This window comes from Hyperoodon ampullatus (assembly GCF_949752795.1).
Source record: "Hyperoodon ampullatus genome assembly, chromosome: 4".
Lineage (NCBI taxonomy): Eukaryota > Metazoa > Chordata > Mammalia > Artiodactyla > Ziphiidae > Hyperoodon > Hyperoodon ampullatus.
In genome coordinates, this window is record NC_136917.1 from 48,860,952 (window position 1) to 49,005,130 (window position 144,179).

Genomic DNA, 144,179 nt, shown 5'->3' on the forward strand with positions numbered 1-144,179 from the left:
CACAAGTAACGATTTCATCATCACACACTACAGACAAGAAATGGTATGGTGAACACAGCTGCACGTCTACGAGGGGACGTCGGTCGGGGAGGAGGGGGAGGCGGGTGACGGACTCAGCGTCTGGAGCGCACCCAGGACAACCCGTCAGAAGCGAGGACACTAATGTGGCAGTGGAACGTCAACACCATGGAAACTCACAGACAGAAGCAGCTTTGTTCAATGTAAACATTGATTTGTTTGTTTGTTTTAAAAGGACAGCAGTTCCAAGTCTCTCTCTCTCTCTCTCTCTCTCTCTCTCTCTCTCTCTCTCTCACGCACTCCCTCTCTCTCCTTCTCATATACTTAATTTCTTTGAAAACGTAAACATATTGGAAGGGCCTTGTCTGAGGTATTGAGGTATTCCTCGAAGGTTAAGGCTGTTATCAGTGCAGGCTCTGCTGGGCCTCCTTCAGTAAGCTGTCAAAATCCATGGCTTCGTACTTGGTTTTCACTGACGCAGGCAGGGCCTCTTCTGAATTAGAATCTGGGTGGGGGTGGAGGAGGCAGTGAGAGGGGAAGGCAGCGAGCAGCTCAGAAAGGCCCGCGGACCAGGAACTCTGCCGCCGGGGTCAGCACCACAGAGCGGATGCGGCCCGAGGCCTCAGAGAGCTCCGGGCTCTGCCCTCCTGCTGGGACACCTCTGTCGTGTGAGCAGTGTCTCAGGGCCTCGGCCGCCCTGGTTGTAGGATGAGGAGGTCTGAAGCAGAGTCCCCCAGAGCTCCTTTCCAGCTCCTTTAAAAGCCTCTAATTCTACTTCCCTTAACAGTTTCTTGCCCATTAGGAAACCAGTGCGGAGGTCACGTAAGGCAGCCAATGAAACTATGAACCCCTCAGCGCATGGCCAGGGAACTGGGTCCCCGCGGGGGACATGCAGTCAGGAGTGCAGCCTGGCCGGGCGCCTCCAGGGTCTCCTGACACTCAGCCCTGCGCTCTGGAGGCTGCACCGGACTCTCCCCTACAAAGAACTCTCTCCTAAATGGTACTTTGTCCTTCTTCATTGACTTGTCCCCAGACAGCTAGGCATGGTGACAATAGTTTCACTGCGGCCCATTAATGGACAAGGCTGCTGCCTGTCGGGGCCGCCATGGATGCCCCTCAAGGGGGCAGGTCAGCTACTGGCCCTGTGAGGTCAAAGAGACGGTAGCCATGGTTCTGCCAGGTGGCTGTGAACACGAGATTGGACCTTCCAAGAGGCCACGAGAGGCTTCATCTCTTTGGTAGCAGTCCTGGCACAGGACAAGATGCACCAGAGGCCAGCCTCTGGGCCAAATGGCTGCCAAGTTATACTCACCAGCACAGGGGAGTCCGGGTGTGGGAGCCGTGTCCAGAGGGGGCTTTAGGTTTCAATAAAGGAGGTCACTGCCCCTGACGTTTTGGGTCTGACTGGGATGTGCGGGGCCTACGTACTCACCGTAGTCAGTGTAGCGGGGCCAGCAGAAGTGCCGGAGCCCCCCGTAGCTCAGCTGGAAGGAGGGCTCGCTGCGTTTCCGCAGGGCAGCGCCGTTCCTCAGAGAGAGGGCGGCGTGCTCAGAACACCGGTAGGTGATGAAGCCGTACTTCTCGCCTCTGGTGGGGAGAGGACAAGGGGAGCGTGTCACTGGGCCAGCTCGGTTGACATCGTCAGACCACCCGCCACTAGGTGAGGAGTGGAAAGCCACGATGACTCCATAACTGTCTCGCATGGCCCCTTGATAGACACAATGACAGTCACGGGGCTGACCTGCACAACGGAGTAATAGTAAGAGCAGGCAATTTACTGCATGTTTGCCCGGGGCTGGCCACCACCCATCGCCCCACACGCTCTTCAGACCCCCCTGTGATGGGGGGCTGTTGTCATCTCCCCCCTCTGGGGTGAGGAAACAGGCTCTGAGTTCAGAATCTGCCCAAAGACAGGTGGCAGATCAGGGAAGTAAACTCAGGCCTCCCGCCACAAAAGCTGATCCTCTTCACACTCTCCTCTATTTCCCTCAGGATTCCCATTTTCTAGGATTTGCCACACCTATGCCCCCATCCTACCAGTCCCGCACCCTTCAAAGCCAGCCTCAGCTAGCCCTTCCTTGGCTGCTAACTTGGCCTTCACCTTCCCCGAGATCGATGGTACTCCGTACACATCTCATCCTTCATGGGAGACGTGTCGTGCCTGCTTGCTCAGCCTCCACTCCCCCTCCTCTGACAACAGCGCCCTGTGCTCAGCTGGGCTCAGGGCGCCAGGGTAAGTCACACAACGGTGGCCCTCCTTGGCCACAGTGATTTGTTCAAGGATGAACCTGTCAGCCAAAGCAGAACCCCAAAGACTCCATCCCACGTCTTTGCTGGAACCGTGAGGGAGACTCCTGCTTCCCCGAGGAGGAGACAAACTTAGAGCTGGAGGCAGCCACTTTGCTACCAGGAGGGAAGCCTGCCTGAGAAGGATGCCGAGGTGAGGGGGACCTAAAGTCAGCTCTACCCCTGACTCATCAGTTCCACAAACAACAAGAGAACGAACCCCGACCTACCCATCTACCAGACAGACTCCTCAGGGACAGCGACCATGTGGACCCTCCTACTACTTAGCACAGGCCTAGTGACAGCAGATGCCTTGTAAACACTCAGCTGTATCACATTTCCTGACACCTCTCTGAACCAGGCCGAAGTTGGGACCCTTCTGATTCTTTAAATGTCTGAGACTCATGCATGCTTTTTAAATCTTAACAAATTGACCCTTCTCCTTAGAGATTAATTTGATTGCTTTGTTTTTACAGGTTATCTTCATTTGACATCCTGAAGACTGCACAGAACTTAAAACAGGTCTATTTGTGTAATGACTTTTTTAAAAAATTATGATAAAAACACGTAACATAAAATTTACCATCTTGAAGTGTACGGTTCCGTTGTGTTAAGTTTGTGTGATGGGTCTCCAGAACTTTTTCATCTTGCAAAACAAACCCTGTACCCATTAAACAACAACTCCCTATACTCCCTCTTCCTAGCCCCTGGCCACCACCATTCTACTTTATGTTTCTATGAATTTGACTACTTTAGATCCCTCATGTAAGGGGAATCACACAATATGTGTCTTTTTGTGACTGGTTTATTTCACTTAGCATAATGTCTTCAAGGTTCATCTATGCTGTAGCATGTGACAGGACTGATGCCCATCCTTTTTTAAGACTGACTAATATTCCATTGCATGCATATACATTTTGTTTATCCATTCATCTGTCAACGGACACTTGGGTTGTTTTCACCTCTTGGCTATTGTGAATAATGGTGCTATGAACATGGATGTGCAAATATCTCTTCAAGATCTTCCTTTCAATTCTTTTGATTATATACCCAGAAGAGGAATTGCTGGATAAAATGGTAATTCTATGTTTAATTTTTTAAGGAATCTCCATACCGTTTTCCACAGTGTCTGCACCTTTTATATTCCCACCCATAGTGAGCAAGGTTCTAATTTCTCCACATCCTCACCAACACTTGTTATTTTCTGTAGCCACCCTAAGGGATGTGAGATGTGTAATGATTCTTATGCAGAAACTGTTTTCTCGCTGAAGTTTTTGAAAATTATTATTAAATTAGAATTTTAAAAACTTAATAACTTAGTTTGCAAGTATAATGGGAGATACTTTAGAATTATTTCAAAACCGACAAAGCTTTGACATCTAAGTTGTGCATTTATATGCAACCTACTCTTGCAGATCCCCTGACAGATGAAACACTGCTTCCCCAGGTGAGTGAGATACCTGGGCCGTAGCTGCAGAGGAACAGAGGGATGGAGCAGCGTGGGGCTTGCAGCGAAGTAAGACTGCAATGCAAGCGTGCCTTCAGCCACCAGGAGCTTTTTGCAGCCCTGTACCAGGGTCTAGGATGGAAAACCAGAAGCTGACACATGGGCTGCAGATCTGGCTCTGCCACTAGGTAGCTATTCAGTTAACTTGTCTGAGCCCCCCAGAAAGGAGAGCAATAGAAAGAGTAAGAGTGCATACATCACAGGCAAGTTGGAAAGTTAAGTAAAAGAATGCATGGAAATTGGCTCGCACTTTAGCAAAATATCAGTACATGTTCCCTGCTATTACTGGGTTGCATGATGGTTACCGGTCCTTCCTTCCCCTGAGCTGGCAGTAGATTTGTTCTGCAAATCTTCTCAGGCATCTTTTATGCTTCCAGACCTGAATTGGAACCTCTGTGCCCTCCACTCCCCTCCTCTGCGAGAGCCTGACTCACCTCTTGCTTCTCGTGAGCACCTGGCACTCCACAATCTCGCCAAACACCTCGAAGCGCCTCTTCAGTTCACGGGAGCTCATGTCACTGGAGAGATTTCGAACGTACACCACGCGGCCTTCACCCTGCCCGAGGGGGACACAGAGGGACCCGTCATCATTGCCTGGCTTCCTGGAGCCCCCTTGGTGGCGGGCTCCCATGGAGTCCTCGTCCCCAATCCACATCACCTGGCTAAGCAAGCAACACCAGCTGGGGCTGGAGTCAGAGAGAGGACAATGACAGTCACTATCCCAGAGGACCTGCCTTGTGAGAGGAGGGGGCTGTTTAGCATCGGATGGGGAAGTGGCCCCAAAGGAAGCAGCTGTTTACTTGAAGGGAATGAGCAGAGACTGGGCGCAGACGGGAGAGGGAGCCGTCACTATTGATGTAACTGCACACTGAGTGGCTTCTGTATTTGTTCTGAGTCTGACTTTTTCTGGTAGTGGGGGAGGTCCGAGGATGGTAATGGACGAGCACTGGGGGCCGGGTCGCTACGGGTTAGAGTGGGCTGGGAAAAAAGCAATGGGACAGGGGCATAGGGCTTGGAGCCACCATCATCTTTGGTTCTGCCAGGGTACTGTGTAGACACTGTGACCAAGAGGTGACCTTCAGGTGAGCTTGGTGCCAGGCCCCTAGAACTGCCCAGCAGGGGGAGGGGAGAGGGGAAGCCCAGCTGGAACCTCCCCTCCTCCTCTACCGTCTGTGATTGGAAGTTAAAGCCACAGCTATGGGAAGAGTGGCTTTGATTTGTTGGAGAAACTCCAGCTGTGCTCCTGTGGGCACAATCACCAGGTTCTGGTTTAGATGGGCTTTCTCCGGAACAGGTTAAGGCCTGTGATTCTCCAGCCATCCCCTTCTGTGCCACTGAGGGCAGGGAGGAAAGCAAGGGCCCGCAGCAGGGCGCTGCTGTACGGTCACAGGAACTGTGCACGCTCCCTAGGATGGCCTAGGTTCAGCTGCGTGTAGCAATGTCCTCTCCCAGCCTCCTCCGGCACCTTGAATTCCCAAGGCTCTTTCCTGCCTCTGCCCCACTGTCCTCTAGAATTTTTGCTTCATTGGCTCCTTTCATCCCTTGGGGCCCAGCTCCTTGAAGATGCCCCTCCTAGACGACCATATAAATACATCAGCCCCACCAGTCAAAACACGACTGTTTCAGACATTTTAGTCATGACATGATTAACTTCATCACCTCCCAATCTGTAGTTAGTGTTTATTGATTTGTTTATGAGTCTGTTGTCTCTCTCTCCCTTCTGGCCCAACCATGGGAAGTGGGGACCTTGTTTGTCTCGTTCACTCGTGTCATCCAGCACCTAGAACAGGGTATGTCACAACTGCTGAATGGTCACACATGGATTCCAAGAAGACGCTCCACATGGTTTTAAGTACCTGCTTCGAGACAGCTGCATGCGTACCTCTGGGGTAGGCATACCTCATGTGTTCCCTTCCCTGAAGCACCATGCTGGGGGGGAGGTGGACAATCCAGTGAGAGTCTGTCTGTCTGTTCGTGCTTCTGTCTTACTTTCCCTTCCCTCCTTTCTAAGTGATATGGAGGAGATGAGTCCAGCTCCTCACCGCAGCTTCCTGATGAATTTTCCCTACAGGGTGCTTTGCAGTGGGTCCACCAGGCACAGCCTGGCCTCTGGACTAACTCTGGGAGAAGATTAGGGAGACGGATCAGGAGGAAGGGACAGTCTCTCTTGGTCCCTTAGCCCCGATCGCACCGGGGGACCCTGTGTACAGATGAGTAAACTGAGGCTCAGGGAAGCTGGGGAGCAACTGACGGTCACACCGAAGTGGAAGCAGGGCCGGCTCTGCTCCCCCATCACCGCCTGTCCCCCGGGCCCTGTCAAGCCTCTGATGCTGAGCCCTACGTGCTCACCAACTGCACACCTCCCAGCCAGTCCCTTGGCTGCATTTTGCACGGTGCCACCTTTGATGCCCTTTGGTGACCCCTGTGCTTTTTTAAATGAGAGAAATACAACTACCTCCTGCAGGCCACAGGTGACCTCAAAGGGCTTCAGGTCTACGAAGCCCTAGCACTTCCTGACGCCCCTGCTCATCCCCATTCACTCTGGCCTCTGGGGCCCCATTTCACTTACAATGGCCTTTTCCCGCCGCTTCCTGGTGTGCCGGGCACTTGGCGTTCTGTCTGAACACGACCCTCTGCTCTCACATCTGTCAGTGAACAAGCAAAGCAGAGGCACTCACTCTCGGCAGGAACCACAGGGGGACGGGGGAAGGACTTGCTCAGGAGGCAAGGGATGCTTCCTCCGCTTCTTTCGGACTCGTTCGTGAGGGCAGAACTATGAGAAGGTCCTCCTGAGGGAGCCCGGCTTTCCCCCTTAGCGGTGACCGCCCGGGGTCGCCTGTGGGTCTGAACACGTGACCGACACATACCTTCTGCCAGCTTCTGGGACGAGATCACTGAGAACCACCACTTTGCTAATCATAACCCTTGTGAACCTTTCTATGCCAATGGGGGTGGAAAGGCCCTCTCGCTTCCTTATGGTATTTGACCTGATGAAAAAAAAACCATCCTCTGAGGTATCATGTTTCCCCACTTTCCAGATGAAAATCCTGAGGCTCAGGTTCCGTATGAAATTCGCGCAAAGCTAAAAAAGTAAGGAAGCCAGAGCTAGCAGGAGGTCTGCTGATTCCAGACCCACTGCTCTCCCTCCAGTGCTTGGAGCCTGGCCAGGCAGCAGCCCCAGCAGCCATCACAGCCCCCCAGGTCCTGGGGGCCAGCAGGCCAGTCAGCCCAGATGCACAGCCTGAGAGGCTCCTGGGTGCCGCGCGCCTGCGCCCTCCTGACTGTCTGCACACTGCCCTCTCCTCCTGAGGGCCAGGCTGCTGGAGTGGAAGCAGCAAGGCGTGTGGGGCGTGGGTGAGTCCCAACTCGGCCACACGCTGTCTGCGTCCTTGGGAATAAAGCAGAGGATGAGAGCAGGGGCTCCGGAGTCAGAGAGCGTTCCAATGCTGACTCTACCACCTCCCTGCTGGTGACCTTGGGCTGGCTACTTAAGCCACCTCAGCTCCAGTTCTTCACCTGTAAACTAGGGAGAATCAATTGTATTTGCCTCCTAGGCCATTTGGAAGGATCAAATCAGAACATGCCCATAAATGCTTAGCCCAGGAACAGCTCAGTACTTGCTGGCTATATTTTTCTATTGAACGTCTTTGAGCCTCAGCTTCCTCATCTATAAAATGGGGATAAGAGGCAGACACACCCTTCCAAGTACATCTGTGAAGCTCACATAGGGTAAAAGAAAGGGATGTGACTTGCAAACTTTAAAGTACTATACAATAATAGTATCGCCATCCATTTGCAATGGAATTGGCAGCCTCCCCCCATGAAGAGCTGAGAGTGACCGGAAGGTGCTGTGGGGCTTGTTAAACCAGCTCAAAGTGCTTCCTGTTGACTGCTGTTTGGTAGCAGAAGCACAGGTAAAGAAATGCTGGTCTGGAGAAGACTGATGACTAGTTTTTCAGGTTTACCAGCCACCCAGCTCTGCCAGGCAGCTGAACAGGAACCAAGTTAACCAATTAACTTTCTCCAGTGGCCGAGAAAGCCAGCCCTGAACTTGGCCCAAAAGGGAGAAGAGGAAGAGGAGAATCCATGGGGGTTTCTCTTTGCAGACAAGCCCATGGGTACAGGCCCTGAACAGCTCAGGAGGGGAAGGAGGCTGAGAAACTCCAGCTCCTGCCTTGGGGGATGCGCTTCAACAGGACAAGAACCGTAGCAGCTTCTGAGCAGATGCTGCAGAGGAAACTGCCTAATGAGAACACAGGTGGGCTAGCTCACAGCGACCCCTGGAGAAAGGAGAACGGAGCTGGAAGGAGGGCTCAGAGAGGTCTGACGGAAGATGGCTCTGACTGATCGTCCTGGCTTATTACGTAGAAGGGCTTTTAGAGAAATTGCTCAAAATAAATTCATTTCGAGTGACAGATAGTTCAGGGCTTCAGCACGTTAGAGTCTGGGGAGTCCACAAATCCCCTAAAATTGAATGCTCAGTTAGACGTCTATGCTCATTTTAATGGGGAAAGGAGGCTTTGCTTTTAATCAGATTTTCAGTTAAGTGCTACTGGTATAGATAAGGAAATATAAAGCGGAATTTTCCTAAGAAAAGCTATCTTTCTATTACCTGAATTCTGCTTCTCAGAGCATGGCACTCTGGCAACGTCATCATTCCCTGGGAACTTGTTAGAAATGCAAATTCTCCACCTCCACCCCCAGACCTACAAAACCAGACATTCAGGAGGTGGGGCCCTGCCATCTGCGTGGTAACAAGGCCTCCTGGTGACTCTGCACTGCTCCGGATCCAAGAGCACCATCTGGTGGTCACTCAGGTGCATCTCGGGCAGAGGGTTTGGGACCTGCACCCACCCTCCTCAGGCCTCCCCCAGGAAGAGCCAGGTCCTGCTGTGAGCAGGGAGAGAAGCAATCTATCTCCACCAAAATATGCCAAACTTCCATTCTTTCTGCCCAGCCCCCCACGGAATTCTGGACCAGCTCCTTCTACAGTCCGGTTCAGTGAGCAAAGATGGTAAGAGCAAACAGGCTCATGACACATCATCCCTGTGCGAAGGTAAAAGAGCTCCCACGGGGGCAGCTGACTGCCGGAAGACACTGTGCAACTCAGCAGCACTGAGAAATGGGAATAAAACTTATCACTGCTTTAAATCCCGGTACTTTTTTTTTTTTTTGAACATAGATTAGAATTATGCTAATCTTTCTTTCACATGTAAACATCACATAGGTATTACACTGTGTGGGTATTTTGACCCTTGAACAACATGGATGTGAACTCTGTGGATCCCCTTACATTGGGATTTTTTTTTCAACAGTAAATACTACAGTACTACACTGTCAGCAGTTGTTGAATCTGCGGATACGAAGGAACCTCGGACAAGGAGGGCCGACTATAAATTACACGGGATTTTTGACTGTAGGGAGGATTGGTGCCCCTAACTCTCCCCTTGTTCAAGGGTTAACTGTATATGTTTACACAAAAACCTATCCGTTTTACAAATATAAAAACAGAAACAGATGAATAAGGGGCATGTTCATTTAGATATCAGGCCACAATAGGCCAGAAAGTGGGTTTTCTTCCTCCCCCGAGGCCAGGAGATTTGGGCCGCTCCTGACTGCCACACAGCAGGCTTTGCCTGGATACAGGACTTGCCCACAACTCCCCAAGGAGTCCACCTCCAGGGCTCCGACCAGGACACTGACCACACAGGGAGACGCAGCCCCAGTTTCAGGGCTCCTCTCTCCCCTGACATCCTGAAACTGGGGGGTCCTCAGGGGTCCACCATCCATCCTGAGGCCACCCGTCTATCCATACCTGAAGGTCCTTCGCGTGGCTGGTGACCGGGAGCGGCAGGACGAGGAGCCAGAGCTGGAGCGGCTGCGAGAACAGAGCTGCCGACTGGCCTTGCTTGGTGGGCTCTGGTAGGGGCAGTGGTCAGAGCGAGGGGGACTGACCCCTGAGTCCTCTTCATCATCCTCCTCCTCGTCATCCTCCTCTAGGAGGAAGTTGCTCTCGCCACTGCTGCTGCTGCTGTCCTCAAAGACGGTGTCGTATTCGGGGCTCTTGCAGGAGGCCAGGTCTTCATCCTCCAAGGCTGTCTCCAGGAGGCCAAAGTGCTTAGTGAGGCTGGCGCGGATCTCGTGGTCTCTCAGCAGCGTACTGTCCTTGGTGGGGGCACCGACATCACAGCTCCCATCTTCCTCCCTGCCAGAGGCCTGTGCCTCAGCCCGCGGGGCCCCTTGCTGGGGCCAGTGCTCAAGGTGGACCCCAGATGGCTCCCAGGACCTCAGCACCTTCCTCTGCAGGGCGCCGTCTGGCTTGAGCACCTGGCAGTAGTCGTGGTCTCCAAAGGAACAGGAGAAAGGGCGCTTCTGACCAGCCTGGGAGGCTGGCTGGGCTGTGGCATGCCGCAGGTGGGACAGGAGCTCGCTCCGCTCTGGGTGCTTCTTTGGCAGCTTGTGGGCAGCCTCTGTGGCGGCCCTGAGCTGGGGAACCTCCGGGGTGGGAGCTATGTCTTTGCCTGAGCTGTGCTTGATGTCTGGCTTGAAGGGGTCTTCCTCTGTGGGCTTGTACGGAGGCGTAGTGGGCGGAGTGAGTCCTACCCAAGCAAGAGGAAACACATGTGAGGCAGAGACAGATCACTTCTCCAAGGAACACTGAAACCCTAGTTTGGGATGGCAGAGAAGTAGCATATGTGTCACCACTCCCCAGAGCCAATGGATGGCAGGCATCACTAATCGATCACTGCACTGCTGACTTGAGCCTGGACGTAGCCTGGGACTCCTTCTCACACAGTCCATCAGTAATTTTTCAGAGCTGGCATGTGATGAAAGCCCTTTGCCATCCCTTCTGTAGTCTGGCAACGGCAGCCAAAGCCTCCAGATCATCCAAGATCTCTCTTCCTGCTCCACATCCAACCATTCCACGAGCCCTCCCACTGGTCATTCCAAATGCCTCTGAAGTCTCCCAGGGTGCAGAGGGGGCAGGTACCATAGGTAAAATCTCCCACCTGGATTTGACCACCACAGTGACCTTAGTGGTCCTGCAACTGACCTTGGACTCCATCATCCCCTGGGCATCAGCCAGAGAGCTCTTCCTTTCTGGTGCTCCTGAAGCCCACAGGATCTAGACGAACCCCTTCGGCCTGGCATTCCTCTCAGCCTTTGGTGGTTGTGTTTGCCTGACCCCCCAGTTCTGCCACAGAGCAACACCGGGTGGCCAGTCTCCTCTGATGCACCTATACTGCCGCTCCTCGGTGCCTCTGATCATGCCAATTCTGCGGCCGGGGATACCCTTCCCTTTTTTTTTTTTTTTTGTCTCTCCAACTTCTACACATCCTGCAAGCCCAGCTCAAATGTCTGCTGCTCTGGGTACATTGTGAATCTTCTCAAGCCACATCCTGCCCCTCCCCACTCTTCCCCTTCCTCTGTGCTCCCAGAGCTCTTGCACGGTCTCTGGAACAAGCACATATCAAACAGTACTTGTCATGGTGTGAGTCTGTCGCCCACATAAGACTGTGGGCTCCTTCAGGGGAAGACACGTGTCTCTTTTTATGTCAGGTCATGTGCCAACTGTTGGCAGCTAAACAGCTGAGCCTGGGCCCTGACTCTCCTTATAACGCCCTCAATGTATAGCTCAAGACCCGGCGTAGCCTGTGCAGCGGTGGCAAGGAAGGCTTGATGGGGTACTCCCTAACTGCCCGAGGGGCTGCATCCCCAAGGGCACCCCACCAGCTGAGCCCCCGGCTCACCTGCCGTGCCACAGAGCTCCACCGTCAAGGTCTGCTCGAAGCTCTTCTTGCCAAAAGGAGGGTCGCCAGTGGGGCTGGGGAGCACAGGAAGGAGAGAAGTCAGTCAGCAGCAGGCTCCACCTCCCCGAGCATGGCAGGAAGGCAAGGGGACATTGTGCCAGACCCTGGTTCTGCTGCCCACGAAAGCGATGCCTGGGGAGAATTTTCAGGGGAACTCTCTCCTGGTTGTTGGAGGAAATCAAAGCTGTACAGCTCTTTTAGGAGACACGGGAGAGACTTGAGGGAGGTAGAGACAGGACAAGCATTGTCAGCCTCCTTATTTTATGATGGAACACCTGAGGCCCAGAGAGGAGAAGACACTTGCCCAAAGCCACACAGCATTATCAATTTTTCCCCATGAAATTCTCCATCTTTCCCCTGGGCCTACTTCTAAAAACAAACTCCCTTTCAAGGGAGCCCAGATCCTAAGAGTCCCATATGGCAATGAGGGCAGGGGTGTGGGGACAGGACCAGGCTCAGGGGCCGATGAACCACCCTACACCCAACAAGATAAGGTGTCCTGGAGTCATAAATCAACAATTTCTAAAAATCTACCTTTGCGACAAGGCCAGCATGAGGCACCTGGGAGAGTCTGAAAAGAAGACAAAAAAGAAAAAAATAAGATTTTCCCCAACATGGCATGGCTAGCAGATGTTTCCCTCTGAACTTCATCGGTACCAAGCACAGCTTCTTTCAGGCGTGTGACCCAAAAGCCTCTGCCACTTTTACAGACTGGCAGGAACAACTCAAATCCACCTTCATTCCCCCAGACTCGGCAACATTAACAGCTGGCAGATCTACTGATTCTGCAGAGTTGATGGGCACCAGGGCGACCCCTTCTGGCCAATCAGTGTAGCACAATGGTGAAGCATTCCAGCTTCCAAGGCCAGTGGCTACCGACCATTAGCTATCTCTGTGCCTTTGCTTCTGTGTCTTAAAACGGGAATTAAAACAGCACCCACCACACGGGCTTCCTGTGAGGATCAATGGGGATAATCCGTGTTAAGTCTTAGACCAAGCCTGGCATAGCGAGTGCATAACAGATAACTGCTGTATTATTATCCCCACTATTGTTACCATTTAAAATGTCACTTCATTGTGGAGCTGAATTTATAGACTCACACCCTCCATCACATTGCTACCCAAGAAGTCTTCTTTAGAGCACTTATCACAATTTATAATCACTTTTCCTTTCTTGCTCTTTTTTTTTTTTTTTTTTGGCGGTACGTGGGCCTCTCACTGTTGTGGCCTCTCCCATTGCCGAGCACAGGCTCCGGACGCGCAGGCTCAGCGGCCATGGCTCACGGGCCCAGCCGCTCCGTGGCACGTGGGATCTTCCCGGACCGGGGCGCGAACCCGTGTCCCCTGCATCGGCAGGCGGACTCTCAACCACTGCGCCACCAGGGAAGCCCCCCTTGCTCACTTTTTGATTGCCTGTCTCTCCCACTGAAACACAAGCCCCAAGAAGGCAGGCATCTTGCTCCTCGTTCATTAAGGACACCTGGCCCATGCATGATGAGAAACTCAGAGATGTGTAGGAGGTTCCTGAAGATCTGCCCAACTAGCCTACTGTATAGGAAGGGAAGCTGAGAGCCAGAGAGGGAGAGGAATTTGCCCAACCCAGGGCTCCTGGCTCCCGGGCAGTAGGGTCTGCCACACCCTGGCCCTGCCCCCTCTCTCGGACCACCGACTCCGACTACCTCCAGAAGAGAGCTGTGGACAGCTGGGGTCCTCATCGGTGTCCCCACACCCGCTCTCACAGGGGCTCTCCAGAGCTGAGATCTGGGGTCCCCGTCGGAGCTGCTGGTCTTGGCAACTGTCCTCGTCCGCGGGGCTGCCCAGCTCCCCCTCCACGTGGTAGGCCTCAGGGGCCAGGCGCAGTGAGGGCAGAGCCCCTTGGGGCTCCACAGGGACCATCGGCTCATCGGTGAACGTCAGCCAGGGGCCCAGCTCCGGGTTCAGCCTCCTGGAACGCCGCACGGGGCACACGGAGCTCTCCTGCTTCCTCCCCAGCTTGGTCCCCGGCAGGCCCCGGCCTGGCCTTTTCCGGCCCCACTCCTCCTCCTCCTCTTCCTCTTTTTCTTCTTCTTCCTCCTCCTCTTCCTCATCTTCCTCCTCAGTCTGCAGCCTGCCCAACCGGCTGATGTGCCCTTTCACCTCCAGCCGCAGCGGGCGCAGGCTGGGTCTGGGCCCCGAGCTCTGGGGTGAAGCCGCGACCCGTACCTCCTCCACGGGGGAGGGGTGGCCCACAGAGGCCTGGCTGTCTTTGGGCCTGGGCCGGGCCCGGGGTGTGAGGGAGGCGTAGACAGGCGTGGCCAGGCGGTAGGGTTTGCTGACATCACAGAGGATATCTTGAGCCAGAAGTTCCCTCAGGATGGAGAACTCAGCCCAGGTGGCTTTGGAAGGGTGCTGGCACCGAGGCCGGGGTCTGACCTGCTTGGCGGGGCTGCTGCAGGGCTGGGGGTCTGGCTCTGGGGCCTGTGCGGGCAGCTTCCTCTGGGGAAGGCAGTAGGTGTGCATGTAGCGAATGAGCTGCACCATGGCCTGCATGTCCTCCTGGGAAACCTGGGCACCAGGGTCTGCCCTGCCCGGTGCTGGGGAGTCCCAGGGAGAGGCTGGAGCCGGGTGGGGACTCGGGCAGTCCTCACCCGCCTCCTCATCCTCTTTGGCAGAGACCCAGGGACTCAGGGGTGGTGGTGGCTGGAGGACCCTATCAGGGGAGCGGGCTTTAGCCTGGGGGCAGGACGGCACCGAAGTGAGGTGCTTATGCAGCTCTGTGCAACTCCGGGTCTGAGACTGCATCATGGGGGCCTTCCTGTCTTGGGCGCTGTCCATCTGGAGAGGAAAAGAGGCCAGAGTGAGGAAGGAGACCCACACTGCTTCTCCCCGCTGCCCACCCCTGCAGCCACTGGCCAGGCCCAGCGTGTCTCACCTGGATCGTCAGAATTGCCAGGTTTCACCACTTCATCCCCAGCTTCCAGCACAGAGCCTGGCACTTAGCAGTGCTCAGGGGATGAGGAATGAAGGAATGGCCAGCCTCCTAACAGGTCTCCTAGCTATGGATATCGCCTTTTCTAGATTTACTGCCAAAGCCTTGCTCTGACTACCCCACTCCCCTGCGCGGAGCCTTCAGAGAGCGCCAGGAAGTACATTAGTGGTTGCCTGGGGCTGGGCGTGGGAACAGGGATTAACTGTAAACAGGGACACTGGGGATCTTCCTGGGATGATGGAAATGTTCTAAAACTGGATTGTGGTCGTGGCTGCACGACTCTGTAAATTTACTAAAAAATCACTGAATCATACTTTTAAAACAGGTGCCTTTTATGGTATATAAGTGGCACCTCCATAAAGCTGTTAAAAAAAGAAAAAGAAAAAGAACAATTCAGTATCTTCCCAGTACCCGTGGGGTAAAGGGGAGGCCCCCTGGCCAGGGGCGCTCTGCAATGTAGCCCCACCCGACTGCTGTCTCCAGCCTTATCTGCCCCCACTGGTCCACACAGGGGCTTTGCTCCCAGTGCAAATGTTTCTTTGCTGGGGCCAGACTGGCTGTCAAGGGTGTCTCACGCCCCTGGTGTGCCCCCTAGCACTCCAGAGGGCAGGCTGGCTCAGGAAGGAGCTTAGCTGCTGCCCTGTTGACAAAATGGAACATGAGGGATGGACCTCTGTTTTGGGAGGTCAGCCAGGACAAGTAGGGAGAGGGGGCACAGGGACAGGGTCCACCCCTCCAGGGGAGCCCAGGCAGGGGACAGACTCCTACACAGAGCCACTGTCTGAGAAAGATGCCATCCTGATTCTGCCCCAAGGGGTGGGACTCTCCGCAGCAGTCCCCTGCAGCAGTGTCTGGGGACAAGAGGGGAGGGCTGGGGGCAGGCTTTGAGTAACAGGAACGCTGGGAAATTACCTCTCAAACCTCTCCTTGGAAGTCTCAGAAGATGGAGCCCAAGGAGGAAAAGGGACTTGCTTCCCTCCTGGGTGTTCAAGATAAGCTTTCAGCTCTCCGATGGCTCCCCACAAAGAGAAATCCAAGCTCCTTATGGCCTCCATGGTACCAGTGAGGACCTTATGTTTCCTTCTGTCACCTAATTAGCATAAGCTTCCTGAGGGCAGGCCACATCCTCCTTGTCCCTGCTCTAACCCAACATCTAACACAGTGCCTGGAACACTGAGGTACAGTTGACTCTTGAACAATGTGGGGGTTGCAGGGGGTAGAACAGCCGCGCAGTGGGAAATTCACATATGACTTCTAGTCAGCCCTCAGCAGCCACGGTTCCTCTGCATCTGTGGATTCAACCAACTGCGGATCCTGCAGTACTGTAATATTTACTACTGAAAAAAAACCATGTGTAAGTGGTCCCATACAGTTCAAACCCACGTTGTTCAAGGGTCAACTGCACATGAACAAGCCCAAGGCTCTTTCTAGAACCCCAGACTGGCCTGGGTCTCAAGCAGTGCCCAGCATATCAGCGACAAGGGTTGTGTGATGAGCAAAGAGGGAAGCTGGAAGTGGATTGAACTTGAGGGCCTCTAACAAGAGCGGAAAGGTGCACACCGCCCTCCCCAGAGACCCCCCAGAGGCCTGGGTGGGTCTGGGGGCCTATGCAGAAATACCTTGACCCAAGGCCGCTGACTTCTGGACCTGAGGCCTGCCTGGCGCCAGGCGGTCCCTTCCTTCTGGCTGTCAGAGGTCGAGGCTGGGTAGGACGTGGTGAGAAGGAGTTTCTGCAGCTGTGGGAGGAACAGAGAGGAGAGGAGCCGGGGCTGAGCTGCAGCCAGAGACAGGGGAAGTACAGCTCAGGGAGAAGCCTGGCCCAGAGCCAGCCCCTTAGGACCAACCACACCCTGACCCCAACATCACAGGGCCATGGCGGAACACAGGGAGGGCACTTGATGACCTAGAATATGTTCCCCGTATATTAAGTACAGAAAGCAGGTTGTCTAACAATCCCAAACCCCCACAGGCATCCCAATAAAATATAAGTCCTTTTGAGAGTTAATAACCTAAGGGGAATATCTGTGATCTTGAGAAACCCAGACAGATGTTGGGTGATGTCTACCCATCCTACTGTTGAAATATGATGCACACACTTGATTGGGACATTCTGCATATACTCGTAGTACACGTACACCACTTTCTGTGACCTTTCATGAGCTGGGATTCAATCATACAAGAATATATATATACACATCACTTCCAACCCAGCCAGCTGTTTTCACACAGGTGGAAGCTGCTTAAGCTTGTCTGGCTTTTCTAAATTTTCTATAAAAGTTGCTGAGCTTCTGTACCCAGAGGAAAAGTGCTCAGTGTATCCCAGCCAAGAAAGCAGGGAGCTGAGTACGCCTGGGGGTTTCGCCAGGGATCCTACCACAGCCAAGGTTGAGAACAAGTCAAGAAGCATGATGGGCTTTTGCTACAGCATCAAGTGTTTCCTCAAGGGACATGACCCACAGGAGGATTGCCAAAGGCCTGGGAACCAAAGTAAAGGCCACTCCCCTAGGAGCTGGATGAGCCACACCACCCTACCTCAACCCCAGACCAACACACACATCTGTGATTCTCTGGCGTGGACAGGAAAAGATTCTTAGACTAGAGGCAAGGGACCTGGTTCTGATTCAGTTCAATCCCAGCTCACTGTGAGACCTTGGGTGAGTCCTTTCCCTCTCCCAGCCTTGAGGAAGAGGGAAAGGACTGGGAGAAACCAGCCTTGGTTTCTCCAAGGTAGTGTGTGTGTGTGTGTGTGTGTGTGTGTGTGTGTGTGTGTGTGTCTCTCTCTCTCTCTCTCTCTCTCTCTCTCTCTCTAAATGATTGGGTCTCTTTTGACTCAGGGGTCCCTCTAAGAATATGAGAGAAGCTACTGACCTCAGAAAAACACACATATATGTAGAGGTCCACGGGTCCCCATTAGTCCAGAGGTAGACTCTCTGGGACCCATGTCTCCAGGTTAAAAACCAGGTGTCTGTATAAATTCTCAGGGCCTTTCTAGAACTCTGTTGGTATGCGGGGAGTCTCGATGGTGAATCTGTTGCCTGTGTGCCTAGCCCAGTGCCTGAAACAAAAGTGCCGTCTAAGGCATGAGAGGGAACAACCGGTGACCAGCAAGGGTCACTCTCTACCTCTTCCAGGGTGGTCCCTCTCCAGAGTCCCATACAGAATTCCTCTTGTTCCATGACCACCACCACCAGTTGTGCTGGGACTATCACTCAGATAGCACTTTTTGAGCCACTTCTTTGTACCAGGCACTGTTCTAAGTTCTTTTTTTCTTTCTTTCTTTCTTTCTTTTTTTTTTGCGGTACGTGGGTCTCTCACTGTTGTGGCCTCTCCCGTTGCGGAGCACAGGCTCCGGACGTGCAGGCTCAGCGGCTGTGGCTCACGGGCCCAGCCACTCCGCGGCATGTGGGATCCTCCCGGACCGGGCCACGAACCCATGTCCCCTGCATCGGCAGGCGGACTCCCAACCACTGCACCACCAGGGAAGCCTGTGTTCTAAGTTCTTTATATGTATTAATCTGCTGTACTCCTCCCAACCGCCTTTGAGATAAGCACTATTATTAACCCCACCTTACAGACCAGGAAGCTGGGTCAGAGAGAGGCTAGGTGCCTAAGGGACACATAAGCATTCATTGGTGGGGCTGGGAATCAAACCCAGGAGGTCTGATTCTAGTCTGAAAGGAAGCACAACACTTATCAACAGGAGCCACAATGTGGGACTGAACATATGCTTGTATCCGGCACACATAGGTGCTTACTAAATATTTCACACTGCTTTGGGGAACTTGCAGGCAGTGGGAAAGAGGGAAAGGAGTCCTGGACCAGGAGTCAGAGTACCTGAGTTCTAGTCCTTGCTGGCACACCAACTTGCTGTGTGACCCTGGGAGAGGCCCTCCCCTCGCTGGGCCTCAATTTCCCCAGAGTCGCACTTTATGGTCACCAAGGGCCTGTCTGGCTCTAACTCTTCACGACCAAAGACCCCTTCCACCTCCAACAGGCTCTGATTTTCCAGCTAAGTCTTGCCAGCCCCTAGGAGCTACAGTGTCAAGGTGAGGAACCCAAGACAGATGAGCTATTCTTCACAAGACAGCACATCTGGCTTTCTGGCACCCTAAGCCCGAGTCAAGGGCAACTGCTTTCAGCAACTTCTGAGGTCCGGAACCCTTTGGAATCTGAAAAAGCTGAGACCTTCTCCCTAGAAACCTGCAATGCCATGTGTACGTTTCTACATTCCACGGACACTCAGGTAGCATTTAACTTTTGCTGGTGGAAGTACGAACCGGTCCAACCTCTTTGGAGGGCAGACTGGAAGTATTTGTCTAAACTGAAAACCCACATATCCTATGACCAAGGAATTCCTTTTCTAGGACTGTATCCACTTACATGTGGCAAAGGCCAGTAACAGGACACAGACTGAAGCAATGGAACAATAAAGGAGTTGCAACAATGTACATATCTGCCAACCAGGGAATTGGTTAAAGAAGTATGGTACATCCTTATGAAGGAACACTATGTAGCCAACAAAAAGGATAAAACAAAGATACCTCTGCTCATTTGAAAGAGTTCCCAAGACACAATTCACTTGAGAAAAGCAAGGTGCAGGGCAGTATATAATGGAGGCTTCCTTTTGTAGTTAAAAAGAAAAGTGGAAGAGGAAAGTCACACAACAGATCAGTAGCCATGGTTACTTCTAAGGAAGGAAAAAAACAATTATAAGATGGGTAAGGAGGTTTTGCTTTTAACTATCCATACTTCCTGCTTGAATTTTTACTGTGTGTGTAAGCATAATCTTTAGGAAAATATTTGCATTTAATTTCAAGGGTTTAACACACACTTAGGGTCAATCCATGAAATCCCAAAGGGCCTACAGCATTGCAGGCGAAGCCCAGGGAGGCCTCCCATGGCCAGTCCAGGCTGCTGCCCTGAACTCTTGCCAGTGATGCACAGAGATCCCTGCAGGGGCTGGAGCTGGTTTCCCAGCACCCACCACCTCTACCACCAGACACCACATCTCAAGCCACCACCATCACTTCAGTTGGAAACAGATTCTCACCAGCGAGAGCTCATCCACTTCAGGGGCCGAGGCTGGGGCCCTCTCCAGGGAGGGGCTGGGGGGCGCAGATGAGGGGACAGGCGAAGCAGAAGCGCAGGAGGGTGCGTCTCCATCATCCAGGGCTGGGAAGGCGGCCAGATGCACAACATCTTCAGGGATGTCATCCAGGGTTTTGGTGAGTGCTGCCAGGAGGGCCTCATTCTCACTGTCGATTATCTGCAGTGAGCAGAGAGGCAGAGAGGGGACATGGTTAGTCAATGCCTTGGGCTCGGCGACTTTGTGTAGAAATCTGCTCTGTACACACAGCTGCACTGCCATCATGCTCCCGCCAAATCCACTCAGATCCTCTCAGTTTGCTGGGACGGCAGATGCCCAAGAAATGTGCTATGGACTCCAAGAATCAAAGAAGTTTACGAGAAGGCAGCAGGTGGAAATGGAAAGGGGCTTGGCCTAGGAGCCCCAGTCTGGACTCTGCTGCTCATCAGCATGTGACCCCAGGCCCAGGGCTGTCCACGTGAGGGACGCCCGTCCCCTCCTCTAAGAACAGCCGCTTCACACCACGGCCTCCTGCGTCCAAACCCCTGGACAGAGCCCTGAGGCTGGTCTATGCCAATGGTAGCCCCAGGTCAGTCTCTCTGACCCTGGGGCCCAGGCAGGTGGTAGAAAGGCTGGAAGCTTCAAGGTTCAACCGTGACAGTGAAAGCAGAGCAAGAGGAAAACAGCTACCATTCCCTTGTGGGTTCCTGGGGCTTGCTGCCTCATTCACTCATGGAGGGGCAGTTAGTGCAGTGGCTAGGAGCCTGGGCTCTGGAACTGGGGCTGAATCCCAGATCTCTCATTTATCAACTGTTAACAATAGTACCTACTTCATAAGGTTATTGTCAAGGACTGAGTTAACATATGTAAGATGCTTAGAAAACAGTGCCTGGCACCTAACAAGCACTCATTACTACTACGACTACTACGACTACTACTACTACTACTACTACTACTACTACTACTACTACTACCATTACTACTACTACTATGATTCCTGCTATGATGATGATGATGAAGAAGATGGGGATGATGATGTTGGTGGTGGTGATGATGGTGGTGGTGGTGATGATGGTGATGTTGATGGTGGTGTTGGTGATGATGGTGGTGGTGGTGATGATGGTGGTGATGGTGGTGATGTTGGTGGTGGTGATGATGATGGTGGTGGTGATGGTGATGATGGTGGTGGTGGTGGTGATGGTGGTGGTGATGATGGTGATGGTGGTGGTGGTGGTGGTGGTGGTGGTGGGGATGATGGGGGGGTATGATGGTGATGGTGGTGGTGGTGGTGGTGGTGGTGGTGGGGATGATGGGGGGGTATGATGGTGATGTTGGTGGTGGTGGTGGTGGTGGTGGTGGTGGTGGTGGTGGTGGTGATGATGGTGATGGTGGTGGTGGTGGTGATGATGATGGGGATGGTGGTGATGATGGTGATGATGATGGGGATGGTGGTGGTGGGGATGATGGTGATGATGGTGGTGGTGGTGGTGATGATGGTGGTGGTGGTGATGATGGTGATGTTGGTGGTGGTGGTGATGATGGTGATGTTGGTGGTGGTGGTGATGATGGTGATGTTGATGGTGGTGGTGGTGGTGATGATGATGGTGATGGTGATGATGATGGTGGGGGGGGGATGATGGTGATGATGATAATGATGGCGGCAGTGGGCAATTCCTCCCCTCCTCTTCCCCTTCCCTCCCTTCTCCTAGCACATATGTACTGAATGGCTACTCTGTGCCTGGTGTTGTCTGGGCACTGGTGACACAGCATCCCAAGACTGATACAGCCCCTGTCCTCATGGAGTTTACCCTCCAGTGGAGAAAAGAATTAAACAAGGAAACAAAATCAGATCATTTCAGAGAGTGAGAAAGCCTGGGAAAAAAATAAAAGGAAGCTGTGATGGAGAATAAGAAGGTGATGAAGATTCATAGGCTATTTACAGTGGTCAAAGAAGGCTGTTCTGAGCAGCTAATACTGAAACTTAGGCTTGAAAGATGAGAAGGAACCAGCCAGGCAAAGAGCTAAGGAAAGAAGATTCCAGGCAGAGAGAAAACCTAGTGCCAAGGCCAGGGACAAAGAATTTGGCTGACGAGAGGAATAGAGAGGCTTTGTAAATACTGCCTCAGGTAAACCCCACAATAACCTCTGCGGGGAAGGATACTACTCCCATCACCATTTTGCATTTGAGGAAACTGAGGCTCATAGAGGTTGACCAATGTGTCCTGGGTACGTTGCATTCATCCACACAGCAAATCCAGGGCAGAGGCAGGGCTTACACGGAGCACAGCACACACACATGAACCAAGAAGCTTCCTTCCCTGATGTCTCAGACATAACACAAGGGTCAGCGTGCACACTCCCAGCCCACCGACAGATACCAGCCCACCGGCCCTGGGGCACAGAGATCACACTGCTATTAGGTGAGGCACCAAGCGCCTCATTCAGTAAACCCTGGCTCCTGGGCCTGTTCTGGCAGGAGGCAATTCTGTCACATGATGCCTTCCCCAGCACTCTTTCCCATCCCAGGTCAGGATGTTTATCCTTTCTTCAGGAAGTTCATTCGAAATACGCATGTCGTGACGGCCTTTTGGCTACACGAAATCTGTTCCAGGCCTTGCAGCCGGATCAGCAGCTGAGTAATTCGAAGGGGGGACATGGGGAGAAGAGAAAAAATGTGTTTGTAATTTTGGAACAGAGCTAAGAATAAAAGAAAAGGTCAAAAAGTTTTGGTTGAGCCTGACCTGGGCCCTGGGGATGGGAGTCCAAGGGCAGATCCAGGCCCAAGAACTCTGGCTCGGGAACGCAATCGGGCTCAAGTGGCAGCCTCTCATCCCCATCCTCAGGCCAGAATCCCAGCCCTGTGTTCCCAGAGCAATCTGCCCAGCCTGATGGGGAGTTAAGATCTTGGGAGCTGGGGCTCAGGGACGACTCTTGGGGCTGACCGTGGCAGCAGCTCTGCCAATGACAGGGTGATCCTGGGCAAGTCATTTCCCTCTTCTAAGCCTTGCTGATATCTGGTCAACGGGAAGACAGGATCCCTGGTTGGCTTCCCTCCAAAGGCTACTAGGAAGGCCAGTTTGGAGGCAGTGACACAAGGGCTCTGTGCAATGTTCCTGGGTCTAGCTCAGTGCCTGGGGCATGGGAGGCTCCAGGCAGATCTGCTGAATGGAAGAATGAGTGAACCAAACAATGAACTCTGACCACTGGGGAGAGACTGAGATTAGTGTCTCAAAAAACAGATTCTAGAGGGAAGTTATTCAGAAATGATGTCATCAGCACTGGATGGAATGAGGGTTCCCTCTTTCACAGGAAGAGAAGCATGGCCCAGAGATATTCTGAATTATCACAACTATCAGAGCTGGAAGGGCCTTCAGGGATCACGTAGTGACCAGGGATGTCAAACATGCAGCCTGAGTGCTACTGTCTCCATCCCTCCCCCCCACTCTGCCGTGTCGCTAACCAACGCGGCTCTTGTTCCTTCCACCTTTCTGACCACAACCCTCCAGGCAACACTGCCGATAGATACGTCTCAGTGGGAACTCATGAGGAAGCCTGTTTGCCATTCTTTTGGGGGTGGGGGGAATGAAGGTCCAGGAAAGAGACTTGCGAAGGTCACACAGCAAGTCAGGAGGGGCTGGGGAGGATGGTCAAGGACTTACTAGGTGCCAGGCATGGTGCTGAAAGGAATGCCAGACGGCAGAGGCCCCAAGGAGCCCCAATAGGTTGAGTAAAAACAAAATGACTGACAGAAGGTCTCCCCGCTCTCTCCTCAGCCCTCCCTGGGCTGCTCCAGCCCTGGAACAGCCAGGCAGGGTTGGGGGTCCTGACCCTGTCTGGGAAGAAAGTCCATTTGTGCCCTTGGCATCGTGCCATCAGCACCCTAGGACAATACATCACAGGGAGCCACCCCTCTCCTCTTCCCGGCCCGTTAGCTCAGCTCTCCCGGCTCCGCTTAGAAACAAAGTGCAAATTAATGGAGAGTTAATCAGCTGAGGAAGGGATATTAATAGACTTGGCTCCACCCCCAACCTTCCTGAGCTCTCTTAGGCTGAAGGAAAAGGAACCTGCAAGAAACCTGAGGGAGAACGCTTCATTCTGGGTGCCTAGAGGAGCTTGAAGGAATGACACAGGGCAGAATTTAGGCTATCAGGGCCAGAAGAACACTCAGAAATCGTCTGCCGTTCCAGGGCTTAACTGGGGTGCAGGAAACCCAGGAAATCAGTTTCCCTTCCTTTTTTCTCGGGGTGGGTCCACCGATGTCATCAGGGTCTAAAAGGACCCAGTGACTCTCTCGCTACAACAAATTTAAGAATCACTGATCTGATCCATGCTCGTTCCTCATTTCTCACCTGGGGAAACTGAGGCCCAACAGTGAGGAGCTACTAGCCCAAGGCCACGTGGCTCACGGTGATAGAACCAAACACCTGCTTCCTCCAAAAATACTTACTAAGTTTAGCCTATTGTGACCCTGGCCCTAGGACTCTGGGCACACAGAAACGGAAGGCACTGTCCCTGCCCCCAAGCAGTTGTCAACTCTTGTAAGGGTAGCTGTTCTCCACTCTGTCTGTTTCCATAGTGATGGTACCACCTGACTTGTGAGAACACAGCTCTGACACAAGGCAGCATGGCTCTATGATTGCCACTGGTCAGATAAGGACTCTGTCCCAGTTACTGGCAGAGGGGGTATTAGAACCTCTGGCCCCTGTATCCCGGCTCAAGGACTCTGGAATGGGTCGTGTCGGGTCCTTGGCAGGAAGGAAACTATTACAATCAGTTTCTTCATTCAACACATATGATTGAGTCTTTTCGATGAGCAAGGGCCCCACAGAAGAACAAAACTCTGTTTGTGCTCAAGGAGCTCGAAGTCTGAAGGTCACAGGCATGCACATACACAGGATGGGAGCCCAGAGAGGAAGTGACTGACCACCTGCCTTAGGAGGGGCTAACATGACAGCTGCGTGTGGAAGGATTTCTTCATATGACAAATATTTTTTAAGCCCCAAGACAGTGCCGGGCTCCATGCAGAGCCCTGGGGATATAACAACGCACAACGCTGTATCAGCCCCCAAGCTCAGGGGGTTTATGATGGGGGAGGGGGGCAGGGAGGAATCAGGCACTAAAACCACATAATCACCGCACAGAGGCGCACCAGTGTGTAATGGGTGGAGCAGAGGTGGAGTGCGGGCCATGGGGGGGAGAGGGGCTGGGTGGGCAGAGCTCCACCTCAGTCCTAACCATCTGTGAAGATTCTCCTACCTTCCTTGCTGTGCTAAGAGCCCAAGGGCCATACCAAGGCTGACTTGTGTCTGAGACCACTTCATGCACATAGTAGGACCTTGGCAGGAGCTTACTAGTGGGTCTGGCCAGTCTCTGAGTAGGTGAGGCCTGTACAGTTTAGGTGGGGATGGTCTCCCCACAGCATCTAAACCCCTCTCACTCATCAGCTCTCCATAACCTGAAAGCATTTCCTGGAAGTTGGCCCCCTCTGAGGGAGGGGTAGCATAGCGTAGCTAACCCCATTGTTGTGAGAAAGAATGAAGGTCCTGGAAAAGAGCCAGAATCAGAGCCCAGCCCTGCTGATCCTCATAGGGTTGGCAAAGAGGTTATACAACAGCGAGGGGTTTGGGGTCCTGTGTTAGAGTCTACACTCTGACCCTTCCTAACTGTATGGCCTTGGGCAAGTTACCTAACCTCTCTGAGCGTCACTTTCCTCACCTGTAAAATGGGTTACTAATAGTTTTTCTACTGACAGGTTAGAATAATCTTGGGAAAAATCCAACTCCTTAATATGGCCCGGAAGAGCCTGCATGATCTGGCCCCTCCTAGCCCAACTCCACCCCCCAACTATTTCCTGGCACTTTCCCCTTAGCTACTGCTCCAGCCCTTCGGGTCCCGACACAGCAAGCTTTCCTGCTTCCTGGCTCTGTGATCCTCACTCATCACGTGGCTCCTCCTCCTTCAGCTGAAGCATCTGCTCCTCGGAAAGGCCTTTCCTGACCACCCAGCCTTTAGATGCTCTTCTCATCCCAGGTTTATTCTTACTGTGCCCATGTCACAAGTGACCACTGTTTGTTTATGTATTACCTGATCTAGGGTCAGTCTTCCCTCTAGACCATAGAGTCCACTGTTGAACACAGTGTCTGACACATACAGGGAGTTCCATAAACATTTCTAGAAGGAATGATACAATCTGTCAGGAGTACTATTTGAGATGGTGCTCATGGCACACTGACTTAGCACATGGTATGTTATTATTATTGTTTTTGCTATTGTTATTATTATATTGCCAGGCATCATCATCATCATCATCATCATCATCATCATCATCATCAACATCATCATCATCTTGCCAGACAGACACAGGGAACTATGGCTTCTTCCTCCAATCTTTACAGGGGAGCATATTTCAAGGAAAGAATAATGAGTCCAAATGTACCCATCACCCAGCTTCAACGTAGCCAATCATATTTCACTTATTACCCTCCATGCCATGCACCCACACCCACAAACGCAAATGCATGTAGGGATTACTTTATTCTGATGCAAATCCCAGACATCACATTACCCCATGTTCGAGGCCTTCTTAAAGGAAATGTGCCTCCAAAGCTGAGAACAGAGGCGGATGCATAGATACGCACTGCAGTTCTTGGCACTGCCTCTTTTTAAAGAATCGCTAGGCTCCAATTGAAAAATGGAGATAACTATACTCCTGTGTGTGAGTTGTTAAGAAAATTAAGCGAGTTAATATACACAAACAGGGACAGTCCTGCCACAGAGAATGTGAGTCATTCCCATTATGGCTTCAGCATGGTTATAAAGCTCTGGCTCAGGAGGCACGCAAACTGGGTTTAAATCTAGTTCAGCTACCGACGAGGTAAATCACCCTAGGCCCATGACTAAACTTCTTCAAGCCTCAGTTTCCTCATCTGTAAAATGGGGGAATAATCTCACCTGCTTCACAGGGTGGGAATGAGAGTTCACTGTGACCATACAGGGAAGGGAGGCCTTGGAACCCGCTCTGGCTCACAGAGGGACTCGGTTCTGACTGGGGGCATAGAGAGAGCAGCTCTTCCGAGCCCTCACTTCCCAGGGGCGATAACACAGTCTGGCAAGGGGGCAAGAGCTGCCCAAGATCAAGTGCAGACCCGGGACAAGAGACAGGGTCCCAAGAGCTTTGGTGGATGAGGAGACTTCTTTGCATGAGCAAGTGTAGAAGAAGATGGCTCAGGGCAGAGCCGGGCTTTTAGGGGGAGAGAGAGGCAGCGAGGTTCCAGAGGGCATACCTGGAAGAGCTCCGGATCGTCGGGGCTGTACTGGCTGGATTCGGTCTCGGAGTTCTCCGGGCGCCACTGCAGCTCCTCAAAGCAGGTGGCCGAGTCGAAGTCGCTGGCGTCCAGCTGGGAGAGGTCTAGCTCTGGAAAGTCAGCGCAGAGTTGCTCCTCCCCAGATCCCCCGCCCTGAGGAGACAGGAAGGAAGGAGGCGCGTCAGAGCTGAGCTTGGTTAGACCCCAGCAGGGACCCTCTTACTCAGGATGCTGCCAGTCTGAACCTGTGGCTGCCTTTGTCCAAGGCCCGATTTTGCCAAGCGACCAAGAAATGTAAAGCCGCATCCTCTTGCAACTGTTGAATCTACCATGAGTTAAGTCAGGCCCTGGCAGTACAAATCCCCCTTCCTGCTGCTCCGTCCCCGCCTCCTCTGCACTCCTATACACCCCTCAAAGCCCTGCCCGCATAGCACCTCTATTCTCTTACCAGAAATATTTTGTTGAAAACTTTATTACAACCTATAAATAGAGATCTATTCCTTTATACAACTGCTTCCACCTGAAAGGGGATTTCCGGAAGGCAACAACCCCTCTATAGGAATAATGAAACAACAAAAAGCAATAACAACAAGAGATGACATCATTGAATGATTGCTGTGTTTTGGAAGAATGCTCACCCATGTTCCCAGGAATATTTGTAATGTCTAAAGTGTGGAAGACCACCCATCAGTAGACAATAGGTAAGTAAAGCTATAATCACCTATATCATAGAACAGTGCTGTTGAAAAGAATGAGGCCGTTATGTATGTCCTCCATGGCATGTTAAATAAAATACTAAACTGCAGAATATCAGCAAGTAAAATATTACCCCACATGTGTAAAAAGAATGGGACAGACTCAAGCTACACATTTCTCACGATAATACGTATGAGAATACTGCGCCAGTACACAGGAAAAGGTCTAGAAGGCCGTAAACCCACCTGCCAGTGGTGGGTGGGGTAGAATGGAGGACCTGGTAACAGTACCGACCGAAACTGGTGCTTCTCAGAGGGTGGTCCCAGGACCGGCAGGGGCAGAACCACCTGGGAACCTATAAGAAATAATGCAGATTCTCAGGCCTAACCCCAGACCTGTGGACTCAGAAGGTAGTCACCTTCGCACCCCGGTCTCCCAAGTTTAACAGTTACCAACAGAAGGGCTGCCTTGCAGATTCAGAAACAGCCTGAGTAGGGAGGCTAACACAGAAACAGGACACTACAGGCGCTGGGGTCTGGCAGACCTGAATCATAATCCCCATTCACCAGCTGTGATGCCTTAGGCAAGTCCCTTCACCTCTCTGAAGCTCAACTGACTCATCCGTAAAATGGAACAACAACTGTCTCCTACAGTTAATATTAAAGGAGGCAATGCCGTAGCCTGGCTTGGTAAGTTGCTCAATAAATGGTAGCAAGCAGTAATGACAACAAATTTTTAAAAATAATAACAACAGAGTTTCATGGCAGGCAGAGGAGGGTGGAACCTCTTTAGAGAACAGAGACAGGCTTGTGTGACACTTAAGAGAAATAGGTTTTATCCAGACCTTTTCCTTAATTGTTCCCACTTACTAGGCCTCATAAATTATGAATAAATGTATATTATTAGCTCAACTTGACACAGGAAAAAGGCTTTTATCCGAATTTGGGTCAAATGTCTTAATTGGCATTTTGCAAGAATCCTGCACACACGGGCAGCACCGGGGCTGGGTTCTCCCAAGCGGTCAGTCCCTGCTCTCAGGCCAGGCAGCACGGTGCCCAGAGAGTATGTCTCCAGGGACATCCCTGACCACGCCTGCCCTCCATCTGCCCGGTCTTTCTCCAATCCACTTGTGTTCAACATCCATGAATATTAAGTCCTGCGTCGCTCCTGTGAGGATTCGCAGCTCCCTCCGGGGGCTGCGGATCTTCCCCTGCCCAGTTGGACTATGGCGGTACAGTGGTCTTGCCTGTTCTAGACGGATGATTGGTTTATTTCTAGTTTTTGCCTGTGATGAACAAGCCTACAATACGTGTGTACAAGTCTTTGTGTGGACCTATGTTTTTATTTCTCTTGGGTGAATCTCTAGGATTGGAATTGCTGGGTCCTATGGTAAGCGTATGTGTGACTTGATTAAAAACTACAAAATTGGGGCTTCCCTGGTGGCGCAATGGTTGAGAGTCCGCCTGCTAATGCAGGGGACACGGGTTCGTGCCCCAGTCCGGGAAGATCCCACATACCACGGAGCGGCTGGGCCCGTGAGCCATGGCTGCTGAGCCTGCGCGTCCAGAGCCTGTGCTCCGCAACGGGAGAGGCCACAACAGTGAGAGGCCCGCGTACTGCAAAAAAAAAAAAAAAAAAAAAAAACTACAAAATTGCTCTCCAAAGTGGTGGTGCCATTGCACACTCCCACCAGCCGTATGAGTTTCTATTGTTCCACGCCCTCAACAGTACTTGGTGTTGTTAGTATTTAAATTTGAGGCGTGCATGATAGCGGGGGCCTACAAGCATTTATTAAATGCTACTGTGAGCCAGGCACTGTGATGTATAAGACTCAGGTCTTTCCTTCATTTGTTGACATCTCAGTGGGGGAAGAAAACACATAAATATTTCATTACAGATTGTGCTACTGCCACAAAAGAAACAAACCAGGTGCACTGATGGAGGACAAGAGGAGGGGAATCTACTTAGATGGGGTGACAGAAGGCTTCCTGGAGGAGCTGACGTCTGGTTTGAGACCTGAAGGAGGAGCCAGGCAGTGGAAAATGTGGAGAAGAAGCTTCCAGGCAGAGAGCTTCCAGCAAAGTCAAAGATCCAGGTGGGGACCAAGCCTAGAGAATGGGGTACTAACCAAAGGCCAGTGAGGCTGCAGCTCAGCCCTAGAGTAGGGGGAGGGAGAGGATGCCTTCAGAGAGGCAGGTGGAGGCCGGATCAGGTAGGGATTGAAGGGATTTGGGTTTTGCGCCAAGTGTGATGGGGGTGGGAAGCAGGCAGATGGGTTAGGCCGGTGTAGCATCCAGGAGAGGAGCAGGTGGTGGGGCTGGGAGGACAGCACCGAGGGCCTGTGGAGCAGGAGGGAAGGCCAAAAGTAGACAGACAAGGATGCTAGGCAGCCAGAGCCTCCCTGGCCAGCAAAGCCCCAGCTATAAGCTCTCTGGGGAGCTCTTTCTATATGTTCTAGAACCAGCCCGTGCTAGAAACTCAGAGCAGCCACCTCTACAGGACTTGCTTTTTGAGTCTTAGAAACAGCTTTTAAATCAGAGTTCCAGAATCCCAGACCAGCCAGGAACCAGCAGCCCTGAGAGGTTGTCCATGCAAGTCTTTGTGGGCAATTCGGGAGACCGATGCGCCTTCAAGAACTAGTTATGGATACGTGTGCACAGTGCATGTGCGTGCAAGGAATTTAGACTTAACTTCTAGCCCTTCACAGACACAGCTAAGAACTCCTGACCTGGTTGGTCTACCTCCTTCACTTTGCACCTATGGAAACTGAGGCCCAAGGAGGATAACGGATTTGCTCAGGGTTATCCAATGAGTGTCCTTCCCATGAAAGCCATGCCACCTCCTTTACAAAATGCCCATCAAGTGGCCATGACTACTGCACTTAATGATTACCCAGAGCAGCTTGACATACCCAAAGTGTACCCAGGGCATAAAAATAAAGAAACCTCGGGCTTCCCTGGTGGCGCAGTGGTTGAGAGTCCACCTGCCGATGCAGGGGACATGGGTTCGTGCCCAGGTCCGGGAAGATCCCACATGCCGCGGAGCGGCTAGACCGGTGAGCCATGGTCATTGAGCCTGCGCGTCTGGAGCCTGTGCTCCGCAACGGGAGAGGCCACAACAGTGAGAGGCCCGCGTACCGCAAAAAAAAAAAAAAAAAAAAAGAAACCTCAGCTTCAAGGCCTTGTCGATTAGGGCTGAGGCCACTCTCCAGCTAAAAACCATTAAGGATTGCATTAATAGTGATCTCTCTGGCCCTCTCCATATTTAGAGAGGCTTTTGAAGGGGTGCCTCGGGTGACCCAGCTCCCCTTGAAAGGTCCGACTTGAGGCCTTCCTGTTCTGTACCGGGCAGCCCCAGCAGGACCCACCCATGGAACGGGAGGTGGGGGGTCACAGCACAGGCTAAGCCACTGCTAGTACTGAGCACTTTCTATATGCCAAGGGCCACACTAAGTGTCTTATATACATCCTCTCAGCAGATTCTTATAACGACGCTACAGGGCAGGGGTCACTGTCCCCATGTTACTAATCAGGAAACTCAGACATCCAGTCACTTGTATTAGTTTGCCAGGGCTGTCGTAAAAAAGCACCACAGACTGTGTGGCTTAAACAACAGAAATATTTTACTTCCCAGTTCTGGAGGCTAGAAGTCTGAGATCAAGATGCTGGCAGCGTTGGCTCCTTCTGAGGCCTGTCTGGTTGGCTAGTGGATGGCATCTTGTCCCTGTGTCTCTTCCCATTGCCTTCCCTCTACGTGCGCTTGTCTGTCCAAATTTCCCCTTAGATTAGGCCCACCCTAATGACCTCATTTTAACTTGATTGCCTCTGTAAAGACCCTATCTCCAAATAAGGTCGCATTCTGAGGTACTGGGGCTTAGGACACCAAGACACCTTTGTATGGAGGACACAATTCAACCCATAGCACCCAGGGTCCCAGAAAGGTAAAGCTGAGATTCAAACCCCAGGTCCCCTGGCTCCCTAACAAAGCCTGTGCCATTGCCCGACATCCTGCTTCTGAACGTGAGAAGGAACGTTTAAGACCATTTATTCCCATTTATGGATGGGGAGATGGAGCTTTGGGAAAAGTCTGAGAAAGACCCAAGTCACAGGGCTAGTTTGTAGCTGAGCAGGGACAGGTCTGGGGCCACATGTGCTGCATTGTGCACCAGCCCCGCATGCACAGCCCCCTGTGGTCCCCACCACCAGTCTGCTCACACCCCTGACACACTCGGGACACCCCCCTCTGGTTGCAGAACCTTCTGTATCCATTCCTCCAGGGACACCACACTGCTGATCTGAACGGGCTGTAGCTGCTCCAAGCCAGGGAGATAAAGGCCCCGGCAGTGGATTAATGGTGCTTCATCCAGATTCTAAGTTGCTTCACTGGAAGCCTGGGTATCTAGTCGCAAATCGATTCCCTGTTTAAGAAAGAATGCATCTTCAGGAAAAATTGGTGGCTCCGCTTTACTTACAATCAGCAAATCACCTAGCTTAGCGCCTGGCCCAGAGCACATTCTCAGAGTTGTGAGTGGAAGGAAGCAGGAGAGGGGGAGGGGTGGCTGCACTAACAGAACTTGGGTTCTGGGCCTGTCCGCACTCACTAGGCATCCTTCAGTGGGTCACCTCCTCTCTCGGGTTCTCACTGCCCCCTCTGGAAAACAGACCATCAAACACAAAGACCCTATGGACCCCCTCTTGCACAAGCATTTGCAAGTACAATTCCGTACTGCACTTATCCAGTTTCTGTGACCCACATAGGCTTGGGGTAAGTATTTAGGTAGAATAAATAAATGAATTTACAGAGGGAGAGACAAAGACGCAGAGAGAAGGTCTGTATCGAAATGGAAGGAGGCCTAGAGAAGAAGGATAAAGGGCTAGGCCTGGCTTGGCTACTAACACTCATCATTTGTGGTCAGGAACCTAACTTTTGCTGGCTTAGTTTCTACTGACAAAATGGGGATAATAAAAAAGCATCCTATCTCACAGTGTTCTTAGAAAGATAAAACATCACAGGTCAGGAGCCTGGCACGTGTCAGACACCCCGTGAATGGTGGTCACAGATACAGCATTTATAGTTGACATTCAAGTGATGTTCACAGCTATGGTCTCATTGGTACCTTCCCAAGATGCAGGAAGTAGGCAGTGGTCAACGTCCCCACTTGACTGATGGGAAAGCAGGACATCTCAGAGGGTCAGTGCTTCACGACCCATATGCTCAGTCCTAAACCCGCTGATGCCCTCAATCCTACGTTCCTTCAACCTCCACCAGCCCCCATTCCAGCGTTACCATCGCTCATGGTTTCTCTTGGCGGATGATCTTGCCCTAACGGCCAGACCACGCTGGCTCTCTCTGGGCCTGCCCTGGAGGGTGGGAGCCCTGCTCCCACCCAGGCCTCACACACTTCTTTTTTTTTTTTTTTTTTCCTGCGGTACACAGGCCTCTCACTGTTGTGGCCTCTCCCGTTGCGGAGCACAGGCTCCGGACGCGCAGGCTCAGCGGCCGTGGCTCACGGGCCGAGCCGCTCCGCGGCATGTGGGATCCTCCCGGACCGGGGCACGAACCCGTGTCCCCTGCATTGGCAGGTGGACTCTCAACCACTGCGCCACCAGGGAAGCCCCTCACACACTTCTTTACTGCCATCTTGGATGCCCTAAATACTGCCCTACAAAGCGTCCTTCACTGACAAGAAGTTGTATTTGATGGTCTGGGGCAAGTTTTCCCTTTAAATTACTGTTAGGAATGCCCAGACTGGCCTGGGCATGAGATCTGATAGGGTGGTAGGTACCTGGCACTCGGCTCACCTTTCCCGCCTCCCTAACTTGGCGGATACCAGTAACCAAACAGGGCTCTACCTCCCACTGAGCCCCGAGCCTTCGCAACCCGGAGCCTTACCTGCCACTGCTGATTCATTAGACCCAGCCTGCTCTAGACCTATGACCCTGTACCTCTCCTTGCCTTCTAGGAAGGAAGTGAAGTAAGTATTCATGATGTCCCCACAAAGCCATTTCATTACACAGATGTTTTCCTTTTTCTCCTCCTATGTCTATTATTTGGCTGGCCTCCCACCCATTCCCCTTCCTGATGGTGGCAGCCCACTGATCTCCTTGGGGAAGTCATCCCTCCCCCGAATCCAGGTGGTCCAGGTAAGCACGGCCTGGCCAATTAAAGGGTCTCATCCAGTTACCACAGCAACTGGTTCACAGGGGTGGGTCAGAGTGAACACCAGGAATGTGCTGGAGCATGTGGACAAGGGTGCTCAGCTGGTTGGATTTAATTCTGGAGACGCTGCGAGCCATCTTTGCTTCCACCTGGGAAGAGCCTGCCCAAGAATGAAGCCAGCACAGGGAGTGCAGAGTCAAGAAGCAAAGAGAGATGTGTTCCCGATAAAAATAATTTAAACACTTGGATACAGCTGTGCCTGAAGCCAGTCTATTCCCTGTACTCCACAATTATGTGAGTGAATAAGGTCCCTTTCCAGATTATGTGCCAGCTGGAGTTTGTCACCTATCAATGAAAAAGTTATGACTGATTCATCTCTTTTACATCCAAAAAAAACAAAAAAAAACAAAACAAAAAAACAAAACCTAAGCTTCCCACTGTCTTCCAAATTAGTACAAAACTCCTGAAGATGCTTCCAGGAGAACAGTAGGAAGAGTAATTGATTTTTAGACCTCAGAGAAATACTACAGCACCCTCATAAGCCTCAGGAGTCACAGACACAAAATTAAGCTCCAGGAAGAATAAGTAGAAAACACAGGGGCTCTGAGCTCAGCCTAAAAGAACAAAACACCCTGAGCTTAAAGATAAATCAGACCATTGAAAGGATCTCCCGCCAAAACACTCAAGGCTAAGTGTCTCAAAACATCATGGAGGCCCTTTCCACGCAGGAGCATCTGGCCCCAGGCCTGCCGAGCACAAACTCAGTGATGCTCAGCGCTTTTCAGCGGGGCCCCAAGCCCCAGCTACGCAGCTACCCGCTCAGGGCTTAGCGTAAGGTGATCTGACAGAAGGTCACCAGGCCTGGCAAGAGTGTGTCCTCCAGCCCAGAGAGCAAAATGGGTCCAGTGCTCAGAACTGGACTACAAGGCCAGGCCGAGAGGACGACCAGTTACCAGTGACCTTGGGAAGGCAGCTCTGCTTGGCAGGCGAGGCAATAGGATGGAGGAAGTGGGGTCCCTGATATTTCTAAGTGCCAATCGGCCCTGGGATATCCACCTCAGGACATGAGGGAGGACTCAACGTGGAGCCTGTCAAAGTCTTCATCATTTGGGGCAGTTTTCTGTTACTTGCCACCAAACCTAATCCTAACCAGGCCCTCTCAGGCCTTTGGTACAATAGACACTCCCCTAAGCAACCGCCCGGGTTAACCAACACTCTTCATCCCCTCCTGTAACAACACACATTACTAAGGCCCAAGGCGCCCCAGAGTCTCAGAGACAACCCTCCAGATCATGCACACATCTGTCTCCAGCAGCTGGGTTGTTTGTTCAATGTCATTTGTGTTTCTTCCCAAACCCATTTGTTACTATAATTACAAAGTCTTGTTTCTTGTTTTTTTTTTTGGGGGGGGGGGCGCTCATGCCACCTGAAGCATCCTAGTTCCCCAACCAGAGATCGAACCTGTGCCCCCTGCAGTGGAAGCGCGGAGTCCTAACCACTGGACCACCAGGGAATTCCAATAATTACAAACTTTAATGAAATGGTTCATCAACAGAAAATATGAGTATAAAAGAAGAGAATGTGATGGAAACTAAGTTGAAGGCTGTGGAAGGACTCAATAAAGTTGAGCTGTTTTAAAAAAAAAAAAAACATACAAAAACCCTGCTGTCAAATTATGTGTGGGTGAGCTAACAGTGAAAGATTAGGGAGGCCCTGGCAAGAATCTGAAGGATTCTGCACTTAGATTGCTTGAGTCTAAATTTTAATCCAATTGAGTGAACCCCCAATCTGGAAATAGGAGCCCTGGCAGCGTGGGTGTGGACCAGGCAGGAGAGAGAGCTTGGGATTTCAGTGTCGGCAGCACAAGCAGTCCTAGAGCAAAAGACTGGCAATAATGAATGTGCATGCCATATGGCTTCATTAAACAACAACGTTAGGTATTATGTTTTATGATTTCGTACTCTCACTGACTTTTTCCGAGGAATTCCCCTCTCCAGCCCTCCACCCACCCCACCAACCCCTAGCTGTAGTTCCTGCTCTTCATCGGATAAGGTGGCTATTGGACATGGATTGCAGCTTGCATTGTATAGGAAATAAATCCTTACAATGGACTCCCAGAGCACAGAACTGGGGCTTTTGGCACTGGAAGAGCCTGTGGAAATACTTCTAGAGTGACTCTCTTATTTTGCAGATAAGGACACTGAGGCAGACAGTCTCCTGGGACAGGTGTTATCTTGGGCATCTCCTTTTCTCCTCCCTGTTGTCTGCAAGCAGCCCCTTATCCAACAGAGATCCCTAAGGTCTCTCAGAGCTGTGCCTGGGCCAGGTTACCTGGGGTGGAGCAGCTCCTGGCTGTCTTGGCAGGTGGTGGGCACTGAGGTCTCAGAGGGCGCCACTGGCGCCCCACACCCCTGCACCCCACTGTGGCTGCACAGATCCTGGCACCTGTCAGCCAACACAGGCTGCCCCTGGCCCAGGAAGGCAGTGCTTTCATTTATTTTAAAACAGTAAAAGGGTGAAGTATATTCTGTGACACGAATGAGCGAGAGTGAGTGAAGGTGTTTCAGGGGCAGTGTCGTCCGCATACTGTGTTCGCCTACAATTGCCATCAATTTTAAGCACTTGAATTCAAGGGCCTCTTCAATTCACAGGGGAGCGGCAGGAAAAGCGCTTTGTGAACTGCGAAGCGTGTGCAGGTATCCACCTGCTGTTAAGACTGGTTAACAGTCCCTTTCCAACTCCAGGGACCAGCCTCCCTCATGGAACTGCTGTGTGGCTTGAGTTTCCACCCTGGGGCCTCTGTGCTGGCAGCTCCCTCGGCCTGGGATGCCTCCTCTATCTTTCTTCTGTGCATGGCTGGTCCTTTCTTATCAGCCCCATCCCAGATTAAATGTCCCTCTGAGATGAGCCTTGCTGACCACTGTATCCTAAAGTGGCTGCCCATCTCGCTCCCATCACCTGCTCTAAGTCCCTCAATTAGCACGTTTCACTCTCTGATATCCCCTCCCCCCTTTGCCGGTATTTTTTTTAATTGTGGTGAAATACACATAATATAAAATTTTCCATTTTAACCATTTTTAACTAGGCAATTCAGTGGCAGTAAGTATATTCACATTGTTGTGCAACCATCACCGGCATCCCTCCCTCTTCAGAACTCTTCCCCCTTTTTCATTTATCTACTTGTGTATTGTCACCTCCCCCCGGCTATGAGTTCCATGCAGGCAGAGGCAGTGACTGTCTTGTTCCCCAGAGGCTCGGTGTCTGTCTTGTTCCCCCCTGCTGTTTCCCAGCGCCTAGCACAATGCCCAGCATATAGTAGCTGCTCAATAAACAAAATGAGATCCATGTGGAAGTGCCCTGTAAACTGGAAAGGGTGGTACACAAGAGCAAGAGACTGCAACATGGACATTTTTTCTGTACAGTCCCAAGACAAGGCCAAATTGCCTGGCAGCCTCAGTTATTCGACAACGATTTTGAGTTTTGTCCAACTCTGTGGGGGCAAAGGCATCGAGAGCTCCTTTTCTTTCCTGGTTCCAGGCCCCTCTGAGAGGTCAAGAATGAAGATATACGATCACACAAACCACCTGACATTGACACTCACCATTTCAACACATCAGCTCTACCCAGAGCAACATTTTATTAGTCGCTGAAGGGCAGGCACAAAAATAGACTGCAGGGATCAAATGCCACCCTCTACAGTGGTTGAAAGGCCCTGGCATATGATGACTTGAGGCCTGGAGACCTGGGGAGGGGGTCCTCTGTCACAGGAGTGCACAGACATTGGAAGCTAGAATCAGGGCTAGGATTAGGCTGAGGTGAGGGTACCAGCCTTGGGCACCAAAACATTCAGCAATCAAGACAGATCATATTTAATGCAATATTGTGAAAACAATCAAAATTAATGCCCCCTAAAAATCCATGATGAGCAACATATCAAAATTCTAAATAAAGACAAGGTCAGTGGTGCTGATTTTTCCTTTTGCTTCAGGTGACTATTTGGCTCTGCATGGCATTCTTCCCTCCTTTATTTAAAGATGTGGTGTGTTCAAAATGGATATTTTGGCACTGACTATTAACATATTAACTATTGCAACATATATAAATGTTGCATTAAAATATGATTTATCTTGATGACTGAGCTTTTTGGCATCTCCTTAAATTTTGTGTCTGAACCAAATGTCTCCTTTGCCTCACCCTAATCCCCACCTGGGTGGAATGAGGGTGAGTTACTGTATGCTCAGGTGACTGAAATGAGATCAGATCCTGTCCTACACCCCTTCTCCCTGGGGCCTCAGTTTCCACATCTCTACAATGGGGCACATGACCCTAGGGTAGCTGTGGAACTGTCCCAGTCTTGTCCAATGAGGCATTTGGGATGGGAAGTAGGAAAACTCTAAAGTGTTGGCTGTATGTGAGGAACTGTTATTACATTTTTATCAAAGGTAGTAAACGATCCATCACAATGGTGAGCAGCATTCAGCTTTGAGATGAGTTGCAACACACTTGCCTGATTTATAATGAAAGGAGTGAAGTTTGCTAAATAAATAGGTTTTACTTAAGAAAAGAGATTAGAGCTGATTCACGGTTCTCTCAGCAAGTAGGAGCTCCCCTCCCATTCCAATGCCTTTACTGAACAGGAAGGAAGGCAGAGGGCTACAAGCCCTGGGAAAGCACCCATTTCACGCAGCTGAATGGGGGGACCCCAACTCCCTAATCATGCTGCGGGATCATAACCTAACAGGCGCTTTCCTTTCCCCGTCACATTTTGCAGAGTTCCCTCAAAATCAGAATGTGCCCAAGGGCAGGGCAAGAGGGACTGGCATGTGTCAGCCATCCTCAGGTGTGAGATGCATGAAGAAATGCCTGGGAATGGATAGTGGTGACGTTTGTACAAAATCATGAATGCACTTAATGCCACTAAATTGTACACTTTAAAATGGCCAATTTTATGTTATGTATATTTTACCACAAAAAAATAAAAATACATTTTAAAAGTCCCGGAGTCCTAAAATAAAGTGCCTAGCACACTCCTTCTGGAGGTGTTCTCCGGGGTCCTACAGTCTCCATGTTCTTTGGTTCTATTTATGTGTCTCTTGCCGTGGCTGGCAGGGGACACGGGGGGAAGCTGGGCCAGGGCTCAGCTGAGAAGCCCTTTTGCCTGTTAACACTGTTATAAATAACGCAGAAAGAGGCAGAAAGAGGGTCCTGGCATGAGAGTGAAGGTCAGGCAGCCCCTTCATGGCATTTGAGGAAATGTCATGCCCATCGGGCCAGCAAGGTGCTGGCTCACATCTCCAGCCCCACGCTGCCCAGGGCTGACGGCAGCCGTGCTGGGGAGCCCATGGAGCATCACTCCCACTCAGGAAGCGCAGCCCCAAGGTGGCCGGCTCCCGGGGATTTGAGCAGAGAGGGGACCACGGGGTGGATGGAGGAGCAGAGGGTAGCTGAGAATCCCCCAGCCCAGTGGGCAGGGGCTAAAGTCAGCTTCCCAAGAACCCAGGCCAGGGCTCAGCCACCAGCACACCAGCCTCAGCTTGTCAGCCAGTACACACAACCCGCCGAGGGAGAGATGACTCAGCAACGCTCAACCCACAACTGCCCCCGCTGGGGCCGCTGCACAGCGTGGGAGCCAGGAGGGGCCTCACGGCCCATCTGGTCCTGTGGTTCCCATGCTGGGCTCCCTGGGGAACCCCCTGCATGCTCTCCACCCCCGCGGCCCACCAGCACCCTGGGCTTTGAAGTGGGAGGGGTTATGAGGGAGTTCATTAATTAGGTTTTCCATTTTTATTAACTAAAAACCATACAGTGGCAACCCATCCTACTCCTATTTAACCAGGGTGAATTCAACATTATGAGCCTGGCAAAAACCAAATTTCTGTTTCTTTCTTACATGTTAGAAATACGATGACATTCTATTTTGCACAGAATTTTATATTTTCCCATACCCACACACTCTTACCTATTGTTCATACACGCTATTTCATCAGCAATTTAAGGGCTTTACGGAGTTCATTTGAATCCTCAGAGGAAGAAGCCACTTCCCAAGTAAGTGGGATCCACCACTCAGAAACCAGCAACGTTGGTATTTCCCCATTTTACAGATGAAGAAGCTGAGACTCAGTGAGGTAACGTGACTTGCTAAGCAGAATATGAATGTTTGAGAGTCTTTATGGGCTCAGGAAGCCCAGGTAACAAGTTGCTGTGTAGACCACAGAAGAGAGAGTCGAAGCTGGGTCTCGCCCACCATCCCCAGGATGCCGGAGGCGTAGCTAAGACTAGGGGCCGTCGCTCACTCGCCTGCTTACAAGCCTTGACTTGTCACTGCCCTTGACAAAACCCCAAAGTCCTCACTGGGCCTGTGAGGCCTGGCGCGGCCTGGCGCGGCCTGGGCCTGCCGCCTCTCCCACCATTTCCTGGGCCCTCCCGTCCTCCCGACGCTGCAGACACAGCAGCCTTCTTCTTCTCCTGGAACAAAACTCTCTCGGCTTGGGGTCTCCAGCTGGGACACTTCCTGCCTGGTTCTAGGCCACTTATCCAGCACTGGATCTCAGTGAGAGAGGCCTTCCCCAACATTCAACCCCCTGAACACTATGGGTTATGTCCCCATGTGCTATCCACAGCATGAACCCAGGGACTGTCTATCTCCCCTCCAGAATACCAGCTGCACGATGGCAGTGGTCCAGACTTGTCCTCTGTTGAATCCCAGTGCCCGGAACAGTGTCTGGCACAGAGTAGGTGCTCACTAAATCTTTGTGGGATGAGTGGAGGTGGGCCGGGAGAGTAGAGCTCCGGTTTCCCAGGTCAGTTTAGGCATCGCTGCCTCACACTGCCGTGAGGCTTGCAAGGTCTCCCTCTCATGCACCCGCCTTTCCTGGGGAGGGGGGAGGAGGCAGGGGTGTGTCCTTCTGCATCCATTTATTCCCTTAAGGAAATACATTTCACAGTGGTCAGATGATGAGAAACCCAGACCCATGGGCTCCCAGATGAAGCTGGTGGGAAACAGATTCTCTCTGGCCCCAGCAGGCCCTCCCTAGTCATGTGGTCAGTGAGGGCCCACTCACTCACGCCCCCCATGCCTGAGGCACTGGCTGCCTCCAGCCACAGTAAACCTGCCTCACGTAGAAGTATGTTCACCGGGCATGTAAAGTGAATTTGTGTCAAACAAATCATACCTTTCCATTGCCTTCTTCTTAAGTAACAGGGAGGTGGCCCACAGGGTGATATTGCCACTGGCTCCCCAACCAAAGCCAGGGCCCTAACGGTGGAATAACAGGCACCTGAGCTAGGAAATGGACGCCATCTGACAATGCTTGGTTATCACCGCAGCTTGTAGAGAAACAGGCAGGAAGTGGGGAGCTCTCCAAGAGAGAACAGTGAGATCTTTCAGGGAGTGAAGTTCCCATCACCCCTGCATGTAAGTGCCACCTGAACCCACATCTCTGACCTACTAGGTTCCTTCCACCCTGCCAGGATTAGGAATCCTGGGGCTCATAAAAATCTTTTATGCCTGTAAACTAGACGTTCTCCCATTTGATCCTCACAACAGGGCAGAGGTTAAGCCATTTTTCTGATGGGGGAGCTGAGGTTCATAGAGGGGAAGTAACTTGCCTAAAGTCACTAAGCAAGTTAAAGAGAGGAACAGGACTAAAACTCCCAGACCTCTGACTTAGTTGAAGCAAAAATATCACTGATTAGGAGGCACAACCTTGAACTCTCTGCACTACTGGCAGTGGGGAACTTGGACGAGTCCCTCTACTTCTCTGAGCCTCAGTTTCCCTATATTCCCAAACTGGGCAGGCTTGGAGACCGTGATCAGTCAGCTGGGGCTTCAGGACATGCAGGGTCAGCCTGTGACATCCTGGGCATAGTAGCAAACCTTCAGGTGCCCCATCAGCAATCCCTAACAAGGGGGAAAGATGGTGGAGATGGAGGTGATGATCACTGAGGGACACGTCACATGGTGTGTGTCTGCCATGGTGTCACGGGAGGACATGTGGGAGATCTGCTAGCCCCTCACTCTGCCGCTCAAAGAGCGGTCCACAGACCAGCAGCATCAGCAGGGCCTGGAGCTTGTTCAATTCTGCAGAATCTCAGGCTGAATCCTCCTGAATCAGAATCTGCACTTTAATAAGATCCCTAGGTGATTCGTAGGCACATTAAAGTTTGGGGAACAAAAGATTTTAAATCAGAAGACCAATTGTAACATGTGACCTTTGGTTCAGCACCTAAATCCTTCAAGCCCCAGCGTCTGCATCTGTAGAGTCAAGATAATAATGTGTACACTTCACGGGACTGCTGTGAGCGTTAAGTAAGATCACACATGCCAACAGTCTAGCCCAGTGCCCCGCAGGTAACAGCTGCCCAGATTGCTAGTTTCTTTCCTTCCTGAAAGGCCAGAAGGAAGAAGGCCTCTGTTTCCATTCCAAGTCCTGCCTGTACATCTGGGAGGCAAGGAAAAGACCCCCATGGGGCAGCAACAGATGGGGACAGGGTGGGAGCAAAGGGAAAGGAGGAGAGCAGAGGAAATAAAGAAGCAAAATAAAGACAAGCAGCAGAGACCATCTGAATCCCCAAGAGGCAGATGAACATGTGAAACCCAGAGACACAGCCGTTTCAGCTCATGTCAGAAGCCAAAGGGCTGAGGATGGAGGAGCAAGGGCCACTGGGTTGTGTCCCCTCAGGTCACATACTGCCTTTCTAGCCCAGCTCTGAATCAGTTCTTGTGGCCAGGGTGGACACAGCACCAAGGGTCACTGGAGCAACCAGACAGAAGCTGGGGGCTCAGGCTGAGCCCTGAGAAGGGTCAAATTTGGCTGGAGGACACCAATCCAAGGGACTGTCAACCCAGAGGAGCTGGACAATGGGGGGCTGAGCTGTGTGATTTAACCTCTCTGGGCCTCAGTAAAATGGGAGATAGTAATAATAGCCTTAGGGTTCTTACGAGGATTTAATGAGAAGAGCTTGCATTGTGTCTGGTGCAAAGTAAGTGCTCAAAAGATAACGGCCATTCCTGAGATTATTACACAGGCGACCTGAAGCAACTGCTGGAATAGAAGCAGCCCTCTGGGCTTCTCGAACTTCCTCTACAGCCAATCACTGCGTTAACCCCTTCAAGCTCAGACTGACCCAGTCCACACCACCATCAACTCACAACTTATCGGCAGCCACGGCTTCCTGCTTTCACCCCAGCCCTCTCCAGGCTGCTGGACACAGCACAGCCATAGCAAAGTTCTCAAGATGCAGATCTGACACTACTGGACCCTGTTTAAAATCCTGCTTGCCCCCAATTCCTCCCAGGTAAAGAGCAAAACCCTTCATGAGGCCTGTAATGTTCTGCGTGATCTGGCTTCCGTCTACCTATCCGGAATCATTTCTTAGCATTTACCCACCATCTCCCCACCTTTAAGCCCCACTGGCCTTCTCTCTACCCCTGGCACTTGCCAGGATCTCTTCCCCCATAGGACCTTTGCATTCGCCGTTCCCTCTGCCTGGAACACCATCCCACACATAGATGCTTTGTCCAGTTATCTCGTACCGTACCCTTCACTCTTTACCTCCTCGAGCTTTCCTTGAGCCATGCAGACCACACAAGGAGCCCTGTCGTACCCTCTCCCAGCCTTCTGGAGGTCCTGAGCCTTCCTTCAGAGCTTATCACAGTTGGTAATTTATTTGCATGGACATTTATTAGTGCTCACCAATGTATCCCTGGCACCTGGCACATAGTAAGTGCTTAATAAACAAGGAGAGTAAGTGAATAACCTCATTCTCTGGCAACCATCTCACCCCCCTATCCAAGTCCCACCTTCCCTCTCACCTCATCCTCTAGGCCTTAACTCTCCATATACACACAGGACAAACCCCAGTGCTCCCTGATCCTCAACCTCCATCCCTGACTTGCAGGACTGGTGCCAGAGACCCAAACGTTTCTAGATCTGATTTTCTTGAAAGCAGCTTTGGGCTATGGCCAGGGGAGGCGTGCGCTGCTGGCCTCGGCAGTAAACACTGATGAAGCTGTCTGGACCAGCTGAGCTGAGATCAGGAAATGTCAAGATTTAAAAGCATCCGGAACCCATTTATTTATTGTTGTTCTTGCACTTCCAGGCTATTTTAAGCTTCAGATCAATCAGATCCTCTCTCCAAATATCGCTCCAGAATCAGCCAACATGCACCTGGCCCTACCTGTCAGGGCCCCATCTGACACACGACCTCAACGACAGCAAAAACAGGCAGCTGTTCTTGTTTATTGGGTACCTCTGTGAGTGGTAAGTGAAAGTCGCAAACAGTCTCAAAGGGAGGTAGTATTAGCTCCATTGGGAAGATGGGGAAATTGAAACTCAGAGAGGTGAAGAAAGTGGCCCAGGGTCACACAGCTAGTAAATGCCGGAACTGGGATTCGACCCCGGATCTTCCAAATCCAAACGTCAGCTGGGCTTCTAACTGCTCAGCAATACTGCTTCCCTCATTCCCCTGCCAAAGCTCTTCATACATACTGTGGGGTTTCTCATCTTGCCCCTGCCCTTTCAGCCACCTGCAAGGACCATCAGTGTTCTTATGCTATAAGTCAGAGCCACCCGCCCCCACGTGCATTGCTATGGGAAGGTCGCCAAGCTGGGCTGTTAAAGGGGGAAGGTAACATTACATCATCACGTTTGTATTTTTTTGAAATGATGGATGGATGGAAAGATGGACAGATGGTTCATATATTCATAGATTATTGCTAGAAGGACATAAATGAAAGTATCAAGAGTTTGCGGGAGTAAAGAATAAGGAGTTGATTGGGGATAAGGGATGTCAGAGACTATTTACTTTCTATTTTATGTCCTTCTTAAGGTTTTTATTTTTCTTTAGTCATGCTTCAACCCATCCTTCAAAGGCCAATTCACAGGCCGCCTCCCCCATGAAGCCTACCCTGATTGCCTCCACCTGTCCCTCCCCTGCATCCCTACCACATTCTGCCTGCATCTCTCAGGGCACTTAGGCCACTGAGCCTGCGTCCTCAGTGTGCACATACCCACAGGAGTCCCCAGCCAGGCAGGAGCTACAGGGCCTGGATCAGTGTCATGAGCTTCTGGGGCCTCCCCCAACACTGAGCCTCTGCTGAGGCGGGGGAGTGGGGAGGCCTGGTGAATGAATAACTATTTTGCTTTCTATCTTGGTCCACGGCCTCCTGAAGCCAAGGAAGTTGGAAACTCTAAAATGGAGCTTGGGGGTGGGGAAGAGAAGAGGAAAGCAGAGAATCAGAGGGTAAATTCAGCTCCCGGAAACCTGCCCAGTGCGCATCCCTGGGAAATGACTCAAGCACAGCTTATGCCAGCAGACAGTCCATCTGGGCCCTGAGGTCACCAAACCTCATCAAGGTCCTGCTTATTAAATATAGAGGCACATGAAATAAAGCCACCAATCTGGAGCTGGGGCTCTGAGAAAGGGACAGTGATGAGAGGAAGGGAATCTGTCCCCCATTCCCCACCCCTGACTGATCACCCAGGAAGCTCTGGGCTGTGGCTGAGGCTGGACCCCTAGGTCAGACTTGGCTCTTCACCTTGACAGGAACTTTGGTGATGGTCCCACCTCACCTCCCATGCAGCAAGGGGGTTCCCTGCCCTCCTCAGCACCCACCCCTGCCTGAGGACCAAGGAGAACTTGGTAACCTTTGGCCCATGATAATCACAAGCTTTGTTGAGCCTCTATTTTGTGCTGTACACTTTACAACCATCTCATTGATCCTGTCCAACCAAATAGGCGGATACTGTCCAGTCCATTTTACAGATGAGCAAACTGAGTCCCAGAGATGTAAGTAATGTGCTTGAGATCACACTGCCAAGTTAAGTGATACTGGAACTAGACCAAGGCTGCAGCAGGGGAAGAGCCAGAACCAGAACTCCATTGGCTGGAGAGATGGGACCAAAGCCACCCAGTGACGAGAGGCCTCAGTTTTCGCATTTTCTCAGGGGCTGTCAGGCTACATGGCAGCATAAGAGTCACTGAGCTAAGGCCATGCTTCCCTGTCTCTGATCACATACCCACTGGGGGCGCAGCGGTGGGCTGAGAAACACTCAAAGGCACAGGCCAGGCATGGTGCCTCTTCTCAGAACTCTATTTCCCTCTTAAGATCTGGCATAATAGAAAGTTAAATCATTTCACTGTTAAGGGAAACTTTCTTCCAGTATAAAAAACAAGGGTATGCTAGGGACTAGAATGTAAAAGTTGCATTAATTTTTTCATATAAAATAACGATTTTTGTGTCACGGATTCTGTTTAAATTGGTTGTAGGTTTAGCTGACAGGGCTACTTTGGAGGCAACGACAGGACTGTTAAGAACTGACTGTGGGGAATAAAGATGCAGACTTAGAGAATGGACTTGAGGACACGAGGAGGGGGAAGGGTAAGCTGGGACGAAGTGAGAGAGTGGCATGGACATATATCCACTACCAAATGTAAAATAGATAGCTAGTGGGAAGCAGCTGCATAGCACAGGGAGATCAGCTCAGTGCTTTGTGACCACCTAGATGGGTGGGATAGGGAGGGTGGGAGGGAGACACAAGAGGGAGAGGATATGGGGATATATGTATATGTATAGCTGATTCACTTTGTTATAAAGCAGAAACTAACACACCATTGTAAAGCAATTATACTCCAATAAAGATGTTAAAAAAAAAAAAAAAAAGAACTGACTGTGGGATCAAAAACATCTGCATTAATTTGGGCTCAGCCACTCAAACAGCTGTGTGACCCTGGCCAAGATACTCGACCTCTCTGAGCCTTAGCTTGTAAAATGGGAATGATAAGATCATGCTTGTAAAGCAGGAGTCCTTAACCTTTTTTGAGTCATGGGTCCCACTGGCAATCTAGTAAAGCCAATAAACTTCTTCTCAGAATGTTTATGAATGCATAAAATAAAACAGGATTATTAAGGAAACCAACAATATCAAAATACATTTATACAATATTAAAAAGAGTAAATTTGTTACAGTAATATAACATGCTTCCTTATTACTATACTAAATAATAAGATCTAGTAGCAAGGGTAACAATTATCAGTAATTTCAGAGTAGTGATGAGTATAAATATTTTTAGATATCTGAAACGACTGTAATGTGATATGAAAATATCTGTGACTTCCATTGGTGACAAAGTCACAGGTACCACTAATACTTTTACAGTTTGTCACCTACACTCACAACGGGAGGAAATGCTAAATTTCACTTGGAGATTAGCAAAAATAAAGATGTAATTTTTTTTTCCGTCCAAGTTCACAGACCTCTGAATTCTATCCCCTGGGGTTTAAGCAGCTCAGTTGTAAGGCAATCTACACAGTGTCTGGCATGCTCTGTAAATGTTCTTTAGGGTAGCTGGTTTGAGCTATGCCAGACTCTGGCCCCCAGACACAACAGGGCCCAAGGTTTCGCCTGCGTGCTATTAGGAGTCCTCTAGGGGAGGGGTTTGAGCAGCCCTGTGCCCATCAGGAGCTCAGGGAGGGATGTGGGTTATGCAAAGCTGTTAGGTGAGTGAGGGAAGCTCTTAAATTTAATCCAGAAGCTTAGGGCTGGAAGAGGGTTAAGCCCCAGCTAGATGTGCACTCAGGCTGTCTCAGCTCAAAACAAGCTGTGTCCTTCCGCGCATTAGCTTCGTCCTCGAGACCACTCTGCAAAGGAGCCCTTTCAAATCCTGCCTCCTTGACATCTCCACTGTGTGATTTATTGGCATCTCAACCTTATGTCCAAATGGAATTCTATTTGCACTCAAGCCAGTTTCTCTTCAGTTTTCCCAATGTCAATAAATGGCAAACCCTTCACCGAGCTGCTCAGAAGAAAACTTGGGTTTCCTCTTGCCCTCACCCCCACATTCAATCCATCAGCCAGTCCTGTCCACTCCCTCTCCAAAATACAGTACTCTTCTCTCCATCTCTGCTGTCACCAAACTAGCCCATACCATCACCACCTCCTACCTAGACTTTTACAGTGCTGCCTAACAGGACTCCACTTCCATACTTCTCCAGCCCACCCCAAGTTCATCCTCCACATAGTAGCCCAAATAATCTTCAAAAACTGTAAATCAGATCATGTCACTCACTCCCTACTCAAAACACTCGAAAGATTCTCCTACTGCACTTAGAATGAAATCCAAACATCCATGGCTTAGAAGGCCCTTACCTATGTTGCCAGCATCCTCTCTGGCTACTTCCTGCCTTGCTCACCATGCCCCTGGCATCCTGACATTCTTTACATCAGAGCTCAAACTAGTCGCTGCACCAGGGCCTTTGCACAAGCCATTTTTTGCATGGCTGGCTCCTTCCTGACACTCAAACCAAATGTCACCTCTTCAGAGAGGCCTTCCCTGACCACTCACTATAAAGTGGACACCCTTCACCACTCTGGCACACTCTCCATCACATGGCTGCATCTAACTTCTTCATGACCCACATCGCTGTCTGAAATAAACATGACCATTCTGTTGATGTGTTTGTTATCTGTCCACCCCCACTTGAATGGAAGCTCCGGATTGCTGGGGACTAGTCTGTGTTGCTTCCTACTCTATGTTGGCACATAGTAGGCACTCTTCAGATTTTACTGAGCGAGCTTATTTTGTATGCAAAAATGGGCTGGGCTCTGGACAGGCACTTGACATGCAATCCTTACAGCTGCTATTCTTTCCCTTTTACAGAAGAGGCAACTGAGGAGGCCCAATGAGGTTCCCCAGCTGGTTGAGTACTGTCTAACCCCCAAGCCAGATTCTTTATCACTGCAACATACTCTTTAAAAAAAATTATCCCTTCACCCACCCCCATCCTCTCCAAAAGTCTTCCCCAAAGAGAAGACAAGGAAAGATGCAGAGGTATAGGGCTGAAGTGATGGTATCCCACGCCTCATGACGCTGTGACCTCATCCTGCTCAGAGGCTGTTCCCCTGCTGGACTGCTCTGCCCACGGAAGCTAGCTGGCAGGGATGCAGCATCCACACCTGGACTCATATTTGCCTGCAGCACCCTGGAAACTCCCCATGGCTCCTTTCTCCTCAACTGCCTTTTCTGGGCCTCTAATCTCCAGATCAGGTTTCCAGAGCTGGGGAGTGTCCTCCTGCTTAGGAAATTCTCCAGTCAACACTGGGGGGAAGGGGGAGACCTACCTGAGAGGCTGGAGATCTGGAAGCCAGAACCACAGAACCCCAGATAGGAAAAGACCTTGACAGCCATTCAGTCCAACCCTCCTCCTTATGCTTTAACCAAACAATAGCTGCAAGTACCTCGTGGGATAGGTTCCCTTTTAGCTCCATTTCACAGATGAGGAAACTTGAGGCCCAGAGAGGTTTGCTAACTTCCCTTGGAGACACCCAGCTAAATAAGTCATTGAGCTGGGATGGGAACCCAGAAAATCTGACTCCCTAAGCTGGGACATTTAACCTCCGTGCTAGAATAAGAACAAAACCCTTTTTGTTTCAGAGCCCCGCCAAGGGAGGCACAGGTGCCAGAATTACAAAACAACAGAGTGAAAGGGGCCCTTAGATAGACCTGGCTCTAACTCTCCTATTTTCCAGGGGAGGAAACTGAGGTTCACAGTGGGAAAGTCTCTGACTGCCCCTCTGACTACATCAAGCTGCCCCTGGTGAACTACGCGTGGCCCTGACACCAGGCAGGGTGCACAGGCGGCACGCATGGGGTGGGGGTGGGGGGCAGTGACCCCTACGAAGGACCCACTCCAGGAGCGCGCTCCCCTGGAGCCCGCATTCCAATCTGGTTACAGCAGGAAGGGCAGGTGCTCGGCAGACAATGCGCCATCCTCCACCCGTGGCGGGCAGGAGGCAGCTGCTGTGCGGGAGCTTGCCTTAAACAGAACTCCCTGTTTCCATTTTAGCCCTGTTGCCATGGGATGGGTCTGGCTGGGACAACAGCCTTCTTATATAGGGCAAAGCAGAAATCCTTGCCCGCCGTCTCCTAACACAAAGGCAATGGACACAAAAAAAGACAAAATAAGCAACTGCTCTTTAGAGGCAAACACATCTCTTTGCCATTTTACTGCTTACAGAAGTTTGCTTGTGTGTGTGTGTGTGTGTGTGCACGCGCACGCATGCACGCATGAGCACGCATGCAAGCCACAAAACAGCAAATCAGAACAAAGTGCTCTGGCCCAGGTTTGACACTGAGAGCTGCCACCATATGCTTCCAAGGAAGTCCCCTTGCCTCCCCGGGCCTCAGTTTCCCCATATGGATACGCAAGAGTCAGACTAGACAGTGTCTAACATCCTTCTTGCCCTTAACATTTTATAATTCTATGAAATCCAGACAATCTGAAAACTTTTCCATTCATTAAAGAACCAACATGTGAGGGACAACACCATCAGCCAGTCTGTCTGGAAATCCTTCCCCAAGAGATTCCACTCCTCCTGGTGTTGCTCTAACACGGGCTGATTTTTCTTTTCTGCTTCTTTTGGGGGGTGGGGGGCTGCGCTGTGCGGCATGCGGGATCCTAGTTCCCTGGCCAGGGATCAAACCCGTGCCCCCTGCAGTGGAAGCGAGGAGTCTTAACCACTGGACCACCAGGGAAGTGCCCAGGCTGAATCTTAACCCTTCCTTGATAGCTCAAATCATCAGGGGTTGGCCACCTTTTTCTGTAAAGGGCCAGATAGTAAATATTTTAGATTTTTGATCTATACAGTGAACTACTCAGCCCTGGAGTTGTAGTATAAAGCCACAGACGTGTGAACAAGTAGGCATGGCTGGCTTCCAATAAAACTTTATTTTCAAAAACAGGCAGTGATTGGATGTGGTGCTCAGGGCCTTAGTGTGCTGACCCCTGGGACCATCATCTTAACCATCACCCCCTCCACGTGGTCCTTTGCTCTGACACAGTGCTGCCCCTCCCCTCATGGCTCTAGTGTCTTCAGAGCTGCTGGTCTCTGCCCTTTGCAGTCATTGCCTCTTGGCAGTTGGGTGCTTGGCTGACACATCTTCCTGCTGTGAGTCTGCTGTCTTCAAGAAGTTCCACCCCTCTCTGCTTAGGTACTACTTATAATCTGCAGTGGACTGGTCAACCAGATCTCAAAGCTGAAGGCTGTAACTGAGACAAGAATCAGTGGGCTCTGAAGGAGACTTGTTTGGGGAACAGCAGTGCCTGGTCCCTGAGATAATGATTTTGGCTACCAAAGGCTCTGCAATAGACTCCAGACTGAGTAGCCTGCTAGACGATGTGTCTGAAGCTATGAGGAAACTGGGGTGTGATGTGTCCTCCCCACAAATATCTGTTGCATGGGTGCCAAGTGAGGCAGTTCAAGGGCATTCTTTTAAACAATGGGCTACTTACACTATTATTAACAGCGCAGTGGGATTTTTGGAAAACAGAGGATGCTCGAATGAACCAACTTCCTTCTGTCTTTCCCCTGGACTTGTTGATAGAACCACTTGTCCCTTCTGACAGGAAAGCATCTCCTATGAGTCAGGGGCTCCTCCTGGCAGGCAGAAACCACTCCCCTGCCCAAGAAGAGCTTCCCCACCTTCTCCACCCAGTTCTTAGGGAGGCAAAGAGGAAAGAGGAGACAACAGCAGCTGCCCCCACAGGCTTTTTGCAGGGGTGGGGGAGTCACCCAACCAGCAACCCCAGCTGCAAGGGCAGGGAGGCCCAGAGGGATGGAGGACACACCCACCACCAAACCCAGTGACCTGGGCTCTGACTAGAAGTCTGCGGTCACTGCTGGTTTATCTGCATGTCTCTGAAGGTCAAGGAGAAGACACATGAGCATCTTTATTGGGGTCCCAAGGGCAGATCCAAGATACCAATGGGTGAAAGTCACAGCTTTTCCCATACAAGTAAGAATGAAGGCAGTGATTTCCTCTTTGCTGGGATTTACACAGAGGCCAGCAGTGCAAACTGCAGAGGGGACTCAAGCACCCAAGAATGCAGATGCTTTAATTAATCAATATGACTAGGTACCAAGTCTGTGTTCCATTCTGGTTCTTATCCTTCATCAGCAGATTCTTTAAGCCTCACATCAATCCTTGAGGTAGAAATGAATGGTCCATTTTGCAGATGGAAAAACTCAGTCACAAAGGCTGTTACAGAGAGGCAAAAGTAGTGCAGCCAGCCAGGATTCGACCCCAGCTCTCTAGTGGCAGTGTCTCCATAAAATCACATTCCTTAAATGACACTCAGACTCCGAGTCCCATCCCTACTCCATCCCCAAAGTGGGATGAATTCATTCTGGGAGGTGGTCTTGGCCTTTCTTTGACCCTTCCCTCTGGGGAGCTGCTGTGAAGAGTGAAGGGGTGGGGACCCCACATTTTAGAGGTCCCAAGAAGGTAGAATTCTGCCTCCCCCTGTACCCTTCCCATCCCTGAAGGATCAGAAATCTCCCTCAGGAGAACTGGAAGGACTCTCCATGCCAGACCTATTTGCTAATTCCCATTTTACAGCCTCCTGCCCTGACCCTCCCCACCCTTTACTCCAAACACCCTGAATGGTCCTACCTCAGCACCTTTGTACACGGTGCTCTATCTTCCACCACTCCACCCGCACCCCCTTCCCTAGTACGGTCACTCTGTTCTCTTCAAAACCCTGCCCTCCCAAGTCTTGCTGGAGGACACCATCTGCCCAGCTCATGTCCCTCTGTGGCTTCAGCATCACTTCCCCGTGGGGAGGCTTTGAATACAAGGTCAGGGGATTATGATGTGTGTCCTGGGGTCCCCTGGGGCCAGCAGGCGCTCATTCATCCCATGTTTGTTGAATGAGTGAAACTTTTATAGATGTATCCTTTTATATTTGAACAGAAAAACCACAAGGCACTGGGATAAGGTCCCTCATTATCTTAATCTGTAAAAGGCTGTAAAACGGGGGAACGGGGCTGCCAGACACCAGGCCAATGAGAGTAGCTCTCCTAGTCTCCTGTACTCATCGGGCCTTCGGTTAAGAGCATCTGCAGAGGGGAAGAAAGTCCTACAGTGGAAAACTGAAACTCCCTTCTAGCTCTAATATTCGCTAATTACCATTCATTCTGCAGAAATTGACTTTTGCTATAAAAGACTAGCCTCTCCAGGCAATGAAATCACAGAATCTCAGTACCAGGAGATCTGCACTGGGTCAGCTCACTGGCGCCAATCCAAGCAGGCAGTCCCTGGAGCCCCTTGCACACCAACAGGGATGGGGAGCTCACGAAGAAGCAGAGGGTCATCTCTAGAAACTTTTAAGCGAGAGTTCTGCGGGGGGGGTCTTGCAGGGTCTTTCACCTCCCCCAAGAGTTGAAGGTGGGGTGGCTGAGAAAGGGGAGTTAAGGAGAAACCTAATAGCATCAAAGGATATTCTAAAGAAGGGCTCAGTATTTCTCAAGGTGGTTCTCTGACCACCTGCTGCAGAATCTCCTGGGGAAGCTTGTAAAAATGCAAGTTTCCTGGGCCTTACCCCAGAGGCCCTGATTCCATCTCTGGGGGAGACCCAGGAATCTACATTTTAAACAAGCTTCCAAGTGATGAAGCAATCATTACTGTCTACTGTCCAGATTCCTGCCCCAGCCTAGGACTCTGTATATGTCACACATTGCCCATGGATTGCCAGGTCCCACTGCACAGGTGGAGTCACTGAGACCAACTCCCAACAGAAGGGAACACACCCAGAGTGACTGACAGGAAAGAAAATCCTCTATAAGCTTTGTCACTCATTTCTTTATTTCATCAGGTCCAAAAACAAGGGCACTTGTATACTTCCAGATGCTTCATCCTAGAATCAGAATCTCTTCCGGTTGTGCTCTTTTTATTATAACTTCTAAGCCTCAAAGGCCCTCAGGAAATGCAGGCTGCAGATCAGCTCACCCTGGATTTGGCTGGATGGGGGCTGCGGCAGGATGGACGGGGAGTACAGCTGCCGGCTGAGCGAATGTATCGGGAAGAGCTGGCGGAGACATGCAGGGGTGAGGAAAGAGGCACCCCCAGAGGGGTTATTGAGTCCAAAGTCTGGGGGCTGAGGATGTGGGTGGTAGCTTTTACCTGAGAGGGGAGAATTGCTCAGAGCTGACCAGGGCATCACAATAAATGATGCTGCAGAAAAAAAGTCCTGGTGTTCTGCCCCGTCCTGAGAGGGGCAACCCAGGCCCACCATTTCAGGTCCCTTTAACCTCTGCACCGCTCCCTCCACCGTCACCCATACTGAATATTTAATATGTTACCAAGCACAGCCCTTACATTATCTCATTTACTCCCTACACTAATCCTACACAGTAGGTATGACTACCACCCCTATTTACAGGTGAGGCAACTGAAGCTCAGAGAGGTTAGGTAACTTGCTCAAGGTCACCCAGCTAGGAAGTGGTGGAGCCAGGAGATGAACCCAGGCAGTATGACTGGAGATCGGGGGCGGACTCTTAGATTTACACTGCTTCCCCTTCTTAACCCCCAAAAGGTCTTAGAAAGGTGTCATTGAGCCGTGAAGGTTCACACATAGACCATAGCAACCTCCATGGGTCTTAATGAGAGAGTAGACATGTGAGGCATTTCCTAGCAAGAAAAGAATGAGAGGTACTGCTTTAGGTAATCCCTTTCAGGTGCACTGCGCTTTACAGTTTACAGTGAGAAGCGTCATAATGCATAATAAAGGGATTCAAAGCAGTGACATCGTAACCAGGCTGCCTGGGTCTGAACCCTACTCCCAGAGTTATGTGATCTTGAGCATGTGACTATGTCTGCACCTAAATATCATTTCATATAAAATGAGGATAACAATAGTAGCTCCTTCACCGAGTTATTTTGAGGATTTAATGAGGATATAAGCAAAGCACTTAGAACAGTACCTGGCCATTAAAAGTGTCATTTAACTGCTTGCTGTTATAATAAGTATGATAAAATGATCTCACATTTATTACTTCACTTGATCCTCATAACAGCCCTGCTTGGTCCACAGGACTGGATCATTTGTCCCAATCTGCAGATGAGAAAAGCAAGTTTCAACAGGGAAAATGAATTCCACAAGGACACACAGCCAGCATCATGAGTCTCAATGTACCTCCTAGGCAAGTCCCCATTTTGCCTTTGCTTCTCTTTTGAGACCTGAAGTTGCCTCCATTTGTTCTGTTGACTCATATCTAAAGTGAGAAAGCTAAAAAAAAAAAAAAAAGGATAGGAATGTCTACCACACAACAAACATGCCACCTCTTTCAGTGCCTTTGCCCATGGCAGACACTGCTAGTCAATCATAGGCCTCTTTCCTACTGAGCCTGAGCATAGATTTGGACTCTCCAACACAGTACTCTTGACAGTCATTACCAACTGATCACACATGGTAGCTGATCAAACTTTTCATTGTGTAGACAGAACCTTCTATTCAAACTCGGATTATTTCCAAATTTAGTTATGATTGGGAGACAGGGGTACCCATAGCCTAGCCACATTACTACATATGTCAACCTCCCTGCAGTTCCTTCTCATAGATTATAGTGTCCCTGTGAGTAGAATGTGGTCACAACAGCATCCATCTTTCCATACATCCAAGAAACTGCTCAACAAGGATGCCTTGCTTACAGCTGACCCTACAGCCTCACCATCATGACTGGCAATCATGTCAGCTATTGGGGGAGGCATTCGACATCAGCAGGTCTCCTCTGTGTGGTTATGGACACTGGCGAAAGGTACGGTAAGTAATTACTTACTAATCCTATTTTAAAATCCCAACCTGGAGGATGATTTGGTTTTTAATGTAAAGTGGAGCAATTCAATGGGCACAAGGGTTTTTATCCCTCCACCATCTCTCCGGAGAACAATACATTCCAATGTTGGATCTCACGGGTCAGTGACGCTGAACCTACATACACACTCTTGCTCCAGAGGTGGGCCCATGACCCAGTCCTGGGCAGTCAGAGAGCCACACTCCCAGACATCATTACTGGCTCAGGGTTGAAAATATACCCCCCAATCTAAACAATGAGAGTCAGTCCCAGGATGTTAGCTGGTGCTATTGGAAAAGAAATGCTCTCCTCCGATTGCAGGTGCTAAGCTGATCCATGAGAGGCCTTGTGGCCATTTTTTCAATTGACTGGGAAGAACCTGTATGAGAATGGAGCCCCAATAGAGGAAAGCTGAGTTGAGAGATGGTGCTTCTGGATCAAACTGAACCTGAACCCCACATTTCCAGTTATGGGACCCAATAAATTCCTTTTTGGGGGGTGACTTTGAGTCAGCTCTCTTTCATTTATAACCACAACAATCCTAACAGTTGAATACTCACATTCTGATGTGGGTAGAAAAGATCTCCAGTGGGCACATGGCCCCTGCAGCTTCTCTCACCCATGCCACAGCTGATAAACTGGGCAGGCATAGAGGAGTGAGCCTGTGTTCTCTAACATGCATGTTGGGGTAAAATTTTAAAACGTTGAGAATCACTGAGCTTAACTCTGTGGTTTTCTACTGATATCTCTTTTCTACTCTAGGAACCTAATAACATTGATAAGGCTTGAGCCAAGGGAGTTAATGGTCTGCTTCTGAGGCCTGGAAGGCAATTTTGCTTTTATTGGCAGAGGACCTTTCTTTATTCGTTTGTTCATTCATTCCTTTATTTATTTCACTGACATTTACTACTGTTTGATGGTCTCCACTCCAACCCTCTGAATTCTCCTCCAACCCTCCTGCTACCTAAGACATTCCTCCCCTGACCGTCTCAAATTCCAGCTTCTGCAGTCTGCAGCATGCATGCCGCTGGGGTTAGACATAAGGCCACCCTGTGACAGGGTGTCCAGGAAGATTTGGCTGCCGCCCCTGGGGCATCTTCCCATCAACAGTGGTTGTCAGGGGACTTCCCCGGTGGTCCAGTGGCTAAGACTCCGCGCTCCCAATGCAGGAGGCCCAGGTTCAATTCCTGGTCGGGGATGCCGCAACTAAAAGTCTGCATGCCGCAACTAAAGATCCCGCACATGGCAACGAAGATCCTGCATGCAGCAACTAAGACCCGGCACAACCAAATAAATAAATAAATTTTTTTTTTAAAAAAAAGAATGGGTGTCAGGCTTGGTTCTTGGCTTGCCTTTGCTCTAAGCCCAGCCCAGCCCAGCCCAGCCCCTTGGGCAGCTAACCTCGTAGATGTGAGGGGAGGGTCAGCAAATGATTCTATATTCTGGCCTCATTTAATGCCAACCTGAGTTGGGGCACCACAAGCCCCCGACAGTCACAACGCTAACCACAGCAGGCTCCACAGACACATCTGAACCACTTGTGTGACACCACCAGGAGACCAGAAGGTCTTTACACTGTGTGTGAAGAGGGAGACTGGGATCTCAGGAGAGGCAGAGTAGAGGGCAAGACCAAATGCACAGCGGTCCTTCTATAAATACTTGGCACTAAAAGTTAAGGGGAGAAGAAAAGAACTTTTCTTTTTTTTTTTTTTTTTTTTTTTTTGCGGTACGCGGGCCTCTCACTGTTGTGGCCTCTCCCATTGCGGAGCACAGGCTCCGGACGCGCAGGCTCAGCAGCCATGGCTCGCGGGCCTAGCCGCTCCGCGCCATGTGGGATCCTCCCGGACCGGGGCACGAACCTGTGTCCCCTGAATTGGCAGGCGGACTCTCAACCACTGCGCCACCAGGGAAGCCCAGAACTTTTCTTGATGATCAAGATTTGTGAGTCATTTGAACTGCCACGTTCCATCAGCAGGTTGTAAACTAAAAAGGAGGGGCCTCTGTTTATTGTGTGCTTACTAAGTGTCAGGCAGTGCACTGTCTCATTTGATACGGCAGAAAGGAGTATCTCCACCTCCTTCACGACGAAGAAACCGAGGTTCAGAAAGATCACCTGCCCAGCAAGTGATGAAAGCCAAGATTCAAATCTGGGTCAGTATGGCTGCAAAGTCCATGCTATTAGCCTCTTTGTCTTTTTTCTGTCCTACCTTTAGAACTGGAATAGCCCTCAGATGAGGGAGTCTGGTCCAATCCCTGTTGTACCGATGGGAGACTGAGGCCCCAAAGGAAGAGGCCTGCCTGGGACCTAGGGTTCTTGCTACCCTGGGTGGGGCTTCTCTCTAGGCTCCTGAACCCTGAACACCAGTATGGAGAAAACCTGTCGTCCTGAGAGTACATACACTTTCTTCTTTCCCGAACTGTCATTTCAATGCTAACCTGATCCATGCTTCTAGGGATATAGCAGTGATAGAAAGATGGGGTCCCCACCATCCAGTCAGAGGGTGCTCCAGACCAGTGCCCAGGCAATTAGAACACAAAGAGAAGGAACTGAGAAAAGTTCAGTTGGCTGGAGTGAGGGTCAGGGGCCCCAGGAGGGATGATGGGAAGCATCCTGAAGGACTTCTAGGCCATGATGGGGAGGCTGGCCTTTGCCCCAAGATCATGGGGCTCCATTGAGAGGATTTCTGCAGGAGAGTGACAAGATAGCTCTGCGTTCTGGCTGCCACGTGGAGATGGGGACAAAAATGGCAGCAGGAGGCCCAACTGGGTGGCTGTCCCATAGGCCAGCGTGACAAAGTGGCTGCTAAGTGAAAGGAAGTAAAATGAAGAGAAGCGAATGGATTGGACTGATTGTTTGCCAGCAGGGCAAAATGGGGTAGATGGGCTGATTGGTCATGACAAATTCCCATTATAATTCTGCTGGTGGCTGTGCATCTCAGTGGAAATTAACTAATGGACTTCTGGGGTGTTGAGTGTGGCAGGAGGGAAAGAGATGTGTCCCAAGGTTGAGGAAGGCCTGAGTGGGCCATCAGTGTCTCTCTCTCTCTCTCTCTCTAATTCCCATGTGACACTGATACTGTGACCCAGGAATTGCGATGCCCATCCCAGAATCTCTGCCCTAAGCACCTTGACCTTCTGTCCACCCTGCGAGCTTAGAACCACTGGCCAGGACAGCCCCACCAGCTGCCTCCACACTAGGCCTTTCTTCCCTTTCTCTTTTCTGCCTCCCCCTCCCCACCTCTGTCCCAGCCAGCACTTGGCAGCCCCCCAGAGGCCTGCTGGGAATCAGGAGGGAATGTTGAGCATCTGGCCAGAGCCCAGGCCAGCTCTGTGGGTTCACATTAGGGCACCTGCTAATGTGCAGGACTCTAGGGCACGCCGTCCCGTGATTGGTTGGTGAGGCCAGGCATCAGGGCCATCCCAGCACTCAGGGCCGCATGACCCCAAATCCCAGCTATAAATAGATGAGAACCTGTCAGCCCTCCTGCCCATACCCAGCCTCCCCTCCCTCTTGGCGAAGAATGAAAGGGCGCCTTGAAAAGGTGCAGAGGCCCAAATACCCAGCTCAGCTGCTCTGGACCCAGACCTTCTGCTGATCTCAGGGAAAATACTCCATCCTCTAGAAATCCAGGGATCTGTCAAGCTCAGTCCCCACTCAGCCCACATCTTGCTTCCATCCTCAATAACAATCCTGGTGTAGTTACTGCTTCCAGCCCCCAGATTTCTGAGTCATTTGGGTCACACTTTAATATGCTGCTACCAACAAGGCATTCATTAGGAAGTCACTGCCTGGGGAGAAGGGTGCAAGCGTGCACCGGTCTTTGCAGCCATGTTTATTTTTTAAAGCTTCTTTACAGCTTTGAGGATATGAGACCAACACTCGCCCCTTCCTTACACAAAAGGAACACAAAAGGAATGGGCTTTACCCAAGGTCACATAGTAAATGGACAGCAGAGCAGGGACCAGACTCCCAGGCCAGGGCTCACCACAGCCCCGAGGTGATCATGAGCCTCACTCACAGCCCAACACCACTCGGGTTTTTGCTTATGCCGTGCCAATGGCCTGGAGTGCCCTTCTTGCTTCTCTCTTCTCTCCCCTCTGTCTTGGACTCGGCCCACTACCACCTCCACCAAGAGGCTTTCCCAGACATTTAATTTAGTCCACAGCTGTCCTGGCCCCCACTCCCCACCAGTGCAAACACTTCCCTTAATGCATTTACTGAGTCACTTGCTTGGCACTGACCAAGAATGGCATTAGTAATTATTTTCCTTTATTTAGGGGTAGCTAAGAGTCTCTCTCACAAGCCAGATACAAGTTAGTAGTAGGTATCATCGTGTGGGTAAGGATCTGCAGGAAAGAGTACGGTGACTGATTAGTGATGTCTGCCCCGGCCAGACAAAATGTCAGCACTCATGCCAGCTTTTGCCATACCTGCTTTAGTATCTACTCTTCACTCTGCGGCCCCCAAAGACCCAATTCCTTAAGGCAGAAGCTCACTATATAGATCAGTCAGCTTGAGCTATAAGAACAGGAATTCTCCACTCCCTGCCCACCACCAAACGTCAGCACGGTGGTAAGCAGACAACGCGGGGGCGGGGGTGGTGGGGGTAAACACTGATAATTATCCCTTGCTCACGTCTGTGGCTGTACCACACAAAGGACTCCACAGCCATCACCTCAGCTAACCTGAACAACAAGGCTGAGAGGCAGACAGGTATTCTTTCTCCTTTTCACATAAGGAAACTGAGGCACATGGAGGTTAAGTGACTGTCTCTGGATCACACTACAGCTGTCGGACCTGAACCCAGGTCATAGAATGGCAGCCATCTAGAACCAGCAAGCCATAAAAAGGAAAGAAATTGGGTTGTTTGTAGGACATGGATGGACCTAGAGACTGTCATACAGAGTGAAGTAAGTGAGAAAGAGAAAAACAAATATCGTATATTAATGCATATATGTGGAATCTAGAAAAATGGTACAGATGAACCGGTTTGCAGGGCAGAAATAGAGACACAGATGTAGAGAACAAACGTATGGACACCAAGGGGGGAAAGCGGTGGGGGTGGTAGTTGACGGTGTGATGAACTGGGAGATTGGGATTGACATATATACACTAATATGTATAAAATGGATGACTAATAAGAACCTGCTGTATAAAAAAATAAATAAAATAAAATTCAAAAAAGAAAAAGAAAGAAAAAGAACTCAACTGCTAAATAAAATTTTAAAAAAGAAAAGAATCATCACAGCCAACCTGCCAGGTATCCATCCCACTTGCCCTCTCATACCTCCCATGATGGGAAATGCCATCCAAGGAAGGCCAGCTCATTCCATCTGGGCATTTGGAAAGCTCCTTCTTTGCCTGAGCTGGAACCTCTTCTTATGACCCCCATTCTCCATTGCCACCCCTCTCCACGTCAAATATTTGCGGGCAGCTCACGCCCTCCCTGAACCTTGTTTCCTCTGGTTGCACACTTTACAGCTCCTGCCATTTGGAAGAACATCTGGTTTCGAGTTACCTTGCCTTTTGTTCCTCTTTCTCTGGGAGCACATCTGTTTGCCTGCTTTGTTGAAAGAACCATCTCCTCCCTAGTTCTAGAAGCCAGACTTCTACTAATATAGCCAAGCATTCAGAAGTATCCATAATTTTTTGAGATTCATCATGCTTCACACTATACACCGCCCTCCCCCTCAAATATCCCTCCTCTGCCACCATTCTGCAAAACTAGAAAAAACTAGAATAACAGGGAATTCCCTGGTGGCACAGTGGTTAAGAATCTGCTTGCCAATGCAGGGATCACAGGTTCGATCCCTGGTCTGGGAAGATCCCATGTGCCGCAGAGCAACTAAGCCCATGTGCCACAACTACTGAGCCTGAGCTCTAGAGCCCACGAGCCACAACTATTGAGCCCGCGTGCCACAACTACTGAGTGTGCACACCTAGAGCCTGTGCTCCACAACAAGAGAAGCCACCACAATGAAAAGCCCGTACACCACAATGAAGAGTAGCCCCCGCTCGCCACAACTAGAGAAAGGCCGCGCGCAGCAACAAAGACCCAACGCAGCCAAAAATAAATAGATAAAATAAATAAATTTATAAAGAAACAAACAAACTAGGGCTTCCCTGGTGGCGCAGTGGTTAAGAATCTGCCTTCCAATGCAGGGGACGCGGGTTCAAGCCCTGGTCCGGGAAGATCCCACATGCCATGGAGCAACTAAGCCTGTGTGCCGCAACTACTGAGCCTGCACTCTGAGCCCGTGAGCCACAACTACTGAGCCCGCGTGCCACAACTACTGAAGCCTGTGTGCCTAGAGCCCATGCTCCGCAACAAGAGAAGCCACCGCAATGAGAAGCCCAGGCACTGCAATGAAGAGTAGCTCCCTCACCGCAGCTAGAGAAAGCCCATGCGCAGCAGCAAAGACCCAATGCAGCCAAAATAAATAAATAAAAAATAAATTTAAAAACAAACAAACAAACACACAAACTAGAATAATAGACTGTCAGAGCAAGAAGGACCTCAGAGACTCCGAGGTCAGACCTCTCACGGCACAGATGAGGGAGAAGGGCCCTGTCTCAGGTTCAATGGCGAGAGGGTGGAGAGCCAGACCAGAACCCAGATATCCTCCTCCCACTCTTGGACTCTGCCTACCAAACACTGGGTAATGTTTGACTTGAAACCCTACACCCAATTCAAGGTCAGGCGAGCCAACCTGGGTCTTACGGAGGACTGTTGAGAGGTCAGGATGGGAGTCTGCACCCCACAGGCCTAGGGCCACACTCAGCTCCCACTCAGTTCTCCATAGAGGCTCATCCCCATGTTAGAACCCGTGCTGGGGGCTTCGCCTCTCTGGGTGTGTGGGCTGACCACGTCCTAACCCCACACAGCTCTGCGCCCCACTCCTGCCCACCCCCAAACTGTGCAGCAGTAACAGGCCTGGGAGTTCATCACAGGCTCCACTCCCTCCACCCCACCCAGGACGAAGGCCCTTTCAGCCAGTTCTCCTTTCAGCTTTGGGTGCAGGGAAATAGTCACCCACCTGCTGCCAGCCAGAGGGTGTTAGCAAATGCCAAGTGAAACAGGAGAGCTCCCACGTGGAAGGGCTGGGAGCGGGCTCCATGTACTCCCTTATCAAACATCACTGAGTACTGGGTGGCCCTGGAGCCAAGATACTGGGACACAGCACCACAGGGCTCAGTGCATGCCCTGACCTTGCCACCTCTGGGACCTGCCTCACGTCTCCCTCCCCTGTTCCCACCACACCACCCTCCTCTCAGTAACCCTCCAGGCTTTCAAATGCTCTTTCTTGCCTGGAGGTCTCAAAAGTCAATCCTGGAACAAGCCTTTCCTGATGCCCATCCTCTCCACCATTATTTCCTCTTTCCGCACCCATCACTGTTCCAGTTTGTCACCAATGTCTCCTGATTTGTTTCCTTGTTTCTGTGTTTCTAGAGAGCTCCATGGATGCAGCGGCCTGTCAGTCTTACACTGTTGTATCCTCAGTGTCCAGTATACAGTAGATGTTCAATAAAAACCTGAAGGCATGAATGTTGTGCAGTGCCTGAGGTGGTCCAGCAACACTCTGGGGGCAGGAGAGGCAGCCCCTCCCCAGGCGTGGGAATGATTGTTGTTTTCTGGTTACTGAGCACTTACGATGCACCAGGAACTTACATGCATCCTGCGGAATTCTTACAACCCTCAGCCCCCATCTAAAAGATGGGGAGACTCAAGTTCAGAAAGGCTTAGTGATCTGTGACGTGCTCCCAAGATGCAGCAGAGACAGGATTCAAAATTCAGGACTCTTCCATGGACTGCCCTCAGATTTGGGACCTGGCTGGGGTCAGATGGTGACGGGGCCTCTCCTGGACTTCATCTAGTAGTTAAGAGAAATCCAGGGAAGACCCTTCTGAGGAAGGGCCAGCGTGGGCCCTTCAATCTGTGACATTCAAACACTGGGTCTTGTTGCAAGTGATTTCTTGGGCACCTGCTCCCTAAAAGACTGGTCTGCGAGTAAACTCCTTGTCAAACGCAGACAATGGGCACTAGTCACCTCCCTGTGCAAAGTTTCTAGAACCTTCTGGATAATCTCTTTCCATGGAATTCTGGAAACTTGGGCATGGTTCTGAGGTCACACTTCCCTTTTTACTAACAAGGAAACTGAGTGCCAGCTCTTGCCTGAAATTCCCCAGTCATAGCCAGGCAGTTACAGATCCCGGATGTCTGGCCTGGGGTGTTGCAGGGGAACCTGGGGGCATGAAGGGCTGTGACTTGCAAGAGGAGTGAGCAAGAAGGTCCCAAGGTCCCTCAGCTTCTGTGAGGTCCCAAGAAGCTGAGCCAGGGCCAAGGGTGGGAGCTGAGATTGCAGCTTATTTATCCTACGGAAGTGCTTGTGACAATCAGAGCTGCCCAAAGATGGTCACAGGCAGCCTTGTGAGATCACGAGGGCTCTGTGACCTGGTGTGTACAAACACAGGCTGCCTGGTGGGACAGCGGGGGATGCAAGCACGAGACGGTGGGCGGTCTCAACGAGATAGCCTTGCAGGCTTCTTGACCCAGAAAGCCTGGGAGCTCTGCTCCGGGCCTCTTCTCGCCATGTCCAGGGTCCCTCTGGCCACTGGAGGTCTAGGAGGAATCAGGGAGCCTCACAGACCTCATCCCCCCCTGCCGAGTTACAGGCTGGGGCTAAGAGATAGACTGAAGTCTTCCTGCTGGGAATGTGGGCCTCCTCCCCCCATCTTGGTTCAGGGGCTGCCCCCCTTATGCCACGCTCTATGATGTGCACAGGCATCCAGAGAGACCCAGGTGATGCTGGTCCATGCGTGTGAGCAACTGGACACTCTGTGTGTGTGTGTATTTTAAGAAAAGAGTTTTAAATCTCTACTTCCAAGTGCTCCTCTCTTGGGGAGCTACAGCTCTGGGAGGAGGATGGGGCAGTGCGGCCCTCATGGGGAGAGAGGACCAAAGAAGGCAAGAAGTTAGGATGCAGGGGGAGGGAGCAGGCCACAGGCAGTTTCCGAGGAGACCCAGGCTGTAAAAGGAGTGAAGATGCCTCCGTGATCCATGAGAGACAAGGCAGACACTTAACTCTTCCCTCCAAGCAGGGGAGGGCAGCGTGGGAGGGTAGTGGAATTTCCCAACACATTCCTGGGCATGGATCCCAGCAAGCCCCCTCCCACTCCTGGCTGTCAGCACATCTCCGGCCAGGCCTTACTACTGAGCGGGGCTGGCAACGGCCCAGGAGGTGGTGGGCTTTTGGAAGGAGATAGTAGAGTTCGGGGGCGAGGGAAACAGGCTCTGGAGACAAAGAACGGCCTTAGATCCTGGCTGTGCCAACCTGGGTGGTCTTGGCATGTGCTTCGGGACTTTGCTCAGAAGTTTCCGCATCTATAAAGTGGGCAGACTGTGTGTGTGAGAGAGAGATGGCTGAGAAAATTACTCTAAAGCCCTGGCACATACTTGCTTGACTAATAGTAGATGCAGCAAACCACAAAACTGCCTCGGCAATAAAGTCAACAGCAAGAATGCATTCAGACTGAGCTCCAGCCCTGGCCTTGCTGCTTCACTGAGATGAGTTTTGTCACCTTTTCTGAGCCTTAGGACCTACATCTGCAAAATGGAAATAATAACTTCCCTCCAGCAAACTAAAAAGTGAAATACACCGGGACATGGTTGTCCCTACCGTGGAAGAGCTGGGCGGAGGGGAGGATAAGGACTCGGGCAGGAACAAGGCGGGAGCGTGAGAGCGTGAGCATGTTCATGTGTGTGTGTACAGGGTACAAGCAGCCTGGAGAGCCTCACCCTGTCCGCTGCCAAAGGGAAAAGGTTACCGGGCTATTTCCATCCTCCCCTGAGAACCACACACAGTCCTATTCAAACCTGTCTGAAGCCACAGAGCCAGCAAGTGGCCAAAGAGGGATATGAACTCAGGTCTAATTGCAGAGGCTACGGTCCCTCTGTTACTCCACAGTGCTGGCCTCTGGGTGGGTCATTCCCAGGGCCCTGGATGAATTCACTGCAGCTCAGTTGCAGCTGGTACCAACGGCCTGCCCAAGTCTCCCCAGGCCAGCATCCACCTCATTCATGATCTCAAGACCCCTTGGTCTATGGATACCAACCACGGGGGGAACCACTGCCAGGGGCATTTGGGAGTTCCAGGTTGGCACAATGATTCAACTCAGGGGCGTGGGAAGCTATATGTTCTGCATAATGAAAGCTGTTCAGCCTAAAAAGTTTTTGGTACCCCTTTAGGGAAACACACAGGCAAAATTTCCATAGCACAGATGGGGAAACTAAGGCCCGCAGAGGAAAAGGAATCTGCCCACGGTCACACAATAAGCTAGCAATGGAAATGAGGCTGTAGTTCAGCTCTTGCTACTTCTAGTGCAGTGGTCTGTCATCACCTTCATCACCTACACTCTGCTGTCTTTTCTAGGATATCTGTTAGAGTTAGAACAGAGTGCAGAGAGGGTCCAAAGGAAATATCCTTGAATGAGGATGCTAATAACAATGATGGAGGAAAAGGGGTGGGGTCCTGGCTTGGCAGGGAAGAAAGGAGGTGGTGGGAAGAGGCCTGGGTAGCCAGTGCTCTCTCGATGCCAACCACTAGGGGGCAATGTTGGCCTCAGACAGCTTGGTTGTGTTGGAAGATGTTAAGAGGAGGCCAGAGAGCGGAAATGAGGACAACTCTATTAACTGATTTCTATCTCACTTGATTTACTTCCCGTGTAGACCAGCCAGTGCACCTAATGCCACAATTCCCTTCAGTGCTACCTGTGGAGGGAGATACAGGGGGGAAAGGGAAATGGAAGAAGGAGGTCCAAAGGCAGATGCAGATCAGATAAGCCACAGAGATCCAGAGCCCGGAGGACTTCCTAGCTTCCATCCAGGGACAGAGGAAGAGGAGTGGGTATCACTAGCTAAAGCCTTCAAGGCAAGACATGCCCAGCTGCAGACTCAGCATCCCTTTCTAGACCTCTTAGAGAATGTTTATCTCAAGTGCCAGCTCCAACTGATTGGGAGGACTGCCTGAAGCACTGTTCCACAAAGGATTCTGAGGCCTGTCCAGGTTCATGGAGAAAAGTGTGGTGATTGATTAGTTCTGTCCACCATAGGCGCTGAAAGGAGAGTTTCAGCTCCTGTGCCATCTCAGTCATGACCTTTCTTCCTTCCAGGAAGCCTCACTCTACTGCATCTTCCAAGCATCCTGGGCAGTGGACAGGGTAAAAACGATTGAGCCCCTTTGAAGGGAAGGAAACTGAAAAGTCAAAGAGCCAGCGAAACGGTCCCAGTGATGCAATAAGTCAGTGATGATAATGGGGAGGAGAACCTGGGTAGGGGGCTCCATCTCCCCTCTTATTACTGCTCTGCTTTCTGGGGACCCACAGAAGTGCATTCTCTGATGCCTCTGCCCCCACGGGACTGTAGTTAGGGCTGCTGCAGTGAAACTGAAAACGGGTGAAAGTTCAGCCACGTGAGGCTGTCCAGAGGGTGTTGGGGCATTCACAGCAGGAAGCTGCCCTACCTCACCCCTACACACCCTTCACACACCCCTCAGCTGCCCAGGAACACACCCCACCAAGGAGGAAAGGGGAGGCCAGTCCAGGTGAGGTTGTGTAACCAGTTCCATCCATCTGTGTCTGCCTGACAGCTGCCAGCACCGGCTTTGGCTCTCCCTGCTCTGACTGGAGGAACATGTCACTCAGCTGCGTCATGGCCTGAGTCTCAGACGAGCCCACCTAGACCCTGGAAAATGCTGAGGTGGAGCAGCCACCCCCAAAGGCCACGCTGGACAATGGGAAGAGCACTGGACTTGGGAGTCCAGAGTCTCAGACTGAGGCTTCAGCTCTGCCACTCACCCACTCTGGGGCCTTGGCCAAGTCCCCACCCCAACCCCCGGGCCTCAGTTGCCTCTCCGTTCAGGGATTCATGGCCTCCAAATGCCAGTCTGTGGACCAGAGGCATCAGAGCCACCCAAGCACAGGGCCAAATCGCAACCCCAGACCCAAGCAAATACCTGGGCATGGGGCCTGGAACCTACACTGTGAAGCAGTTTCCCACAGGACTCTGAGATCTCGAGACAGAACTCAACCCCTGGGCAAAAGGCCATCAGCTGCCAAACCAGCAGCCTCCTCTCAATGACTCCCTTGAGCGGGTCCTAAACAATCTCAGCCATTTTCTGAGCAGGCTGACAGGGCCTAGCTACAAAGGGGAGTGCCCAGGATCAGCACAGGGCAGAGGCAGGAGGTGGGGGGCGGCTCAGACCCTGCCCAGCGGTAGGATCACACGTGGGGTAGGACCCAGCCATGCTCATCCCTGAACACCTGGCACCCCGAGAAGAGCCTGGCTCACGAAGGGTGCAGGCTGCATGCTGAATGAATGAACAAATGTCAAAGCTGGGAGTCTGAGAAATCATCCAACCCCTTCTCAATGCTCAGATGTGATAACTGTGGTCAGGCAGGTCATCACGGGACCCACCCCAGAAAGATGACAGTAGCAGCAAATTTTTATGGAGTCCTTACTCGGTGCCAGGCCCACGGCTAAGTGCACTACCCGTAAACTTTACAACCCCCAGAAGTATGTGATATATTTAGCTCCATTTTGCAGGTGAGGAAAAGGGGGGCCAGTGCACACAATTAGTAAGCAGCAGCACTATGGGACTCTCTCACCAGAGGGGAGCAGGGGGCTCCCCCAGGCTCTCTGCTTCACGGATGCTGCGAGGTGCCAACCCCAGACATGCCGCCGGGGCTCAGATGCCCGTACAATTCTGGCCTCTGCCCAAAAGGCGTTCAAGTCACAGCTGAAAGAGGGACCCAGGACAAGCGCCTCATTCGCTCTCCTGACTGGTGCTAAAATGGCCCTGAGGCACACCCTGCAGACACCTCCTTTCTGATTGACGGGATGTTGCAGGCTGCCAGTGGGGCCCACGCAGGGCTGGATGGGATCCTGGGGACAGAACAAGCTGGGACCCGTCCGCAGTCACCGGGCCTGGAGTCACCATCAAGCCAGACAGTTGGGTCTCTTCCTGCAGAAGTTCACGATCGGCTTCCTCCGCAAAAGGCCTGTCCGCTCCCCCCTACCCGCTTCCACCTCACTCCAGTCTCCAGCTTATGGCCACCCTGCCCGCCCCACCTCAGGCCACTTCCCTGGCTGCTGGGCCTCCAGCCACCATATCTCTTAGCTTCATAACACCCTCCCAGTGTGTAATTACACACTGATGTGGATACTTGATTGGTGTCTGTCTCCCTCCCACGAAGGCAGGGACACTGTCTTATTCACCTGCTTGTCCAGTGCTGGCAAATTGTGGGCCCTCAATAAATGCTTATCAAGAAAAAAGGAAATCCAGGGGGGAGGCAAAATGCAAAGTTGAGAGGGAGTGGTCCCGGTGGCGAGGGGTGACAGAACCCCAAATGGGCAGAAGAAATCAATCAGGGTTGGGGCAGATGGAAGAGAGGGAGTCAATCAGGGGAGGTTTCCTGGAAGAGGAGTTAGGCTTCAAAGCATAAGTAGGAGTTCGGCAATCATTTCAAGAGAGTGGACCCTCACGGGGCAGGGGTGGGGTTGCCCTCGGTTGGAGGGTTCCGGGAGGGGGTCAGGCTGAGAGACAACCTCTGAGAGTAGATGCTGCCTCACCCAACCCTGCCCACCAGCCAGAGAAGGAGCGGAGGTGCCTTCCCTCCCGTGGGCAGCAATGGTTGAGAAAGGTCAACTGCCAGGTTCATACACACGCCAGGGCCCACAAAACACTCAGCATCCCCGCCCACAGGATACGAGGGTGTGCAGGGCTGCCTCAGTTATTTAAGCTTTGGCGAGGGGCACTATTGTGTTTCCTCTGGAGGCTGTTTTGATGAATAAAAGGCGCGGAGGTCTGCACAAGCCATCACCACAGCAATCCCTGTACCCCAATTACTATCACAGCCTGTGTGGGTCCCCCCGAACACCAAGAAGGTACAGAGGGAGAGCATCAGCCTAGCCAGCACCGTAGCCAAAAACACCAAGCACTGCACCCAGGAGAAAGCACCACCCTGCAACCACTACAGCCAGGGCCAAACCCTTAAACACCAGATACAGTCGTGTTATGTTGACACATCATACCAAACCTTAACTGCACCTTCACCCAGTCCCAAGCACTGGAGCACCCAACGCAACCACAATGCCACCACCTCCCTCACTCAGCAGTTACAGAAAACACCAGGAATGCCACAGCGATACCACGCAACCCCACAGCTGAATCCATTACACCAAGCACCGTAATGATGCATCATTAGCACAAACCCCATATCCCATGACAGCCGGCAGGACACAAACACCATCACACCCTAACCCACCAGTGACACGTCACAACCATGTCCTTGCAGAACATGCTCACAGCCACACATCACAACTGCCAGCCCAACAAGCTCACGGCAAAGGCCTTCACCTCCAGAGCTGCTAAAACACACTCAGACCCAACATCCAGCATTGCCCTTGCGCCTGCTCATCCAAGGGTCCCGGGGCAACCCCGATCCAGAGCGGATGGGGCGGGCCCCTTGGAGGGTCCTCACGGCCTGCGTGATCTGGTTCTAGACTCCACCGGCGCCTGCCCCACACTGTACAAGGTCCACCCTGAACATACACCCAGGCCATGGCTGACCAGCAGCTGCACAACAGTGGTTTCCCATCCCAGTGCTCCTCTCGGCCCCTTTGGGACCTGCCTTGTCCACCCCACTCCACCCACCCCAATGTGCTCAGTCACGTTCTCCAGATACACACTCCCATCAGTCACCCTGCCTGAATTCTCAGAGGAGGTCCTAGGAGACCAGAAGGGTTGTAGTTTTTGAAAGCTCCCAGAGGCTCTGATCCTGAATCCAACCCCTTAAGAATCCCTGCGGTAGAGCGGGACACCAGGACCTGGGGGAGAGAAATGCTCCTTGCCTTTGAGGTGATATCCAGCCCTCGAGAGGCTTGGCATGGCTGGGGAAAAGGAGGCCTGAGGTCCACAGTGGCAGCCCCACTCACTGGGAAGGAGACCTTGGGGGAGACCTCATTGTCCCTGTCTGCAGAATGGGGACAGCCTTCCTGTCTTTGCCCCTGGTCCCTGCTGAGCACATGCTCCTCAGTACCCCTTGCAGGGCCAAGCCTCCTGCAAAAAAGCTGGCAGGACACTGGCTATAGCCCTGGGGCCTTAGAGCCATAGTATTAGAACATATTATTCAGCTAGGGTTGCCATAATAAAATACCACTGGGTGGCTTAAACAACAGAATTAATTTTCTCACAGTTCTGTGGGCTAGAAGTCCAAGATCAAGGCACCAGTCAGGTTGGTTTCTGGTGAAACCTCTCCCTTGGGCTTACAGATGGCTGCCTTCTCATTGTGTCTTCACGTGGCCTTTTCTGAGTGTGGAGAGAGATCTCTGGTGTATCTTCCTCTTCTTATAAGGACACCAGTCCTATAGGATGAGGGCCCACCTTTATGACCTCATTTAACCTTAATTACCTCCTTATAGGCCCTATCTCCAGTACAGTCCCATTGGGGTTTAGGGCTTCAACATATGAATTTTCAGAGGGATGCAATTTAATCCATAACAGGAGGAAAGGCTCAGTATAGTGTCCATGGGCTTGGCAGTCTGGCAGACCTGGGTTAGAAAACTTAACCTTCTGACACTGTTTCCTATCTATAAATGTGGGATGATGACACCTAAATCACAGTGCTGAGGATTAAAATGAGAACGTAAAGCAGATGAAAGCTGGAGCCAGCTTGGAGAGACATCCCACTGGTAATGTGAAATTGGCCTTGGGTGGGAAATTACGTCACTGGCAAACCCTAAAAATTAAGGCCCCCATCCACACCCCAGAGCCCACTGTTACACATTTACCAGGATACCACTGAACCTAAGACAGAGTAAGTACAGAACTTCCTACTCAGTGCTGCCAGATAGGCAGACCGAAAGAACAAGGAGAAAGGAATATCACTTGCTATATCGTGCTATGCAAAACTAGCAGAGGGAAGGAAAACACTTCTCTTGCTATAATTTATGTGCAGCATAATAGGTGTTTCCCGTTACTCTATGCTTTTGTTTTGATTCTTCTCCACTCCCCATATCTGACCTCACAGATCCAAGACCACACCCTGCTAGTTCCCACCTCCATGCCTTTGCCCACCCGCCTGCCTGCAGCACCCCCATAGTGCCCCCAGTAGCCCAGCAGACCTGGGCAATCAGGGCCCCTGTGCTGGGCTTTGCATCTTAGAAGGCTGATTGTGGCCCTCCTCCAGCAGTGCCCTCCCCACCTGGAAATAGCAGCCCCCTCTGGACCCCCAAATGCCCTGATTAAATGGCCCTGAGCCTGCTTACAGGGCCCGTGCAGGCCTCTCCCCTGGATCCATCATCCACGGGATGACTGTACGGCGTGTGTACGCTCTGAGGCCCAGGGGTTACTGAGGAGTGGCTCTCTGCAGTCCCCTGGTGGATGGAGCTTAGACATGCTGCTGGGGGCATCCACATGTGTGTGCACGCAGGCTGGGGGCCTCCATTTGTACTCTTGTCCTAGCCTCAACAAACCAGCCATCCAATTTCTTCAAGGTTCTAGAACAAGAAATTTGTCAACGTTGATGATGATGACGATGATGATCCTTCAAAGCCCAGAGTCCTCATTTCTTCCATAAACCATAAACCATATCCAGCCCTGCCCCTAGAATAATTTTGCATCACATTTAATCTTGTAAGTCCTTATGACTGCTTCGGTGTCACTCAAGGTATCTCATGCTGTTCCAATAAACCTTGGTATTTCCATAATATTCTCTGTTTTCATTCTTAACACAACCCTTGGGGGAAAGGAACATGCTACTATTTCCACCTAACAGATGAAGAAGACTTAGAGCTATTTAGTTACTTGCCCAAGGTCACATAGCCAATAACTGCCCTGAGGTAAAAAGTCTTGATTTTGCATGGGTGCCCATGTCCTCCCCTAATTGGATGATCAACTTTTTTAAGGGCAGGGATAGTGTCTTATATTTCTTTGGACCTTGATGAGCTAACGGGCAATAGAAATATGGTTCCTAGAATGGTAACAATTGGGTCTCCCTTTTTTTGGTAACTTTATTCATACGAAACTGAACAGAATTTGACAGCTGGAGAAGGCAACTTCAGGACTTCCGAGTTCCTCCCCAGTAGGAAGCCAGACCCAGCAAGAAGGCAGGGGGTTCCTGCAACCCTGAGGGGGCTATGGTGCAGCTGAGGGGGACAGCTGAGCCGTCACAGAGCTGAGGGGGCTCTGGAGATGGAGTTATGTCCCCCAAAGATGTCCATGTCCTAATCCCCCAAACCTGTGACTAGGTTATCTTACATGGGATTTTACAGATGTAATTAAGTTAAGGATCTTGAGATGGGAGATTATCCTGGATTATCTGGGTGGGTCCCATGTAATTACAGGGTGTTTATGAGGGAGGCAGGAGAGTCAAAGAAGGGGACGTGACAGATAGAAGTAGAGTAGAGGTCAGAGCAATGTGACCAAAAGCCAAGGAATGTGGACAGCCTCTAGAAGTTGAAAAAGGCAAGAAAATAGATTATCTCCTAGACTCTCCAGGGAGGAATGCAGCCCTACCATTGATGTAAGTCCAGTGAGACCCATTTTGGACCTCTGACCTCCAGAACTGTGAGATAATAAATTTGTGTTGTTTTAAGCCACTGAATTTGTAGTAATTTGTTACAGCAGCAATAGGAAGCTAATACAACTCCTTCAACGTATAAGTGAAGAAATTGAAGCCCAGAGAGAAGAGAATGGCCAGCAGTCCCTCGACTATGAGGACAGGCCCAAGGAGAGGCAGCGCTCATGGTGCCCTCGACGGGCTTCTGGTCCCAGTGAGAACCACCTCTCCTGCAGTTTATCATTTAGCCATCTTGATTATCATTTGTAAGGAAGAAACATAATATGTTGTATAGAAGAATATAGACAAATGCTAGAAAGTTCCAGGGGAGCAGAGTTCATCTCAATGAAAGGAATACCTGAGCTGTCAGATGTAAAAAGGGAATGGGATACCCACAGTGGGAATGAATGTCCTGTCCCTGGAGGTGACAGCTCAGTGGGTACAGCATTTTCAGGGATGCTAACAGAAGCCTTCTTACTTTGGAAAGTTAGACCAAAGGATATCCATGAATTCATTATTTGAGTGGGTCCTAGATTTCTAGAACTCCTCTACATTGAGTCTCTAGATTCCCCTGCAGTTCCACCATCTCACTCTACCCTTTAATAAAGCCTGAGACCCCATGCTTGTAAGATGTCTTAACGTCATCTCTCCACACATCCTCAAGGCTTCCTGGTGTCTCTGTGGAATCAGAGGGAAAAGCAGGGAGAAAACTTCCCCTGGGAGCTCTGAATTTCTAAACATTATTTAATTACCAAGGAATCTTTCTAGCCAGGCTCACTCAGACCACATCTCCTGGATCAGGGGGAAAGGCTGGAGACACAGGAATGCATTTGTGGGCTCTTGTACGACCAACCCCTCAGGTCCCAGAGCCCACCTCTGTGAACTTTTACACCCTAACCCACAGCCTTCCCTCCCAGCCAAGCCAGCGTGGGAAATGGGCTGAGATGTCTAACTTTACAGAAAGAGGACTGTTGTTTCCTAGCGCAGGCAGACTTCCTCCCCTGGCGCAGGTGGACATCCTTGTCGGGGAACAGGGTGTTGCCAGGACAGTTTTCCACCAGCTCAGTGCAGGGACCCTGTCCTCATCTCCACGCCAGCGCCACCAGCCAAACTGACTTGGAAAGGAACATGCTGGTTGTGCTTCCTCCTCACACCCCTGCCACTCCCCACCCCAAGCTGGTTCCACACGCAGGTTCTCAAGTGCAAACAGGCAACCTGCTTCTCTCTCAGAGCCATTCAGAGAACATCCACCTTCCTCAAAGAGGCCAGCCACCTGACTCTGTGGGGGAAGGGGGGCGGGAAGCGGGAGAACAGATAATTCCATTGTCTCACATTTGCCTTCAGCGGGATCCAATGAAACCCTGATGGGTGCTACCATGCTCTGTAAAGGACACAGGCAGGACTTAGGGCATAAACCCAGTCCCCAGGGTGACGTACTGCTTCTTCAGGCCAGCTGCAGGCAAAAGCCAAGAGTTCAGCCTATTAAACTCTCTGGGATCCAGAGACAGGATAGCTGTTTGGCCTGGCCTTGGTTGAGAGGCAATAAGAAGGTTAACACTTCTGGGTATTTATCTGAAGGAAACAAAGGCACTAACTCGAAAAGATCATCTGCACTGCCATGCTCACTGCAGCACTATTCATAATAGCCAAGACATGGAAACAACCTAAGTGTCCATTGACAGATGAATGGATAAAGAAGATGTGATATATATTATATATATATATTTATAAATATATATAAATATAGATTATATATTTTTATATATTTATATATATATGTATTTTTATATTTATATATATATATATATATATATATATATATATATATATATATAACATTCAGTCATAAAAGTAGGAACTCTTGCCATTTGCACAACATGAATGGACCTTGAGGGCAATATATGCTAAATGAAATAAGTCAGACAGAAAAAGATAAATACCATAGGATCTCATTTATACATGGAATCTAAAAAAACCAAACTCATAGATACAGAGAACAGATTGGTGGTTACCAGAGGCTGGGGGCTGTGGAATCAGTGAAGATGGTCAAAGGTAAAAACTTCAGTTATCAAATAAGTCCTAGGGATATAATGCATGGTGTGGTAACTATAGCTAATAATACTGAAATTTTTTAAATAATTTTTTGAAAAAGAAAGGTTAAGATCGCACACAAGCTTTGGAATCAGACTGCCTGTTAAACTCCAGCTCTGCTGTGTGAGGTGAGGTGTGTGTTGTCAAGCAAGTTAGTTACTTTGGAGCCTCAGTTTCCCCTTTTGAAATATGGCACTAATAAAATTGATCTGAGGAACAGACTACAAAGGAGGTATGCAAAGTGCTAATCAACTTGCCTGGCCTATTAAGAAAGAGCTTAACAAGTGATACCTTTAAATACATAGATTTGTGAATCATTAAGGCTCTACCAGGTCTGGTATTCTGTAGTTAACCTGGTAAAGATACCTTAGCTTGTCTTTCCTGGTTAACCTGTAATGACATGACTTTAGATTTTCTGGTCTATCTCCTTTCAGACCACTCCATTCAAGACAAAAATAAAATATGATGATAAATAAAAAACAAAACAAAACCAAAAAAAGCCCTGAACCTGCAATTTGGGTGATCTGCCACAAGGTGGAAGACTTCTCGATGGCAACGTCTCTTATAAGGCCCAAGTTTGCCTGAGGATTCAGAGGTAATACCTCTGCTCACGTGACAGATTAGCAATCAATAAATTTCTACATGTATTCATTTTTAAAAAAGCTCTTTATTAAAATAGCAGCCTTAAATAAATTGAGCAATATCTGCTAGGTACTGTCAAGTGCTTAACCTCATGTAACCCTAAAAACAATCCCACAGAAGCTAGCATTATTATCCCCGTTTTTTGGCAATAAGGAACTGAAGGCTCAAAGAGGTGCTGTGGCATGCCCAAGACCACACAGCCTGTACCTCTTAAAGGCAAGAGGACTTCAGGTAAGAAAGACCACCTCTCTCCTCTTTCCACCCTATAGTTCTGCCCTCAGCTGCAAATGGCTCCAGTCCCAAGTGCCCAAGGCAAACAGTAAAGACTTACCAACAAGACCAGCTGACTGCCCCGGGGCCTCCCAGAAGGGAAGCAGCACTAGCCAGGCTGGCCTCTAATGCCTGTCCCTCCCTAATCTAAAGGAGGTATTTCCTTCATTTAATAAACAAAGACGAAGGAGAGAGCTCTTCCTTCCTTTCCTTCCATAGGATTAGTCTGCCTTAAAAAGAAAGTTCTGAATTATCTCAGGGCACCCCCTTAATACTTCCCTACCTCTTAAACAGAGACTTCAGTTGGTTTCCTTCCGGCAAATCCTAGGGGGGAATTCCCTTTCTTGCATTTTGACCATCAATAACTCTAGTTCCATTCATTAATAAGCACCTTCCACTTGCATTTTCACATTTCTCCCTCCCCCAGCACCCTGATGAAGTTGACATTCCGGTGACAGAAGGGACAGTAAGCAGTACATGCATACTGATGAATCAGACACCCTCCTGATGGTCACCAGACTTGGCTCTGACCAGCAGACCCTCCTGGGAGGAGCACCTCCATCTTTTCTTGCCACTTGTATACTGGCAGCCCCGGTCCACCACCCTGACTGAGCCTGTCTCACCCTCCAGGCCCTGAGACAGCCGAGGCCTAACTGAGCCCATCACTGGACAGGCCCTAGGCAGCTCTTCCAGCCTCCATATGTCACAGATCAGCAAGGCATGCAGCACTGTCCCTCTTGTTTTCTGAGTCACAGAGCTAGGAGCAACCTAAACGAGAGCCCGGCCCCATGTCTTTGGGCTTCAGCTCCAAGCCCGTTCTGTTCCATCAGCCTGGAAGAGGTCAAAGCTCAGGTCCTGGAGAAAAGCCCTAAGTAGCTCCAGCCCCGCTGGGTCCCTCCTTCACTGCACCATTCTTGGGAGAAAGCCTGCCCCAGGAGGGAAGTAGGGGGCACGAGTGTTTGGGGCCTATGCTCTGCCCTAAGGGGAGCCCATCGTCAGGGCTCAGGGATCAGCCCGGGTCAGTCATTGGTCATTAGAGTGCTATGCTTCCCATGCCAGCTGCCTGATCTTACCATATCTTTGTAACCCCTCCTACTAGTTTTTACCTAATATCTTTCTTTAAATCCACTCATTTTTCTCCTCAGATTTATCCTTATCAATAAGTTATATGTAATAGCTACATTTTCTCAAACGTGCATTTAAGTAAATACTTAGCTACTTAAATGAAGTAACCTGATTTACTTGCTGCCCCAAATCACCAAGCAGACCACCCACGAGCCCCTCTGACCTCTGAGTTCACTCATTCACACACTGAACTTATCCCAGCCGCCTGCCCTTAGCTGGCCTCAGTTCCTCCCCTGGAAAATTCTGAAACAGTGGCATCTGAGCTCTTTTCAACTCAGCAACTGGTCTTCCTTGGTCTGGCAATTTCACTGGCCAAGGATCACGTCATCCTTGTACTGGAGCCTGTCTTTTTTTTTTTTTTTTTTTTAATGTACATTAGTTCATGTACCACTAAGAAAAAACCCTGCCAATTAAACTGTAACACCAGGACTTCCCTGGTGGTCCAGTAGTTGAGAATCCGCCTGCCAATGCAGGGGACACAGGTTCCAGCCCTGGTCCGGGAAGATCCCACATGCTGCGGAGCAACTAAGCCCGTGCGCCACAGCTACTGAGCCTGTGCTCTAGAGCCCGCGAGCCACAACTACTGAAGCCCGCATGCCTAGAGCCCATGCTCCACAACAAGAGAAGCCACCGCAATGAGAAGCCCGCGCACCACAACAGAGTAGCCCCCGCTCGCCACAACTAGAGAAAGCCCGCACGCAGCAACGAAGACCCAACGCAGCCAAAAATAAAATAATAATAATAATAAATTATTTTAAAAATACAGTAACATCAGGCTTTCTTGTTTTTCTACAAGATCAATATACAAAAATCAATTTATTTCTATAGACTAGCAATGAACAATATGGAAATGAAATTAAGAAAAAACTCCATTTAAAATAGCATCACAAAGAACAAAATACCCATGAACAAATTTAACCAAAGAAGTGTAAGATTTTTACACTGAAAACATCATTGAAAGAAATAAAGAAAATGTAAATAAATGCAAAAACATTCTGTATTCATGCCTTGTAAAACAATATTGTTGACATGGCAATATTCCTTGCTTTAGTTTTCATGTTGCTGCTATAAAAATTTACTTCAGCTTCAGTAGCTTAAAACAACACAAACACATTCTCCTATAGTCTGGAGGTCGTAAGTACCCCAGAGAACACCAAGAACATAGGTCTTACGGGCTAAAATCAGTATGTTGGCAGAGATGGCTCCTCTGGATGGAGCCCGTCTTGAGAGCACCATGAATTCACAGGTTCCATATCTTTGACCAATTCCCACCACCCCTCTCCAGTCCCCATGTTTGATCCAGCCTCCTCGGCGGGGCTGGAGGACATCACACCCTGAGCCTCCATGAGGGGCTGCTTCTCTGGATCTCAGTTTCTCTGTCTGCACAATGAAAGAGCAAAGACTCAGATAGAAGTTTTTATCTGGGGCCTGCGCCTGGCTTTCAGTCTATGAAATCATGCGCACACATTTTTGTTTTGACATTCTTAAGTAATACAAGTCCACACTATCTTCAAAGTCCCAGACGAGGGCTCTGACCCTGTTTTGGTCAGAGCCCCAGGAGTACATGGTCTCTGAAGGCCTTCGGGCTCTCACTCTCACACTCACACTCTGAATCCTCTGGACGTACACACTCCCCCTTGTCACACCCATGGCCCACTGTGCAACGGACCTCAGTAAAGACCTAAAACACCCTCTCTTTTCCGTGCTTCGTGATCAACAGCCCCTGACAACAAGAAAAAAAAAGAGAAACACATCAAGTGTTTGATGCCTTTTATTCAACTTCAGAACCAAAGAAAGTTACAACTTTTATAGGAAAAAAAGAGAAAAGTTCAAGAGTCACCCCAGGACCTGGGCAAAGCCCTCACTCCACTGTGGCTCCCCCAGGAATCCAGACTGAGAACTGCAGGACCAGGGCCAAAGGCTAGAGGGGGAGAGGCTGCAAGGCCAGGGAAGGGGAGAGGGAGGGAGCAGGGGCCAGTTTACCTCTCTAAAGGGACTGGAGGGGGCTTGAGGTAGAGCCCACAGGGAGAGCCAGAGGATGGAAGTCACAGATTCAGCTCAACAGCCACATGTCCCCAACACTGTCCCCCCAACAAAACGGGGGGCCTCCGGTGACAGCAAGGGCCCTGTCCTGCATGCACAAGCAGCAGCTGGGAAATCCAAACCCTGTCCAGGAGGGGATGGCCTCTAAAATCTCTTCTATTCTTGAGACTCTTGGAATTCTTCCTCAGACAAAAGAGAAGGCTGGGGCCTGGGAAAGCGAGAGAGCCGTCTAGAGAGGGGCCTGAGTGGGTGAGTCAGGCCGGGATCAGCAGAAAGGCATGTGAAGGCCACTGTGGGGACCTCCTGACCTAAGTCACCCCATCTGCTCCTCTGCTTGTCACTGCCCTTGCGCTTTATACCCATCACCTCACAAGTCCTCGAAGGAACCCAGGAGGGACGAGGGTCTGGCCAGAGAACAGGATGGGGAGTAGACAGAGCTAAGGAGGGAACAGCAAGGCAGAGGCAGAAATCCTGGCTGGGAGAGCAAACAGGAGCGCTCAGGGTGACAGGCACTGAGCTGAGCTCTTTAAACACGTGTTATCTTGTTTTACCCTCACAGTCCCGTGATGAGGTGGCACTGCTGGCATCCGCGGGTCCACGGGAGAACACGTGCTCCCTCCCTCTGGACGAGGAGACCGAGGACAGTGGGGACCCGACGCCTGTCAAGTTAATAAGCCACAGAAGCAGCCCCTCCAGGGCCCACAAAACCAAAACAGCACGGTGGAGTGTGCGAAGGGGCCAGACGCCGAGCCAGCATCAGTCACTGAACAAAACCCCCAGATGCCTCATGCTGTTTTAATAACTAGAGCAGCAGGAAATACCTGCCCCCCACTTCAGGGCAAGAGCCTTTTCTTTCATCTTTACTTCAGGGGTGGGCAGGCTCTCCCAGAACGCTCAGCGGGACAGGGTGTGCACTGGGGGATCAGGTCAGATGGGATCCTGCTACACCTCAGGGCAAATTCCAGAAATGACTCTGCTCCTTCGCCTCTACCAGGGGCAGCCAGACACAGCGGGCCTCAGTGGCTTTCTTATCTGTGTGGCAGGTGCATGAGATTGTTAGTAGGGCAGTGTCTGTCATATTTGCATAGCGTTTGGGCTCCACTTACATTTCTCTCCACAATGTACAAGCAATGCCAATCCCAAGTGTGTCCCAGACTTCTACACACCTGCTACCACAGCCGTGAGGGACGATGGCAATGGAGAAGCTGGTGACGATAACCACATGACTGCTAGAGACACATTATGTCTGTTTATTCTCATTTTATTCTTGCGCCCTTTTTAAACGGGGTAGTAGGCTCAGAAAAGCCAAGCAACTTGCCCAAAGTCACACAGCTTGTTAAATGGCAGAATCCTCAGACCCGGCACTCCAGTACATATGAGTCAAAAGCCCTGCCTTTAGCTATCATTCAATGCCAAGGCCCTGCCCCTGGCTTCAGGGGCACTGCAGCGGGGGGTTGGCAGGGGGAGCCCAACCTCAAGTCCCACCCCCAGCAATTCTTCCCAGGAACTGCCGCCCAGGGCCCTCTGGCATCAGCACAGTGCTCTTTCCCTCACTGGGCTGGCTCATCAGCCTCGACCTTCCGACAGTTTGCTGGTTGATGTGGTCTGCTTGCTGACGGCCGTGTGCACAGCGCTGAGCATGGGTGTGTGCTGAACGAATGAATCAGTGGACGTCCCTGCTGCGTCCTTGGCTCTTGCTGCATCTCTTGCATTATATGTGCAAGGCCCGCACCCTTCTTTGTCTGTCCCCCACAGCTCCTTGCACATAACAGCTGTTCCATTGCACTGGGTGAAAATCTAACATGGAAAATGTGGTAGGAAAATTCTGGGTCCAAATCCCAGCTCTGCCACTAACACACTGCCTAACGTGGGCCACCAGCTCAGTCTCTCTGAGCTTCAATATCCAGGGCAGGGCCTCCCTGGTGGCGCAGTGGTTGAGAGTCCGCCTGCCGATGCAGGGGACACAGGTTCGTGCCCCGGTCCGGGAAGATCCCACATGCCGCGGAGCGGCTGGGCCCGTGAGCCATGGCCGCTGAGCCTGCACGTCCGGAGCCTGTGCTCCGCAACGGGAGAGGCCACAACAGTGAGAGGCCCGCATACCGCCAAAAAAAAAAAAAATCCAGGACAGGTGTAAGACCCCCAGCTTGGGGAGTCCTTGGAAGCCAAACCCTTCACCAACGCCCAAGGAGCAGCCCTGCAGCTGGCCCTCGCTGCTGCTGGAAGCATGCCTGGTGACGCATGTGGGTCATTCTTAACCAAATGCACTTCCTCTGGTTTGTGAGGACAAAGGGAGGGGTGACAGCCCCCCTCTCTGAACCGGCCCACGTGTGCCCAGGGAGCAGCCCAGCAGCCCAACTTTTTCCTTTACATGCTGCTGAAGTTCAACTCCAGTCAGCAGCCACTTAAGGCAGGAGACTTAAGTCTCAGAGTCTCCAGCTCCTGGCCACTGAATCAGGAATGGTGGTATCCCCTCCCTTACTTCCTGCTCCGTGGTGGCAGCTATGGGTATGGCATTCTTCAAGCACCAAGCCCATCTGCTCATTCACCCTGCACATCCACTCCAAGAGGCAGGTACAAGAGGTGAACAGGAGTCAATTACCTGCCTGAGGTCATGAGTAAAGCATAACTGGCTCTCCTCAACAAACTGCAAAATAGAATCTCTAGCTCCATCCATGAGGAGCATTACCCTGCTGGCATCAGAACAGTGAGTTAAAAAAGTTAAGGCCAGGGAAAAGACCTTCTATAAACCTTAATAAAGATGAATGAGACCTTAATAAAGATATATCATCCAATATAATGCTAAGTGAAAAAGTCACAAAGACAATATGATCTGATCTTTTTTTCATGGAAAAATGTTTATGGGAAGAAAAAAAGAGAAGCATTCATGGTGGTCACTTCTAGACAGTGAAATTATGGGTGGTTTTTATTTCCTTTTGGAAGATGTACCTATTTCTTTAATTTTCTTCAATAAAAATTTAATTCTTTTGTAATTAAAATTTTAATAAATTTTTGTTTTATACTTCAAAACAAAGCAGAAGTTAATCTTATGTGAACCAGAGGAATTGTGGATGTACAAAATTAATGTTCAAATCTTTAATTAATTATAACTGCTTTATACTGGAAGTAAAATGTGAAAAATAATTCTAAATATTTATAATTATTTAAATATTTGTTGAATTAAAATAAAAAGCAAGATACGACCCCACGGAAGAGACACAGCATACCTTGGAGCCTTGAAGGAAGGCTCAAGCACATGGACAGAACTGGCCTGTAGACGTCTTTGAATCCCAGAGACAATGAGCTCCCAGACAGGACCCCTGCTCCCACAAGGTGGCACCTGGCCCAGCACATGACCACACGGGAGATCCCACCTGGATTCAGATCCCCCAGCCAGCTCCAGGTACTTGTCTTTTGAGGTCCATCTCACAACAGTAACTGACAGCTTCAATGACAAATACAATCCTAATCATGATGCATGCAATGCATGGGTCTACTTTGTCCTCTTGCCAGAGCACTCTATGCTTGAAGAGAGTGGGGACAGTCTGTCCTGTTGCGCCTGTGCCCCTAGCACCCAACAAAGAGCCTCGCATACACTATGGCTCAGTAAGCCTTTGTTGAATAAATGGATAAGTGAAAGGATGTATGATGGATGAGGTGAATGAGTGAATGGATGAATAAGTGAATTCTGACCTAGAACAAGGTAGAGGCTGGATTTGTCCCAAGGGCAGGGTTAGCCAGCCAGAATCCACTCCACAGTGGGACATGACTTGGCTGAGTGTATAACCTTACCAACGTGAGCTGTAGCCTCACATGGCCATCACACGGTAGACCTGTCCCCAAGACCAGCTGGCCCTGACCACAGACATTACTATGTGTGGGATGCGGGGGGCAAGGGTCATGGTATAAAGGGGGTGGAAGGAGAAAAGTTTTCCACCCCCCAGGCTGTTGCTAGGAGAGATTCATCAAGACCAAAAAATGCCCCAAGCTGCCCACCTGGTCTTTTTCTAGAACGCAAACTCCTGGGGCAACAAGACTCCCTCCTAGGGCAGCGGGGTCCATGGGAGTCCAAGGCCTCCACATTAATCTGTGTCACTCCAGCTCTGTGACCTGCAGGTCCCTCTGGCTGGGCCTCCCTTCCTCCTCCTGCCTTAGCCCCCTAGACTAGCCCTGCTGGTTTCTCTGCACTGTGACCCTGCCCTGGGCCCAGCTATTCCAATTCTAAGAAGCCCCCTCTTATTAAGCAACCCAATTAGCCCCACTGACCTCGACTCTGCAGCACTCCGAGCAGCCGGGCGTTAAATCGCAGATCCAAGAGTGGAAATTGACTTTGCGTCGAGGGTGCCTGAGGACGCTGACACCATTTGATGGAGAGCCAGTGAGGAAGCCCTCATCTGTTAGGGACAGCCTGCCAGAGCTACTCTGAATTAGAGAAGGCCTCGATTCTGTAACTTACAAAGGCTCTGTGGATTTTACTCATTTCAAAGAAATACTGTAGCTTAAGTGATGGTCTAAAATATATCTATATGCTCAGCTCTCCCCGGCGGATCCCCTCAGGCGGGGCCTGCTCTGATTTATAACTATCACATCACCTGCTCTGAAAAGTTGCTCAAACACCAGGTCTCTATGCAGCCTCCCCTGGGATCCTGGCTGCACAAGTGGTGGGTGTTATCTTGTGAAGAGTGACAAACCCAGCTGCTGGAGGCCTTTGCCCTTGCTGTTCCCCACTACCTAAAACAACTCCTCCCCAAAAGGTGGCTTCCTTTTTGATTTCTCGGGCCTCTGTATGAATATCATCTCAGAGGGGGTACCTTCCGGACTACCCTCTCTGATGCAGCTCACAGCCCCCATCACAAGACCCCATCACAAGTGGGTGTCTCATTTATTCTCTTCTGAGGGTTTATCCCAGGCTGAAATCATGTTTATTTTCTGCTTCCCTATGTCAGTTCCCCACGGTCAGCACTGGGTCTAAGCTCACTGCTACCTGCCCTCGTCCAAGCACAGGAAATGGACATTAAATATAGGCGGAGAGGGCTTCCCTGGTGGCGCAGTGGTTGAGAGTCCGCCTGCCGATGCAGGGAACACGAATTCGTGCCCCGGTCCGGGAAGATCCCACATGCCGCGGAGCGGCTGGGCCCGTGAGCCGTGGCCGCTGAGCCTGCGCGTCCGGAGCCTGTGCTCCGCAACGGGAGAGACCACAACAGTGAGAGGCCCGCGTACCGCAAAAAAAAAAAGAAATATATATATATATATATATAAAATATATATATATAAAATATATATATATATATATATATATATATATATATATATATATATATATATATATATATATATATATATATATATATATACAGGTGGAGTGAGATGGAAACTCCCTGAGGCCAACAGAACAATGAATGATCCAGGGAGACCCAGGCCCAGGGGTCAGGAAGCCAGATCCCACCTCAGTGGGACGTCAGACAAGGCACTGGACCTTAGGGCTGCGGCTTCAGTCAAGGAAGCTCTGATCCCCTCCACTCACAGGTCACCAGATAAGCCAACCCCCTCGTTGCGGGGAGTGGGAAGGCAGGCTGAGTCAAATTCTCTGAGGTTATGGAAAAAGAACGTCTCACAGGAAGTGACCTACAGAGTCTACAGGAGTGGGAAAAATCCCCGAATCCCCTCAGAATGCGTGTCTTAGGGGTTCTAGGCCAAGCAGAATCCACATCAGGACCTAACTACGGCCAGACTACGCAGCCCTTACTATGACCAAGACCACAATAAACTAGGATGTAAGCTTCCCAAGGCCAGGGACCCTGCTTCTTTCTGCTAAATCCCAAAGCCTGCACCAGTGCCGGCACATAATAAGCACATCAGTAAGTATTTTTTAAATAACGTATTATTCAGTGCCTCCTACACAGTAAGCATTTTATATACAAAGTCCATTGATTCTTCAAATCCACCCTACATAGCCAGGACTCCTATTACTTCCTCAGAGAGGTGAAGTAAGATGGCCAACCAGCAAGGGAGGGCAGAGCAAAGCGTTGAACCCAAGGTGTCAGACGTCAGACCCCAGCTCCCTGACTACTGGGCCGCCACACCTGCAAAGCCAAACAGTAATAATGACACCATCTACCAAGCCAGATGGGCAGGGCTCTACCATTGTGGTCTCAGTAATCCTTTCAACAGCCCTCTATGCTACACAGAGAAGGCAATCATGGCCCCAAAGGGTGAAGTCACCTAGTGCGGCGTCCGCAGCTAACGCCTGGCAGAACTGGGATTCCAAGCTAGATACCTCTCAGCTCTGAACCACAGGCTCTTGGGGTTCAACAGAGCATTCCCCTGAAAGGGAGAGGCTGTCGTGGAAATTAGAATAATTTACTATAAAAATCAGGATGCTCTCGAAGAAACGGCTCATAACCTGTGGCTCCTACTGTAGCAAGACAACTCAGGACCCCATTCCCCGTCAGACCAGCCTCTGATGCAGGACCCTGGCAGCTCTACTCTCTCTGGGCCTCACTTTCCCCACCTATTTAACCCCTATTTAACCAGATGACACGGCTCTCAAGTTTTAAGAATCTAAAATCTTTTCACCCATCTGAAACTAAGTAAATATTAATGTGGTATTATGTTTGTACAGCTTTCTACAGTTTATAAAACACTTTTCATATTGATTATCTCATCTATCCAACAACCCTGCTGTTGAACTAACATCCTCACCTTACAGAGTGGGAAAGAGTGACTTAAGCGACTTAGTCAAGTCACACAGCAGGTAGGTATCAGGACCAGGATGTGAATCCTCACTCTAGTCCACTGGGCTTTCTCCTTCAGCCGGGGTGCCAGAGAGGAGGGTGGAGCCCAAGAAGGTCCCAGGGTACTGTAAGGGAAAGTGGAGGGAAAACAAGCACACCCATATAGAAAAAGAATCAGCAACACAATAGGCAGTTCATTGGAAAGGAAACACAAGTGACTCTTAACCATGAGAGAAAGACTGCAAATTAAAACTTCAACAAGACAGCAGATTAACAAAGATCAAAAAAGTTTAATACCATGCTGTGTTAGTGAACAAGCATTTCCTATTCATTTCTGTGGGAAGGCAAAACTGATGTAATTTCATGAAGGGGAATGTGGTAACATTCACCAAAATTTTAAATGCATACACCCTTTAACTGGGCAATTCCACTTGGCAGTATTTATCCTACATATCCATTCACACATGTGCAAAATGACGCTCATACAAAAATATTCACTACAGACTAGTAGCAGCACTAAATTAGGAATAACCTAAATGTCCAATAGAAAACTGATTAAGAAAACTACAGTCAAGCCAAAAAATGAAGCAGATCTTTCTTTATATACTGATATGAAATCATCTTTAAGACATAATATTAAGTGGAAAAAAAGCAAGTTGCAGGGCAATGATCTTAGCTGGCTACCATTTGAGCAAAAAATTGAGGCAAAAGTTAGACCATATATATGGTGGTTGCACAATTTTTCTCTGGAAGAACATTTTAGAAATTGGTAGGAGGGCTGCTGTGGGGATAGGAGCACAAGACTTCCATTTGTAACTTTTACAATTTTTCAAGGAGGATCATGTATTACATTTTCAAAATAAATGCAAAAGCAAGTCTATTGTCTCTTTCCCATTGAACAATGCTGTATGTTGAAACCAGCATGAAAACTTGCTAGGTAGCTGGATCTTCCCAGGGCCTGTTCCACATGACCCCCACCAAATCTCTTCCCCTTGGGCCAGCTCCGATAGCAGCCTCAATCACAAGGTGGATCAGTTAACACTTTAAATGGGCTGGCTGAGTAAAAGATTCTAAGTCAGGAAGTCTGGGTTTAAATACCTTCTCTACCAGCACGGGTGTTTATCTTGCTCTGCACATATTAACAAACGTATATCTAAAAAGATGTGATGCACAGTGTGTGGAATAAAAGCCAAACCTCTGGGGTGATTAAATTCTGGGGCGTAATGGTGATCAGTCATGTGAAATACTTGGAGATGATCAGATATTGTCCAAACTTGATATGGTCTGAGTTAAAACAGTAGTGGTCACTGTAGGGGGCCCAGGCTGGTCAAGTAATAACACTGCCTTACATCTGTTTGTGACTCTAAAACTTGCAATTAGCTTTGGAATCCATGATACATGCGTTGTCACAGCAATGCAGGGATTGATCCCATTTTTTATGAAGAAGGAGAGAGGTCACATGGTGGGCAACATTTAAACCAGGACTTCAGTTGAAGTTCTCTGTTTCGCAAGGTCACGGGCAGAAATCAGTCCATAAAGGACCAGAAGGTAGAAGTGAGCCCAAGGAGGGAAGTTTGGTTGGAGGTGGAACAGGCCAAAAAAAAAAAAAAAAAAAAAAAGGCACTGCTTTTGACTGGTTGTTTCTGGGTGTGGGATTTTTTTTTTCCTTTTGCCTATTTCTAGTCCCTTAAATTTCAATAAATTAACACCTGCTACTTTTATATTAATAACAAGAAAATACAATGTATATATAAAAGTAAAACAGAGAATGATATATTCAGTTGAAAGGCATTTAAATACACCAAATTGCTAAGAGTGGTTGTTTCTGGAGGGTAAGAGATTACAGGATGGAGGTAACCTTACTTTGTCTGACAAGTTAGCTCCTAACGTTGGAAATGCTTTAATATTTTAAAATTTTTATTAAAAATGTTTTAAATATTAATTTAAAAACAGATACATTTGTTGAAAAACCAATGAAAATATAAAGTGAAGAAAAAAATTTTAAGGCAGTAAGTATTTCTCCAAAACACCTTGGGATTAATGGTGAATTATGGATCAATTAGACAAATGTCTGAGTTACAGAGATATAAAATTTCTGTTTTAAATTCCATCATTTTTAGCTTCCTCTATTACCCAACAAAACTGCTTTTCAATTAACTTGTTCTGTAAGGCTCAGAGCAGAGCCTCCCCTGGATGCAGGCAGATGTCATCTTCCAGGCTGAAGCAGGGCCAGGCTGCCTGCGCACACCCAGCAAGCGCACATGGACCTGCCTGTCAGTCCCTCCGTCACCTAATCCACCCGGCTGCAAAATGCAAAAGAATCCAGCAGCTGGTGAGGGCTGGAGGGAGTTGGGTAGCTCTGGTGTTGAATTGCCTGTTGGCCACATGGTACGGTAAGTGTGGTCGCTCTTTTTCCACTTGCTGTGAGCTTTCTTTAAATAATTGCAGACCTCGTGGTTGAGCCAGCAGGATCTAAGCATGAAAGGCACCAGAGACCAGGTGCCCAAGAATGGCCATCCTGAGCCTCAAAGAGCACCCACAGCCAAGTGTGCAGACCCCCGGGGTACCTCAGAATTCAGACACCTTCCCTCCCTTCTTAAAATATTTTTTAACGAAAACAGAGAGGAAAGCTAAAAGGAAGTTTTACAGATAAAAGAATGATTCAAGATAGATAAAACAGTCCTGTGGAAAAAAAGAAATCAATTTTCGATATAATCTATCAGTGGAGGATTTTGAATAATTTGCTCCTTTAAAAAAATCTGGCCCGAAGTTCCTGATTTTCACCCAATCTTTCCACCCCCATGAGTGACTTATCCAAATGTTCCGTGATTCACTGGGGAGGTTGGAAACTGGGGATTCTCTTGCCTGGAGTTCCTCCTCCACCTTCTCCTCTTTCCAAACCCACACGTTTAAGGCACATGATCCCATGACAAATTTCTTCCAACTTGCAGTTCAAAGAAAAGTCAGCACCTGTCACCAGCAAAGGGGACACACCAGGGGAGTTAAGGACCTGTCACTGGCTTTGCCCGCTGGATGGAGGGAAATCATGTTGCCCATCTGAGATGTGACCATCTCCCAGCTCCAGGCGTCTCCAGTAACCAACCTTCTCCCTCTCTATCCAGTACCTGGCAGTTCTGCCTCAAACAGAATTTACAAAACAAGACAGCCCCTGCGACAGAAAAAGAATAAGTCACAGCACGGCAGAGATGGTGAAACTCAAGCCCAGAGAGGGGGCCAGACTTGTCCAGGGTTACACAGCAAACAGGGACAGGCAGGACCTGAACCGAGGCCTTCTTCCAGACCACCAGGTACAACACTCTCACCGTGGCACTCTAATCTCCAGGGCAGCTACAAAATTCTCTAAACAAGATTTTCTCTTCCCTACCTCAAACTTAGAGGAATCGATGGAAATGACACTTTTGGGGGGGAGTTGCAGCTATTGCAAAATCACACAGTGGAAGGCTGCTGCAACTCCATAAAGACTGGGGATCATTGCTCCAAGGAGAATTCGAGATAATCTTGGGAGCTCAGTCTAGACAAGGCACAGACATCAAAGGGCCCTAGACAAGGGCCCTTTCAAACACCATCCCTTCTCGACCTTGCAGACTTGGGGGCCACAAATCCCACATTCCTCTCAAGCACCTGCAACGGGGACCTTATTGGGCAAGACATTTCCATATCTCTGGGCCTCAAGTTCTTTGTCTGTAAAACTGAAATGAAAATCGTCACAAGGTTGTGAAATCTGGATGTGAAATGCTATGAGAATTGTACAGTGATATGCCAAAAGGGATAATAGTAGAGGTGAGACGAGTAATAATAATTATTATTATGGCAATAATTATCACTATCATCATTAAATTTACTGAAGGCTTCCTCTGTAAAGCTACTAGCCTTCTCCTTGTCCATCAAGTACCCAGTGGTTGTGCGAGGTCCCACCTCACCGTGATGGAGATTGCCGCTTCATTGGGCGAAAGGACCTCGGTCAGGGCTGCAGGTGAGAAGCTGTGCCCCCCAGCCTTGTGCCTCCACTCCACACCTGGGGCTGCACAGACCACAGGGTGACACCACTCACTCCATCCTGCCTATGAGGCTCGGGGAAAACCTAGTCACCTCCCCACCCAAGACCTCCCCACTCCTTCAGAGCAGCCTCCTGTTAGTTTCTAGGGCTGGAAATCTTGGTGCTCCTACTTGTGATTCTTCTAGACACTTAGTTCATCCTGTATGTTCTTCCCCCTCACAGGAGTCATCCAGCCAGCTCAAACCCTCCACTGATGGGGAAGAAGCTCATGCTCGCCCCCCACTGCACCTCTGTCACTCACTGCTCATTCAACAGCCACAGGACGTGCTGGGCCTTATGACAGGCTGGCCTCTCCCTAAGATGCCCTTCCCCACTGAGTCAGCCAGTTCATCCCTCAACACTACTCTTTCTGCTACACAAGCTGCCTGGATACTCCCTCTGCCCCGGTCACCCTCACGGCCACCTGCGGATCTGATTTTCCCAAGATGGGAAGCAGGGCTTGTCCAAATCTGCAATCCTAGCTTCCTGCGCAGAGGGAGTGATTGCTGCATGGATAGGGAAAGGAAGAGGTATCAACTGATAAGCCATGATTCTGTACCTCATGAGGTCCACCAGTTTTTGTCACCCATCTGTCATCAGACCAGCCAGTCACTGATTGTCACTGTTAAGGAGAATAACCACCCCCACGCACTGCGCTAAGTTCTTCAGACATTATATCATTTCAACCACTCATTGATATACTTACTATTATCCCATTTCACAGGTGAGAAAACTGAGGCAGATTAAGTAACATGCCCTAAGCCATTCAGCCGCTAAGTGACAGATTGTGGACTCAGACCCCAATTCAGAGCTCTAGTCATAACCACTATTCTAGCTGTCTTCCACTGACCCTCAAAATCCAGACCCCAGGCTGAGTCCCTCACTGGAACCAGCTGATACCGTTCCACCTCTGCTTGTCCCACAACTGAATCCTTGAAAATTAACTGTGCGGTCACCTGAACAAAGTATTTCTTCTCATTCTGGAGTGGATTCTACATCTCCCTCCTCCCTCTCATGCCTCTGACCTCATCCTCTAGCCCACTCTGCTCTCCCCATGACTTGATCCACTAATCTGGCCCTACTTTGTCTCTAGGGAGAGAAGCTTCCGGTAAGATACAATCATTGTCCTCTAGGCTCGCCTGCTGCGGTGTCTAGCCTGAGACCACCCCCAGAGGTGGGAGATTGCCACATTCCTGCTGGGGGCTGGTCCACAAAGCGCAAGCCAGGCAGCCACTCCCTTGGCCACCAGGACAAAGAGCAAGTGCTGGAGGCCTGGGTGCTGCTGGCAGGTGCCCGTGGTGACACCCACAAGATAGGGAGGAGCTGCTGCCCAACCCTAGGGAGCAAGTAGTGTGAGGTCACTGGGGCACTGAAGCATGACTCCTTGGGGGCAGGGCACTGCCGGGCCCCTGGGGGCCTGTGCCTGGCTTGGTCAGCAGAGGAGCTATTCCCCCAGCCCACACTCACCCTCTAAGCCTCACGTCCCTCATCTGAAGATTGGGGCTCTATCTCCTGGGGTTGTTGAGAGAGTTAAGTGAACTCAGCACAGTGGCCAGTACAGATTAAGGGCTCAAAAAAAATTGAATTCATTCATTCAAGAAATATTCAGTGAATGCCAATCATGCCTCAGGCTCTAGGCTAGCTTCTGGGGGTACAGTGGGAACCAGATAGGCAATGTCCAGTCCTGGTGGAGCTTCCTTTCCCACAGGGGCAACAGGCAATCTATGAGGTACAAATTAATAAATAAGAAAGTATCTGGGATACTTAAATGCCTTAAAGAAACGAGAACATGGTACTGTGATAGAAAGTGGCCAGAGCAGGAGGATCGGGAAGGTTTCTCTGAGGAGGAACGTCTCAGCAGATCTGGAGGAGGTGAGGGGGCAGCAAGCCATGGTTATGCCTGGAAAGAGCATTCCTGACAGAGGGAACAGCATGTGCAAAGGCCTCACTACACTAGCTGGAAGATTACTCCTATTATCACTGGAGCCAAACCCTGTCCTCTCCATAGAAGCAGAAATATAGCTGGGAGGACAACTCACAGGGCATCAGAAGAAGTGGGTTCTAGCTCTAAACCACCATATGTCCTGACATGACAACCTGCACCTGCTGATCTCTAAGGGTCTGTAGATAACCTGCATTCCCTTGGGCTCCCTCCTTTCTTCCTCTTCCAACCCACCCCCCTCTTAAAGTCATCACGATCCCCACCTCCTGAGTTGCCCTAGAGAGGTGTGTGTGTGTGGTGCGGTGGGGCGGGGCAGGCCCTGAGGCTCGAGGACAGACAGAGGGATGAAGACAAATATCTGAAAACTGATTCACTGCAGGATCCTGTCAAATCACCCTCTGGGGGCTCCACTTCCCGCTCCTCCGTAAAATGGGAAATCTGCTCTCCTCTTGCCCATGACACGAGATTGATGTGAAGATCAAATAGAAATGCCAGACAAGGAAGCCGCCCTGCTTTACACAGGCATCATATAGGGGCCTTCTATCTGCTTCTCCATCATTTGTATCCTGTGCTCTGGACTAAGGCAGGAAGGACAGAGAAGGGAGGCGAGACAACAGAGTTAATTCCAGACACTCTACAAATAGTATCTGATTGTTCAGGCCCAAAGCAGGGGTGCTATGACAGGGAGCTTTCTAAAAACATAGACGCTTAAGGGCTTGCTCTCAAAGATCCTCATTCAGTAAGTCTGGGATGGCTTCAGACGTATAATTATTATTTTTTTAAAACTACACTGATGATTCTGATATGCACTCATGGCTCAGAACTACTGATTAGTTCTACCAACTCTGGCAGGTAGAAGCTATTATTATTCCCATTTGGGAGCTGGCTAACTAGAGCACAGAGCAGCTAACTACTTGGGTCACACAGCTAATAGTCATAAAGCTAAGATCTAAACCAGACAGTCCGCTCTCATTCATCAGGAGTTTACACAGTTTCTTGAAGCCACACAGCGTTTGTCACAGGCTCTTTCTACTACTCCATGCAGCCTGGGAAACCCAAAAGACAACATCTCACCAGAGGAGATGGCACCAACTTTCAAAGAAACTTTTATGGCTAGACTAACTCCTTCTTCATCTGGCATTATCGAGAAATAATGCGTGCTCACAATAAGCAGAGTTTATATCAACAGATAACTTTGAAACTTTTCCTGCTTTTGACAGACTTCCTATTTTAGACGGTAACACCAAAATACATTTCACTTTCTTACTCCCTTGAACAGAGAACACTGATCAGAATATACCTTTCCTCAGGGATGACACACTGTCTCTACCATGCATTAGCTTTGTACGTTTGTACAGTAATGTATTCAGAACAAGGGGCCTGGGCTTCCCTGGTGGCGCAGTGGTTAAGAATCCACCTGCCAATGCAGGGGACATGGGTTCGAGCCCCGGTGCGGGAAGATCCCACACGCTGCGGAGCAACTAAGCCCGTGCGCCACAACTACTGAGCCCGCGAGCCACAACTAGAGCCCGTGTGCCACAACTACTGAAGCTCGCACACCTAGAGCCTGTGCTCCGCAACAAGAGAAGCCACAGCAATGAGAAGCCCACACACCGCAACGAAGAGTAGCCCCAGCTCGCCGCAACTAGAGAGAGCCCGTGCGCGACGAAGACCCAACACAGCCAAAAATAAAAATAAATTTATAATTAAAAAATCATTAAATTACCCATAAATAGTGGTAATTAAAAAAAAAAGAACAAGGGGCCTCCTCGCCCCTTCACTAAAAGGCCCCAAGTGGTTTTCAGTGCTGAGTCCACGTGTTTCTGTCTCTGGTGGAACCAAACGCTTGCATGGACACATGCTAACAAAACTGGTTTGCTGCTTCTAATGTCCTGAGGCATGGACAAGACTGCCAAGCTTGTAAGAATTGTGTGTAAAGGAAGAGTGAATTGGCCCTAGGCAGGAAGGGTAAGGAGTGATCTTCTGTGGAACAGACTGAGTCTTGAGGGGATCCTGAGCAAGGAATGATGCATATGGCTTAGAGCTAATCCTTTTGGGCTGGAGAGTACAGTCCTTGGTCCCTGAGTGATCCCTCCCCCACTTTACCTCCCTGGATTCCCTCCCCACTTGCTTCCTCCATAGTGGAGGCTAGCTTGCCCAGTCCCCCTGGAAAAAGCGGCTGGGCAATGGACATGAGGCCCAGTGTAAGGTGTTGGTTTCAATCTCCCTGGAAGGCATAGGGACATTTGACCAAATCCCTCCCTGTAGATAGCGAGAGACTCCTAAAGCTTTGAGCCCCTCCCGAATTGGGCCAGAGCTACGCCCTGTAACAGACTGGATTCCTAACCTGTGGTTTAACATTCCACAAAGACCTGCCCACTGGAGGTGCGTTCTGATAGGGGTTTCTGGAGTCTCCAAAAAAATGTTTGCCTTTGATTCCTTTGTGTGCAAGGCTTATCTTGGAGACAACGGCAGTAGGGCCCTTGTGGGGACCAGTGCAATCCCCACACACACCCCTCACCCACACATTCTAGCTCCAAGCACAGAGAAGGAGCTTCTGGGGCCAGGCAAATGACTGGTGACTTTCCTGAAAGATCAAACAGCATTTGTTCATTCATTTAGTCATTCAACAAATATTTATTGGGGGCCTACAGTGTGCCAGCCACTGTCCAGGCACTGGGGGATTTGATGCTGAACCAGCCTGACGAGACCCCTCTCCTTAGGGAGCGCTGGTCCTGACTGGTTACAGAAGAGAGAACAGCAGAGAATAAACACATACACAAAGGTTATCACAGGCTGGGACCAGAGTTTTGCATTTAACAAGCTCCAGGGAAGGCCAGGGATGGGGGCGAACCTGGCACACGGTGGGCCAGGAATAAATAGATATCTACTCCCCATACAAATCTTCCCCCAAAGCAAATTCTCTTCTGCCACCCCCCACCACCATGTCAGTTATAGGGATGCCACTCTGAGCCCCCTGTACTCTGTCACTTCTCTCCCACATCCACTCACTTCCATTGAGCCCCCTGGCTGAGGGCAAGTTTAGATGCCTCCTTCCTGCTGTCCATCACCCCCCATTCCAGTCTTTTCTATATTCTCAGCCAGATTAGTCACACTGCAGTGGTTAAGACCATGTGTTCTGAAGCCAGGCAGACCTAGGCTCAAATCCCAGCCTTTCCACTACTTGTCTGGGTGATTGGGGGTGAGTCCCTGAACTTCTTATACCCTTAGTTTTCTGGTTTGTCATAGGACCAACCTCACCAGGTAGCTGAGACTCCTTTACCTGACAATGTACCTGAAGGTCCTAGCTTAGTACTTGGCACATAGTAAGTGGTCATTAAATGTTACCTATTTTCTATGGTTACTGTTATAAATACTACTACTAACAAAAAACCTTTGCTGACTTCTCACCAGGACATTCAAAGCTCTCCCTTATAGCCAGTTTCCCTGCGTGTTTTGTTTTGGAGTGGCTGAGGGGCAGATATAAACGAATCAGGGTGACAGAATACGGAGTGAAGGCAGGACATGCAAACGTCTGCCATAGACTGTGGGATCACAGAGCGAAAAGGGGGTACTTCTCAGAGCAGGATTAGGGGAGGCAGCACTCAAGCTGGCCTTGAAGGATGCTGTTGGAGATTGGGAGGGGCAACAGATACCTCATGGTAGGGGCCCTAGTGGTTACCAGGTATAGGGAAGGAACTGCAGAACAGTGCCAGCACCTCAAACTGGGGAGTCAGCCTCAGTCTACCCAAATGTAAGATGGGGGTAACAGCGGGGACCACTTCATGGGGTTCCTCTGAGATTAAATGTTGTTGCTTGAAAGGGTTAGCAGTTGTTAACTGTTGTCATCACCGTCACGGTTGAAGGATATGGTTGAAGAGGAGGGTGGCCTAGGAACACCTAACATCAGGATCCACGTTAAAAATAATATATTGTCCTACTCTTACGGCAATGGGTACAGTGTTGCATGATCAATAGTACCGGATGAGTGGATGGATGGACGGACGGATGGATGGATGGATGGATGGAATGATGGATAAATGGGTAGGCATCTGAGGCCCCGAATGCCATACCAAGGAGCTTGATTCTGCAGGTCATTGAGGGTGGGCCTGCAGATGTTTTGAGCAGGGGCTGCTGGGGCCTGGGGTTACTAGCAGCATGGAGGCTGGGTCATCCTCCGTGCCAAAGAACCAGGTCAGGGCCTTCCCCAGTGTCCTGGGTACCACACTTCTCTGAGAGGAGCCTGAGACCAGAAATAAAGGCTCAAGCAGCCACGTTGCCAAGGCTGTTTGCCATGGCAACATCAGGGAGCCACTCGTGGGCCGGCTGCTGCAACTGCTCAGGGCCTGGTTTCTAACGTCTCCTCGCTCTCCCTCTGCTAAATGACTCTGTTCTGCCAGGCAAGCACAAGGAAAAAACACAGCGGCAGAGCTGCCGGGGAGCATCAATCTCAGCCAAGCAGGGCTCTCCCGGCTGAGTTCCCAGACAGTGGGTCCCAGACAGCTGAGTCCCTGCTATGCAGAGCCAGCCCTGGCCAAGCAGACAGCAGCCAGGGGTCCTGTCCTGCCTCTGCTGGGTGATCTGAAGGCTTTCCCTGGTCTGCTCCTTGTCTGTTTCTTTACTTCAAGGTAAGGGCATTGAGCAAGATGGTCTCTAAGGCACTCCCAACTCCCTGGAAGCTCAAGTTTACCTTGGTGTATTTACATAATTACCATTGTCATCTTCACAGAGGCTACCATTTATTGGGTGCTTCCTATATGTCAGGCAATGTGGCAGGCATATTTATCTTCTGCAGTTATCCTAAGAACATACTATAATTATCCCCAATTTTGCATGAGGCAACTGGGGTCAGAGAGGTTAAGACACTTGCTCAAGGTCACAGAGCTAGTAAATGGTAGAATGCTGATTTAAACCCTTGGCAGTTAAACTCCAAAGCCCAGAGTTCTTAATCACTATCTGATACTTCTTCTCCTCTCTTCAAGCAGCATCTAACTGGATTTACTTTCCTAAAAGTCGCGTTGGAACACCTGGCTAAGGCTGGATGGGATTCCTCTTCAGTCCCCCCAGAAGTACAGGGGAAAGGAAATCATAATACTAGGAACCTCAAGGCTAAGACAGGATCAAGGACCAAGAGTTCAGTGAGAAGATAAGTAACAAGATCTGAATTATGGGCTTCCCTGGTGGCGCAGTGGTTGAGAGTCCGCCTGCCGATTCAGGGGACACGGGTTCGTGCCCTGGTCCAGGAAGATCCCACATGCCGCAGAGCGGCTAGGCCCGTGAGCCATGGCCGCTGAGCCTGCACGTCCGGAGCCTGTGCTCCGCAAAAAAAAAAAAAAAAAGATCTGAATTATATTTGCCTGTTTTTATTATTAACAATGGCTCCCATTTATTGGGCATTTCGAAACACTTTACAGGCATCATCTCAAGTAGCCTTTCCTAAAACCCCTTAAGGTATCTGCTACTATCAGTCCTCTTTCCTAGATAAAAATGCTGAGGCACAAAGAAATTTTGTGCCAAAGGCCACAGGGCTTGCCCCAAGCATAGTACAATCCTAGGATTCAAAGCCCTCTCAACCACTGAAACAAATAATTAGAGAAAACATTTGTTTTCTTTCCTAAAAGACTGAGCAGTAATTACAGGCCTTTGGGGATAATTAATCAATGACTTTGCCAATGACTTGTAAAAGTCTCTCTCATCTCCTACTCAAGACCTGAGCTGCAACTCAGGCTCTTCCCTAAGGAAAGAGCAGGGCGGGGAGCCCAGGGGTCTTGCTGCCACCATGGCCTAGCTATGTAACTTCAGGTTAGGCCCCTCCTCTCAGCTCTGTCAACTCCTAACCCAGCAGCCCTGTCTCCCTCAAGGGATGGTCCTCAGCATCTAATGAGAAAACCAAGGTCAACTGCAAGGGAAGTGGGTGAGGCCTCTGGGGTTTAGGAACAGTGAGAACAGGAAGAACGTGCAGCCTGCCCAGGGTGGTGGTGGACTGCACCCCAGGGTCCTACAGCCACCACACAGCCCAGCCACCCTGGGCAGCAGTGTCTCTCCAAGGACTATCACCCTGTCCGTCTCTGAGAGCCAAGACCCACCCTCCCCTCAAGTCCTGATACTGGAGAAGAACTAGTCAGAGAGTCAGACCTGAGCTTCCTCCAGCAAGATGGCTTCTTCTCCTGTGCCCCAGTGTCCCTTCTTCTGAGAAAGGCAGGGGTAGATCTGATGCACTCTAAGATCCCTCCCAAGCTGAGGAGAGGGAGCTGCTCAAGGACCAACGTTCAAATCCCAGGTTAGACACTCAACTAGCTCCAAGACCCTGAATGACTTAACCCCTGTGTCTCAATTTCATCACTTACAAAACAGGAGAAACAGAAGCAACCTCACCATTACTAGAAGAAACCCATGCAACAGTACTCAAGTCTCTTCACAGATACACACTGAAACAGCCATAGATGACATGTGTTCTGTGGACGGATGAACAAGAGTGGCCCCTGGTCCAAAATGGCTGAATCTGGGTGTCGGGGGCATGGAGATTCCCTATTCCCTTCCCACCACTGGCTTCTGCTGTGTATGTTCGACATTTTCCATCGTAAAATGTTTAAAATACAAAGTTCTTTGCAGAGAACCTGACACCTAATCACACAGAATATTCTTCTGCTCAAAAACTCGTCTGCTTAATGGGTAACCACAATGCTAGACCAGGATAAAAATTATTTTTTCTTGCCCTCCCTGAGCTGTCATCCTAGTTGTAGGGTTAAACGCATACATGCAGGCAGGGACTTCCCGGGTGGTTCAGTGGTTAGAACTCTCCGAGTTCCCACTGCAGGGGGCACGAGCTTGATCCTGGTCAGGGAACTAAGATCACGCGTGCCAAGCAGCCCCCCCCCCAAAAAAAGCACACAGGCACCAGTAGATAGTAAGTAGCACCCTCCACCTCAGTGAAAGAGGCAGTACAATGTGCTTCACATGCCTTGCAGAGCGGTCAGGTGTGACCTGGGGCTTGAAATGTGGGTAAGCTATGAATACATTAAAATGGTGGGGTTGGAGGCCTGGAGAGGACCTTTCAGGTCATTCCACAAGCGTTTTATTAGTCTGTCTCTTCTCAGGAACACATGCTCTGAAGAGGCTCATAGTCTAGCTCATTTGTTCACTCAGTGAGGATTCTGAACTGTGTTCCAGGCACTTGTCTATTCACTGTGGGAAAAAATGGTCAATGAAGTGAAGAAAAAGCCTTGCCCTCATAGAGCTTAACAATCTGGAGTGATTTCCTAAACGCTTAACAAGACCTATGTTAGAAGAGATGCATCTATTATTGGGTGCTTCTATGCCACGCATTGTGTGAGGTACTTTAAATCCACTTTGTCCTTTGATTCTCATTGACTTCTCAAAACAGCTTTATCAGGGAAGTACTATTTATCGTTACCTTTACACATGAGGAAATGTAAGTTCAGAGAAGTCACGTGACCTACCAAAGGTCTCACGGCTAGTAAATCACAGAACCAGGACTCAAACCCAGCTAGGCTTCAGAGTGCTCCCTGCCACACATGGGATGGAGTAGTGGTACCTGGAGGTGAGAAGGCATCACCAAAATGATGGCATGGGAGCTGAATCTTGCAGGATAAATAATGGAAATAGTGGAAATGGAGACAGAGGAGACAGAAAACAGCTGCATGAGCCAACGTTTCCTGGAAGAAGATTCATGACATAGCCTGGGGCGGACCAGGATCCCAAAGGGAAAGCAGACAACTCAGGATGAAGTCAGGGGCCTAACTCTCCAACTTCAAGAAACTGAAGGCCCTTGCACATGAAGCTAAACTTTGGCCTTTAAGTTAAAAGTACTGGGGAGCCATGGGTGATGTGTGAGCAAGGGAGTTACATCAGACATGTACTCTAGGAGGACTGATCTGCCATCAAGGCTGAGGACAAGTAGGAGAGGGCAAAGTCTGGTGTGGCAAAGATCTGTTTGGTAGTAAATGCAGGAATCCAGTTGTCAATGGACAAGGACCTAGACCAGAGTCGGAGAGAGGAACAGAAAGGTCAGTCCAATCCAATTGATTCCTCATCAGCTGAGTGTCCACAGGACATATGTGAGGCATTCAACTATGTTGGAAGAGGAGAGACAGTAAACAACACTACTCATTCTCTTCTAAATGACTTTATTTGGGTTCCCTCCACCCTTATATCACAAGAACTATGCTTCCCTTTCCTACAGAGAAAAGATTGCCTGGGCGGGAGTTAGTTCCATCCTTGCTCTTGCCCTTCTAAAGTGTTTCAGAGAGAGAAGATTCCAAGTTTTGTGAACAGCAGTTGGATGTTCATTTTATATACATTCGATTATTTAATTCCCAAACCTGAGAGTCAGGGCCTAATATCCCCATTTCATAGACTGAGGAACAGAGGCCTAGAGAAGCAGACGGACTTATGAGTTCTGCCTTCTCTCTCTACAATTGGCCTTCATTTGCTCAAGGTGCTATGAACAGAACAGAACTATGAACAGAAGGAGAGTAGTCCCTGTCTTCATGGAACTTGGAGTCAAGAGGTCTAGGGACCTTGCCCACTGATCCTGGCTCTTCCACTTATTCCAAGGTAATGTAGGTAGAGAGTCTTCAGCAAGTCAGTGAGTTTTCTGAAACTGTAAATGCCTCATCTGTAAAATGGGAATAATAGCACCTACACTTTGTAGAATCTTTATGACAATGAAATGTAATAATGCAAATAGAAGGCTCAGCAGAGCACATAGCACATAGAGGATACTCAATAAATTGCATTGATGATGACGATAATGCATCATCGTCATAGGAGATAGCCATTAATACTGCAGTGCTCGTATTAGGGACTCACTTCTAAGCCCAAATCCAAGCTCCCATGTGCAAGGCTGCTTCTGACTCAAACCAGTATTCCTTCTATTGTTCCAGAGACAGAAAAAAAAAAAGGGTGACTCACCTTTTTTTGGCAATGATGAAGCTTCTGGCTGGCCTGTACTAGCTGGGGAGAGGAGGACCCTAGGGTGAAGGGGAAATATAAGCCCCCAGGGCCCAGTTGCTGGGCCATTGCCTTTCCTGGGTTTCACAGGCATCCTGATCATTAGCACCAGCCAGGAAGCCCCAGTGAAAGTGAACCCTGGGCCTCTGGTAAACAAATCCAGCAAATGTGTCCCCTTCTGGGCTCAGGTGAAAAAGTTACTCCCCTGGGTCTCAGACAAGTGAAGAGTAGGTAAAGGCACCCAGCAAAGGATTCACTTCAACCTGCCCCTATAGATGGCCAGAACCCTGACTTGGAAAAGAAGTTAACCCTGGCTTCAGGGGCTGTGGAGGCAGCAATATTCCAGACTTAGCAAGTCAACATTAGTCAACCCATTTTCCCCAATTCTCCATGTGGCATGAGCCCCTTCTGGTGCTCGGATCCAGTCTTGGAACAATGAGGAGATAGAATACCAATTGAAAAATGGGCCAAGTTCACCAACACAACATTTCACAGAACAGAACCACAAATGGCCCATAATCATACGGGGAAAAGGTTCAGCATCACAAGTCAGCAAAGAAATGCACATTAAAACAATAAGGTGACAAAATTTATTGATGAACAGACTGGTAAAAATGAAAAACAATTAAAATACCAAGAGTTATCGGGGTATGAGGAACCAGGCATTCCCACACAATGCTGGTGTGAAATTAGCACAATCTTTCTAGAAGGCAATCCAGAAATGTGTTTACCAAACGCCTGCATAGTTCCTTTGACAGAGTAATTTCATTTCTAGGAATTCAAATGAAGAAAAGACATATGCAAAGATATTCATTTCAGCATGGCTTACAAGAGCAAAAAAAAAAAAAATTATAAACTACTTAAGTGACTAACAATAAAGGATTGATTAAATGCATTATGATTCAACCCTTAATATTATATAACCATTAAGGCATTAATACTTGTTGATGTGAAAGACAGTGACAGCATATTGTTTGGAGGACAAAAAAAAAGCAAGCTACAACAGTGAGATTCCAAGTTACAATTAGTATGTAAAGAATGACTCCATTTTTGTACAAAAGATATAATCCATAGGAATCAATAGGAAAAAGTCAGAAAATATATATAAAAATTAAGAGTGGTTATGTTTCGGTAAGATTACATATTTTCAATTTTTTTCTTTATGCATACCAGTATTTCCCAACAATTCTATAATTAAATATTTTTAAACGATAACAGGTTGGACTTAATGATTTAAAGTTCCTGCCAACTCTGGGGCGGTGGTGGTGGGATGAATTGGGAGATTGGGATTGATATATATACACTAATATGCATAAAATAGATAAGTACTAAGAACCTGCTGTATAAAAAATAAATAAAATTCAAAGAATTTTTTTAAATAAATAAATAAAAATAAAGTTCCTGCCAACTCTGACATTTTGGGCATCTATGATTGATGCCGCAAGTGACTTCGAACAACCCATATTTAGTGTGGGCTTACTGTGTGGCCTTTGGAGCCTGTCATTGCCCACAGCTGCAGCCCTCTGCATTCCTCTCTTCCATACTCTGCCCAGCTGTCTCCCCAGCCAGCCTGAGAGCTTCCCTTGTCTGTAATTCCTGTGCCTAGCCAAGAGCTGAGCAAAGGAGCTCAGCATGGTGACAGGTGCCACGGGGCACAAAGAGATGAAAGGCACAACTCTAGTTCCAGAATCTTACTGGGACAGAACGCACACACAAAGTGCTTGGTTGTATAACACAGACTAAGAAAACCAGAGGCTAGAGAAAGCAGGGCAAGCCGGGTTGGGGAGGCCTGCTAGAGCAGAGGGCCATGCAGGAATGGTGGGTGAGGGCACTGCAGGCAAGGGGCACAGCCTGAACAAAGGGAAGCCAACCCAAAGTCCTTTGGGAACATGCCCCAAACCTTTCCAAAAAACTTTCACAATCCTTGGTCTACCAAATTTCTGAACTTTGCCCTGAATGGGTAAAAGTTAAGTCTCCTAAACAGGAGTCCTCCCTCTATCTAACCCTGGGTCAGCCACCAAAGACAAGTCTTTGGGATAAAGCCGATAAATTACTTTTACTCACTCTCCCCACCTCTTCCAAAGGGGGAGGGGAGGAGGGGAGGGCCAGGGAGGGTCTGGGGGGAGGAGGGGAAGTTGCAGGAACAACAGACATCTCACATGCAAACAGTGCTCACCGCAAGCAACCGAGGGCCTTCTCTTGCGGCGCCACCAACCCCATTTGACAGATGGAGGAAAGGAGGCTCAGAGAGTTAAAATGGCTTGCTCCGGGGTCACCCAGCCAGAGAGTGGGGAAGGCGACTCCACTCAGGCCTTCTGACTCCAAGTCCAGTGCTATTTCGAGGTAACACACAGGACCTGGAGTCAGGAGCCCTGGATGGCTCTGTCACCCACTGGCTGCGTGGTCCTGTACCAGCCGCTCAGCCCTCACAGCCTCTATCCCCAACTGTAAAATGAGGAGGCACGCGATGACCCGCCCAGGTCCTCTTCCGGCTGGCTCTATGAGCCTTCTAGGGGCGGCTGCAAAGCTCCCCCTATCAATTACATTTCCCAAGTTGGGCCGGCAAAGATCACCAGAAGAGCCTCAGCCTATCACGTGGTTAAATAAAAAAAGCAAAACGTCCCGGATTAACTTTCACTGCACTGCTTCTGCTGATACCTGATTACCCAATTTTCAAGTTTCCTTAGGTGAAATATCCCTGCTGGGTAGGCACTCCGGACGGCTAAAAGGGCAAAAAATTATTGGTGAGCCAAAGAACACAGAAGATGGAGTTAAACCCAAAACGGACAAGTTCTTGCTATGGGTCTCTGAACAAATCTCTGGCACTTTCAGGCCTCCTTCATTCGCGTCTTAGGGAGAGGTTTGGAGTCACCCCCAGACAAGTAAGAGGGCCGAGGGCAGAACTTTCCTAGTGGCAACTCGGTCCACCCAGCATCCAGCATCCAGTCCCCCTGGCCCCAGGCTGTCGGCTGGGGGGCTGGGGGCGCCGTGGTGGTGCCAGGGCTGGGATCGGCCTTCGGAGCAGACATGGGAGCGGGGCGAGTGACTGCGCCCGGTGACCGCCGCGGGAGCTACACTGCAGTTTCGTCAGAGGTAAAGGTACGCGCCCGGCGCGCGCGGCGTGTGCACACAAACACACACACCCGCGCGCGCAGACCGTTCATCACACTCTTCCCCCGGCCCGGAGAAGCGCGATCACACGCCACCAGCCGCTTCGGCCCCTGCCCGGAACCCACCCAAGCGGGCCCGCCACCGACCACGAGGCCCCGCGGCTCCCTGACGCATGAACGTCCGCAGCGGGCGAGGACCGGCCTTCTCCTGCGCGTGGCGGGCTTCCTCTCGGCGACACCCCGCCACGCCGCTCGGTTCCAGCAGCCAGCCAGGACTCGCCACCCAGAGTCCGCCAGAGCTGAACGTCTCGGCTGCTGCGTCCCCTCCAAGTCGCATCTCAAGGCAAGAAGTCAGCTAGCAAGCCTCTCCCCGCCCACCCGGTCCCATGACAGCTGCTGCCGCCCAAAGACAGGCAGTTATAACAAGAAGCAAAGTTTCCCTCTCTCCCCTCCCACATCCCGCCCCCCCCCCCACTTCCCCCTCCCTTCCAGTGTTATGCAAAACAAGCCGGCAACGGCGCTCCGACTCCAGGTACCAAACCAGCCGTAGCGAGCCGCGCCCGGGAGCGCCCAGCGGCCCCTCTCGGAGCACAGGCATGCGCCCGCATCCGGGGTCTCATTCTCGGCTCCGCCGCATCCCCAGCCGCCCTGCTACCGGCAGCGGGGCGGCCGTAGAAAAAGCCCTAACTATGGGGCCAAACTTTATGCTTGCAACAGGCATGGGGTGGGGAAAACTGGGGAAGGGGTGGGGGGCGCGCACGCCTTGTGCTGGCATTTTCGGTGCAGCTTATCCCAGCAGCAACCGTCCCCGCCCCTGTCTCCAAGTCACCAGCTTCCTCGCCCTCCCCCAACTCCCGGCACACCAGGGCACCCTCTCCTGTCACGCGCGTGTCTCCGGTGGGGCTCCCAGGCGCCGCCAGAGCCCGGGACGCCGCCTCGCCTTCCCTTCCCCCAGCATCGCCGAGCGCGCACCGGGGCCGCGCGCCGCAGGGGGACCCAGGCATCCCCAAACAGTCCTCCGCCCCCATCCTGCCGTGCTTATCCCCCCGGGGGCTCCGCCGGATAGCGAAACCAGGAAGGTTTTATCCCCGCCCGCATGTCCACGTGCCCCGCAGACCCCTATGCCTTCAGCGGGCAACTGGCAGGAAACTCCGCGCTGCTGGCGCTTTGGGGGAGCCTTGTTGGGGGGGGGGCAGCAGCAGAACGCGGGGTATCCGAGACTGGAGGATCAGGGGACTCCGGGGACCGGGGCAAGCGCCTGTACCCGGGCCACAAGTCCACGTGAAAGTACGGCAGCAAGTGCCGGGAGCCTGAGGGCGCGCCTCCCGCACCCAGAGCCAGCGTAAGGGTCCCCCACACCTTGGCGCGGCTCAACCTCCCCAAGGAAGCGTGGAACCCCCCAGCTCTGCGGGCGTGGGGGCCGGACTCCAAGCAACGAAGGCTAGACCCTCCCCAGCGGCCGTAGCGCCCCCAACGCTCCGGCACGCGCGGGGGGACCTCCAGCTCCCAGTCCCCATAACGAAGCGCATCGCAGGGTGCACGGAAGCGGGGCTCTGCAGCCTGGAACCCCCGATCCCCCCAACACGCCCACCGCTGCCTCCCGGCATCCGCGGCTGCGGCGGCAGCCCCCGCAGCTCAGCAGCCCTGGCTCCGGGCCCGTGGCCCCTGCTGGCCGTACCTGCGTGTCGGCGAGATAGTTGAGGAAAAAGGAAGAGAGCTCTTCGTCCAGCAGCGCGCCGCAGTCGTTCCCCGCCATCTTCCAGCCGCGGCTGCAGCGTGCGGCGGAGTCAGCGCCGAGCCGGCCGGGGGGGGAGGGAGCGAGCGAGCGAGGAAGGGAGGCGGGAGGAGGGAGAGAGGCCGGCGGGAGGAGGAGGGCGGAGCTCGGGCCCCGGCTGCCGCAGGGCAGCTGGCTGCGGGGGCGGGGCCGCGCGGTGCCCGCTCGAGCAGGGGGTCGCGCCCTCACTTTCCTGCGCAACGTCTGGCGCCGCGATCCTCGCCCGCTGCCCCCTGCCCGGGAGGAAAGCGCCCGTAGCCTGGTGATGGTGCCCCAGCCGACAGTCCGATGCCTGCGCAGCAATGCGGGCAGCCCACCGCTCCTGCCAGAGCGAATCACGTTGCGTTAGCACTGGGCGGGTCCTTCGAGACAACCTGCTTCGGCACAGCTGGGGAAACTGAGGCCTGGGAAGGCAGAGGACCTCGTTTGAAGCCACAGTGCAATTCAGTGCAGGAAGACAAAGCCCAGGTCTGGCTGCCCTGGAGGCTTGAGTTTGTCATGCCGGGCTGCAGGCCAGAGAGGGAGGGATGCCATAGGTCAAACGTGGAGAAATCCGGGAAGGCTCCTCAGAGGGAGTGGCTTTTTAAAAAATCTTTTCCTTAGAAGATACGTTGACCCATATTCCAAATGTAACCCTCTCTCTCTCTCTCTTAAGTATCCCCTCACTCCCTAATTCCCCCCAACCCCCCCCAAAAAAAACTCCAAAACTGGGCTTCCCTGGTGGCACAGTGGTTGAGAGTCCGCCTGCCGATGCAGGGGACACGGGTTCGTGCCCCGGTCCGGGAAGATCCCACATGCCGCGGAGCGGCTGGGCCCGTGAGCCATGGCCACTGAGCCTGTGCGTCCGGAGCCTGTGCTCCACAACGGGAGAGGCCACAACAGTGAGAGGCCCAAGTACTGCAAAAAAAAAAAAAAAAAAAAAAAAAACCCAAAACTTCAGTGTGACTTCTCTTACCGTGGCCCACAATGTCTTCAAATGGCCAGCCTCCTGCATGCTTCCCCAGGCCCACTGGCCTCCTCCCAGTTTCTTGTGTGAACCATCTCACAACAGGGTGCTGTCCCCTGCCAGCGGACATTCATCCAGTAAACCACATCTTCACCGCATCCTTCCTTGCTGCCCCTCAGACTGTCAACCCATTCCCTCTCCCCCCACTCCCACCATCCTGGGCTCCTTTAGTTCTGCAGGCCTTTAAAACACTGGTTAACAGTTGACATTTTACATTAGTTTCAGTGAAGATTTGATTTTGGAATCTCTTCCTACTAGACTCTAAGACCCATGAAAGCAGGGCCTGAGTCTCCTTTTGCACATGCTATGTCTCCAGTGCCTGGCATATAGTAGGTTCTTAATAAATAATGTGTTAACTAAAAATCCCAGAGGATTTTGATCCCCTATTACCACCACCACACATGGTGTAGATAAGGAAACTGCCCAGAGTCAAGGGTGCACATGGAGTGAGTGTCAGAGCCAGAACCAGAGCTTGGGTCTCCTGACGCCAACCTTGAACTATCATCATGCCCTGCTGTTTGCCAGGAGATGAGGGCACCGCCTGGGTAAAGGCAGGAAGGCGGGAAGATTTAGCCCTGTTTTATTGGGCCCTCCTGCCTCCTGCTCTCCTCCCACCCTGCACTCACAAGGGCTGACCCACCCTGCCTGCCCTACCTGGGCTCCCTCCCAAGCCAGAGGAGGAAACAGGGAGGGTCCACAGTACACCTGCTCAGACTTGAACACCAGGGCAAGAGCTTCCTTCTTCTCCAGCCTGAGGTTCCCAGAGCCGCAGGGCATGATTTCACTCTTTGGGCTTTAGACCAATGCGCCTTTAAGGGACAATGAATCCCAAGAGAAAGCCTAGGACTTCCCCGGCAGTCCAGTGGTTACAAGTCCACGCTTCCAATGCAACAGATGCGGGTTCGATCCCTGGTCAGGGAACGAAGATCCCACATGGCACGCAGCCAAAAAAAAAAAAAAAAGCGAGAGAGGGAGAGAGAGCGAAATCCTACATGTAACCCTGGAGCACTAGCCTGGGAGTCAGTAGTCCCAGGTTCTGGTCCAGCCCACGACGTCTCATTCCAATATTGGGCAACTCAGGGAGTTAAGAGCATGGGCCCTTTAGTCAGATTGCCTGGTTTTGAACACCTGCAAGTCATTTAGTCTCAGGCCTTGGTTTCCTCATCTACACAAATGGGGATCATAGAATTACTTACTTCAGGACTTCCCTGGTGGTGCAGTGGTTAAGAATCTGCCTGCCAAAAAAAAAAAGAATCCACCTGCCAATGCAGGGGACATGGGTTCAAGCCCTGGTCGGGGAAGATCCCACATGCCGCAGAGCAACTAAGCCCGTGTGCCACAACTACTGAGCCTGCTCTCTAGAGCCCGCGAGCCACAACTACTGAGCCCATGTGCCACAAATACTGAAGCCCGCACGCCTAGAGCCCATGCTCCACAACAAGAGAAGCCACTGCAATGAGAAGCCCGCGCACCACAACGAAGAGTAGCCCCTGCTCACCACAACTAGAGAAAGCTTGCATGCAGCAATGGAGACCCAATGCAGCCATAAATAAATAAATAAATACTTTAAAAAAAGAAAAAATTACTTCATAGGGATGTTATGATGATCGAGGAGATGACATATGGAAAGTGTTTGGCACAGTACCTGACTTCATGGGGAAAATGCTAACCTCTCTGGTTCTCTGTTTCCTCATCTGTAAAAACGGGGATAAAATATTTGTCTCTCGGAGGCCCTGGCCAATGTTACTTTCCTCTCCTCCAGCGCTTACAGGTTGCTGGCTACCTTGAACTCCAATAGGTCTGGATTTGAATCCTGGTGCCCACTAACTTTGTGCCCTTGGTTGTTTACTTAACCTCTCTGAGCCTCAGTTTCCTCCAAGTAGGGATCTTGTGAGGATTGAATGAAAAAATGTGTGTAAAATAAATTGCCTAGCCCCGCACCTGGCAAAGAGGAAGTGCTAATTCTCACACTCATCATGTCACCACCATCACCAGTGTCATCAGCATTAGCACGAAGGACGTGAGCTCTCCCAAGGCCCCGCTTTCCTGCTGTTGCCCATAGACACCAGAGTCAGAGCCCCACAGGGGCTTGTTTCCAAGAAGTGTCCCTACCAGATCCAGCCTGGCCTCTGATTGGTGTTGTGCCCCTTTTAACCCAGGGGCCATTCTTGGAGGGTCCCCAAGGCCAGCCATCTCTAGCCTTGGCCTGGCAGAGCTGCAGTGCCAGACAGGGCCTACCAGGGAAGCCCTCAACAGCGCTCGCCCAATGGCTTTTGTCTTTAAAACCCTGATGTTGATAGAAAAGCCACAAATTGCCCAGCTTCGGGGCGTTTCTTACTAACCCCTGTGTCCTCAGAATGGGCTTCTGGCTGGCAAGAAACTCAGGTGAAAAGGCACCTCACCTGAGATATCCAGCTTCTTTTACACCTTATCCCAGGAATTCCTTTACCAAGGGGCAACCACAGAGTCAACCTCATCACCTTCTCTGATCCATAAAAGCCTTCAAGAAACCTAACAGGCTAGATGATCTTGTGCAGTTAGCTTCCCCTCTCTGAGGCTGTTTCCCAACCTGTAAAAACAAAAGGGTCGGGCTAAACCAACCTCTACTGAACACTCCAGCCCAGATATTCTGGCAGTTTATAGGTATCAACCTAAACTTAACAGCTTTTCTGTACTGTGCATGTGCCAGACACCTGAGTTTATATCATGTCAGATTGTCTTCAACAACCCTGAGTAGTCGGCAGTGTGATATCCATTTTATGACTGAGGAAACAAAAGCTTAAAAGGGGTTAAAGTGATTAGCCCAAGACCAAGCAGTTAGAGACACAGCTGAGATCTGAAGCCAGATCTGTGCATGGTCTAAGCCACAGACCCTTGAAAGGGATTGAGGAAAACCTCACACCAGCAACCCCTCCCGGGAAGCTGGAATGGTGGCACATTTCCTATTTTATGACTTTCAAGTGAAGGGCAATAATCATGCCAAACTTGGACTTCATGTGCCTCCACTCCCTATCTCCTCTGCCTTTTATTGGCCTTGCCTCTCCCGAGATTAGTGAAAGTTTGCCCTGCCCATACCCTGGGCGAGGCCCAGACCGATCCAGGCTCCATGGAAATGGCTACAGCAAAGTGAACCTATTTGACTTGAATATTTTAGTCACTACCAACAAATCCTCAAAAGTAAAAAAATCAGTGTTTTCTCCCTTCTGATAATAGGAGAATGCTTTACTCAGATATTACAGCCATGATTCTCAAACTCTGGAGTCATGTCAGTCACCGGGGCCCCGTCAGCAGAGATTATAATTCAATAGGTCTACGGTGGGCCCAGGCATATGCATTTCATAGGCTCCCCTAAATGACTCTGTTGCAGGAGACTACCCAATAGATGTTTAATGAACACCTACTATGTGCCAGCCAGTGTGATCAGGGAACACAACAGCTGCCACCCCTGCCCACATTCTATTCAACACAACTGCTTAGTGAATTCTTGTCGAGCGAATGGGGGAGATAGGACATGGGTCTTGATAATCCCTGAGGTTTCTTGCCAGCTGCCCATAACTCTGTGATTCTCTGACCAGACCAGGGAGTCAGACGCACACCTATTTCCCACCTATTTCTCCAGTCCCAGGAGGCAGGGACTCAAGCCAAGAGGAACTAAAAAGTTACCTGGTTTATATTGTTAATTTAGAAAGCCAGCTCCATCTTCTATTGAATTGTAGAACTTGAGAACTGTGGAGGGGCAGTGGAGGGTATGTTATCCACCAGCTTCGCTGTACAGGTAGAAGAATGTGGCGGAGGTCATACAACCCTTCAGGGGCAGAGTCAGGACTAGTAGCCAGAGCTCCAGATTGGGTAGTACTCAGGTGTCTTCACAGGACAAACTTCTCAGGGCTGAGGCTGTAGAAGACATCATCCATTTGTGTCAGTCGAGGGTCTCAGAATTGGGGACAGGGGCTTTGGCCCTTGAAAGTCCATCATAAGCAAGGCATTTCTTTGTGTTGCCCTCTTCTTCCTGTAGGGCTAACTTATAAACTCACCAATACATTTGGGAGATACTTACCAGATCACTTTCTCTTTGACACACTACAAATGATGAAAGGGTTTCCAAATCAGCCGGTGAGGGCAGTAAACAGCTGTGAAGTCAGCTATGACTGTTTTGCAGTTTTGCAAGGACGGATTTTCATTCACCCTCCTCTACCTTGTTAATGACTGTGCACAAGTATGGGAATCATGAAGCGGGGTAGGAAGAGAAACACCGGCTTTTTCCCCATCTGCCCACAGAGCAAAATGATCCCAGACATGTGTGACAGATAAATGGGCCCTCCTTATGCCCATTTGACAGATGGAAAAACAAAGGCCCAGAGATGTGAATTATTCTTTTTTTTACAGAGATGTAAATTCTACCAGGTTATTATATATATATAAATATCTACCTATATATCTATATCTATCTATAGATAGATCAACCTATCTGTCCCACCTGACCCAGAATTTTGTGTGGATCAAGTTCACTTACAAAGGACTTTGAATTTTACATTCACAATCCTAAACCATCAGTAATGCTCCTTTGGAAATTTATCCTAAGGTTCTGATTCAAAAGCTGGGACCACTTACAGCATGATGTTTATGTGGATAGATAAATAGACAGATAGATTCAACAAATATTTTTAGAACCTGCTGGGTGTTACAGGCCTGTGCTACAGGCCCACAAACGGTAACCATAATACAGTCTTTGCTCTTGCTTAACTCACAGCTCTGATCTCCACAACATGCAGGGGAGAGACTAGTTAACCTGCAGCTTGCTAGGGAGGGTGTAATAAGTTCCTTAATGGAGGAAGTTGGGAGGCTGAAAACTGGGTGGGGCTGGGAGAAGAGTCCAGGGGAGAGGTGGGATCCTGAGCCAAGACAATAAAAGTAGTAGGAGGGATATGGAAGAGCAGGTGGACTGAAGCCATATTTTAGAGGGGGGATCAATAGTCTTTGGTCATAGGTAAGAAATGGTGGGGGAATTACAGGGAATGGTCAGGACACCCAGGTTCTGGCTTCAGTGGATGATTGGTCTTAGAAGAGAGGCAACTCAGAAGGAAGTCTCCTAAGGAGTATTTTCAGATGACTGTGGGATGTTCAAGGGGAGACATAAAAGGGGAGCACATTGATGCCAAGCGAAAAATTGGAAAGAACCTCAACATCTAGTAAGACAGTTTAATTCCACACCTAGTTACAGACAGTAGACAAAAGCTCACACATGTGCGCAGAGAACTGTGTCCAAGGATGTTCAATGCAGTATTGTTAATTATGGTAAAAATAGAGGTTACAGGAAAAATGAACTGTGTGGTGAGATCACACAATGGAATATTAAATACTTGTGAAAGTCAATAACAGCTGCATGAATCCACAAAGATAAATCACAAAAGCAATAAGTGAGATCAACAAGCAGCCTAAGGATACACACAGTATTATGCCACTTACGTAATATTTTAAAATATGCAAAATAACACTCCATAACGTTGGTCAATACATGTATATGAAGTAAAAGCATAAACACGGGACAACAAAGACACAGATCATTTTAGGAAAGGAGAGGGGAGAGGGATCCAGGGCTGGCTTCGTGGGTGTGCCACCTCATGCGTGCAGTCACACTGGCCCTGGGCATGCTCTGCTGTTGCCATCTTGAAATTCATAATGATTTTTGAATAAGGGTTCCCACATTTCACTTTGCACCAGACCCTGCAAGTTATGTAGCTTGTCCTGGCGGGATTAGAGTACATTGTACGTGAGAGAGCTCCAATTGTACCTGTGATTTTTTTTTTTAACTCAAAAAAAAAATTTTTTTAATTCATTTAGGTATTTATTTTTGGCTGTGTTGGGTCTTCGTTGCTGCGCACAGGCTTTCTCTAGTTGTGGAGAGCGGGGAGCTATTCTTTGCTGCGGTGTGCGGGCTTCTCATTGCGGTGGCTTCTCTTGCTGCTGAGCACTGGCTCTGGGCGTGCGGGCTTCAGTAGTTGTGGCACGTGGGCCCAGTAGTTGTGGCTCATGGGCTCTAGAGCGTAGGCTCAGTAGTTGTGGTGCACAGGCTTAGTTGCTCCACCGCATGTGGGATCTTCCCGGACCAGGGCTCGAACCATGTCCCCTGCATTGGCAGGTGGATTCTCAACCACTGCGCTACCAGGGAAGCCCTCAAAAATGTTTTTAAAGTATCAGTATTTGTTAAATCTATGTAGTGTATTGTTCCCTGTGCTTTTTTTTTTTTTTTTTTGCGGTACGCGGGCCTCCCACCGCTGCGGCCTCCCCCGTAGCGGAGCACAGGCTGCAGACGCGCAGGCTCACCTGCCCAGCCGCCCCGCGGCAGGTGGGATCCCCCTGGACCGGGGCACGAACCCACGCCCCCTGCATCGGCAGGCGGACCCTCAACCACCGCGCCACCATGGAAGCCCCCTGCGCATTTTTGTATGTTTGAAATATTTTATAATACAAAAACAATGAAGATGTAGTTATATAAATAGTGGTTTATTTACTTGAAATACGCCACAGAAGGTAGAAATCTATAAGGAAAATGTACAGGAAAACATGTATAACATTAAGTGAAACAGGATTATAAAAATGTTTGTAGAGTGATTATAGTTATATGCATAAATGTACATGTAAAGTGTGTATGTTAGAGTGACATAAGGAGTGTAAACAAATGAAACGCGATTAGGATGGCAGAAATAATTTCTTTTAGTATTTTCATTTGTGTTGTTACAATTTTGTTTTTACAATAAATGAAATAAAATGTAACTTGCTGTCTGCTTTCTATACTAAAAACGAGCTCCGCTGATAAACTATGTTGCTGAGTGCTGTGTTATTTAAGTAACAAATATGCATTGTAGCAGGGACATTTCAGAGACTCAAGATCTCAACATAAAGGCGTAGCTATGATGGAACTTTTGGGAAGCCTCCCTAAAATGAGGTCTGAACTGGAAGTCAGGTTGGAGTCCCACTCTGGCACTGAACTCACATTTGGACAAATCTCTTCTCCAAGCTAACACTCAGATTCCCAGTCTGCACACCAGTGGGCTTGGACTGGATCAACCACCCCAAACATGCCTTGGATGGGTGTCTCCCCGAGACCTCTGCCTTGACCGTGAGATGCTCTGATTCCCTCTCCCCTTTGCAGGGGAGATCATCCCAGCCATGTGTAGTTTGGCAGAAGAGACAGTTGGAGTAAGGATACTGAGAGGAGAATCCAGGTCAGTAGGAGACCCCAGGAGTATTTTACATGGGGTAGAATCTCCTTGGCTCCTGGAGCAGTCAGAATGGCAGAGTCCCAGGGAAAGGGCATGGCCTTACAGGCAGGGCAAAGCATAGAGGGCAGAGCATGGCATCATGGGCACAGCATCATGGGAGCCGCAGAGTATCCTGGGTACAGAATGATGGGTGCAGCCCTGCTCTCTTCAGCTTCCCTGAGAAAGCTGACAGACAACTCAAAAGAAGAAAAATTGGTTGAAAGGGAATATTCCACCTTCTGTCAGTTATTTTATTATTTTTTCATTATAAATTATTTTAAATTACACATGACATAATTATTTTATCCTTGTATATAAAAAAAAACATAAACAATACAAATAAAGGACAAGTTTCTGTCACCAGCCCACCCAACACCACTCCCTCCCCACAGGTGCCCACTGTTACTGTTTCATGAATGGCCTTCCAGAAAAGAAAAAAAAAGGGATTTTTCTTTGTTTTATATACGCCTTATAAGACCTAGAAACCCTCAAAGTTTCATTGAGACTTTTAAACAAAAATGGAATCCTACTATAATAATTACTATTTTGTAATTTCCTTCTTAATGTGTCTTGGAGGTCTTTCCATATCAGTACATATAGATCTACCTATTCCTTCACATTGATGCATGGCTTTCCCCAGGGTGAGTGTGCCATGGACTTGATTTGTAACTGTTGGTCCAACATGGTTCTAGACTTATGTCCTCCAGGTTATATGGTTCTGGTTATATCACTAAAGAATATGCAAATCTGGGGATAGAAAATAATGACAATGGATGCATTCCTTAATTCATTCAATCAACAAAAGCCTGTGGAATGCTTACTTTGAGTATACCCTTCATCTTTTAATATACAATCAAGCCAGATATGCACATATGAGTTTAGAAAATAATATCAGTCAAGTTGCTACATTGTTTGAAATTCATTCATCATTCCTTCATGAGCAAACTACTTTGTGCCAGGTATTCTGCTAAACTTTGTGGGACTATACAGTATTAGTTGTGACTGCTTTGGTTGCAAATAACAAAAAACCCTACTTAAACTGGCTTTAACAGGTAATGTATTGGCTTCCATAATTAACACATTTAAAGGAGGAATGTTGCCAGGAAGATGTGGAAGTTCATTTCTCAGCTCTCTTTTCCTATGTGTCAGCTTCATTCTAAGACAGGTTCTCTCCTGGTGATGGCAAGGTGGTATGCTCCAGGCCCAAACCCAATCCTCTTAGCAAGTCCAGCAAAGGAACTGTCCCAGTTGTCCAGCAAAAGACTAGGATTCACTCTGATTATATCAGTTTGGCTCAAATGCCCATCACTAAGCCAATCCCTGCTCTGATTGGTCAGTACTGGGTTACATGCCCACCTCTGAATCCAGGAGTCAAGCTGTTTCATGCAAACCCCCACCCCCAAACCAAGGTTTCTTAACAAGAGACCATTAATTTGAATGGGAAATAATTATATCCTTTTTACTAACTTCAAACTGAAATTTAGCATTTCCTTCTATTATGAATGTAGCAAACAAAGCACAGCAGTATTAAAAGTTCCTATAACTTTGGCACCAATAGAAATCAGAGATATTTCATATCATATCACAGAATATCATTTGTGTTCATCACTATTTTGAAATTATAGTAGCTATTAGACCAATTAGATCTTGTGTGTTAATAAAAAATATATATTATTACTATATCAAAATTTCTTTTTCTTATCATTTGATAACTATTTCAATATAATTGACTTAAATCATTTGTAGCTGATATTAAGCATTTAAAAACATCAATCTGAGGAGGAGTCCATAGGCTTCTACAGACTGTCAAGGGGTCCATAGCACACAAAAAAGGTCTAGATATAGTATGGGGGAGGGGTGTCTCCCTAAAAGGAAATCAGGTGCCTTTGCCAGAGGAAGAGGAAAAGGTGCTGAGTAGGCAGAAACAACTGATGTCCACACCAAAGGGATACAGAGATGAATCAGATGTGAGCCTGCCTCTAAGCCAGTTAGACAAGGAGGCCCCTGTAGATGCTCTGGTCCAGCTCCTTCGTTTTATACATAACAAACAATTAAGACCCAAAAGCGTAGGGACTTAGCTAAGGCCACCTAGCAAGTGGCAGTATCAGGACCCAGCAAAGGCTCTCCGACTCTAGACCTGCTTATTTTACTCCAGCCTCTTCAGGGTAGGTGGGAAGGGTGCAATGGAACCCCAAACTCTTGAAGTTAAACAACAGCACATACAAGAGGGGGACATTTAGAGTGCAAAATGCCTATATTAAAAAAGGAGATCTGAAATCATAACCTAACTCTCCACCTTATGGTACTGGAAAAAGAATGAACCAAGTCTAAAGCAAGCAGAAGAAAAGAAGTAAAATGATTAGAGTCAAAATTCATGAAATAGAAGAACAATAGAGATAAATCAGCAAAACCAATAGCTGGCTCTTTGAAAAGATCAACGTAATTGACAAACCTTTAGCTAGGTTGACCAACAGAAAAAGAGAGAAGATTCAAATTACTAAAATACAAAATGAAAGAGGGGACCTTACTGCCAACCCTACAGAGATAAAATGGATTATAAGGGAATACTATGAACAACTGTATGCCAATAAATTAGATAACTCGGGTGAAATGGTCAAATTCCTGGAAAGATACAAACCATTAAAACTAATTCAAGGGACTTCCCTGGTGGTCCAGCTGTTAAGACTCTGCGCTCCCAATGCAGGGGGCCTGGATTCGATCCCTGGTCAGGGAACTAGATCCCACATGCCACAACTAAAAGATCCTAAGTGCCACAACTAAGACCTGGTGCACCCAAATAAATAAATTAAATAAATTAATATTTTTTAAAAAAACGAATTCAATGAGAAATAGAACATCTGAATAGACCTGAAACAAGTAAAGAGATCGAATTAGTAATAAAAAAAAAACTACCCACAAAGAAAAGCCCAGGTCCAGATGGTTTCACTGGTAAATTCTACCAAACATTTAGAGAAGAATCCATACTAATTCTTCACAAAGTCTTTCTAAAAAAAAAAAGGAAAGAACACTTCTCAACTCATTCTAACAGAGCAGTATTACTCTGATACCAAAACCAAACAAGGACATCACAAGAAAAAAAACTACAGACTATCATCTCGTATGAATGTAGATGCAAAAGCAGTACACAGGGGGATTTCCCCGGCGGTCCAGTGGTTAAGACTTGGCACTTTCACCGCAGGGGGCACAGGTTCCATCCCTGGTGGGGGCACTAACATCCCGCATACCACAAGGCCAAAAAAAAAGAAAAAAAGAAAAAGCGGTACACCTAAGGACTTAACCACAGGATTAAATATCATAATGAAAAGAGGTGTATAAAGATGTCGCTCATTCTCAAAGGATTCCCATCATCAAAAACAATGAAAGACAATGGTGATTAAATGTAATGTAATGTAATGAAATTAAATGTAAGCATAGAAGTTAGTGGGACCATTTTTTTAAAATATGCAATGATAATTCTTAAGAATATTTTGTTCCATAAACCAGGATTAATAATACTTCTCTGTGACACTCTCCAACCCTTTTAGAATTATCTTGAGGACCATTTAAGACAAAGATGTGAGAGTATTTTAAAACCCTCCAGTAGAATAATTACTGTTGGGACTCTTTACAGTTTATAGAACATGGCCCTACTCATGAGCTCCATTCCACTCCTTGTGATGAGTCATCTCCTGCCTCAGGGCCCTTGCACTTGCTGTTCCCTTAACTAGGAGTGCTCTTCCCTCAGCTCCCCTTGTGTTCTGTTCTCATTCTTCAGCCCTTAGCCCAAATCTCACCTTCTCAGGGAGGCCCTCCCTGACTATCTGATCTAAATTAAATCTCTGAAATTATCTTGCTTGTTTACTTATAAGACAAGCAAGGCAGGAGAGCAGGAATAGTGTCTTGTTACCCACAGTGTCCCCCAGAATCTAGGACAGTTCCTCCCACATGGAAGGATGCTATTAAATGAGGAGTGATGGACATCTCTGTGAAATTGGTAGCCAGGCCTGTGGTACAGAGGAGGAAGCTGAGGCTCAGGGAGGAGAAGACTTATTCGAGTTTCTGTGGCAGGTATGGTAAGCACATAACTTATTGTCCAGCCTGGAAGGTTTTTACCCTGGACACATGCTAAGCTGAACAGGACACGGGACAGCAGGTGTAAACTGAAACAGCAAACAAAGACACCTGGTCACACTTCAGAAGGGGGACTAAACCCTGGCAAGTGTAAGCCATGTTCTTTCTGCTAAATCTGAAGTTCTGTGAAGGTCAGCAAATTACTTTCCCCACATGCCTCTGCCCCACAGGGAACACTAACGTACACAGCTCAGGAGCAGCTGATCATCACGAACCTGCTGACGTTATTGTCCCCCAGAAGTCCTAAGGAGTTTCTCCATAGCGGAAGCCAAGATTTCTTCTGTGGAAGTAGGTGCAGCGGTAGAATGAACAAAATTAAACCTGGATCTCCTTTGTGAAGAGAAGGAGGAGAAGCTCATGAGATCACTTTGCTCTGCAGATGCCGACTGGTCTCAGCATAGAATCCAGCAATATGCCTGCCCTTTGACCAGGTCTCCCTGTTCCTGGGAGTTCACCTTAAAAATGAGTGAAAGGAAGAGAAAAAGCTAGCCAGGCAAAAATATTCACTGAGGTGGACTGGGGGTGGGGAGGCTGGGTTTGGAGCATAGAGTCAGGCAGGCCTGGGTTTGAAGCCCTGCTCTGCCACTATCAAAAGGGTGGCCAACAGTGCCACCCAACCCCCATGCATGCTGCTCCTCCAGCATCAAGGATGGGGTCTGGTTCTTCCCCTTGATTTCGGACTAGCCTTGTGACTTGATTTGACCAAGAGAATGCAGCAGAGAGGGTGCTATGCCAGTACCAGGCCTAGGTGTCAGGACAGTGGGAGCTTTTGCTTTCTCTCTCCAGGAAGCCAGCCACTGTGTAAAGAAGTCCTGCTAACATGCTAGACAGATCACATAGATAGAAAGAGGCCCTGAAAGATGAGAGACCACAAAGACAGAAACCAGCTGACTCATAGCCATTTCAGCCTCCTGTGCTGTGGCAACAGACATCTGAATAAACCCATTTGGATCCTCTAGCTCCAGTGAAGTTGCCTCAGTCAGTACTGTGTGCAGCAGAGATGACTCACCTCCACCAAGCCCTGACCACAGTGCAGAATCATGAATAAACAAATGGTCCTTGTCACCTTAAGCTATCACATTTGGGGGCAATTTGTTACACAGCAATAGCTACCTGAATTTTGGCAAATTATTAAAATAATGTGAGCCTCTGTTTCTTCATCTGTAAAATGGGATAACTTGAATACTTACCTTATAGGATTGTGGTGATGCTCAAATATTACATAGCAAACATTTAGTGATTTTGTGGAATATAATATTATATGATAATATGGTATAAATTCCTGCAGGGGTTAAGTTTCTGTAAGTTATGGAAGGACCCTACTGGGTAGAATAGTATGGAGCCATTAGAAATCATAAGCATATAAAGTTCATGAAAAACGAACAAATGAAAACTGGTAGTGTATTTGGGTGGTGGGTTTTATTTACAAATGTACCTTTAGGATTTCTTTAGTGTCGTTGTCAGCTTCTTAATAATAAATCATTTTAATGCAATTTCTACATGGGATTAAGTTTTGAAGAAAACATGGAGAAATGAAAACTGTGTATTTGAGTTTTGATTTTAATGAAAGTGTTCTCTACTCAAATTTCCTTTAATTCGATCTTCATAAAAAATTTTAGTGCAATTATTAACTAGAAAACTGGTCATTGTGTAATTTATCCAGCAGTATTATGAGCCCAGCAGAAAACTAGGTGTTTGCCGTTGCTTTGTTTATTCAACAAATAGCAAGAGCTCAAGGGGAGGGATTTCCATGCTTTGTTCTTTGATGCCTCCCAGCAACTCTATGATGTCAGTGGTGTTATCCACATTTCACAGATGAGGAAACTGAGACTCAGAGAGGTCAAGTTACTTGCCAAAGTCATTCAGCTTGGAAGTGGCAGAACTGAGATTTGAATTTAGGTCTCTTGAGACTGTCTTCCATTATCAAAGCTCACTCCTTTGCCCACAGCAGTGCAGACTGCTCCGAACAGAGACTGACCAAGCAAGTCTGTGAGCAGCGAGAGGCAGCACCCTCACAGAACGACAGCATGGAGTCAGGAGACCTGGACTTGAATTCTGGGTCACTATGTGGCCCTTCCCTCTGGACCTTAGTGGCCTCACAGGCTAAATGAGGGATTTGGATAAATACCTGAAAAATTCTGGAGAATAACCCAAACCGTAATCCCTTGGACCTTAACTTTAACTGATTATAGTTAGTATGTTAGTCCTAAAATTGTGCTACAAATATGCCAATGGTACTCAGTTACTATTCTAAGCAGTATTTGGAGTTTAAGTCCCAAGATTTGGGTTCAAAGACTGGCTCTACTTTTGAGTGACTTTGGGCCAGTTTTCTAGCTCTCTGACTCTCAGTTTCAAGGACAATAACAATCCTAACCTCTCTCGTTGATCATGTGGACCCAGTGAGGTAACCCCTGTGGAAGAACTGAGTGTTCTATATATAGAGAGAGAATGTTCTATATATATATATATAAAGATATATATATATCTTAAGTGAAAAACACCTTAATGAAATATCAAAGTAAAATTCCATAGTATATACAATTAGCATAAATCTATCTGTTTGGATGTTTTCTAATCACTTAGCAATTCTTTGATAGGTAGATAAATATATATTTTTTGAATATGTATATACTATATATGTGATATAGATGATACGTAATATTCAAAAAATATATTTTTTGAATATGATATATGAATGGCAACATGCCTGCATCTCTGTGATGACAGAGTTAGAGCTAGGGTGGAAGTTGCCCCCAGCTCCCTGCCCTACCTGCCTCAAGTCTTCCACCTGCCATCACACCTGGCTGGAGAGTGGTCTTCCCTGTATCCTGGGGTTACCTCTCTTAATGCATTAACATCTTGAGTGAGAACATTTTCTCTATTAAGTATCTGTTTCCCCCCATGAGACCGTGAGCAAATCAAGGCCAGGGACTGAGTCTTAATTTTAGATACATCAGCCCTCACAGTAAATGACATAGAGTAAGTAAATAATATTTCTTAAACTGACTCGAACCCATAGAGCTTGGAGATTTCTTTTCTTTTTTTTTTTAATTTAATTTCATTTATTTTTTTGGCTGCATTGGGTCTTTGTTGTTGCGCACGGGCTTTCTCTAGTTGTGGCCAGCAGGGGCTACTCTTCATTGCGTTGCTCGGACTTCTCATTGTGGTGGCTTCTCTTGTTGCAGAGCACGGGCTCTAGGCGCATGGGCTTCAGTAGTTGTGGCACGCGGGCCTTAGAGCACACAGGCTTCAGTAGTTGCTGCACATGGGCTCAGTAGTTGCCCATGTGGGCTCAGCAGTTGCGGCACGCAGGCTCTAGGGCACGCAGGCTTCAGTAGTTGTGGTGCACGGGCTTAGTTGCTCCACGGAATGTGGGATCTTCCAGGACCAGGGATCAAACCTGTGTCCCCTTCACTGGGAGGCGGATTCTTAACCACTGCACCACCAGGGAAGACCTGAGCTTGGAGATTTCTAAAAGCAAAAAGTATTGCTTTAAAATTAGATCTATTTTGGGCTTCCCTGGTGGCACAGTGGTTGAGAGTCCGCCTGCCAATGCAGGGGACATGGGCTCGTGCCCCGGTCCGGGAAGATCCCACGTGCCGTGGAGCGGCTGGGCCCGTGAGCCATGGCCGCTGAGTCTGTGCGTCTGGAGCCTGTGCTCCGCAATGGGAGAGGCCACAACAGTGAGAGGCCCGTGTATCGCAAAAAAAAAAAAAAAAAAAAAATTAGATCTATTTTATATGAATAGCAAATAAGCACATGGAAAGATGCTCCATATCATTACTGATCATTAAGGAAACATAAATGACAATCACAATGCAATACCACTACTCCTTTTCTATGATGACTAAAATTTTAAAAACTTGCCATACCAAGCGTTTGTGACAATGTGGAGCAACTGGAACTCTCATACAATATTGACACGAATGCAAAATAATACAAAGGCAAAATGACACCACTTTGGAAAACAGTTTGCCAATTTTTTAAAAAGTTAAACATATACCTTCCACATGATAAAAAAAATCTCATTCTAGGTATTTATACAAAAGAAATTTTTAAAAAAATGTTCACACAGGATGCATAGGTGAATTATCATAGTAGATTTGTTAACAATAGCCAAAAACTAGAAAAAATCCAAATGGCAGGCTGACTAAACTAATTGAATGAATAGACAAATTGTGGTAATAGCTATTCAATGAATACTGTTCTGCAATAAAAAAGAACAAACTCCTGACATACGCAACAACATAGATGAATCTCAAATGCATTATGCTAAGTGAAATATGCCAGACTCAAAAGACTGAATAGTATATAATTCCATTTAAATGAAATTCTAGAAAAGGCAAAATTATAGTAACAGGAAGTAACGTGCAGAGGTGGGGAGAGCTGACTGACTGAAAAGAGGACAAGCAAACTTTTGGGCCTGATGGAAGTGTCTAAACTGTAGTGTGGCAGTGGTTACATAACTATTTATGTTTCTCAAACTAATTGAATGTTATACTTAAATTGGTGCATTTTATTGTATGTAAATTATACTTCAGTAAAGCTGATTTTTAAAACATGTATAGATCTGCATGTTTTTTGTTTTTAAATATGGTTGGCTTTTTGAAGTAGGCAGTGTCCCGTCCCCAGAGAATGCCAAAGAACAGCCAAATGGATATCTGTCAGGCATGCTGTAGAAGGGATTCCTGAGTTGGCTGCAAGCCCAGAAGAGATGGCCTTTAGACCAGTTACGGTTATGGAATTTAGACTTAAGTCAGTATTGCCTAATGTGTAGTAGAAAGAACAGTGGTCTAGGAGTCAAGAGCTGTTCATTCATTCATTCGTCATTTACTGAACACCTAACACAAGCCTGGCAAGGCTCAACAGTGTTGAGCTTAGCTAGTTTGAGTCCAGTTTCTATGCAGTCACACCTAAAAGAATCCTAACAAATATAAGCCCATCGTTAGGTATTAAATTGGGTGATACTGACTATAAGGGCCAAAGGAGGAGATCCGTGAGGGCTTGAAGGAGCCAGGCAGACCACCCACTTTTCTCCATCTCCATCGCCACAGCCTTGGTTCAGGCTGCCATTGCCTCTCACCCTGGACAGTTACAGCAGCCTCCTCATGGGTCTCCGTGAGCCTACTTGAACTTCCTTGGGTCCATTCTATACATAGCATTCAGAGGGTTTCAGCTGCCACCTGAAACCCAGATCTGACTCTAAAAATTCTTCCATGGTGTCTCCTTGCCCCAGATTAAAGTCCAAATTCCTCAACATGGTTCCCAGGGCCCTTTGTGACATAGCCCTGAGTTGAAGGAAGATCAGCTAGGGAGGTGTGTGGTATCCCGTGGGCTGGAGTGGGGAGGAGGAGCAGGAAAGGATGGAATGGAGAGATGTTTTCGATGCCAAAACCACCTGGGTTCCGGCACTGGCTGTGCTGTTGTTCTGTGTAACCTGAGCCTCAGTTTCCAGATCATCCAGAGATGAGGCAGGTGATCTCGAAGGACCCTTTCAGTTCCAGGCTTGTAGGTTTATGTTTCTAGGTGTGTTTCCAGGCTGCTCCTCTAGCTTTGTCTCTCGGTGTGCCCCTCTCACTCAGCAGACACCTTCATAGAAAATTGTTATCTGAGGATATGAGTCACAGATTATAACTGGTTCAATCTGCAGGAGGCTTCGCAGCCCATCCTGCTGACATGATTCTCTGCCCAGAAGAGCTCGAGAGTCATGTTACTGACCTGAAGTGCAAAAGAAAACCTGGTGAGTGTCCTTTGAAATGGGAAAAGAAGGAATGCACTTATAGCCACTGACACTCCCCTGGACAATGATTGTTCCCTGGAATCCAGCAAAAGGGAAGGAGTAGGAGAGGGAATGGTCCAGCCTTTCAGATGGTTCAGATGCTGTGTGTCCAAAGCACTCAAAACACTGCCAGGGGGGTGCTTCCTTCCACTCAAACAGAAAGGTCACTGAACTGGCTGTGAATCAATGCGCTACTCACTCACTCAATCTTGGCTTGACCTTGACAATGTCACTTCACTTCTAGCTCAATTTTTTTACCAACCAGTCAGACACAGTAAGGACAGCTTAAACTCATCAAACAGTTCACAATTTCAATTTCACAAGCAGTACATGTTCATTCAAGAAAATGTAAAGCATGAATAATCAAAAAGGAAAAATAAATTCCTTAATCTCACAATTCCGACATGAACAGATATTTTTCTATTTTAATCAAAGTGGGACTGCACTCGCACATTCCCTCCTGCACCCAATTATTTCTTTAACAATATATTGCAAAAAAAAAAAATATATATATATATATATATATATATAGCAAACATCTTTCCACGTCACTACATTTTCTTCTACGTTAGGATACTCAGATGTGACTGGATACCCATGGGTATTCTCCAACTGAGGCCAGTCTCTGTATTTTATTTCACCCTTCAAAAACACATCCAATCCCAAAAGAACTGGCAGGCACTGTATCACTGAAGACTTTGTGGGCCATGGAAGAGAGAGTTGTATTGCTCACCATCCAGCAAACACTCTCAGACCCCACTTGATAGCTCCATTCTCTCTGTAGTCTGACTTTCCTGCTCCCCCAACACAGCCTCTCAAAAACCACCACTAGTGGTGGTTGTATATGCTACTTGGCATATACAAGTAGACCTTCTGGTCTACTTGTATACACCATGTAGCAAAACAGTAGTCAGATGGCATTCCTCAAGGTTGCCCCTTGGAAATTAATTTGACAGTATTATTTATTCACTCATTCCTGCAATAAATACCAAACACCTTTATATGATGGACATTGTTTTGAGTGCTGAGGCATTCTTCATTCAGCAAGAGGAAAAAAATCTTGGTTCTCATGGGACCTATTACTTTTCACCATTTACATTCCTGATGAAGGAAGTCTCATAATTTATTTCAAAAGTCAACTCTTTTTGGACCTCTGTGTTATTTCCAATTCTCCACCTCCTGGTGGTAAACAATGCCAATGTGAATATCTTCATGGCTTAGGCTCCCATTTTAAAGATCTTTCCCTTGACAGATCTTATTTTAGTCATAACAATCTAAAGATGCTCTACTGAAAAGGAAGGTAAGGGCCAAGAAAAAGCAAGTAATTTCCCCAGGGTTACATGTTTGGTTATTTGGTGGCAGATCAAACAAACAAACATATTTTCAAGAGGAAAACATGAATTCACAACAGCATGAGCCAGATGACTTTGAGTCCTTTCCCCTTGAACAGCAGTAGCCGACGTTTACAGAGCACCTACTATGAGCACAACCCCAATACACACATTTCATTTAATCTCTTATGTTATCATCCCCATTCCACAGAAGGGCGATGGACAACAAGGGACAGCCAAGTCTTGGACCCAAGTAGGTCTGATACCAAATCCCACACTCTGAACCTCTCCTCTACCTGGCCTCACTACTCTAGGCGTGTCCAATTCCAATCCCAGCAAACTTGTCTTTGAATCTTAAAAATTGCATAGGAATCTGCTAGTGTTTCTGGCAAATACCTTTCCTGGGCAGGACAGTTGTCATTAGTCTAAATGTTGTTTAGCATCATAATATCTTTTTTTTTTTTTAATTTATTTTTGCCTACATTGGGTCTTCGTTGCTGCGCGCAGGCTTTCTCTAGTTGTGGCAAGCGGGGGCTACTCTTCGTTGTGGTGCGCGGGCTTCTCATTGCTGTGGCTTCTCTTGCTGTGGAGCACGGGCTGTAGGAGCGCAGGCTTCAGTAGTTGTGGCACGCAGGCTCAGTAGTTGTGGCGCATGGGCTTAGTTGCTCTGCAGCATGTGGGATCTTCCCGGACCAGGGATCGAACCCGTGTCCCCTGTAGTGGCAGGCGGATTCTTAACCACTGTGCCACCAGGGAAGTCCCTAGCATCATCATATCTTAATAATAAAGATCATTCTTTCTATGTGACAATTTTACATTTTACAAACAATCTCACACGCTACCATCTCATTTGATCCTCACAACAAATACTTATCCTTCAAGTCCCAACCAGGCATCTACTTCTCCAGGAAACACTCTCCAACTGTCTCCAACTGAGAAGTTTCCCTTCTTCAGCCTTACAGTTCACCAGACTGCAATTCTTTTAGGTTGTGTTGTTATTCTCTGTCCCTGAGAATAGTGACCAAGTTTTTTTCACCCCCAATGTCAGGCACTATGCCTGGCTTCCTCTGTAAAAGTTTGTGAGTGCCACTGCTCACACTAGGTTCCTGGGAGGGAAATGAGGATTAGAAATCAGGGTTCTTCACTCCAATTCCTCCCTGTAAGATTTTTCCTACCACACCTGCTTTGAGCTCAGCCACTTCAGGTCATTGGAGCCCTGGTATTAAAGATGCTAAAAATGGAGACTTCCCTGGTGGTCCAGTAGGTAAGACTCCTAGCTTCCACTGCAGGGGCCACGGGTTCGGTCCCTGGTCGGGGAACTAAGATCCCGCATGCTGTGTGGTGCGGTGAAAAACAAAAACATTAAAGATGCTAAAAATGAGCAGATGAGTGGAGAGATGGGAGAAAGGAAGGGAGAGTGGGAAGAAATGAAGGGAGGCAGTAACAGAAGGGAGAGTAGATAGATGGAAGTAAAGGATGGATAAATGGATGGATGAATGAATGGATGGATGGATGAATGAACGGACAGTAGGGTGAATGGTTGAATGAAAGAAGAAAGGAAGGATAACTGGGTGGATGTATGAAATGAAGGAAAAAAGAAATATAGATACATGATTGGATAGAAAAGGATAGTGCAAGTATGAGAAGGATGAAGAAAGGAAGGAAAGAAAGAAGGAAGGAGGAGAAAGGAGGAAACAGGAGAAAGTAAGGAAGGAGAGAGAGAAGGAAAGGAACAGTGACTTGGTTGAAGAGGAGATTCAGGGTTGATTTATTTAGAATCTCACTCTGGAAATCACACACCCCTAGGAGGATCAGGTATGGGAGCCCTTCTCCACTGAGATTTTGCATTCCAGCCCTTAACCAATATTTCATATGCTGGATTAACCTAGGGCTCAGAGAAGTGAAGAGTTTGTTCTTATGACCAAGGATTAAGTTCATACAGACAGTCAAACTGGATACTTAGGATTCCAAAGCTAAACCTCTAAAGGACAATGAAATCAATCTTTAAGGAAACATTTGCTTTCTAATCTATAGAAGAGACAAAGTTACATGAGGCACAGAATATCAACAAGGAAACAGGTCTTGCTATAAGTCAAGTAGCCCTAATAAACATCTATTTGAGTTAGGCAAACAGGATCAATTTTTATTAAACTTATGTGCTTGGCTTTGGGGACTTTCTCTCCCTGTTGCTCTGAAATGCCTATACTAGGGCTTCTGAGACCATTTCTGAGGGAGGAAAACACACTGGGGTGGCCATGGCCCGGCCTGGAGCTGCTGCTCAGACCTGGACCATCTGTTTCCCTGAGTCCCACTGGGTGTCCCCATTGCTGGGACACAGCCTCGGTTGCAGGAGAAGCCCAGGACAGATCAGGCAATAAGTTCAAATGGAGACTGACTGTCAGCAACTTGCAGCTGCTGCCTCAGAGTGACGTGGGGAGCTGGGCTCCCACTATCCTGGAGGCTATTCAGGGGGTTAGGGCAGGGCTCCAGCTCCCTAGGCCAGGACGGCCCTGACTGCCCCAGAGACATGCCTCACGACACATGAAGCCCTGTACTGGGCCCTAGGGACACAGAGACAAAACAGAGGTGGGGCTGCCTTTACAGAGCTTCTAAGACTGTTTGGGGAGATGAAGCCAACAAACACCTATAAAATAAGGTGGAAAGTGACCAGAGCCCTGTGAGGGCACAGATGGGGAGGGTCTACGGGAGCTCTGAGGAAAGTGAGTCATTTCTAGCTGCGGCTGGATAAGGGAGGCTCCTGGAGCTGCAGCTGGGCCTTAAATGCTAGGAAGGATTTCACCAGGTTAACAGGATAGCAAGGGCAAGGTTGACTGGTCCAAAGGCCCATAGCATATTCGCATGCCAGGAACTTCCTAGAGGGGCTACTGTGGATGGTGAGTGACGCCGAGAGGTGGCGGATGGACTGGGGTGGGAGGACTGAAGTCCAGCCTGCCTCACTCAAGAGCTGTGGCTTTAGTCTGAAGTGTGGGAAGCCTCTGAAGCCTTTTGAGCAGATATCATTTGCATATGTAGATCCCTTTCCTTCATACACTGGCTCAATGATAAAAATCCTCTGGGAGGGCTTGGTAAAATGCAGATCCCCTGACCCAAGTACAGGGGATTTTGATTCAGTCTTTCTGGGGAGTGGGGGTAGAGGAAGGGACAAGCATGGTTTTGATCAGTCCCTCATATCAGGGCTTAGCCTTAGCTCTTTCAAGTCCTCTATTTACCACATGTCTAAATCTCCATCCTTCAGCTGTGTCAGGGATTGGGGCAGTAGATAAACAAAGCATGGGGCTATTTCCTGTGGTGTGATGTGTAGAAGGATCAATGGGGAAATGTCCCCTACCCCAGTGACATCAACCCCAATGAACCCAGCCCAACACTCATGGCGCTGTGATCATCCCCTTTCTCCCCCGCAGCCTCGAGGGAGCAAGAGGGTGGTAGTCTGGCCAACCGGCAGGAACTTTGGCCTAGTGTTATCACTCTTCCTGAGATATTCAAAGTGGCCAAGCAATTCAAAGGTCTTTTATGACCAGGAGGACAAAAGTCAGCTCCAGACATTAGCCATTAATTACTCCTCACCACAACTTGGATGAGATCCTTGTCCCACTTTTACACAGAGGCTTAGGGTTAGGCTAACAGGTCGCTGTATGATGCCAAGGTGTCTTATCAGACTCCCAGGCAGGCTTGTTCAGAGAGAGAAGGCTTCTAAACTCACATCTACTAAAGTTTTGAGTGCCCAGGTTGGGAAGGGGGTGCTTAAGGTCTCGACCAGCAGAGGAAAGATTTACACTTAAAACAAGGATCTCCATAACAACAACAACAAAATAGTAATTATGGGAGGTGAAGGATATGTCAGCTACCTATTGTGGCAACATCGCACAATATTTACATGTATCAGATCATCACACTGTACACCTCAAACTTTACACAATGTTATATGTCAATCATATCTCAATAAAGCTGGAAATAAATAGTAAATCAAACCAGGATTCTTCCTCTACTGGCAGGAGTGTCGATAGCAATCTATATCAGGAACTTTAAAGAAAAAGCTCTAGACCCTTTGCTTCAGCAATTCCATTTCAGAAATCTCTCTTAAGGAATTAATCCTCAGTGTGGATAAGCCTCCAGACACAGAGGTGTTCCTGATAGCTGAAAAACCAAATCAAGCATGTCTATGCTAGCTATAGACAGATTATTAACATTTATTGCATTGGGCTGTTGGCCAAGCATTTTACCTGCATTATCTTGTTGAATCCTGGCAGGAGTCATGTAAGGTAAATACTGGTATTTAGCCCATTTTGCAGATAAGAAAACTGGGGCACAAAAAGGGTAAGTAACACACCCAAGTTTGCATAGCTAATGAAACCGTGCACCTCAGATTGGGACTTGAAACCACGTGCCGGAACTCGAACCCAGCCTAAACACTGATTGGGACTTGAACCCACGCGGCTGGGACTGGAGAAAATCCAGTCTTCCAACAGAGATCACACATCTGGTTTCAGGACTTAGTGAAGCTCAGGTTCTTAATGTCTCATCACAGAAAGAATTCAGTGAGAGACAAAGTGATAGGTAAGAAGTGGATTTATTTAGAAGCACTCCACAGAGTGTGGGCCATCTCAGAAGGTGAGAAAGGCACCAGGGTATGGGGTTGTCAGTTTTTATAGGGGTGGGTAATTTCATAGTCTAATGAGTGGGAGGAGTATTCCAGCTATTTAGGGAAAGGGCAAGGATTTGCAGGAATTGGGCCACCGCCCACTTTTTGATCCTTATGGTTGCCTTAGAACAGTCATGGCGCCTGTGGGTGTGTCATTTAGCTTGCTGATGTGTTACAATGAGCGTATACTGAGGCTCAAGGTCTAGTGGAAGTCGACTTGTCCACCATCTTGGACCCATTTGGGTCTAATCCGTTTATGTCATGTCCTCAGACTATGTCATTCTTTCAAAAGTTGTGCCCTGCCTCCTCCCCTCCTGTTTCATTCCCCACTCAGAGATTTTACTCCCATATTCTTATGGGAAGCAGAAGGGCTATGGTCCAAGTCTTCTGTAACTGCTTCAGGGCTGAGTAGGGGCGTCGACCCTGCCTGTCAGGGAGTAAAAATCTCTGGATGCCTGATCTGGGGGCCCCAGAGGCAGGACAGCTCCTGGTTTTAAGTCAGTATGGGCTAGAATCTTCACATAGCCATCATTTTGGTGTGGAACTGTTGTAACTGCTTCCATAGTCTTTCTATGCATCTCCTTGATGATGAAAAACTTTTTGTAACAGCATCAGAGTACGAAAATATCTATAAATGACAAAAGACTTAAAAGGCATGGTTAAACCTCTGATTACAGTGTAATCAATAAAGAAACTTGGTTACAATAACCAGAATTACAAATGATTACATTTAACTTAACATACCAAATAATCCTCAATATTTCTCTTTAAGATACCTCAGGGACCCTCTAAAGTACCCCAAAGTTGGGTGGCAATCAAAAGAAACTCAATTAAAATTCGATATTTGGGGCCTTCCCTGATGGCACAGTGGTTAAGAATCTGCCTGCCAATGCAGGGGACACGGGTGCGACCCCGGGTCCGGAAGATCCCTCATGCCACGGAGCAACTAAGCCTGTGCGCCACAACTGCTGAGTCTGCGCTCTAGAGCCCACAAGCCACAACTACTGAAGCCCACGCGCCTAGAGCCCGTGCTCCACAACAAGAGAAGCCACTGCAATGAGAAGCCCGCGCACCACAACGAAGAGTAGCCCCTGCTCGCTGCAACTAGAGAAAGCCGGCGAACAGCAATGAAGACCCAACACAGCCAAAAAAAAAAAAAAAAAAAAAAAAAATTGGTATTTGGGAAGTTTGTCAAAAAGTTTTAAAACACCTGGTCAAATAAGATCATAGGTCACTGTGAAACAATACTTATTCCTTAACCAAAGTTACAAAAGATCTCAAAAGCAAATACAGATCACTTAAAGGCAAAGAAACTCATACTATCTGTTCTTAAAAGCAGGATTTCAAGAAAACTTTGGAGGAAGAAACCAAATCCAGTCTTGTTCTAGCCCATTCCTAACAAAATCCATTTATCCAACTAAATTCAATCCGATCTTAGAAAATCCTGATCATGCATAACTCTTTTCAGTATTTTTCATTCTTCACATTCTTTTACTAAAAACACATATCTTACTTTTCTTAAAAGTTTTTTTCACATTGAGTTACTTTTCTTGTTGACAAATTTGTATCAGATAGAATAAGGTCTTATTTGACCTCTAATAAACCTAGGTACAACAAAAGTATTATACTTAACACTGATGACTCTTACATGTCTATATTAATCAAACCAACAAGCTTAAGCCACCTTCAATACCAGATAACAATTTAGTATTGAATATTTTCCAGATGACATGAACCTGAAATTCATTCTGGCCAGACTGTTTTCTCTTTCTGAGTATTTATATAAGCACTTAATTTTTTGAAAACCAATTATAGAGCTCTTTTACAAATTAAATTTTGGCAATACCATACACCTACAACACACATATAGATACATATGAACACTCAAACAAACACAGAGGCCTCATAGTTCCCATTCCAAAATTTCAGCCCTGAGTCAGGTACAACATAATAGCCATCAGTTACAAGGGGTTGGATTCAAATTGGGCTTCTAGCAGATGGAAGAAATCAAGGTCACCTACCTAGATGTTTAAACCCTTTTTACTAGTGTTTACAGAAAAGACACTTAAGATTTCTATTTATCCTTGACAAGTCAAGTTCTAAATTACTTTACCCTCTTTTTAAAATTTGCATTTAAAAAGATGGCAGAGATAAGGGTTCCTGAGAAAACCAGATAGGACATTTGCATCTCAAAGGTACAGGCAAGTTCCTCCTAGGATGACTTTGTTTCCCCTTTGTTTAATACTTACAAGCCACTGTAAGACAAATAGGGAAGGTTTGGGGAGTGGTAAAAGGATTGGTGGGCTTTGGATTACTTTTGGAGCCACACCTCTGGTCCTGTAAAGACCTCATTTGTAAAACAAGGACAGCTTTGTTTTCTTTTTCAAAGAATCGGGTAGTTACCACAAAGATATTGAAGGACTGACATACCCATTCACCTATGTTGGATAGTTTTACTTTTCCACATTTAGCTTAGGGGAGAAGGCCTCTACCAAAATTCCTATCAGGCTCTGAATATCAGCTATGGTCAGTTTAGTCAGACCAGTGGCCTCCTATTTTGGTAATCTACATACAAACATTTTTGAGGATCTTCCCTAGGTTTAAGAAATTTGTACCTTATATTTAGATACTATATAACCCTTTTTACTTAATAATAACCAGCTGGATATGTTTGGCCAAGCCTGGAACCTCGATAGTCCACATTCCAGGGCCTACTAAGGCTTCTATTTTAGCTTCAGATTTTATCTGTTCCTTTTTGCTTTTTGTTAGAACCATTTGGTGATGAGGGTGGTTCCCTTGCCCCTCAAGAAACAGAGTGGCCCCTAACTTAGTTAATAAATCTCTTCCCATTAAAGGGATGGGAGAGTCAGGTACAAAAAGAAAGGAATGTAAAAACAGCTGGCCATTGATCTTGCACAAAATGGGTTCCGGGAAAATGTGCCTGTGTCTCTTCTCTGACAACCCCATTATGTATTCCTTATGACTGCTAAGGTTTCCAATCCTTTGGGTTAAGACCGAGAAGGTTGTACCAGTGTTTATAAGAAATTTTATCAAGTGGCCCGCCACATCAATGACCACCTGAGGCTCGACATTAGTTATGTAGATGGTATCTCTAGGCAGAGCCACTTTCTGCCTTGGACCCCTTCAGTCTTCTGATTGCAAAACCATCAATGGCTGAGGGGCCCCCATCACACTCTGGCATCTGGGGCATTCCCTCTTCCAATGCCCTGGCTGTTTGCAAAGGGCACATGGATTACAATCCTCCCTCCAGTGCCCCTTTTGTCCACACAGGGTACACTGGCCTTGTATGGGTACCCATGGGCCTTGTGGTCTGCCAGGGCCAGTTTGGCCCAGAAAAGCCGGCTTCCCCTTTGGTGGTCTCTGAGTGGACAAAGCCATTGCAATCATTTGGGCCATTTGCATATTTCTCTGGGTGCGTTCAGTCTTTTTGGCCATATCCCTATTACTGAAAACCAAATAAGCCAATTGGAACAAATAATTCACTGGAGCCTGAGGACCAGCAGTTGCTTTCTGAATTTTGCACCTGATGTCTGGGGCAGACTGGGCTATGAAATGCATAGCCAAAAGGGCCTGTATCTCAGGGGAGGAGGGATCCATGTTCATTCGGGATCCATGGCACTGTAGGGTGGGTCAATTAAAATGTACTCTATGTTCTTCCTAGAGTTATCCCTCCGAGCTACACACGCCTCAAATTCCTTTTGGGTTCCACTGCCTAGACAGAAGGCCATGAAAACTTGAACATAGAGTACTTCATTCCATTTTAAATTTCTTAACTCTTATTGTAGACAAACCTGATTATGTAACTTACTAAGATTTTTCCTTTTAATTTCTGTTGTCCAAATCTTTCCCAATCCCGGAGTATAGGGCCCAGAGGGGTACTGGTTGGGATTGATGCAGCCTGACCCATTTCAGACAAGCCTAAGGTGATGTCTTTAACTCCTGAGCTATCCAAAATTCCGCTCTTAAGTCAAAATCCACCACGCAATTTGGTCAAGATTTGCACTTACAATTTTAGATGCTATCCCTTCCAAGGTAGTCTCCCAACCAGGTGTTAGTGCCCAAGAGTTGTAAAGAAACGGCACAGAAGATGTCCCCAGTGGTGTTGATGATGAGCGGGAGTTGGTCTAGCTATAGGTTGGGAATAAAGGGTCAGCACATGTAAGGGTCAGAGGGAGGGGAAGAGCAATAAAAAGTACACCTTGGGCTTCCCTGGTGGTGCAGCAGTTGAGAGTCCACCTGCCGATGCAGGGGACGCGGGTTCGTGCCCCGGTCCGGGAGGATCCCACATGCCGCAGAGCGGCTGGGCCCGTGAGCCATGGCCGCTGGGCCTGCGCGTCCGGAGCCTGTGCTCCGCAACGGGAGAGGCCACAGCAGTGAGAGGCCCGCGTACCGCAAAAAAAAAAAAAAAGTACACCTTGGTGGTCACACAGGCCTTCTGAGGAGAAAAGAAAGAAAGGAAGGGAGAGAGAAAGAGAGAGAGAACAAGAATGCAAGAGTGTAGGAGGAAAACCTCAGCGTCAAGGAGAAGAGTATAGAGACTAACAATTCTCTCCTGTATCTGTTGTTGGATGTGCATAAGCATACAGGGTTGACCCGCCAGTCAAAAATGAGCAGACATCAGCAGAGCGTCCTCCCCAGTATGCCTGGCTCGAGGCGTCCCACAGGCCTCCTTAGGACCAAGACCTAACTCTCAACATTTTCTTACCTTATCACTGTCCCTATGTGGTCACCAGCTGAAACCACGCACCTCAGATTGGGACTTGAACCCATGTGGCTGGGACTCAAACCTGGCAAAAACCCAGTTTTCCAACTGAGATCACACACCTGGTTTCAGGACTTACTGAAGCTCAGGTTCTTAATGTCTCATCACAGAAAGAATTCAGTGAGAGACAAAGTGATAGGTAAGAAGTGGATTTATTTAGAAGCACTCCACAGAGTGTGGGCCATCTCAGAAGGTGAGAAAGGCACCAGGGTATGGGGTTGTCAGTTTTTATAGGGGTAGGTAATTTCATAGTCTAATGAGTGGGAGGAGTATTCCAGCTATTTAGGGAAAGGGCAAGGATTTGCAGGAATTGGGCCACCGCCCACTTTTTGATCCTTATGGTTGCCTTAGAACAGTCATGGCGCCTGTGGGTGTGTCATTTAGCTTGCTGATGTGTTACAATGAGCGTATACTGAGGCTCAAGGTCTAGTGGAAGTCGACTTGTCCACCATCTTGGACCCATTTGGGTCTAACCCGTTTATGTCATGTCCTCGGGCTATGTCATTCTTTCAAAAGTTGTGCCCTGCCCTCTTCCCTCCTGCTCCGTTAATAGCACAGCACAGCCAGGATTTACAGAAACATGAAAAAAATACTTGTTTTGAAACGAGATTATTAAAATGGATCAAAATTGATATGTAGAATGATTATAACTATATAAAACAATAATAACAACTCAGAGATTTATTTCTAAAGACTTCAAAGAAATTCTCCAAAATATTACAGTGGTTGCCTTTAAGTACTGAGTGTGTGGATGTTTTGTGGCTTTGGCGGGGTGGGGTGGTGGGGGTCTACTTTTTTCTACTTTACACAGTTGTTTATTTTTTATAATTCAGGGGGAGAAAATGAACTTCTTGTTCGTCTTTAAACAGAAATTTAGAATCGATAATGCAAAAAGATGGTTCTCAAATGGAGGAATTTTAGGCAATGGAGGAGTTATCCAGGGGCAGTAAGGACCTTGTTGCAGCAGCCGCCAGAGGACCTTGGAAGTTTCGAAACAGCTCACTTTGATCTGACCTAGCATCACCTCAGAGGTGTGCAGGGAATAGCAGAGCAGAGAAGCCAAGATGGGGAAAGGCCCAGAAAACGGGTCCCAGGAGAAAATTTCTAAACCGTTGGTCCCAGACCATGAGGGAAGACCAGGGAGGTTTTCCAACAAGTCTGAAGACAGGGAGGCTGGAGGCATTTTTGTTTTCCTTTTTCCCCTACAGGGTGGGGACTGGCAACCAAACATCAAGTTCCCCCCATTGTGGCCACACCAGTGGGGCAGGGAGGGTGGTCCCGGGCCTGGTCCACTCCTTCATCTCCATCAGTCTCCCACCAACACCTACACATCCCCTTCTTTAAAATGGACAATTAATGTTTGCTCAACCTAACACAAAACATGAATAAAAAATTCTTTGGATAACTTTATTTTTATTTGACTATAATATACATCAAAGTAAAAACCCTGTGCTTGTTGGACAAACACACCTTGAAAACAGCCCTCATGCCCCTCCTAGAGAGGAAACTGGAAGCACCTTGCCCTCTGCTGTGCCTTAATTCCACCAGCGAGTGTCAAGGGTTAAGGAGACCTAAGATGGGGACTAGGTGAACAGTTTGGCAGGCGGGGCAAGCCATCTGAGGGCAGCGGGAGAGGTAGGGCCAAGAGTCTGGGCCAAGGAGGCTGCAGAGAGCTGGGCCAGAGGGAAAGGTCCAGGGCTGCTCGGAAGTCAAGGTCAGGCCAGCGGCCTGAAACTGGTGGCTTTATGTTGAAAAACTCAGTTAATTACAGACCTTTTCCACATAAAATAATAAATGTCATTATAGAAAATTTAGAAAAAAAGGAAAAGGAAGTTAAAAAAACAAATAATCATTTCTCTGACGCCTTTATTTTATTTAAAAATACATTTTATTATAAGTGTATTTTCCCTTTGAAAGTAAGCTAGGACTATTCTGTGTGTACTTTAAATATTTCTGCGTTGTTTGAATGTTTTAAAAAAAACCTGTCTTATTTATGTTAAGTAATGTCTGCTGTTAATTTAGTAAATATAAAATAGAGCAGAAACAAAAAGTGTTTTTTTAACCTAAATATTTTTTATCCTATGTTTCAGAAACTTTGTTTTTAATGACATAAAGCAGGTACTCAGGAAAAATGTATGTATCTTTGAAAGTCCATGCTACCACATTCAGAAGGCACAGAGAGGGATATACACAGTGAAAAGTCAGCCTCCTTCCCTCCCTCTCCCGTTCCCCAGCCACCCAGTTCCCCTCCCTGGGGAAAACCATTTTTGCTACTTTTTATTCATTTTGGCAAAGAGTATCTTTGCATTTACAAATGTATGTGTAACCTCCCTTCAGTAATTATGTGTACACACGTATGTGTGTGTGTGTGTGTATGTGTGTGGGTGTGTGGGGGTGTGTGTGGGTGTTAAGACTCTATGTTCTGAAACTTGCTTTTTACATAATTTATCTTGGGGATCTTTCCATAGGACAAGTAAAGAATTCTGTTGGCTGTGACCTCACCCCTACTGACCTAAAGCGCCCTTCTTAACGTCTAACCAGAAACCCTTACAACTCTCAGTCACTCCAGCAAGGCCTGCACCCCCTTGGGAGAGACAAGGAGGGGGGTGGTTCAAGGGCTCTCTTTTCCTTCCTCCCTCCCTTCCTTCCTTTCTTCCTTTCTTCCTTTCCTTCTTGATTTCTAAAGTGAAAACAGCTCATTGTGGCTTTATTCACTCCAGTTATTAATGCAAAACATGCTTAATTGTAGAATGATCAGGAAGTCCAAAAAAGGAAAAAAGGAGAGAGTAAAAAGTCACTCCCACCATTACCAGGAAATAATCCCTGTTAACATTTTAGTGCCTGTCCTTCAGGTTATTTTTCTGGAATGCATACAATTTGTTTCACCATTTTAGCCATTTTAAAGTGCACAGTTCAATGGTGTTTAGTACATTCACAATATTGTACAACCATCACCACTATCTAGCTCCAGAGATTGTTCATCATCCCAAAAGGAAACCTTGTACCCATTAAGGAATCAATCCCTATGCCCCTCTCCCAGACCCTGGTAACCACTAATCCTGTTTTCTGTCTCTGTGGATTTGCCCTTTCTGAGTATTTTATATTAATAGAATCATATGTACCTTTTGTGTCTGGCTTCTTTCACTTAGCATAATGTTTTCAGTGTTCATCCATGTAGTAGCACATACCAGCACTTCATTCTTTTTATAGCCAACTAATATTCCCTGTATGAATATGCCTTATTTTGTTTATCCATTCATCATTTGAGGGACTTTTGTGTTGTTTCCACCTTTCGGCTGTTGTGAATAGTGAACACCTGTGAACATGTATATATAAGTTTTTGATTGAACAGCTACATTCGATTTTGGGGGATATATATTTAGAAGTGGAATTGCTGGTTAGATGGTCATTGTATGTTTAACTTATTAAGGAAACATGAAACTGTTTTCTACACTGGCTGTAACATCTTACATTCTTACCAGTGATGTATGAGAGTTCCAATTTCTCTACATCCTTGTCAACTCTTGTCATTGTCCACTTTTTTTTATTATACCTATCCTAGTAGACGTGAAGTGGTGTCTCATTGTGATTTTGATTTACATTTCCCTAATGACTAATGATATTGAGCATCTTTTCCTGTGCTTGTTGACCATTCATATGTATTCTTTGGTGAAATATCTTTTCAAGACATTTGCCCATTTGAAAAATTGTGCTGTTTGTCTTTTTATTGTTTAGTTTTACAGTTTCTTTACATATTTTAGATACAAGAGCCTTATCAGGTACATAATTTGCAAGTATTTTCTTTCATTCTGTGACATTCTTTTCATTTTCTTGGTAGTGAATTTGATATGTAAAGGTTTTTAATTTTATGGGTGAAAGGTGTCAAAGGGTACAAAATTCTAGTTGAAAAAATAAGTCATGGGGCTATAACATACATCATGGTGACTACAGTTAATAATACTGTATTGTATAACCAACAAGAACCTTCCCTGGTGGCGCAGTGGTTGAGAGTCTGCCTGCCGATGCAGGGGACACGGGTTCGTGCCCCGGTCTGGGAAGGTCCCACATGCCGCGGAGCAACTGGGCCCGTGAGCCAAAATTACTGAGCCTGCGCGTCTGGAGCCTGTGCTCCGCAACGTGAGAGGCCCACGCACCGCGATGAAGAGTGGCCCCCGCTCGCCACAACTAGAGAAAGCCCTTGCACAGAAACGAAGACCCAACACAGCCAAAAATAAATAAATAAATAAAGCAAACCGTCAACAAGTAAAAATAAACACTATAAAAAAAAAAGCATTGCTTACAGGCATATCAAAAAAAAAAAAAAAAAAGAACCTACTGTATAGCACAGGGAACTATACTCAATATCTTGTAATAACCTATAATGGAAAAGAATCTAAAACAGAATATATATATATATATCCTTAACCACTGTGCCACCAGGGAAGCCCACTTTAGGGTATATTTTTATCTTAACAATATTATGTCTTCAACCCACAAACATAGGTGTCCATTTATTTAGATCTCCTTTAATTTCTTTCAGCAATGTTTTGTAGTTTCATTATACAAGTCTTGCATCTTTGCGGTTAAACTTATTCCTACGTATCTTATTCTTTTTTGGTGCTATTGCACACAATTTTTTCCCAGGTTTTTTTATTATGGTAAAATACGTATAACATAAAATTTATCACCCTGCACATTTTTTTAAAATAATTTATTTATTTATTTATTTATTTATTTAATTTATTTTGGCTGCATTGGGTCTTCGTGGCTGTGCGCAGGCTTTCTTAACCACTGCGCCACCAGGGAAGCCCCACCCTGTACATTTTTAGGTATACAGTTCAGTGGTATTAAATACATTCATAATGTTATGCTACCATCACCAACATACAATTCCAGAACTCTTTTCATCTTATAAAACTGAAAATAGGGCTTCCCTGGTGGCACAGTGGTTAAGAATCTGCCTGCCAATGCAGGGGACACAGGTTCAAGCCCTGATCCGGGAAGATCCCACATTCCACAGAGCAACTAAGCCCGTGTGCCACAACTACTGAGCCTGCTCTCTGGAGCCCGCAAGCCACAACTACTGAGCCCACGCACCGCATTTACTGAAGCCCGCGTGCTCTAGAGCCCATGCTCCGCAGCGAGAGTCCTGCGCACCACAACAAAGCATAGCCCCCACTCGCCACAACTAGAGAAACCCTACACACAGCAGTGAAGACCCAACACAGCCAAAAATAATAGATAAAAATAAATTTATTTTTTTTAAAAACTGAAAATATATTTCCATTAAACAATAGCACGTCATTCTCTCCTCCCCTGCAGTCCTTTGCAGCCACCATTCTGCTTTCTATCTTTATGATTCTGACTACTCTAAGTGACTCATATAAGTGGAATCATACAGTATTTGGTGACTGGCTTATTACTTTTAGCATAATGTCCTCAAGGTTCATCCACGTTGTAGTATATGTCAGAATTTCTTTCCTTTTTAAGGCTAAATATTATCCCATTGTATGTATACACCACATTTTGCTTATCTGTTTATCTATCAATGGACACTTGGGTTACTTTCATGTTTTATCTATTGTAAATAATGCTGCTATGAACACAGGTGTACAAATATCTCTTGGAGAACTTGTTTTCAATTCTTTGGGGTATATATCCAGAAGTGAGATTGCTAGATCATATGATAGTTCTGTTTTTAATTGTTTAAGGAACCGCCAATCTGTTTTCCATAGTGGCTGCACGATTTCACGTTTCCATCAACAGTACACAAACTTTATAATATCTCTACAAACAACTTTTTGAATCAAAAATTTTAACATTTGGACCTCTTTCCATGTCGGTGGTATAGAGGGCTACCTAATCGTTTATGGCACTTTATGGATATACAACAATTTGTTTCAATAATCCCTTAATATCAGTTATCTTTTTAAAGTTCTAATGAATGTTGCCAAGTTGTCCTCCAAAAATATTAGACCAACACCCACTCTGAAAAGCAGTGGGAGAGGCGCCTGCTCCTCACACAAGGTCCAAATGATTTTTCCCCAATGTCACTTCCAGAGGGGCAGTACAGGGGCTTTCATATGCTCCTTCACAAGGCAGAAGCCTTGAACAAATTAGAAACAGTCCCATTCAACAGAGAGGTCTTGCTCTTAGACCTAGAAGGGCCCTTAGCAAATCTTATTGGAATTTTTATTGTAAAGACAATTTGTCTGTTTTATGTTTTCACCTGTTATTTTTCTTTTCTTCCTCCAGACTGTAAGCTACAGGTGGCATGGCTCTGTGTGTGGCTTGCTCACTGTGAGTGCCAATGTCTTGTAAAGTGCCTAGCACGGGGAAGATGTCAGAAAAGGTTACTTATTATTAGGATAGGTAGAAGACTGCTTACCAAAAGCTGAAATTCCCTGAGAATAGGAACAGTGTCTGTCACTGCCTTTTGTGCTTCCAGGGCTGACACAGTCTCTGGCACACGGTGGCAGCTCAGGGGGTATTTGTCAAATGAATAAAGAAAGTGCCTGGCTCTAGAGTGTCAACAGTAGCAGCAGATCTGAAGACTCCTAGTCCAGCGCCCTCTCTGCACTCTGCATCTTCTTACTTTTATTTTAATGTTTGCACTGGATTTCTGTCTTTATGGCCTCTTGGCTTCTGTGCTCCTGCAAAACAGCCACATTTCTGCTGCCAAACAGACAAGCATGGGACATCACCCGTCAGCAGTTCTGAAGTCCCATCTCACACTCCCAGATGATGTTCCAGTGGTGAGGACCAGGGAGGGAATTTCCCCATGCGTGCCCAGCTGTGACCCATCTGTGCCCCCTTCACTGGGATGCTACTCTGTGGGCTGGAGTCAGCATGAGAGCTATTTTTGACTAAGTGGCTACCTAATCTTACATAACCCTCAGCGATTCAGCCAAGGTCATTCAGCTTAGTGCGTGAAAGACATATCAGAGATAGTGATCCCCCTTCCCCAGAGCCCCTCCAGAGCCTGGGAACTGGGAGGGTAGTGCCAGTGGTTCTGGGCCTTCACTGCGAAGCCCAGCTAGGACCTTCTGAGCACAGCTCGACTTCTGTAACAGTCCCTGGGAAAATTCCCCCAATATCTTGTTTCCCAATGTCTTTGGCACTTGCGTGGAATTACAAACTCAGGATGCAGGGAGTTCGAATCCTCCACTCCCTGCCCCCAACGCACCCAGTTCCTTCCCTAATGTGGAGGTGCCTGAGCTGAGGACACTTGAGAGGCCCCATGGGTGGGGAAGATCTTTGTCTCTCCTAGAGGAGAAGTGATAAGTCCACATTTAAACCTCAATTTTGTTTTAGTGGAAAAGAGATAGAACAACGGCATCCAAGGTCCTCTGGTATCTAATCCCAAATAGCTTTCCTATCTCATCAGCAAGCCCCTAGCCAAAAGCCCGACCAGTAATATAGGTGCTCACTAAATGCTTAGTGAATGGACTTCACTGGCTGCTCCCCAAGACTTCCTGCTGCACCCAACTAACTGCCACCTCCAGGTCCTGCCGGTGGACTCTGCACTCTGCATACACTGTTTCCTTCACCCTATAAGCCCTTTGCTGCATGTTCTACCTTCAGGGCCCAGTTCAAAGCCCAATGCCTCAACACCACCTTTGAAGATGCCCCTAAATAGAATGTGTTGTTCTTTGGTCTATATTTTCCTAGCATGCTGCTGACACTTCTGTTTTGATTTTCTTATAACATAACTGGTCACGTACTCATCTGTTTCTTCTGCCAGACTGTGAGCTCCTTGAGGGCAGGGTCCGGCCCTCAGTTATCACTGCATCTCCAGCACATATTGCTGCCTGGCACTTATTGGGCTCCCTGTAAATATCCATTTGTTGGATGGATGGATGACTGGAGACATGAGTGAGGTCTGCGGTTCACAGAATTATTTGTTTTTCAAATCTACCATGGGCTGGCTGAAGGAGAGAGCCATAAAGGATAATGTCCCAAGTCAATGTTCTGAACTCACAGAATCAATTATAACTTTTCTCTTTTCAAAAACTTTAATCTCACAAATAATTGGTGTCCAAACACAGCACAAGTGCAAGAAAATCACTTTTAACATTTTAGAATATCTTTTCAGACTTTTCTCTCCTATGTTTTTACAGGAATGGGACCTCACGGTGCTTACTGTTTTGTTACCCATTTCCATTATGAATATGTAGAGGGTAACTGAGATTCTTAGTGTTCTTCTCCGCTTAATTCAGGAGCTCTCATGTTAGGTCAAGGAGAGCCCTCCCCGGTCTTAGTGGATTGGTCCAGAGGCAGGTTTTGATGCAGCTTGGCCAATCACAGTGTCTGACTGCCCTGCCCACAGTTGACTGGCTGTGATTTGGGCACTTGACCTAAGGTGGCCGATATATTCCTTGCTTGGGATTCCTGGATTGAAGGCTAGAGACAGCTTCAGGTAGACTCTTTCCTGTGTCCCAAACCTTGTCCCCTGCTGTCTGGTTGGCAGTGAGAAAGTGAGTCTTGTACACAGGGAAAGGCAAACATGGCAGATGGAGAGGGTGTCCTGGAGCTGAGACTGGATTCCATTTCTTTCTTTCTTTCTTTCTTTTCTTTCTTTCTTTCTTTCTTTCTTTCTCTCTCTCTCTCTCTCTCTCTCTCTCTCTCTCCCTCTTTCTTTCTTTCTTTCTTTCTTTTTTTAATTTATTTGGTTGTGCTGGGTCTTAGTTGCTGCAGGCAAGCTCCTTAGTTGCAGGTCATGGGCTCCTTAGTTGTGGCATGCGAACTCTTAGTTGGTGGCACGCATGTGGGATCTAGTTCCCTGACCAGGGATCAAACCCAGGCCCCCTGCATTGGGAGCATGGAATCTTAACCATTGCGCCACCAGGGAAGTCCCAGGATTCCATATCTTAAGATCTGGCCACACTGTGGTCCTTCCCAAATCTTGAATGTTCAACTCTCCTCTGGATTCCATGGGCCAACAAATCCTCCCCGTGCTTTTCCCATTTTGAGATGGATTTCTGTCACTTGCTACTGAACAGCTCCTAACACATACATAATGTGTCATGGATGTAATTTCATGTCAGTTTGCCCAACATCATTTGTAATGAGGCAGGCTTTTATCTGAATTTCTACTTTTAATGAGTCTCCTGTTGTTGGATATCTAGATTATTTTCATTTTTTCACTGTGATAAGCAATGCTACGTAAACATCCTCATAAATTCATCTTGCTTCCATGCACTATTTTATCTAAATGAATTCCTAGAGGTGGAATCGCTATAACAAAAGGTATTCATATTTTTTAAGGCTTTGGGACACAACTTTTGACCCTCTTGACGCTTTGTGACCACTGCCTCTTCCAGCGACACTGTTCACACTGTCCTTGGACACCTTCATGGGATTACATTATTTTGGACTGAGTTGG

General features: G+C 48.6%; 1 protein-coding gene and 1 long non-coding RNA gene across 3 annotated transcripts; both read right to left on the reverse strand.

The window, feature by feature from the left end:
- Window positions 1-422: 422 nt before the first annotated feature.
- On the reverse strand, window positions 423-105,824 carry PPARGC1B (PPARG coactivator 1 beta; the record flags this gene model as incomplete). 2 transcript variants are annotated; one of them, XM_079702767.1, is made up of 12 exons in its annotated part: window positions 423-523; window positions 1,451-1,605; window positions 4,246-4,367; window positions 6,381-6,456; window positions 9,627-10,410; window positions 11,563-11,636; window positions 12,157-12,193; window positions 13,302-14,436; window positions 16,210-16,326; window positions 19,641-19,853; window positions 26,960-27,133; window positions 105,747-105,824. In XM_079702767.1, the coding sequence occupies 12 exons, from the start codon at window positions 105,822-105,824 to the stop codon at window positions 423-425; spliced, it is 3,066 nt and encodes a 1,021-aa protein (XP_079558893.1). The 2 variants fall into 2 exon arrangements, with proteins under 2 accessions (XP_079558893.1, XP_079558894.1); XM_079702768.1 differs by lacking the exon at window positions 16,210-16,326.
- On the reverse strand, window positions 53,528-54,893 carry LOC307052028. Its single transcript, XR_013810850.1, has 3 exons — window positions 54,810-54,893; window positions 54,661-54,728; window positions 53,528-53,702 (listed from the first exon to the last, which is right to left on the reverse strand). It is a non-coding gene; the product is annotated as an uncharacterized lncRNA (long non-coding RNA).
- Window positions 105,825-144,179: the final 38,355 nt, after the last annotated feature.